This window comes from Sturnus vulgaris, chromosome 1 (genome assembly GCF_052056855.1).
Source record: "Sturnus vulgaris isolate bStuVul1 chromosome 1, bStuVul1.hap1, whole genome shotgun sequence".
Lineage (NCBI taxonomy): Eukaryota > Metazoa > Chordata > Aves > Passeriformes > Sturnidae > Sturnus > Sturnus vulgaris.
Genome location: NC_142243.1, coordinates 2,195,526 through 2,339,205, shown reverse-complemented (window position 1 = coordinate 2,339,205; position 143,680 = coordinate 2,195,526). Strand labels below are relative to the sequence as shown.

The window sequence follows — 143,680 nt, the reverse complement described above, 5'->3', positions numbered from 1 at the left end:
TCTTCCTTTGAAATGCTGAAATAGAACAGTTCTATTTTCTTCAGGGTGTTTTTTTTTGTCCTTTTCAGGGCAAAACGAAGGAAAACCACCAGTTAGACTGCAACAAACTTCAAGTGCATTTCAGGGATATGGGGCCAAAAAAGAGATGATGGACGAAGAAAAGTAACTTTAGCAGGTTCTTGTTGTCACCAAGGAATTCCCAGTGCTGTCTGGAGGAAGACGAGAGGAATTTGTGGGCTTTGGGCTGCCTTGATCCCGGGATGCACATCTGGGATGCAGAGGCAGCTGCTGCCCGAAGATGCTCGCAGACATCAAAGGGTAAATTATCCGAGCCGGAGTGTGACACATGCCCATTTTCCTTGGGGAAAAAAACCAGGGATGGATATGCAGGAACGCTGTCCCTCTGGGATGCTGCTGGTGAGGGCCAGGGGGGTTTGTGTGATTGGAGCTGATTGCCCCCCGAGCCTTTTTTATGGTCATTAGGGAGGCTCTGGGCGCTTCTGACGCCCCCGGGCAGAGCCCCTCTCTCAAGTACCTGCTAACAGGTCCCCAGCCTTTGGTCTCAGTCAGGTCCCAGCGGACACCGGGTACCATTTCCTAAGCTAATAGGTGTGAGGGGAGCCAAGAATGTCACTCTTTTTTTTTTTTTTTTTTTTTTTTTTAGGGCTTTTCAAGGCAGGCTGTAAACCTCTTGTTTTCCTCCTCCTCCTCCTTAGCTGGGTTTGTTGTTCTGCTTCCTCCCCCCTCCTCTCCCAGGTGGTGTTAAAAGTCAACAAAGTCCTTTATCTCGTTTTGGGGGATGCTGGAGCAAATCCACATGGCTGGGGAGGTGGCAGTGCCACATCTTTTCGGATTTTCCAGGTCCTCACTGGGGCTTTCCCCATCTTGGCTGTGGCTGGAGGTACCCGGGCTTAGGGCAGGGTCCTTGGTGTTGGCAAGTGGCAGCCAAAAAAAGGGCTGGAAATTCTCATTTTCCTTCAGTTTTGCAGTGGTGCAGCTCAAGAAATGCTGCCGGACTGGGTGATGTGAGAGGTCTTTTCCAAATTTAATGATTTCATGGCGAGCTGCAGAGGTGCTGAGGACAACCTGGCAGGGGATGGAAGCTGGGTTTTCCCTCCTGCCCCGGGTTCTCTTTGAGCTGGAGGGATCCCAATTTGCTTTTTTAGCTCCTGGTTCACCAGCCAGGATCCCAGAGCAGCAAACGTGGAGCACTGGATCCTGCTCTTTGTCTGCACATTCCCATTGGAATGGAAGTGTGTGAGCTGTGCTCCCAGTGCAGCACGATCAGCCCCAAATCTGGAGTTCTTTTTGGCCCAAATCCCCAACATTTCCTTTTAATTCCAACATCCCAGATCTGATTTTCTCTCCTCTCAGTGGAACATCCTTTGCTGTTACATTTTCCCTTTAGGAATTGCTGGATGGTGTAGTGAAAAATTTGTCATTTCCCAACCAGCTTTGTAAAGATCTTCTCCTCCAGAGAAGGTGGATTGGGCTCTGCTCTCTAAAGACCCGATTTTAAAGCTGTGGCTGCTGGAAAAGTAGCATAAGTAGTTTCAGGAAAAAAAATCATATAGGAAGGATCACGCTGGTTTCTCCAACCACCACAGTAAAAATAAAGATATTTATGAGCATTTCCTCAGGTCGCTGGGAGCAGGGTGATTTCAGGAGAGTAAATGTGAGCTCTCAGGTGTGTTCTCCTGCTGGCTGAGCAAGTCTCCCTGCCTCAGTTTCCCCCTGAAAAAAGAAGGATGGTGAGGCACAGCTCTGAGCTGCACTCTGGGAGCTGCAGTGAGGTTTTGTCTGAAAGGGATTTAAGTGCTCTCCCCTCCTGCATCACCCACTGCAGGAGAAGAATCAGACTTGAGTAGTTTTCTATTCCAGTGGGATTTTTTTCATGGCAAACTCGACTTTGATCTGTTCCATGTGCTGTTGAGATGACACCCAGAGGTATCTCCAACCACCAGCTCCAGGACTGTGCCTGCTTCTCACCTTCCCCTCTAGGCAGCCCCATTCACCTCCTTTTTCTGTGACAGCTCAAACACCAAATCCCCTTCCAAGAGCAGAAAATTCCCTGTGTGGTGCTCAGAGAACTTCCACCAAAATGTTCTCCTGAAGGACACAGATATTCCACAGAATCATGGAATCACAGAATGGTTTGGGTTGGAAGAGGCCTTAAAAATCATCTGCTCCAACCTCTTCACCACAAGCAGGGATTACATAATTTTTATCACCCCTATTTCCTCGGGAAAGCCTTAGATTTTGTAGAAAAGGGGCAGTGCAAGAGCTGTAAAAAAATCCTGTTATCAGGGAAGTCTAAAGGAACATTTTCTGACCTGGATAAGGCAGCAAGAATTGGCCGGGCTTCCCCAAAATTTGGTTGTGTCATTCCTACTCCAACTGCACTGGCTTTCCCAAAAGAGGAATTTTGCTGCTGACCTCTCCTGAACTTTTAGACTGGAAAATCCTCCAAGTGGCTTCAATGCCTCTTGTGGAGGGCGGTGCAAGATCTGTGGGACATGTCACTTAAAAACCTTGGAAAAATTGAGATGGGCTCTTACAGTGACTCTAAATTTCCATATCCAGAGGGGATGAATGACTGGGTCGTTCTCTCAGACTCTTTTTGTTCATGGATTGGGTTTTAGACACCACTCTGGAGGTGGTGGGGATGGATGTGGATCAGGGGGTTTTTTTTGGGAAGTGCAGCCTGGGCTGTTGGGGGTTAATTGTATCAGGACGAATACCTGAGGAATTAATAATGATTTGCTGCTCATCAGGCAGCCTTCCTCGAGAAATGTAACACAAGAAAAAACACGTTGGGAAACGCCAGAAAAATGCAGAGAAAAAAATAAATTGTGGGGATGTGGGGGTTGGTGGTGTGAGGAAGCAGCTTGGGACCCTGTTCTGCCTCGGTCTAGGAGTCACACAAGAGGTTTTTCCCTGCTGGATGAGGCCACCCAGAACCCCAGGACCTGGATCTGCCCTTTGCTCAACTCCCCCAGCCTCTGGCAGACCGAAGGTTTTGGGGGATTTCATGCAGGGCACGACCTGTCTTGCCGTGGTGCTGCAGCTCCATAAAAGGAGCTGGGGGGGAAAAAAAATCCGTCTGCTCTGGAAGGAGAGGCAGGGCTGTGGTATGAAAAACATTCCTGAAGAGGATGGATCACCTGGGCTCCTGTCAGAGTGAAAATCAGGGATGCAAACCCAGCACAAGCCATGAACAGCTGTGGTGTTGTGTCCCCACCTGGGAACTCCTTGCTGGGCCATCATAAAATGAGAAAGGGGGGAGGAAAAAAAAAGGAGGAATAAAGTGATTAACAGGAGTAAAAGCATCTGAAGGAGTGCCTGGACCTCTGAAAGCTCACAAGTGCTCATATTCCAGGGAATAAGTGAAGTAAGAGTTTTTTACAACTATGCCTAATTTTGCACATCGAGGATAAACGCTGAGGGCCAGCTTGGCATGGGAGCATCTCCAGATTCCTGGATTCCCCTGATGTCCCCTGAGGGATGGCAGTGCCTGGGGAGGGGACCTGAGGTGGCTGAGCCTTTTGGAATGACACAGGCAGACAATCCAGGCCTGAGCCACATCTCCACAATGGCCCCTTATTCCCTCGTCCAGCTGTGCCCTGCCAGGGATTTTGGGTGTCCCAGGGTGGGGGATTGGGAAACAGGACACATCCCTGCTTGGCAGCCTGGCTATCTATGGTCCCCCCCATTGCTGGAATGAAAAAAATCCCATTTTCTCTGCAGAGTGAAACCCTTGGGTTTGTGTCATTCCCATTTTGCCTTCCCCATTGATTCCCACCCTGGCTTTCCCCGAGGTGAGCCTGGTGTTAGTTTGGGAGCTGCTGGCTCACGGATCTTTTGGGCAGCAAAAGAAGAATTTTGTCATGAATTTCCCCCATGGGCACCAGATTATGGCAGGGATGTCCAGAAATAACGAGATTTGGGGGTTTTCCCTCCCATTTTGTAATCTTTTGGGATACCTACCCTAATTATTAATCAAACCACCAGCATCAATGCAATCTGCTGCAGTCAGCCATGGCCAGGGAACGACACTGAGCTGGTTTTGGGGTCAGGATGAGTTTTTTGATGAAGAGAATCCTCGTGTGTCACCTGCTGGGAGCTACCTCGTGGCCCTGACCCGGAGCCAGCTGGTTGATGGATGCTGTCAGGAGCTTGTGCTGCTGCCAAACAGCTGCTGAGCCACTTCTCAGCCACCACTTCCTCTGCCTCTTGCCAGGAATAATTTTAGTCTCGAAGCTGTGGAGTTGTTGAAATGCAGAGAACGATTTTGAGAAGAAATTTTCAATTGTAGTGTGCCCAATAAAAAGCATAGAGGGAAAACACCTGGCTGCTTCCCAGACATCTATTCCACTGATCTTGGTGAATATTAGAATTAATTTATGAAAATCCAGGAACCTTCACCAGCCTTAAAATGCAGAGATTGGATCCTGGCAGTTGGGTTTTACTTCTGATATAATCCTGCCTAAATGACTTTTCCTGAAGCTGCCATCCCTGAGAGGAAAGCAGGAGTGGAAAAAAAAAAAAAAAAAAAGAAAATCAGGACAATTTGTGTCCATTTACAGATCTGTGGTTCAACACCCCAGCTCATTCTCTCCTTTCTAATTGCTGCTTTCTTCTCTTCTCGGGCTCTTTTGTTTCTCTCTGCAAGCAGCCGCAGCTTTCAGATGTTTTAGGGTCATTCCTCCATGTGCTGCAATGTTAATTCTTTCTCCTGCCCTAATTGGGTTTTCCATATCACTCCCAGGCCACGCAGCACACCCAGCTCACATGAGAAACCCTCCCCGCAGCCACACTCAGGACAACACAAAAAAAAAACCCCAAGAAACACAGGGGAGCAAACCATGGGTTGTGTCATTTCTTAATTGTGCTGTCTTAATTAGAGAGTTCCAAACCTGCTGCAGCCATGTGCCCAATTTGCCCCATTAACACTTTGGAATGATGAAGATGGCATTGATAACAGCCAAGATTCCTTTTCTTGGTGTTTTGTATCCACAATATCCAAAATATTCAAAGTGGAAACTACTCCCAACACTTTCCAGTTAATGAATGATTTGGGGAAAATTCCCCTAAAAACTCTTCCAGACGATATTAGAATTGGTGCTGATGTCATGGAACAGATCCCATTCAGAAAAACTATTGACAAGAGTCCAAATTCCTCCAACTGTTAAATCTCCTTTAATTTCTCCTCTTTGTGGAGATATAAGCTGTGGGGGTTTTGTTTGTTTGTTTATTTCCCCCTTGCGGAGAGTAAGTTTTAATTTAATTTGCATGTTGGGTTGCTGCTCTTTTTTGTGCTGCTTTTAATATATTCAGAGTATTTGGGGAGCCTGAGGTTTGGAGGCAGAGGAGGGGGAGATTTTTTTTCATTGAAGGATGTGACTTTGAGAAAAGAAAGTGAAAATTTGGGGAAAATAAATTCCAGCACAGGCAAGGAAATGGAGGATTTTTTTTTCCATGCTTTTTTTCCAGTAAAAATAAGCAAAACCCTCTATTTCCTCATTTTTAAACAGTATGCTTTAATAGAAATAATTGCAGCAAGGGCAAGGGAAAAAAAAAACCAAAACAAGCAACTAGGCAGAGGATTAAGTTAGATAAATTCCAAGGAAAGATTAATTAGAAGAATTCACGGAGACATGCATCTTGCACCCAAAAATACACTGGAAAATTAATATAAAGAGGATTGTGCAGAGCTTTCCATGGACATCTTTGTGTCCTGTGTGTTGAGTGGTGCTTTGCATCCTGTCCTTGGGGATGAGGGTGTGTGGGATGGGGATGCACGGATGTAGGGCTGTTCTACAAATCCCTCTTTCCTCCAGATCTCTTCTTTACCCTCCCTTCCCCACTTCCAGCTTGCTCCTTTCCAAAGCTGCATTCCTAATTTGATGTTTCAGAGCCTGAAATGAGCAACGTGTTACAAAGAGGAGGTTCCCTGCAGGCTGAAGGAGGTGACAATGCTGAGGGCTCCTTGCTGAGGACCCTTGTCTCTCCTAAAGAAGGATTTAGTGTTTCTCCAGGGTTTAAAAACATCCCAAAAACAGCTGCAGGAAGCTTTGTAGCTGTAGGAATATGCTGTGTAATCTCATCACATTTTGCCATCCCCAGCTGCTGAGGTTTGGTGTGGTTAAAACACAGGAGCCCGGAGCCAACCTTGAAAAATCTCTGGGTTTGGGATCATGTGGCCAAACCCCGACTTGCCTGTCAAAACCAAAGAGGAGGGTCCCTAAAGGAGACCTCGAGGATGTTTATTTTGCTCTCTTCACCCGCCAGGAATGCACACTTAGAAAAGCCACCCACCCAAGGGACGCGAAGAGGTGGGGACAGGTGGCACCGAGGGATGCTCAGGGTCAAACATCTGCTTTTCCCTCTCAGCTCCATCCCTGGGCCGATGTGAATTCCAGGAGACAATGAGAGCTGCTTGGGGCTGCTGAAAAGCTCCTGCCCTGCTGGGTCTTGGGGGAGATAACCCCGGCAGAGCCCCCGCCAGCCTCCCCCAGCTCCGGGGAACCCGCGGGGTTGTGTCCCCGTGCTGGCAATTTGTGTGTGTGGCACCATTAAGAATTGATATGCTCTATATGAATGGCCATACTTCAAAATGCCTGAATAGACCCCGAGCTTGCCCCCACTACTATCAAAAAAAAAAAAAAAAAAAAAAAAGAAGAGAAAGAAAACCAATCCCAAAAAAAAAAAACCAAAAAAACCACAACATTGTTGGAAAAAAAGTCCCCTACTCAGCCTGGGAGGGAAAGTTTGTGTATCAATCTAGTTTTATAATAGTGTAATTTAGTGTCTAGGCCTGGGCTCTGGTGGTGATATTGTACTGCAATGAATGAGACAGAGGGCTCCAGGCTGAGCTAGAGCTCGAGGACCCGGCTGCCTCTATTCAGGCCAAACTAATCGGCTTCAGCTCAGCTCTCCGCCAAAGCTCCCCTCTCAGTAGTGGGTTTTTCTCTGGGTTTTTGTTACTGTTTCTTAAAGAGCTCAGCTGGCTGCTGAGGCTGAAAAGAATCAAATTATTAAAGATTTTGTGGAAAATCCAGTGAGAATGGGCCCATGCAAGAATAATAGCATTGTGCCACCGTGGGCCATTCCCAGCTTCCAGTCGGGAGAAATTGTCAACTCTGTCTTTGTTTTCTTAACCCTTTCAATGGAAACAAAATAATATTTAGCTCAGCACAAAATACCTTCTTTTTAATTTCTAATCCTTTCAGGTTCTTTTTTTTTTTTTTTTTTTCCTCCATCCCCCCTTCTCCTCCTCCTCCTCTTCCTCCCTCTCTTTCTCTCTCCCCCTCTCCCTCTTTTTGTTGGCTGTCCTCTGAAATACATTTATATCCCTCATACATTCCCCTTTTCCTTGCCAGTTGGCCAGAGGGGCATCTGTTATCAGGAAAGCCCCTTCTTTTTTAAACAGGATGTAAAATGGGTGATTAAATCCTTTATTAACAGTTGCCACCAGAAAAGGGAAGAGGAAAGGGAAATGTTTTCTTTCAAGCTTCTATTTTTACCATTTAGAAGCAGTTAATAAATCATTAGAGTGTTGTGCAGTGGGCTGGTTGTAAAATGTGTCATGCTTTTAAATGTCAATACATTTTAAATTTAGAAAAGTATTTAATTAGCATACTGTCAAGGCATTGAAGATCTGTAAGGAAATGTCTGCCTGTCTGTCTGTCCATCCCCAGCCCATCAGGGAAGATGCAGATGAGCCATTTAATCACTCCCCTCTTTTATTTAGGGACCAAGTAGCTTTTCACGTGTGATCCATCTCTTTTCTGGGCTATTTTTCCTCTGCACACACCAATCCTAAGAGCATTGAGGAGCAGCATTGTCTCGGAGATGGGAGGAAAAGGAAAAGGACACAGCTTGGATGCTGAGCCCAGCTGGTGCCAAACTGGTGTGGGGTGTGTGGAGCACCCCAACTTTCCTGGGGGGTGGGAGCCCATGGCCACAGCTCCTTTGCTTTGGCAACAAAGTGGCTGCCACCTTTTCCAGGTTTTCCCAGGAATGGAGCAGAAGTAGGAAAATTGGAGGGAAAAAAAATTGAATTATCAAAAGAAAACCAGGGATGGGGTGACAAAGCACGATGGCAGATCTTCTCCTGGTGTAAAGCTGGTGGCAGCAGAGTTAAGCTGGGTCTAAACAGGACGAGCCCCTAACCCTCTGAGTTAAAACATTGATAGAAACCCCAGTGTCAGGGGCTGGGGGTGAAAATTAAAGGACAAAAGTGCACTCACTGCCCCATTGTGGGAGATCCCAAAGGATATTCTCCTTCAGGATATTCTGAGGGAGAATTCTGATTATATCCTGATAGAATCAGGATATTCTCCCTCAACTTTGCTCAGCTCTAACCTACTGACAACAGAACTAGAAAATCTCAGTGAATGGGGTAGATTTGGGGGTGTCTCTGTGTGTTTGGGGCTGAAGGCATTTTGTGTCCAGCCTTTCAAACACACCTTCTGCCTTTCCAGGGGGACAGGTTTGTTATGTTTTCCTATAACAAACAGAGGGTCCCATCCCAGCCAGCCTCACCACTTGGCTTTTGGACAGGGGAAGCTTATTCATGTTTTTAGCTCTCAGCCAAGTGCAGTCAGGAAACCTGAGATGTTTTAAACTGGGGGAAAGGCACGGGGACCCAGGGCTCCTGTGCCAGCTGGGAGGAGGGAGGCATTGCGTTATGGTGCTGTTTTCTGGAGTTGAGTGTCTTTTGTGTGCTCTCCCAGGGATAGAGTTGTCTCCCTACCCCTGGCATAATGCTGGCTTGGAAGGGGACTTTTTTTTGTTCTCCTGGCACTTGTTGAGAGGACAAGTCCACCCCTGCTTGCCTGAATCACCTGCAATGATGGGAGAAGAAGGGAGGATGTGCACCGAGGCTGCTGAGGGATCTCTCCAGTGACTCAGCCCAGTGTAGGTGGATCTTACACTGCAGCCCAAGACTCTGACACGTCTGCTGATGAGCCAGACACAGAGAAGCTGTTGATTCTCTTCCTCTGGAGAAGGTGTTTATCCTTCATCCCACCTCAGGATGTTTCCTCTTCAGTCAGCTCCAAGGAAGGAGAGAGCATCATCGTGCTTTCCATCTGAGGTCATGGGGGAATGTCCCAGAAAAACACTTGAACCATCTTTGTGTAATGTTGCTCCTGGCCCTTTTCAGGTGTAAAAACATCCTTGGATCTTTCAGAGCAGGTGATAAGAAGATCTTCTTCTAAGGAATCCTGCCCTAGAGATCCCTCAGACATTAGCTCATGGCCTTACACGCCTTCTCCTCCTTAGCCAGACCTCACCACCATTACTCTGCTGTCCTGGATCCCATTTTCAGGCATGGTTCAGGAATGTCACCTCTCCCCCATTGAACACCACGTCCTGGGGACACACAGAAGAGAACACCCAGCACTATCCATGGGGTTCTCCATGACTTTCATGCTGTGATTCCCACTCCTGACCCCACAGCCACTCCCCAGCACCCTTTGCTGGACACCTGAGGTCAGGATGAAGGATGTACACCTGGAAGGGGCTAAGCAGGGGTGACTGAGGGTGTTTGTTGGAGCAAAACCTTCCCAAGGACACTTCTCATCCTGGTAACACTCAGCTTTCCTCACCACAAGCTTGGAGATCACACAAGGAGCATCACAGGAATCCCCAAAGTGCCCTGTCCCTTGTGGTCCTCTCTACCTGTCCTCTTTTGTCTGCTCTTTGAGATGAGTTTTGCAGCTCAGGGGGCTTTTGGTCGATCCATGAGAGCTCTTCTTGAGCTGTAGGATGCTCATGGACCTGCTACAGCCCATGCTGAAGATACTGTAATACAAGAGACAGTGTGTCCTAAACTTGGCTACATGCCTGGATTAGAAATTAAAGGCAAATAAGGCAACCTAAGCTCTGGAACTGCATCAAAGGCAGAGCCAGGCTGAACGGGAAGGATCCAATTTCACAGTTAAGTTTGTTAAATAGGTGGGTGGTGGCTGCTGGTGGTGCACACGTCCCTTTATTAACAATTTAAAAATGAAAAAAAATTAAAAATCTCCCTGCCTGGAGATAGCTGGAGGATCAGAGCTTATTTTGGGTTGCCTTGCCACAGGTGATCCTCACTCGTGCAAGGTTCCTGCTAAACCCAGCAGAGCTACTCCAGGCACAGGGATCATCCTGGATAAATGGAATATAAAACAGGGACAGTAATAAACCCTTGGCAGCCCCAGCACAGCAGAAATAATCCAATAAATCTTCCTCTTTCTTTTTCATTTGTGGGTAGTTCAGGAGTAGATCAGGCCCAGATAAAAATTATTAATCTGTTCATTCTCATAAATATGTTTTTTGTTTGGGATGGCTCCTGAATTTCCCTGGAATCAGTTATACTCCCCTTGCACCGAGCCTCTGACTGCTTTCCTGGTTAAGGATGACAATTTGGCAAAAAGAATTTGCCAGATGATTTTTTTTCTTTGGGTACAAATCCTATACGTCATCATTACTGGATATCATTAAAGCCAGAGTTCGTAGAGATTTCACTGACAGCATTTTTAGATCTCTTTGCAATGTAAAAAAAGGCTTTGTATAACCTTAGACAAAGTGTAATAGTTTCATTCCAAGACTCTCACATACGTTTGTTTGCAGTGTTCACTGGAAAGGAATTATTGAAGGTGTCTCCTCTACCTGCATCAGCATCAGGATGAACAAATATGATTTTCATTTATTTTTGTGCATAACTTTGTGTGCCCTATTGCATTACTGCTATTTTTGCCTGATTTTTTTTCTTGCTTATGGCAATTTATGATTCAACTGCAGACTTTTTATATCTGGACTTTTCCTTGTGTTCACATTCTGTGATAAATGAGCTGAAAAGAAACAAAACCTCTTCCCCGGATTTTTAGCGTTCACAACCAGGTTGGTGAAATATCCCCGTGAGGATTCAAAACTCAGAAAATAAATTGCATGGATCCAGCACGAATTATTTCAAAGATGTTTAAACAGATCTGATAATTTGGGCAGAGAAATGCCTGGAGAGGTTGTTGAGCTGCTTGGCAAGGGCAGTGCTACACGAAACGGTCCCGTAAACAAAAGGAGGTAATTAAAATACATTTGCCAGAAAAGAGCCCAGATTTCCCATGCAACGTGGAATACTGGAGACAGCAGAGCTTTTCCTTTCTGTGCTCCCCTCAGCTCCTTGGTTTTATCATGTCTCAGTCAGAGGCAGGCAGGACAATAGAAATTCTTTGAGAAATTCTCTACAGGGGACACGACGCCGAGGTCTGTGGTGCCAGTTTTACATCTCCTTAGGACTTGTCTTCATGGCAAATGTGACCAGAATAGCTATTTTGGAATTAGCTTTCTATGGTGTCACTATTCCAGAGGAAAGAGATTTTATTCCAGATGAATTACCCCGTTGAGGGAAGCGCTTGCTGTTTTGCAGCTGAACCACGTTGTGTGTAGGATGTGCAGAGATGTCTGACAGAAAGAGGGTCAGATGTGACAAGGCCACATTAATACCCTGCTCAGATCATGGTGTTTTTCTGCAGCATCGTGTGGGGGGAAAAAATAGAGCATTCCTAATTAAAATGTATTTTAGTAAAATTCCTGGTCCAGCACAAGCTGCCCACCTCGTCTCTCTCACCAGGTAATGGCGTGAGAGGCTCCTCCAGAAGGATCTCAACTCTTTCAGGTGTCTCTGGGTGGAGGAATTGCTTTGTATAAAATTTTACCCCTCTTGGATTAGAAAGGAAGCCAGAATTCAGAGCTTAATCTAGAACTGCGAGAGTGGTGATGAAACAAATCCTCCTTCAGGTGTCCTCTCTTCTCAGAAGGGAGGTTGGACTCATCCTGCCACTCCAGACCAGGTACAGCTTGTGTTCTCACGCCCAGCACACCTCAGACAAAACTTGTTGCAGTCTCTGAGATAAACATTTAAGATGTCAGCAGGTCACCTGTGGAAAAAATCTGAGTTCAGTGATGTGTCTGGGTTTCTCAGAAATTGCCACCTTCTCATGAATTCCCCCACACTGTCACCTCTTGCCAAGCATTGTCTCTTTTGTGGTGGCATGTGCATGTTCTGCTCTGGGTTTAAAATGTTTTTAAGCCTTTTGGCTGCACTGGGAAACTGCTCCCCACTGCTTGGCACTGACCTGCCTGCAGAAATATCCATCCTGTCCGTGCTGGAGGTGCTGATTCTGGGTTTTTAACCATGTACAGCCCATGGGGATTGATAAAAAACAACACAGCATGTTCAGGCAGCATCTCTGATCCACAGATCCTCCATCTCAACTGCCCCGGAGGAGAAATGTCTGCATGGGCTCTCCCAGTTTGATGGAAAATAAATAATCTTAGTTTTTTGGGGGGGAGGGACGTGTGAGGATGTTCCCTCCAGTCAAGTGTTGTTGGGGAAATTGGTCCAGCCCCTGATCTTGTACTGGAAGATGTTCCATAAATGCAGGGGAAAATCAATCCTACAATGGATAAAGGCCACTCAAGAATTTGTGGAGAGGGACAATATCTTTTATTGAGCTATCTGATATGACCAGAGCAGAGAAATGTGCTTCTGGGTACACAAGATCTCCTTCTCATCTAGATTAGTAAAAATTAGGAGAGATCAGACAAACGAAGTCAGTAGATTAGATTGTGCCCTGTGGTGTTAAGGGTTTGCAGCCTCCCATGTGTGACGGAGGCTGAGCCTTATCTCACCAAGTTATGCTCAGAATGAACCTCAGGGGCCTTTTCCTGCTGCAATCATTGGTACAATTCCTGAGGATATGGATGGACAGCTCTGGAGAGCACAGGCTGCAAGTCCAGTGTGTTGCAAGAGCCATTTCCCACCCAATAAGTGGATCAAATATTGGCAAAAAGCATCTCAGAAGGGTTGGGCTGGCCCTTGGAGTGTGGGGATTCAATCCCTGTGCTGCAAGAGCAACACTGGGGGAGTTATTTGCTGTGGGACCCATCTCACATTATTTACCAAAAACTAATGTCTAATCCGAGGTAGTCTTTCACCTTCTGCAGTTAATTAGGGAGGTTTGGTTGTCTGGAAAGTGATTTATCCTGTCCATGTTGGGGGTAGAGCAAGACTCTAACTCCTGGTGTGGCACACCAGCCTCACTTCAGCAGCTTTTGGAGAATGAGGCATCTCCATCTGCCTCTCCAAAAGGCAGCAAAAGAATCAACCCCAAAAAAAACAAAAAAACAAAAAAAAACCTCACAAAAAAAACCAAACAAAAAAACCCCAAGAGAAACAAAAGAAAAGAAAAAGAGAGGTGAAACAAATCACATTCTGCTTTCTTTGTGCTTCTGCTCTTCACTTGTGAAATGAAGGTAAGCAGCCTGTGCTCCATCAGAGGAGGTGTGGATAGACATGTATTAAAGAACATGAGGTGTGCTGTGGTCACACAGCTGCAGCTGTGGCTGCCCATCCCTGGAAGTGCTCCAGACCAGGCTGGACAGGGCTTGGAGCAACCTGGGTTAGTGGAAAATGTCCCTGACCATGATTTGTTATCAAAAGAAATAGTGGTGACAAAGCATGGAGGATTGTTGTCACCGTGGATGATGGTGGATGCCCAAAGCTGACCCCCTGAGCAGGTCTGCCTGTCACTGTGCTGCCACTTTGGCCTCCTGAACCTGACAGAAAAGTTGATCTAAAAACCTTGTCCAACACAGAGGAGCAAAGATTCTCTGTCACTATGGGAGCACCTTTGGTGATGGGAACTTTACAGCCTACAACAGCCACTGAACATCCAGGTACCTCAGCAAATCCCAGAAAAAAAATAAAATAAAGATAATGGAAATGCTGAACTTCAGTTCTTGGGGTGCCAGGAACAATAAGAAAACAATGCAAGGTGGGGCAGCAATGCAGAATGAAGATCATTTGGGTCACTTTTTCTTCTCTATTATTTCATCCTCTGAGAGGAAAATTCCAGATCAAACCCCTGTGCTGGTTTAAACTCTTTGGGTTTAGAGTCTGAAGGGATTTATAACCAGCAAAATGTGCCTGGATGGAGACATCAATGCCTTGGCTCTAACACCTGAAGTTCTTTAGAAGGTTTCATGCCATGAGATTGAGGAATTTGGAAGAACAGTCCCTCTGTAGGATTAAATTCCAGACCCTGGTTTTAGTGCTGCAGCTCTTCTCTTCTGCCAGATTTTGTCTTGAAGGACTGCAGGGATCAACCAACCCCCTGTCCCACCTGGACCTCTGCTGCCAAGTGCAGAAGAGCTTCTTTGGAAGCCTAGTGGGAAAAAACCACATTCTTTTTCTCCAATATTCTATTTAGAAAAAGAGAAATCAAGATGGGATTGATCATCACCCTTTGGATGTCCTGAAAATGAGAGGACAGGGATGAGAGATACAGGCTGTCAGCAGCTTACAGTGAAATCCAACTTTTGAGGCACCAACAAGAGATCCATTGTCTCCACAGACACATTTTGGCACAATTTTTTTGCCCCAAAGAGCAGATGGAAGCTTTGATATCGAAGTGGGAGATGTGGCAGCACACGATGGTGCTTCCCGTGGAGCTCAGTGGTGCCGTGTCTCTTAAGGGACACGTCCTGGACACATCCCCCTTCCAAAAACACGTCCCCAGACACGCATGTCCCGCAAGGTGCTTGCAGAAAATCATTCAGCCACCAGATGTCTCTCCAGCTGCCCTGGTGAGCAAGGAGGACAAAACTGGAAGTCAGGTCATATGGAAAAACGCTTATTTATAGGTTTGCACTCTTGTCTTTGTTAAACCAGATGCTTGGGATTGGTTTTTCACCACCTTGGTGGGTACTCTGCTTCAGGGCTGGGTTTTGAGGCATGTCCATGGATTGAGAAGGCTGCAAGAAGTTGTCTCTGGAGCTTCTTTTTGCCCATGGTGGCACTGTTGAAAGATTAGTGCTAATGAGGTTCACTTTGGAGGTCAGAGGAGATTTATGGAAGGGATGGTCTTTAATGAAAAGGTTTCAAGGTGAGGAGTGTCCAAGATGGAGTGGGATAGCCAAAGAACATCCAACCATGGATTCAGAGCATGGAGAACACACCTAGAGAAGACTCAGTTCCAGCCTCCACTGTTTCTTCAAACTGTTTTCCATCCATCAGATATTCAAGAGTCAAACTATCCAAAGTCTGAGGCAACTTTTGTTTTCTGTTTGTTTTGAGAAGTTTGTAGTTAAAGACCATTGTGTGAACTGGACACTTTAGAGTATTCACAACAAATGGGGAATTTCAGATGGAATTGCACATTCCTGAGACTAAGAGGTCATGGAACAAATGCAAGTTCCTCCGTCCTCAAAAATCATGACTGACTTCATTTCCCAATGGGAACAATCATTTAATTCTGCTTGGTGGTCAGTCTACAGCAGATTAGGAATGAAATGTCCCAAATTTCCTCTCTTTTCCCATGGAAAATCCACATTTTTTCTGTAAAAACAGCAGTACAAACTGAGTTTGTGAGTTGTGACTTTGTGGCACTTGAGAAGTTACAGCCCCTTAAATTTACTCTTCAAAGTCACCCTCAATTTGGATTTACAGCCAGCTCCTGAATCCAACAGAAATCCTTGTGCAAATTGACAGCTCTGACGACTTTGGATCTGGAAGAGGAGCCCACTCACCACCGCTGGCACAGTGGGAAAAATTTAGGGAAGTGAGGGCTGGATTTGAATCTTCCTTGCAGCCACAGAGTCGAAATCCAGCTGACTCAACTCAGGCCTTTTGTGCTTCTTCAGCAGCTGTTCAGATTAATGCCATTAAGGATTTATTATTTCATGGTCTGGGCAGACACTGAGGCCATTTTTTGGTCAAATGTTGGTGTCTTCAGATGCAAGTTTCTCCCTAGTTAGAAGTGGCCTTCACTCTTCAGGTCCTGTGATTATTAAGAGGTTTCCTTCTTATGGATGGCATTGTAGACTTCTCAGGGAGAACTATTTTTGGGCCAGGAGTTGATATGTTCAAAAGGAAATTTTGATTTATTTAACCCATGCAAAGCACTTTAGAAACATATGTACATTTTCTTTAGTGTTTTATACCTTTTTTGGGATACTTTTTATAAGTTCCACTTCACAATTGAGAATCCTGCAAATCCGAGGTGAGGCATGCAATTTTGGGAAGGTTTCATCAGCCCTAATTTACACCTCTAAAAGTGAGATGCCCAGGTCCAAGTTAGTCAGCCCAGGCTTGTTTTGTGGTCAAGGGAGAGGAGAGTCACCCCGAGGGGGAAATTCATCTCTTAAAACAGACACCCAAGGTTGGTCATGCAAATCCCTTGCTGGACATGTCCCGCTCTCTCCTTGGCTGCAAAGATTTGTCAGGCTTTTAATCTTTTTAAAGCCAGGTGAAATGACCACTGTCTTCATTTCTTCACTAAGACTGAGAGAATAAATCACCTTTTTCTGAAAGCCATTCCACCCTGAAGTGCTGAAGGAATATTAGTCTATTGTGGATCTGTTTCATGGACATTGATGTTTTTGTGACCACTGGGCTGGATCAGGTTGTGTTGGCCCCATCTCCTGTCCCTGACACAGCCCAGGTGTGACTGGGCAAGAGCAGGAGAACAGGACAAACCCAGGGTGATGCTTCCACTCAATTCTCAGCAACCCCCAGCTGGGATTTCCCATGGAAGGTTTGAGCCTTTCAGCATAAAAAACTCCTCACCTGTGTTTCTTTGGTGAGTACTGTCCAGCTGCTCCTTAAATTGAGATAAATTTCAATACCTACAGCTCCCTGTGGCAGAGATTTCTACCATCAAACCCCACGAGCAGAAAACCTCTTTTCTGTTCTTCTCACCCTAATTACAGTGGATGTCTCCTGGGTGTAATATTATGAGAAACAGTGGGTATTTGCTCCATATTCACCTCTCAGCACTATTGTGTCCCAAAGCCTGGCTGCCCCAAGGATTTCTTTGGTGGATTATGCTGGCTTGCACCACATAACCTGTGCTTACAGAGCAGTTCCCACCTTCTTCGTGCCAGCAAGCTCTAACCACCTGCTTGATGAGCTAGCAGAACGTTAAGTTTTTTATTGGCTTGTACTAATTGCAAGCCACAAGTGAAAAAAAGTAATTTCCTTGACATTACAGGTTGGATAAATGATGCTGAAAGGTGGACCTGTCTCTCTTTAGTTAACCAGTCATTGTGCTGTTGATAATCTGATGTTTTTCTGCATTTAGATGATTTGCAAGACATTTGCTTGACATGTAGAGCAGTGTGACCTCCTTGGGTACAGTTGTTTTTACAGGCAAACTGGCTCGGGCAGCCCAGGGCAATGGTTGGGAGCTGGTTTTATTTATCAGCATCACTATGGATGTAAACAGAGATAGCCAAAACCAGACCACTGGGCCTGGAAGTTCTTCAGGACAGAGTCCACCACCCCGTGCTGTGTTTGGGCATCACCCAGCACCAGGGATGGTCTTCAGGAGTGATGAGCCCAGAGGCACCACCACAAAACAAGGATTATCCTTGTGATGGAGGCTGTGATAACAACAATGACACCTGGATCTCATTGTGCTCCCCAGCTATCAAAACATCCTAATTAAAGGGGAGGGAAACTAATCCATCCAGGTTGCACAGCCAGACTTTTGGTCACATTTTATACCGTGTTTGGAGTGTCTGCTGCCTTTTAATGAGTAACCTTTCTCTTCCCCCAGCAGGAACAACCTCTGCTGCTAAGGCAAGGTGTGTCGAGCAGCCCCTGCCAGCCTGGAACAGCAGCTGGGAGCCAGGGAACTTAATCAGAGCTCTTGAGGACCACTCAATTATCATTCATTAACAAGCCTAAAGGTTAGCTCCTTGCCAGCCTTCCATGTACCCAACTCCTCCTGTGTGACTGAGGTGCTCAGAGGGTGGTGTTCCCACTCCTGGCTGAACCACGAAGAAGTTTCCTTATTGATTTAGCTATTTATGTCAGCCAAAGTCCTTCCCTTACCCACTTCAGGACTATTTACCTGTCCTGCCCTCTCCACTTCATCGAGACACCACGTTGTCCCAACGGATACTGAGCAAAGCACAACAGAGAGAAATCCCCTGCAAAGCCCTGGCATAGCACTGGGGAAGATAAAACCGCCTGTAGGTGTCTGAAGGGGCTGTGTTTTATTACATTCTGCACTCACAGTGACAATTCTTCGTCAAAAAAATCTCCCCCTGCTTCATCCCGATTAACCAAAGTCTCCCATGGGATTCCTTCAGTGACCTTGGGTCTAAGAAGCAAGTAGGATCCAAGTTGCTGCTTTATTTTTGATAGCCCCTGGAATCTGGGCGTGGTGCTTTGTGAAGGAGCAGCTTGAGGAACAGAAATTCCAGAGGAAGCGTTTGTCCTTCTGGAAAGCAGCAGTTTGTTGAAACCGGGATTCCAGCGGGGTTGCTCAAGACCAGGCTGGAGTTATCAGTCCCTGGTGACTCAGTCAGGGCATTGGTTTCAAGTCTCTGTCTGATAGGGAGGGCAGGCTTGTACCTGGATTTCCATATCCATAAAGACCTTGACATTCCCAGGATGAAAGACACTTCCTGCACAAAGCAGCTGCATTGATTAGGACAGAACAAACAGGTTCAAGGCTCTCCCAGGATTCCTGCATGAGAGAAATTCTCACTGTAGTAAAGCTGGCACTTCCTCACCGCCACCACTCTTTCCCACAGAGAGAATTCAGAATTATCTCACATATTCCAGGTAAAAAAATATATATATAGAGCAAATATATTTCTGAGGGCTCAAGGGCTTGGTGAGATGCAGTCAACACAGCCTTGTTGTGTCTCCTCTCTGATAAAATAATTGAAAAAATTTAGAGTGTTGGGATGTTCCTGAACCAGGAAAAATGGCACAAGGATTCAAAGGGTTAGCTCCAGACCACAGATCTGTTTTAAATCACCTTTAAAGTGATTTAACCTTGCTGTCCTTGCACGAAACCAACTTTGAAGAGGAACTGAGCTGACCTCACCTTAACACCACCACCAGGTTCATTAGTTAACACTTCACCTGTTGACACTCGCAGGCAAATCCCAGACCGGATTGTAGCCCTGTGGAATGCAAATCTGGCTATGTGCCTCCAAATGACTGCATGATGGGGGGAAAAAACCCTTCCACACCTGCAAATAAAAGACATCAGTAAGCAAATTCCAAAGCCAGGCTGGGTAGCAATGAGATGGCAAAGCTTTCAGATTTTATTGGGTCACAGTGTGTTTCTTTATGGCCTGGTGAGCTGCTGGTCAGGAGCTGCTTTCAGCTGGATTTCGCAGCTTCAAAGGATGTTGGATTGGACTGATTGCTCAAGCAGGATTCAGCTTGCAGATTAAGACATCATAATTTGGGTGGCAGCATGCAAAGTGCTGCCTGCATGTGCTGGAAGGCTCTGAGCTCCTGTTACAGCCAGTGGAGATTGGATTTTCCATGTGCTTGACTGAACACAGGTGTCCAGGACCATCTGTGGTATCTCAGTGTAATTCCTCTGGATATTCCCCTGCCAATCTAGAAGGACATGGACCTCCCAGAGGGTCTGTATGTGCCAAATCCATATGGATTCACATTTCCAAAGGGGTACAGGCAGCACTCAGCCCTTATGGTGACATGAATCCCTCAGCTGATTTTGAGCAGCAACAGGAACTTGAAAGTCAGGGCTCAAGTTCAGGCAAATTGGGCTCAGTCACTTGGCTGAAGTGTCTAATGCCTGGTGACATATCCTGGGGGATGTGAGATGTCTCCCTGGAGCGCCCAGACCTGCAGGAGTGTGGGACACACATTGAGAAAGTAAGAAAATCACAGCCTGAAAAATATTCCAGGCTGGAGCTTCTCAGCTCTGTTCCCAGCCCATGAGCTGCTCCAGCTCAAGGCCAGGGAGAATTTCTCCCAGGGTGATAATTTGGTCACAATAAAAAGGAATTAATACCAAGATAGAAGCCCTGTTGTGGTGTGTGCCCAGGCCCTGGCCATGGGGTGTCTTCTCTCTGAACCAATCTCCTTTTCTCTGCTCTGGGAGTTGCAGTCCTGCTATAAACCCAAGTGTGTTTGTGAATAAACTTGGCTCTTTCTTCCTGTCATGACAGACGCCCATGGAGCCGTGCATCTTATTTCTGCTGCCCTTAAAGGGTTCAAACCCCTTTCCAGGGCTACACAGGAGACCCGTGGTTCTCCTGGAGCAGCACCCAGAGGACAGGCAGAGCCCTCTGGAGATGCCCAGAGGACATCCCCATGCCTGTTTTGGGCACCTTCACTGGTGTGAGTGAATCCAAGAGCTGAACCCCACTCCTTGTAACCCACCAAGCCCGTGTGGCAAGGCTGCGACCTCATGGAGGCTTGGGGTGCCTTGCTCACATTGGGGGTGCTTGGTTTGCACCAGACTGGGGCAAAAGGACTCGGGTACAGAACGATTTGTACAGTTCCTATGGATCTGGGACATGCCAGGCTGGTTTGAGGCACTGTTTGTGCAAGGAAAGCAGTCAGGAGAGGGGATGGAATGAACCTTTGCTTAGGAGTAGCTCAGTCAGTGCTGAGGTGAAAGACTGAAAAATTTGAGGTTGTTCAGCCTGGACAGGAGAAGGTCACAGCACCTTCCAGGATCTAAAGCAGCTGCATGAAAGCTGGAGAAGGAGTTTTCATCAGGAACTGTAGTGATAGGAGAATGGGAAACACCTTCAGACTCCAGGAGGGGGAATTTAAGTTAAAAACAGCAGAAATTCTCTCCTGTGAGGGTGGGGAGGCCCTGGCACAGGGTGCCCAGAGCAGCTGTGGCTGCCCCTGGATCCCTGGCAGTGTCCAAAGCCAGGCTGGACATTGGGGCTTGGAGCAGCCTGGGACAGTGGGAGGTGTCCCTGCCCATGGTAGGGTTGGAATGAGATGAACTTCAAGGTCCCTTCCAACCCAAACCATTCTAATTCTAATTCTAATTCTAATTCTAATTCTAATTCTAATTCTAATTCTAATTCTAATTCTAATAATTCTAATTCTATGATTTTTTTTTTTGCTGGTGACCAGAGCTCACCAAGTTCAGTGCACTGCTTCTCAAAGGAATATGGAGCTCCCAGCTCTTCTGACTGTCAGGTACCTGGTTCCCCTCTGCAGCACACCAGTCCTTAAATTATGCCTGGGGATGAGGTTTGACACTTGGCTCTTGTGTCAAATATCTCCCACTTGGTCATGGAACAGTTTTAGGTGACTTCTGTGACCTGGGCTGTCTTGAGCAAAGGCCATTGCCATGGCTAAATGTGGCCATAGTTTGTGCTGCCTTTCCATGGGGGAATAACTCTTTTACAAAATAAAAAAATCCAGGTCATGAGTCAGCAATAAGTTATCAAGACCTTGTTTTCTTTCATTCCTAAAAGGATCTGGAAGGGTTAATAGCATGTGCAAGCTGAGAGTAACTGAGATGTCCACTCATTTTTTAGTTTTCCCTATTAAGGTAAAAAAAAGAAAAAGAAAAAAAGACTTGCTCAAACCTGGTGAAGCAGGCAACACAGCTTAACAAATAGGCTTATCTCAAGTGCTCTTTAATAAGAATGTTTATCATTTATTTCTGGAAAATATGCTGAGCTGGAATGCTGAAAGCTCTCCGTGGTGTTTGACCTGTGTTGTTCAAAGCCAGGCATGGGGGGTGTTTTTGGGGAGGGGAATATTTTGTCTGGGGTGTCCCAGTGTGCTGCCCACCTCCCTTCCCAGGGAAAAGCTGTTTTTCATTTATAGATGTGTTAATTTAGAGCCTCTGTGAGAAAACAGATTTCTCCAGAAAGTGATTCATACCAGCTCAGGTCTGTGGTTTAAATAACTGGGATAAACCTGTGGATGTGCTTGAATCCCTCCATCAGTTATAAAGAAATCATCAAGATTGGTTTTAGAGGGAGGTTCTTGGTCTGTGAGGGGTAAAGTTGGGTGGTTTGAAACTCTGCAGAAGTGAAGGCCACAGGGAATTCCTGTGGGATCTGATGCATTTCTGTTTGAGTGGGGTGGGAGGTGAACATGCACAGAGCCCCTGGAAATGCTGCCCTGTCCCCACTGCAGCCAACCCACCCCCCCTGCACCCCATCCAGCCAAATGAAAACTCCAGAGAGAAGCTGTGCTGCTTCCTGGATCAATTAACTCACTGATCCTATTGATCCCATAGATCCCATTGATCCCATGGATCCCATTGATCCCATTGAACCCACTGATCACTGAACCCATTGCTTGAGGGTGCCTTTCCTCCCTGAGGACAGGGAAATGGGGAAGGCTGGCTCAGGGCTCCCTTTAGGAGCAGATTTATCTGCACACAGCCCATGCAAGGTTCAGTGGAAGGGCAGCCATGGTGGTTCCACTGCAGGGAACATGGTTTTCCCTATTTTGCCTGTCAACAGAGTCTCCCCCTAATTGCATCCCTGAAGTCTATTCCTTTTTCCAGCATAATTGCAGCCTTGGAAATTGCAGGACTGTCCAAGAGGCTCCCAACCTAAAGTAATATCAGAAGAAGGAAGGAATGATTGAAATTGGCAAAACAAAACACAAAATTTCTTAGGGCCTTCCAGAGAAATTGTGAAAACTCATCCCTTTGCCATGCTGGGTTTTTATTGCTCTGGAGGAAGAAGCTGGGTCCCTGTCCTGGTGATGCTCAGATGCTCAGCTGAGAAATGGACTCGTGGCAGTTTAAGTGGATTTGTTTTATTCATATTTGGCTTGTCACCTCCCACAGAAGCTATGCATGGGTTATATGGTGACAACACAGGTGACATCCCTTCTTCAAAAGCACACAGCTCCTGTCCTACAAGAGGAAAGATTATTTATTTCTTATTTCTCCCCAGTTGAGTTTCAGCCCATGATATGAAATCCCATTCTGTCAAAGCTACAGAACAGTGGGGAAAAAGCACCCAAACGCAGGTTAAAATTAATGCTTTTTTTTTTTTTTTTTTTTTTTTAATTTTCATTATAAAGTTAACACATCTATCAAACTTAACTGGTAACAAAAAACAGTTACAAGACATTGCTAATGTGCTGTCAGTAGAAAATAGGGTAAAAGCCAATGAGGTCACAAGCACAACAGCAGAGCAACAACACTGTCCCGATGAGTTATTTCCGCAAATATATACTCTTACTAATATATACATTTATTCATAAAATAAATAATCATAAAAAAATCATCAGACTTAACAAAATACTGAGAGGGGATTAAAAAAAAAAAAAAAAAAGGTGACAACTCTACTTTGTACAATAGCTTTGGAATTTCAGGTTGTATCATACATGCAATCTGTACACGGGGGTGCTGGGGTGGGGTGAGGGCAGGGGTTACAGACAGTGATGGGGCTTTGAAGACAGCGATGTAATCAGGCAGACAGTCTGTGGGAAGGGAAAGCAACGGTGAAAAAAAAAAAAAAAACCCACTCACAAGAAGATACTTGTCCTTGACTGCTGGACAAGCATGTTTTGTACCGTGGGGGAATCCCCTGGGGTGCTGCAGGTTTTGTGTTTTATGTCTTCCACACTGCTGGTGGGCTTGTCAGGGAGTCCAAAGCTACAGCAGGTCTTGTTCGGGCAGGTTTGGTCCTGGGAGTGACAGAAAGTGATGCCACAAGGGATTGATGGAGTGGGGATGAAGAGGTGAAGGCTGAGCTGCCATCAGCTGGGGACAGGGGCAGTGGGACAGCCAGGACTACATCAGAGAATTTTATCTGTATAGAAATATTTTGGAGTTTTTGGAAGGCTGAACTCAGACCTCTTGTGCTTTCCAAGGGGTAGCAGCAGGTGACAAGTGTTGGGAAGGAGCTCTGACACAGTGGTGCCATCCCTCAAAACCATGGGTGACACTCAGCTGCTTTCTGTAGCAGATCTGCCTTCAGGATTTTTGGTGGAGTGGAATGAATGGAGAGAAATAAATAAATACTAATAAATAATAAGAAGAAACTTGGAAAAGAAAGGGAAACAGGGAAAGCTTCTCCTCACACTTTCCCCATTTCCACACAGGGCTGTCCATGACCTCCCTTGATGTGCAGAACATGTGTAAGAAAAGGTCTACAGAGACAGAGGAGGAGATCCTGTGGAACAAACCCTTGTGGCTTCAGGAACTTTCTCTACCTGGGTGATGCTCACCTCAGAGCAGGATTTTGCCCATGCATGACTTGGTGGGACCTGTCCATTTCCATTATGTGCTCCTCAACAGGAAGAGCAGAGATGCTCCTCTGGGGTCCAAGCCATGACAAACCAGGCAGTAAAGTGGATTCAATTAATTATTTTTACAGAATAGGTCCACCTTCTGCTCCCCTTGAGACACTTGTATCTGGTTTTTGTTGGTTAAAGTGAGACAAGAATTGGGACCATGAACAGTTTTCCACCTTAGAGAATCTAAAGAGAGTTTGGAATCTGAAGTGGGATCCTGCTCTTGGATGAAAACACACACTTGTGGATCTGTCTGCATGGGAGTCAGACATCTAAACACCCATCTCTGATGGAGAAACATCTGCATGGATCTGTCAGATATGCCCTGAGATTTAAGGGAGTCCCACATTCTTCCAGAGAAGCTTTTAGGAGCCAGTGGGGTACCCTGGAGCATCCCAGATGGCTCTAGACACCTATTTCAATAATTTAGTTCAGCCTTAAACGCTAAGTCTAGGCAAATGGAGCCCATAATTTGGTTTGTATGGGGATTTAAGCACCTAGCACATATGTAGATACCTGCCTTTAAGCATCTCACATTGTATTCCAAATCCCACTGTAGGTATTGCTGCCTGGGAAACAACTCCTGGCCTCTTGTTCATGCTTGAGAAAAATCTCCTCCTCCTCCAAGGTGCAGATGCACCAAAAACCCCTCTGGAAAATGCAGCAAAGTGGGAGCAGATGACTTGCCCAAGCCCATGAAGATGCTGGGAGAGGCAGGAATGAGGAACAAACACCCTTTCTTTGAAATGGAGGCCGGAGGAGCCTCCATTTCCCACCAAACTGAGGAATCTGCACCCCAGAGCTGTTAACAGTGACCTGAGCCAGGGGCTGAGGAGCTGCAGGTCAGGAACTTTGCTGGAGAACACAGGGGAGGGCAGGAAACAGGAGGATGGAAGGGTTAAACAATGAATAAAATAATTCAGCCAGATCCCACCACTGCTTCCAGTGAGAGAGGGGAAATCTAAAAAAAAAAAAAGAGATACTCCCATAATGAGAAGTCACTACTAAAAGAGCCAAGATTTAGCTTGGAGGGAGGTAGAAAATAGGAAACTGTAGGCATGAAGAAGAGATGAGATCTTGTCCTGCCCAGCCCACCTTCTCTCCCATCATCCAACACTCTTCTACATCTCATCCCAACAGCTGCTTGAGCTCAGGAATGACAGATCAGAGCAAACATTCCCCCTCACTCTGCCACTGCCAGCAGGGTGATCCCTTCCCAGCAGGCTGAGCCCTGGAGCAGGGCTCTGGAAGAGCCAGGAGTTGTTTCCCTGTGGTCAGCCCGTGGAACCCAGGTGCATTACGTGGCTGATATCTGCAGGGCACTTGGATTCTGTGCCTTTCACGGCCCTGTTTTCATCTTCCCAAATGGATTTTGTTAAAGCATCAAGGGAAGTCCGGAGTGATTCCCGTAGTGCAGATCCAAGGACTGGATTCACAACTCCCAGCTCCTGCAGAGTGCTCATGCTGTAACCCTGAATATCCCCAACAACATCAAACATCAGATTTTCAGCACTGAAACCAATCTTTGAAGCTAAAACAAAAAGTGACCCAAAGCTCCGAGTGTTTCTCCTGTATATGAATTTAAGGATGGGGGCATGATAAGAATATGAACATAGATGATGAATGTAACATAATCCATGGACATTTCTGTGGCAATAGATCTGAATGCAATGGAAACACCAAAAATATTTGAGACTGAGAGGCAGAAGAAGTTGTTTTCTGAGGTTTGTTAATACAGAAAACCTGCAATGCTCAACTAAGACAACAGCACTGCAGGGCTGCTGAGGTCGGTGCTGACTCAGGGATTTCTGTGCCATATTGCATTTTGTGGTGTGGTTGTCTCTGCAATCCCCTCCAAAACATAAATCCCCACTGCTTTAGTTCTGCACATGAAGCTTCCCATAAGGAGTGGAAGCAATTCTGGAGACTTCAAAATGCTTTGGAGAAAACTGTCAGTGCTGGGCACCACACTCAGCTGAGAGACATACACTGAGGTCAAGCAACAAAAATGTCATGCACTTCCCATACTTTTATTTTCTCTGAGAAAGAGAAGCCCCCAAATTCTAAAATTAAACCAAACTAAGGAAAAAAAAAAAAAAAGGCAAAAACAACCAAACTCCTAAACTTTCCATTTCTTTCATAGAAAGAAAAGAGATGAGGCCAAATTCATCCCTCACAGGTAACTCCACTGTGTTTAATAAGCTGGATGTGGAACTGATGGGGTCCATCCGACCCATCTGTTCAGCTAAAGGAGAGGTTGGATAGCAGCATGTGAGAGGATGGAATTATGGTCCTTTTTTACTTTTATTTTTTACATCTGTTACTTTGTTGGGTGACATCTTGTCCCTTTTCCCCAGTCCTGCCAGACACACCCCTGGTACAAACCATCTGCCTGAGGACAAACCTCACCAGTGGACACTGAAGGGAAGGACACCAGGAAGCATGGAGGTGAAGATGGCCAGCTCCCATTTGTGGGAAACAAATGATGTTTTCCTTTTGATTATAAACTGGAGCATTACACCAAGGCAGGGGTGAAGGTTTGACAGAAAACCATTTCCAGAGAAGTGCCCAATTCTACTGCCTACACAAAGACATCTCAGGTCATTTTGGACACCCAGCAGTCTCTGGCTGCCCAGGTTTATGATTTGTGGGTCTTAGGCCATTGAAACAACATCTGGACCCCAAGAGAACATTGTAGAGCACCTATAATATTTCAGTAGATGTTTATATTATTGAGTGAAATGCCAAGACCCTTCTAAAAGTAAGGTCCTACTGTTTGCACAGGAGAATCTGAGGCAGAAGGCAGCTCTGGGTGGTATTTAGACCATCTCCTGTAAGGAAGAATGGTACCTCACCCATCACTGGTTTAATTTTATCACCAGTGCAGTGCAAACCCTGACTCGAGACAGTCGGTGCAGGCAGTGGAGAGGGATCTCAGTTTTCCAAATTCCTCCCAAATTCATGTGTGTCAGTGAGCAATGGCCCAAGCCCCCTCTCCAAAACCACAAGGTCAGACACAGGCCCAGCTCCCAGACCCCTCACAGGCTCTTTTCCCCCCTCAGGGATGGGCAGAGTCAGACCCAGGACTGGAACCCCCGGGTGTGCTCGGGGTGATGAACAGAATTCACGCAGGCATTTTTCATTGACTTTAGTAGCAGCTGCTCAACCCCTTACATTGGATCATCACAGAGGTGATTAATTACATAACAAACCCAAACAGGTACCCATAGGTTTCGTTAAAAATCCCTTGAATGGGGAGGGAGTCCCCGACCACTGAGCTGGTTCACAGCTTGGAGGGAAGGAGCACAAATTCCAGCCCATGTCAGGTGATGATCAGGTTGTAGCTTCACCTCCTTGACTCATGGTGGATTTCACATCATCAGTCTGGAGCCATGGAAGAGCTCATCATCTGCTCTGAGCCCAGCAGCTGAAGTCAGAGGTACACCCAGAGGGCACTTAACCAAACATAACTCAGGTACCATCCTAAGTATAATGAATCACTTTCTGGATTTGTTTCTTGCCATTGATCCCAGCAGAAAATGAGATAAATAGCTTAGACCAGATGAAATAAATCCCACTGTTGCAGTCAAAATTTGTTCACATCTAGAGGCAATTGCTCAGCAAATGCCCAGTTTCATATTTTTTCCCCTCTGCTTCCCAAAAAGCTTCACCTGCTGGTGATGCTGGGCTTGTTCTGGTGCAAAAGCAGAAATGGTGGATGTGAACATGCTGTGGATGGGCTGGGGTCAGATTCCAGCTCCCACACAGGGAAGCCAAATCTTCCAACCCATTTCTTCACTGGTGTGGTATAAAAGAAGGAGTTTGAAACCACTTGGCTTAAAAATCTTGGGGTGAAACCAGTTGTGGGTGTGACCCTGCTGAAGTCAATGGATTGAAGGGACCGTGGCCTGCAAGGATTTGAATTTTCACTCTTGGGTCACCATTTATTGACAGAAGTTCCTGGTAGAACGTGTCTGACATCTCTCACCGTGGCTGCTTGCACTGCATCATATTAAGTAAATCAGATGTATCTTCCCTTGTCCCATCCTCTCCAATTTATCAATGTCTTCCACCCCATAGGTGGCTTTTCAGGCAGATTGTGTTTGAATGTTGGTTATAGGTGCAATCTCCCCTTGCAGTGGCTTCATTCTCTATTTCCCATGGTTAAGTTTTCCCTTTCTCCAAGACTGCACTATGAAAATCAGTTATGCATCCGTGAATTGATCTTTATTTAAGTTTTCAATGACCTTCTCCACTTGGTCTGTGGCTATTGATGGGGTGCAGTGTTCACATGGACAGATATCACAGACTGATTTTCTCCCCATATTTTTCTTTGCTTGTCTTGATCTCCTCTCTCCTTCTGCTCTCATTTCACTGCAGTTTTTTTTTTTTTTTTTTTTTTCCTTTGCAAAGCACTGGTAGAAGTGCCTCCATCAATAAGCAAATCTTGCTTGTGCCCTTGGGCACAGCCCTGAGACAAATGGGTGATGCATAAACTGCATCAGCCTAGGAGTAGTCCCAGGAGATGCTGTGACTCAGAATCAACTTCGGAGGCATCATTTCCTCCTGTTTTCTCTCTGATGGGGTTAAGCTCTGTTTGTTCCCTTCTTCTCCTGCATGCTCCCTCCTTTGGTTCCTGGGAAAAGGCTGACACGAAGAGAGGAGCACTCTGATTTCTCTACAAAGATTTCCAGAAGTGAACCAACCAACAGCCATGATTACATTGCCATGAAATGAGAATTAACTCATGCCTCGCTTCCCTTCCTGTGCTGAAGAGACAGAATAAACACCAATCCATTGTCCTTTTTCCAGGATAGGAGCCCAAAAGCAGGGGTAAGGCAAAGAGGACACAGGGCAAGTGCATCTGGGGCTAAAACCAGCTGTGACTCCACGCTTGGTTCCCCCTCATTTATCCCAGTATTGACCAGGAGTAACCCAAGCAGGATTACAGTGCTGTAAATACCAAGGTGATGGGTTGGGTTCATGCCTGATACCCTGAAGGAAGTCCTGATGCCCACAGAGGAGGTGAGACCTGTTTCTGTAAACTGTGATCCTGATCTGGAATTGGAAGCAGAGTAAAAGATGGGGATTCAGAGATGGGCCAGCACTGCAAAGCTGGGATTTGGCTCTGTGTCCAAACTTACCCAAACTCTGGGCTGGTTCAAACTCTGGGTTTTTGTCCACTTTTATAGGTGGGAATGGCTGTAGGAGTTAGATGTGGAACAAGGTTTGGCTTGAGTCTGAGACTGCTCCAGCTTGTGGGGTGTGGTGGTGACGGTGGGTGGGTTCACCCTCATGTCAATCCATGGGTGACATCGAGTCCTTCAGATCCATGTTCCCAACAGACCTGTGGGCTCAGGCTGGTGCCAAGTGCCCGGGAAGCCTGCATCAGGTGCAGAGAGTGGATGAACTAAGTGCACTTTCCACTGCTGGCCATGAACTCCCCAGCGAGGTGGGAAGGGTGAACACTTTCCCTTCCCATCCTTTCCCTGGGGTGCTGAGGAGATGATGTGCTGTGCTCAGGAGTGAGTGTCCAGCCCCAGGAGATTCACTGCACCTCATGTTTCCAAGGAAGACTCACTGGCTGAGCCACGTCCCAGGCTGGAGAGCTGGAGCAGCATTCCCAGATGTGGGAATTCTGTGTCCTTCTCAATGCACACACTGAGTCCTCTTCACTTCACACACGAGACACTGAACTTTTCCGTACCGTGCACATCACTTGTGTGCCAACAGGGCATTTGCAGGAAGCCATCAGCAGTTTTCTCTCTTTCTCTCCCTCCTTCTTCTCCCTCCTCCCCTTTCTACAGATGTCACAGAATCCTATGTCAAATCTGGCAGAAGCTACTATGCTAAAAAGTTCACATCAAGAGCTTGCCCCTCTCCAGCTCTGATAGATATTTGTAGACTTCTCTGGTTCCAAGGCAAAAGCAAAGAAGTAGTCACGTTCTTTATTTAAAAAATTCTTAATTTATCTGCTTTTATTTCTTTTGCTGCTGTTGCTCATATTACACAGCCTGGCCATTTGGGTTTGCAGAGAGATCTCTCAGGAAGCTCAGTGCTGCTGTTGAGCACAGCCTCTGCCTGGCTGAGGGAAAAGGAGATGCTTAGGAAGATGCAAGTCTTTCAAAGGACACTTAATCACACGAGTCACTTCAGGTGGGTGAGAGCAGAGCAAATCCATGCTTTTGCTAATGCTCTTCTCTCCAGCTCGGTGTTGTGGGCTGGTGGAAAAATCTGCTCTCCTGCCAGAGGCATTTGACTGCCAGATGTACCTCGGGATAGCCCAGAAGTCATTAGACCTATTCTATCCAACCAGTTTTAGCCTTTTTATTTATTTAATATTTTTTTTTTTAAATCCAGTTTTTATTCTTTTAATATCAAAAAAAAGTAGACTTCTCTCACGTCTGCAACCTCAGAGGAAGTAGGCTCAAAAATCCATTTCTCCACTCGGAGAGCCCAGCCTTTGAAGGGTTCTGCCCGCTTTATTTGCACGTGTGGACGTCATAAACTCGTATGCACTCCTGGCAGCGGACGTAGCAGCACCAGTGGAAGATGCAGTGGCATTTCTCTTTCCTTTTCTCAGTCCTCGTGTTGTGCCCGCGGCCGCAGCACAAAAGGTCGCAGCCGTCGATGCCGTGGGATGTGACGTTGCAGATCCTGTCGCGGGTCCCGAACGAGCCGGTCTCGGGGTTGGGCTCACAAAAGTTGGGTGAGTTCTCGTAGTAAACCAGGTCCTTCTCAGTCGGGGCCTTGAAGAAGTTGTATTTGGGCCGCAGGGTCTCGACCCAGCCGCGGGACTCGCGGTGTTTCTCCACCACCATTTCCGACGCGCTGTCGTATTTGTCCTTGAGGTAGTCACCGATGACCCTGAAGTCTGGCTGGGACCACCAGCAGGTCTTCACTTCACAGCTGCCCGACAGCCCGTGGCACTTGCACTTGAGGTGCATGAGCTCAATGATGGACTGCAAAAGAGAAGAAAGGCAAAGGAGGAGGCACGCGTTAACCCCTAATTAAAACACTTGTGCCATTCTGCTACTTAGCCGTGATTTTCCAAGGAATTATGAATGTTTTCGTAGATATATTTATACTCCTATGAACAAAAATCTCCTTATTCCCCAGTTAATACCCTGCTCACTGCTGGGTCTAAGCCATAAAACTTCCGCACTTTATGGTTTTCAGTGACTGGTTCTGATTCCCAACTCAGATTTAAGGATTTACCAAAAACTTCCACCAAGGAGATTTCTGAGCTTATTAACTTCTGTCTTATCAATATTCATGTGGGAATATTGCAGTGTTGGCACCCAGGAAAAGAATTCAAACACATCTGGGCAGACAATCAAAAAGCACACAAAGCCACTCAAATCATGTCTTCATAAATGAAAAATGCAGCTTTTCTGTTGGAAATAAAAGGAACATGAAATGTCCTATCTAGAACAGAACTCTATCCTTTACAAATGTTTCATGTTAACTTAAGTGAACAAGGTTCAAGCCTTGCTATGGCTATTTAGAGAAACTGAAATAGAATTTATTTTTATTTTAAAGCCAGGGTTATGATTTTTCTAAAATATTTCCAAAGAAAAAAAAAAATGAGAGCCCAGCTTTTGATTTGAAAGGCTCAGGCTTCAACAAAAAACACTTTCCTAGGATAAATGGGAGGGTGGTTATCGATCCCAGAAGCTCACTACTTGTTTTTACCTCTTACAAAACGAGTTTAAATAACTAGAGGTATTGCCCTCCAGTACTCTGGGGTGGGAGACAACCTTATGCAACAGCTTGATAATCTGCATTTTCAGAGCGATCAGCAAATTTCTGGGTACGTGAACAGGCGAGTGCCAGCCTGAGCCCAAGAGATTTGCCATGAATCAGCACCTTGGTGCTCACCAGGTGCTTTCCTGTGTTATTTACAGAGTGCCACCCGCCTCAGAGCAGGTTGTAATTAGCCATGAGAGAGAACCACAGGAGGTTTGGTTCATATAATCATGCTGAACTTCATCAAAACTCCTGGCAGAGCAGAAGAGTTGGCGTTCCTAGGGGAATTAATATGAAACATTGCCCATGGCTCAGGTTTAGCTGGAAGCACTGGAGTATGGAGGCCTGGAAGAGCTGTCCCATGGGTGCTGCCATGGCCAGAATGGAAAACAGTGGGATTTTAGGTCATGGTGGGACATCTGCTCTCTAATCTCTGACACCTGTAAAATGTCCTAGAAGAACACAGAGTCAAGGAACAAGACTCGGAGTAAAAAGATCTCTGCAGGCCTGTGATCACAGGGATGTTCGTTCATTTTTTTCCACTTTAAACCAAATTTTCACTTTAAAGGAAATCCCTCCTTTCCACTCTACACAGCTTCTCTCCAGCCCTCTTTTTCCCACTACATATCCCAGTAACTTCCACCAGCACTGCCCCATCCCTGGGGGTACTTGGGAAAATTTAGGCCAGAGCTGGAGGAAACCACATTATTGCTTGTGGTCGTCTCCATTGCAGACAATTTTGGTTTCTGGTGGTATTTCCCTTTCAAAAATTGTATTCCAACAGCTCTGCTGTGGTGTGAGGTGGGATAACACCATTGGGAATTCACAGGGTCCAATTCAGGAGCTCTCAAGAAACCCCAGGCTGCCTGAGTGTCCCAGCACAGCAACTGTGGTGGCTTTGCTACAGCTGACTGCACAAATGTCCTCCTGGATATGTGCAAGACTTTCTGCTGAGGGGATAAGACCACATTAATTAACCTGTTCTCTGTTATCTCAGAGAAGCTGTGGCATACTCTCTGTTAGAAAGGGCTTTGTGGTTCAGTTCTACAAATTGTTTCCCACAAATTACATTCTTCTGGCATTTATGGGCTATTTTTGAGATTAAAAAAAAAAAGAATATCCCCCTTTTGGGATTATATCACATAGGGAAAAAATTCATAGTGTATAATGCAGATTTTGTGCTTTCTTTTCCCCAATACATTTTGTTCCAGGATAGTCTGAAGTAAAAACAGCTTTAGGGCATGATCTAAGTTTAATAAGGAGGTACCAGAGTCATATTGCCTCTAATTTTGTTTAAATATTTTCTGGGAAATAGCACAGGGTTGAGAAGATGGGTTGTGGGAAAAGCTCTCCTGCTCTTCTCCTCCCTCAAGGCTGCAGAGAAGGGGAATGGACAATTGCACTCAAACTTCAGGTGCCCCACAGTCCATGGAAGGGAAGAGGCACAATTAGGACGTTATTAATTGAGTTAATAACTCTAATCATGGAATCACAGAATGATTTGGGTTGGAAGGGACCTTAAAAATTGTTCCAAACGCCCTGGAATGGGCAGGGACACCTTCCACTAGACCAGGTTGCTCCAAGCCCTGTCCAACCTGGCCTAGGACACTTCCAGGGGCATCCACGACTTCTGGGGGTAGCTATCCTCATAAGATGGGATGAAATCCCATCCTAAACCTGCCTGGATCCATCCTCTGTCAGAGATCTGCACAGCTGGCTCCAAGGCAGGCCTTTACATCTGTGTGGGTGAATTAACGCAGAGCTTTCACACCTCAGGCACATTGATCTAGAATTATCACAGGACAGGCATTTTGTGACGTGAATTTGCCCAGATTTAGGCCTTTTGAGCCCCCTTAATTCCCTCCCACCACCAGATAAGAAAATAACAACAGGAAAGGTGAAACTCAGAAATCCTTACGGTCCTCCCCGCTTCGTTGTTGTGCCTGTTCATGGCCGAGCGAGCGTCGGGCCTGTTCTCCCGGGCATCGGCGAACTCCCGGGACACCATGCTGCCAAATTCCACGTCCTCACTGCAGCCTCCCCACTTCCAGCCCTCTCCAGGAGAGCCCTTGTGGCGAGTGTCACATCCGCAGATGGTGGCCGAGCCCTCGGCGCAGGATCTGGTCACGGCGAAAGCCACCCCGGCGGAGGCGATGGCGTGGACGAAGGCCGACTCCCTGGTGGCTGTGGGAGAGACAAGGGATGAGCAAAGGCCACTGAAGGATGGGTTTGATCAGCCCTTCTCTGGAGGGCATGGCAGCAGGCCAGGAAATCCTCCTCTTCCCTGTGGTCTGGCTTGGATCTGCTCCAAAGAGGTTTTCTTTCGCTAGGAATTGAGCTCCTGTGCAGACAGGACCAGGCTTGATTCAAGGCCACTGAGGTCAGCCAAAAAAAGTTCTGACTGGGGTCATCCTCGGGTCTTTGGATACTGTGGGCCGTGGCACCACAGAAAGTTGTGCAAACATGAATTTCAGGGGCACATGGAATATTCTCTATGGTACTGTGCAGTCAATGCATCACATAGCCAGGCACAGAAAGCTGTTCACACCTGAATTTCAGGGGGCACATGGAATATTCTCTATGGTACTGTGCAGTCAATGCACCTCATAGCCAGGCACAGAAAGCTGAGCAAATCTGAATTTCAGGGAGAATATTCTCTATAGTACTGTGCAGTCAATGCATCACATAGCCAGGCACAGAAAGCTGTGCAAACCTGAATTTCAAGGGGAATATTTTATATGGTGCTGTGCAGTCAGTGCATCACATAGCCAGATCCAGAGACATGGGCTTTGTTTCAGACAGGAAGAATTTGGGTATGCTCCCCAAAAAAATTGTTTACACTGTAATGACAGCCTCATGTTTCACTTGGTGGTGGGACCAGCACCAGGTAAAGCTCCTCTGCCTTGACAGGGAGAGGTGCTGGTGGCTGGAAGGTGGGAAAATGCCAGGATGGTCACATCCTCAGTCCCCAGGATGTAAACCAAACCTTGTCCCCACCCTCAATCCCTTTTTCCCCGAGGCTGTGCCTCTCTCTCAGTCACAGTACTCAGGGTGCAACTTGCACATGTCCCAAATTTTCCTCACTTGCCTAATCAGGTCCCTGCCAAGGGGACTGGAAATGAGCTTTCCTTTTGTGCCCATTGCCTCAGGCTGGAGGTGGGATCAGCAGAAAGATGTCATGGTTAAGGACAGAGGAGTTTTAGTCTTTGTGGAGAACTTCCATCACAGCCTTCCATCCCAGGGAGAAGGGAAGTGGAGCAGGGAAGGCTTTCCTGGATGTGCTTTTTCCACACTGTGCCAAGACGAAAACCAAACTTTTCCAACTGCTTTGCAAGTGAGGAATACCCTAAGATATCAAATTTTTATTTCCCTTTCTCCTCACGTTTTGATGAAATGACCCTCAGAAAACACCACTGCTTTTTGGCTACAGTAAAATGGGATTTTTACTGTAAGCAGGGCTGTTCTCAAACCTCCGAGGCAATTCTAAGCAGACACAATAATTCTGATAACTGATCAGATAATTCTGATAAAGGCCTCCCTTTACTTCCTGTACTATTCCCCACTCACCTCATGATTATAGACCAGTTATCCTTGAAATTGTATTGTTTCTGACACTTTTCAGGTGATTCCACTGTCACATTGAAATATGAATGGAACCATAAAGGCACAAAGTCACATTTTCAGTTGATGCAGCTTCACCAAAGCTTCGACTGAACTTTGTATCAGCTGACTATTCAGAAACCACTCAAACCTTCCCTGCACCATATTTTGCTGATCTGAGCTTTCCCTGGGCATTTTGGCTTAATCTTTGCCTTTCCAGATGCTTCCAGGCTTTACTAATGTGAGGAGAGTTTAATGCACCAAGCCAAAAAGTCAACATGTTTTTGGGGAGCAATCACAACCGGGGAGCAATCCTGGCTGGGTTGAAGGCTTAAGCAAGAACTCAAGCTTTGCTTTGGGAAGGCTACCAAAGACAACAATATGCAAATCCCATAATGTGCATGAACTTACAGGCTGAAGGGATGAGCAATGTCCTGGAACATGTTTGTCAGGGCACTGGGGGAGGTTATTAAGTCACCGAGGGCAACAACTAAAAAAAAATTTAAAAAAAAGGAAAGTGCAGGAACCCTCAGGTCCCCAGTGTGATTTTGAAAAGCCCTTGTTCAGCATCTGTCCAGCCTGGAGGATCCCAGCATCCTGAAAATGATGACCATGCAGTTCTTGACTGTGAAAGCTCAGCTTTGAGTGTGAACAGGAGAGTCCCGTTCAAACAGGGCTGGGGACTCTGCATCTTGTGCTTGCCTAAGTCCAGGTGGGATCCAGAAACCAAATTTTGGGGGTGGAGAGCTTCATATGAGGTCTCCAAGGACATTTTTGACCAGATCTAGGGTCTGTGAAATATAAAAGGTTTCTCACAAAAGCCAGTGAGATGAGATGGTGGGGTGAATGCCATTACAATCTGGGAGGGGGGTGGAAAGGAGAGACCTCCCACATCCTCCCAGCGTGGCCCAACTAATCTTGAAACCTTCCCATAAAATCATAGAATGGCTGGATTGGAAGGTCCTTAAAGGTCATGTAATTCCAACATTCCCAGTTTTTCTGATCAGGGCTGCTTTCACCCCACTCTCCACCCAGCCTGTGTTTGGGGTTGGGACTGGCCTGACCCTTGTGCAGGACCTTGCACCTGGCCTTGCTGAGCTTCATGAGGTTTGCACAGACCCACCTGTCCCGCCTGCCCAGCTCCCTCTGCATGGATCCCTTCCCACCTGCACCACCCAGCCTGATGTCACCAGCAAACTGAGGGTGCCCTGGATCCCACTGTCCATGTCACCAACAAACACTGCCAGTCCCAACAGCAGCCCCCAAGGAACACCACTGCACCTCCTGGAGTGCCACCATACAGATAATTCCTGACCCACCAGCTGCTCCATGCATCAAACCCAGCTATCTCCAATTTAGAGACAAGGATGATGTGCTTTTTTATGACTAAAACACATTCCTTGGTTCTGTCAGCTCTCATCTCTTGGGAATCACCCTTTCCTCTGCTCAGGAGAGATCTGATCCAGGCCTTTGCTTTATTGGGAAGGTGCTGTAGGTGCTGAACTGATGTTTGCAAACCTCGTGGAGACCCCCTGTGCCTTGCCAAGCTTGGACCAAAAAGAAAATGGTGTTTGTGCAGGAAAACTTCTCCTTCCCTTCATTACAAGAAAGGCTCTGAGGGGCTGGAGCACATCCAGGGAAGGAAACAGAGCTGGGAAGGGGCTCGAGCACCAGGAGAGGCTGAGGGAGCTGGGAAAGGGGCTCAGCCTGGAGAAAAGGAGGCTCAGGGGGGACCCTGTGGCTCTGCACAACTCCTGACAGGAGGGGACAGCCGGGGAGGTCGGGCTTTGCTCCAGGGAACAGGGACAGGAGGAGAGGAAACAGCCTCAAATTGAGTCTAGGATTGGTATTAGGGAAATTTAGTTTTTTGGGTTGGATATTAGGGAAAATTTCTTCACTGAAAAGGTTGTCAGGCACTGGCACAGCTGCCCAGGGCAGTGATGGAGTCAGCTGGAGGGACTTAAAGGGATATGGCATTTAGGAACATGGGATACCAGTGGATATCAGTGCTGGGCTCATGTTTGGGCTCAGTGACCTCGTTTGTCTCTGCAATCCCCTCCAAAACTTAAATTCTCTCTGCTTTAGTTCTGCACATGAAGCTTCCCATAAGGAGTGGAAGCAATTCTGGAGACTTCAAAATGCTTTGGAGAAGACTGTCAGTGCTGGGCACCACACTCAGCTGAGAGAGATACACCAAGTCATGCACTTCCTTCCCCATATTTCCATTTTCTCTGACAAAGAGAAGCCCTCAAATTCTAAAACTAAACCAGATCGTTGGTCTTTGCCAACCTGAAGGATTCTACAATCCAGTGATTCTGTCCAGGTGCAGAGCTCACCAAACTCCAGGGAGCTTCAGGCAGCACAGCCTGGAGAATTCCCGTGTTTGCCAGGACCGTTCCAGGCAGACAGATTCGGCCGTAGAGACGAAACCCTAAATCTCAGATCCATCACCTAAACTCTCAGTTTTTATCCCCTGTTGAAAGCCTGGAGGTATTGATGGGATTTGCCTTAAGATACACCAATTACATCGAACTCTTCCCAGAAAGCGCTCCGTGCCTTTTACAGCCTGGATAGAACGTAATCACTCCCCTGCTTTTGAAATGCAGCCACCACTTAAGAGCACACAACAGGAAGCAAATCGCGTTGTATCTGATCGTAACTACCTGGGGAATGCAGGCAGGCAGGGCAAAGGAGCTGAGATCTGGCCCCGGGGCACTGAGGTGAGCGGCTCTGTCTCTTGAGAAAGTCGCAGCCGATCTCTTAATGACTCCACGGAATTAGGGCACTGCCTTTGACATCTCCTACCCCTAACTTAAGGCAGCGGGTTCAATATTGACGCAGATGGAGCGGTGCCACGGTGTGAATCACGTCCTGCCACCTCCCCAAGCCGTGGCACTGTCCCTGCCTTCTCCGAGCATCCCTGACCCTGCCCGAGCTCCCCGCGCTGTAGCCGGAGGCGCTGCGGCTGCAGGAATGGAGAAGGAGCGCATGGAGATGGAGATAAGCAGAAGGAAAGCATGCACTTGTAATGGAAATGAGGGGTTATTAAGGTGCCATATAAAAATGCAAGAGATTCAGCGAAGATAGCAGGAAAGTGCCGTGTATTTGTCAGGTCGCCTCATTCCTCTCTGGGTGGTTCTGGGGGGTAGCAGCTGTTAGGGCTTGAAGGGAGATTCTGGGAAGTCACCTGGCAGCAGGAGGTTAACAGGGACCAATATCTCACGGGGATGATGATTTCAGAGCGTTTTAACCACTTTCTTTTGGTCGCCAAAGCTCTGGCTCCAGCTCGTTGAATTCCTGCCTGCTCCTGAGTTTCCCTGCAGGACCCAGAGGTTTGGACGTCTGGTGCTTCTCCACAATTCCCTTTCCATGCCGGGGGGGTTGAATATCAGTGAAAAAGTGCTGAGGCTTACAGAGGGCCTCTAGGGGTGTCCCCTAAAGCAGAGGTCTCCAAGGCACTGATCCCTTCTGGAAAGGGTTTTCCTAAGAAGCCCGGACTGAAATCTGAGGAACTGAATATCCTGTGCAGAACCTCTCTGACCACTTGTCCCAGCACCAAACCCATCCTGAGATGCAAAAACACTTGGCTGAGTGGTTTAATTTGGATAATCCAGAGGTCTGAGGATGATGTGACCTGAGATTTGCTTTCCTGCTGTGACAGGGCTTTTTTATGTGACTTTGGGCAAATCCTTCTGTCTCTCTGTGCTTCTGCTCCCTTATCTGTACACCCAAGGACAATCCTGCTTATCTCCCCTGGAGTCTGCAATGCTAAATTCAGTGATGCCTTCAGAATTGTAGGCAGAAGGAATTGGAGCCCACAGAGGGTTCTCAGATGGGTTCTCAGGGTGTGTGATGAGGAAGGCAAATGAATAACTGCATAAATATCTCAGCTGTCCAACACCTGAAAACTGCTCTCGTGTGTTCTTCTGCCCAGACAGTGACTTATTTTCCCCGAATCTTCCCCTGAATGACGAAATTATTAACCCCGGGTCAATTATAATCAATTAATCATAATTAAATGATTAATACCAGGTAGACATTCACAGATATGTGGCAAGATGTACTATGGTGATGTGGTAGGATGAATATAATGGTTCATTTTGCTCTGAAAATCCCTTTTTACCACATCTACACTGTAACACTGAGTCCTGCTGTCGTCATTGCTGACACCCTAAATCTTTCCTTTTTCAAACATTTTTTTGAAGTATTTGGAGTGAAGTACTGACTTAGTGCCTTTTTGGGCTGGCTAATGTATAAACAACATAGAATAGAATTGTCCCAGACAATGAGGGAAAGAATTCCCAGCCACTTCTGCTCTTGAGGAGAGGATCCTGCTCCCTGTTCCGTGACTGGAAAGACATTGGGAAGGTGTGGCTGTGAGCCCTGAATTTCTGACACCACACACTTCTGGAGTGCCCTTGGGAGAGGCATTTTGCTAAAAATGGAGTGAAATAAAGGAAATGGTTTATCCATTTAGCAGGACTGTGGGGAGGAGTCATGCTGGCTTCTCTGAGCTTTGTTTTTCAAAGCTGAAAGTCTACAGAAAGGTACCTCCAGCTACTTGGGACACCCATCTTTGAGGGGTGGAAGGTGCAAAGGCTTTCCAACATTTTTCTGGTAGGGCAGACTCCCTAAGAGCACGAGGGAGTGTGAGCAAGGGTTTCCATTCCCTCCTTGGCTCGAGGGGATATAAACTCCAGCTGTCAGTTAGGATTTGCACAACAGTTGACACTACACTGACTCTGGATTAAAAGGGAAAAAAACCCGACCAAATAAAAGAAATAAACCCTAAGAACTAAGAAAATGGAAGTAAAGCTGGGAACAACCTGGTGGTTCTGGTATTTGCCTTTTACACTGGGGGCTCGTCCTAGCTCAGTTTTCCCTGGTTCCTGTGGTCCTTCCTGCACTTTGGCATCACACGCATTGATGGAAGGCGTTGTCCAGTGGAAAAAGGAGGTGATGAATTTGTGAAGAGCTCTGGAAGCCCAGCCTTTGACTGAGGTGAGGTGAATTTGGGTTTTGACTGCCATACAAAGATCACCACCCAGCTGCTCTCAGCACTCCGTGCTCTCCTCCTTGAATCCATCAAGGGAGACTCCCATCCTTCCCTGGATGTGGGAGCAGAGCTGTGCCATTCCCTTCTGGGGAGGGTCACCCACGAACATTTCCACGAGGATAAACCAGAAGGGTTTGAATGAAAGCTCACACTGCATCACTTTGGATGAAAAAGAAGAATGCCAGAAAAGATTAATACCAAAAGAGCTGCTGTGTTGTTGAGTAGCTGGTGGCCCTTGGGAGAAGGAGTTTCTTTAGGATCTGACTGCCTTGCAGGCACAGCTGCTTTCTGAACAGCAGGAGTGAAATCCAGGGGGACTGGTGAGTCAGAGCTCCCAGGATTTGCAAAAGCACATGGAGGCATCACTGCTGGCTTATACCAACACAAATGGCATTGCCTGCTGGCACTGAAATCCACGTGCAGGAGGAGCAGGACAGCCCAGCCCGCCCCAGATTCCAGCAGAGGATGCTCCAGTGCCTCAGTGCAGCTGGGCTCTGCTAAACTTGGATCAGCAGATCCCTGAAAACCAAAAACAGAGAGTTCAGGATATTGGGATGATGTTCCCCATCTTATGATGCTCTTTAGGGAGATACTTCTCAGTAGGGCCTGTTGAACTAAAATAGGGGTAATGGTTTTAAACTAAAAAGATGTGGATTCAGACATCAGGAAGTAATTTTTTGTGATGAGGGTAGTGAAGCACTGGAACAGGTTGTCCAAAGAAGTGGTGGATGCCCTATCCCTGGAAAGGTGAAATTAGTTGGGGCTTTGAGCAACCTGATCTATTGGAAACTGTCTCTGCTCACTGCAGGGGAGTTGGACTTGATGAACTTTAAAGGTCTCTTCCAACCTAAACCATCCTAAGAAATGAAGGTTCACATTTTCACAGGACATATTTCTCCCCAGGGAAAGGAGTGAAGGTGGGGAAAAAAGAAAAAAAAAAATGTTCAAAGACTTTTTTTCTTTTCTTTTCTTTTCTTTTCTTTTTTGAATGATCACCAAGCAGAAAATCATTTGCCAATCAGAACTATTAAATATTGGCCCAGCACCAGGGAAGGCAGAGAACAGGGAACTCCTTGGCACACGCTGGCTGACAGATCCATCCACAGACAGTGCCCAAGTGCTGGAGGGGAACAAGCATCGTTCCCATCACATGGGAGGAGGAGGAGGAGGATCACAGGGGTGTCACGGCTGCTGGGACCCTGGCAGTGCTCGAGGGGAAAATACTGGGAACGTTGGAAACCAAATATTGGCTCTGGCAGCCTCGGAGGCAGGTGAGCTTTAGTTTCCCCACATTCCTCTCGAATGTAGCAAGAGAGGATCCCATCTCAGATAAAGCAAGGTTTTACATAAGTCTGGCTCAGCCTCCAGCTTCCCGCTGGAGAGGTCCCTCCAGTTTGTTTCCAGTGTTTTTCCCATTTCCCTTGACCCATCCTCACCCTCTGCAGTATGCTGATCTCCTGCAGCACCTCAGACCTGGCACCTCCTCAATTACCCCTTTACTCCTTAAAAGTGAGTCCACAAAGTCCACTTTGCTTTCCACCCATTAGGATGGAAGTTGTGCCCTTGGATGTGCTCAGCACCAAAGGAGGGGACAGGTCAGCCTGCCTGGTGGGAGGGAGACTCATTCCACAGAGCACATTCCCAAATTCTGCAGTGTGAGCAGTGTTCATCCTGGTCATGTTGGAAAATACTTTGCTAAGTGACATCTTGAGGAAGGGATCCCGAGATTCTGAGATCTTTAAAGCTTTTGTTTCTTTCCTTGGTGTCACTCCCAAGCCAAAACCACCAAGTGCCCTGGCCCTGATTTTCTGCTCGACCTCAGCAGCATTGGCCAGGGAGCCCTTGTGGTTACCCTGAGAAGACTCCAAAGGCTTTGGGAAGGTCAGAGCCTGGTGACTGCCTCACCCAGTGGGATTTCATGTCCTCACAAAGGGCCTCTCTGGACATGGGTGACACCAAAACCCTGCCTCAGTTTCCCCATTTGCAACGCAATGGGCAGAAAGCTCATCTTACACTCTCCAGCCTGAGCTTTGGGCACCATTTCAGCCTGCAGCATTCCACAGGGGAGTGGAAGACAGGAGCTTTCTCCTCAGCCAGTGCTGCATGATGCCTTTTTACCCCATGAGTGATGCTGGTGCTGGGATCACTGTTTATCCATGGGGCCTTCCAGGAGAACCTCAGCACCTGGAGCTGCCTCTGGGCTCAGTTGTGATCTCCTCATTGCAAAGGGGTGGGACTAGAGGACCTTTCAATGTCCCTTCCAACCCAAATTATTCCATTATTCTGTGACATGGAGACTTCCTAACCAGCTCCTCATCTGTTTTCAGGTCTTGGCAGCAGCTGCAGGCTGTTCCAGAGCAGCTCTGCATTGCACTGTGTCCAGAGTTATATAAATCCCCCTCCATTTTATCATGAAGACCTTGATTACTTGGGAACCTTGGAACAGGAGCAGAGCCTAAATGGCTGCCTGGGATCCCTTGGATGCTGAAGGATCACAAATTGCATTCCTCAGAGATCTCTTTGTAAGACTGCCATCAGAGAATCATAGAATCACAGGATGGTTTGGATGGGAAGGGACCTTAAGATCATCTCATTCCATGGGCAGGGACAACTTCCACTATCCCAGGTTACTCAGAGCCCCATCCAGCCCAGGCTGGAACATTTCCAGGGATGGGAAGTCCACAACTCCAGTCTCCTCACAGTTCTACAAAGTGGCCTGAATGATCTGGAGTCATTGACCAATGAAACCCAAGCTCCTGCTGCCCTTGCCTGGCCTGTAGGCTTGTGTCACATCCCCTCCTCTTCAGCAGCACTCCCACATGGGTTTATTTCCAAACCTAGGGAGGCCCACTCTGCCAGAAGAGCAGTCCTTGGGGGCTGCAGGTAACCCAGGCTTTCCCTGGAATGGGATGAGGGTGGCTCAGCCCCTACAGCACAGCAGATGATGCCAACCAGGAGCTGCCCCATGGCCCTGTGTGACACCACAGCCTGTCCCCTTCCTCACATAGAGCCCTGTCAGCTCCATGCCCAGCTGATTCTGCACAGTTTCTCATCAAAATCCAGCTCCAGGGTTTGCTTGGCTTTTTTAACCACTTAAAAATCAGGCCCCTAAATGCAAAGACTTATGCAAATGCATAATAACAAGAAGTTAACCACACTTTTGCATATCTCAAAGGAAAGGTTAGGTTTGGGTTCCATCTGTGTTTTGAACAGAGTTCTGATTGAGTTCTTGTTTCCTCTGAACCAGCTGTGCTAGTGTCAACACATCCCTGGGAAGATGAAAGGCCCTAAAAAGACATTTGATCAGATTAGCTGTGATTCAGCTCATTGGAGGGAAATTATTAAATGGGCAATTCCTGCCAGGGAACATGAAGGCGATACAGATAAGAGGGAATGTTGGACTGAAGGAGGTTAGATTAGCACAGCTTGTAAAATCCTGAAGGCCAAGTTTCCCCAAAACATTTGAATGATGGGGTCTTTTCTCATTCTTTTTATTTTTCTTTTCACTTTCTCTCTGCTGTTTGCCCATGGTTATCATTGCACTGGAGCACAGCAGAGCTACAACCCCCAGTATTGTGGTGCTCAAACCTCCAAACCTTCCTGGCACTTCCAAAACCTTTCTCACACTTCCAAACCTTTCAGGCTGTACCTGAAACAGGCAGATCCAGATTGCCAGCCGCCAGGGCAGCCTGCAAGCCCCGTGCCCTGGGAGCAGGGCCAGTGCTCCCTGCTGCCCTCCCAGCCCCGGTGTGAGCCTGAGCCAGGCTGGGCTGAAGGCTGGAATGCTCTCGTTAATTAGAGACTGTCAAAACAACCCCAGGTGATCTCGCAGGTAACCAGACCCCCAAGATAGGTGAATCAGCAGGACAGTCTGGTATCAGTAACCCAGTCTGATACCTGCAGAGCAAACATTCCCTTATCTCTCTCTCTATCGCCCTATCTCTCTGCTGATCTAATCATTACCGTGTATATCCCCTACCTACCCCGCTTAATGCTTTATCTGGCTTTCTGTTGGCTTGGTCATGTGTGAAACGCTCGGGTGGTGTCTGATCCCCCCTTCCCACCATCCCATAAATGCCTTCTCCGGATTATTCCAATATTCCATCGTCCTGGAGCAGCACGGTCCCCTCGATCCACCCCGAATTACCCCGAGCCCTCGTCTCCCCAACATCCCTGCGAGGCTCTGGATAAAAGGAAGCTGTGTAATTAGCAGAGATGCTCATTGTGGCAGCACAGAGCCCTTAATGAAAGGGGAAGGTGGAAAAGGAGCGGGGTGAAATTCTCTGGGGTGCCTTTCAGGTTAAAGGATCATTGGGTGACTCTCCCGGCCTCGGGAAAAAAAAATAAAATAATAACACAAGAAAAAGGAGGCAAGCCCCAAAAACTGCTATGCAAAACAGCCCCAACAGCCAGTAGGATACAGGGTTAGGGGAAAAAAAAAAAAAAAAAAAAGGAATATAATTGTATTCTGTTATCAGAAGCAACATGGTCGAACAAAAGGATCGCCTTCGCCCACCTGAGAATGGAATGTGAGGCTCCATTTCGCTGCTCTGATCGTATTTGACAGCCCCCCTCGAGACTGCCTGGTTGGTATGGCAAATCGTCCTTATTACCTGCTGGGGTGAATGAATCCCCCTTTGTGCTGGCACTGTCACGCCGCATTAGGTTGACAATGGCCCGAGATATTTTATATGAAATTTGCCCTCACTTGTGATTAGCCAGCACCAACTAAGTCATAGCAACCTAGAACTATGCATTGGCCGGGCCCCGTTGTCGGCCGAAAGGGAAATCCCTATTCAAATGGTTTAATAAAACAATCTAAAGGGCGTGTGAATCGTGAAAAGCATTTTCACTTTTCTCTTTAGCTTAATCTCATGGTCGCTGGGATATTGTGCTCCGAGCAGACCCCAGCAGGGTGTGGGCTAAGGTCCCCCATCAACTTCTTTTACAGCCTCCTTTTCTGCGAGTTAATGATATACCGGTGTGATTGCCTCCCGCAGCAAGAAGAAACACGCATTTGATGAAAAGGATGGACCTCCTAACACATCCTAAATGGCAACAATTTCTCATCCAAAGGTCACAGGTCATAACCTGGATTTTGAATCACCACCCAGATCTTTTTCAAAGCCCTGCTAAAGCTGGGGGATTCGGCTTGGCCGTTTTACACACACACACACACACACACACACACACACACACACACACACACACACAGCGTTATCTCCAGAGGTTCCTGCTCTGCTTGAGCCCTGAGCTTAGTGCTTGCAAACAATTGGATTTTTCCCTGGTTTGGGGGCTACAGTTTGCTGCTTTTCTCATCCTCTCAGCCCTGGGGAGAAGTGGGCAATGCAGAGATGTGCAGCCCCTGAGGGTCACCCAGAGCTCAGCAGCACCTGGGGTACGAGCAACATCCTTGCCTGAATCACCCCAAACCTGTCCCATTCCCAGCCCCAAACATCACCTCCAGCAAGGCTTCGAGGTCTCAAAACTCTCCCCACTGGCTTCAAGGTGTGGAAAAGCTCCCCCAGTGCTGACCCCTGGACAGATGAGACCTCCCACGCACGGCTGAGATGCAGCCACAGAGATTTGGCAGATTTTTGGGAGGAGGAAGAAGGAGACACACAGGCTTCCCCTTCTGCATTTCTGCTCCACTTCCTCACTGGGGCTGAGAGGAAGCAGGGTTCCTGCAAGGCTGGTGCTCATCTCAGCATTTACCTGAGCAGAGGAAAGCTTTGCCTCTGCAAGACGAGGCTGGAAATCCCCAGGGTAACAAAGCTCCCTCATGAACTTCCCAAACAGCACAAACCAAAGGTGAAGGGGAAAGCAGCACAGGAACCTGCTCAGTTTTCCCCACTTTTCTTTCCCATTGTTTCCCCTCACAAAGCCTTAAGCCAGCTGGGGTGTTCATCTCCTGCTTGAACATTGAGTTTCTCCCTCCAGGTTTTCCCACCAGAGCTCAGCAGGAAGAGTGGGGCTGCACAGGCTCTCATGAGGGACCCTCTTGGCTTCCAAAATCCACGTTAACCTCTCCTAAAAGGTGTTCACATGAGCTGTGGTGTGTTTCCACTGCAGCTCCCCACATAATTGCAAGCTATCTGGGGCAAGGAATGGTTCTGTTATTAAGTGCTTGTACACTATTTAGCACAATGGGGCCCTGATCTCTGCTTGGGGCCTCAGAGTCTACTGTAATACAAATAATTAACCATAATGGAGCTGGGAAAATATCTTAATAAAACCATGGAATCAATTTGAGGCAATTAGGCAATTTTTCAGCTTGCAGAAGTTTTTGCTTTACAGGCTCCGTTTGGAGGAGGGAGGGGGTCTGGGTGCTGGAGGAGCTGCTCAGTTCCCTGCAGGCTTGGGCAATCTGGTTTTTTGGTTGGGTTTGTTTTTTTTTCTGTGGGTTTCAGTTTCACCCAGTTGGGGAAGCAGAAAAATTTGATGTAGCTCCCACAGCATAAAAGGCAGTTTTTATAAATAGCTCGTGAGAGGAAGCATGGTTTGGAGGCTGGATCTGTGGTTCCTAAGGGAGAAGGGGCTCAGTCCTACAAAACATGAATTTCAAACAACTCCTCTGCCCCAGCTGCCCACCTGTGAGATGAAGAGCCATCATTATCTTCCCACTTTCTAATCCCAAACACTTGAGGACAATGCTAGGGAATTTCAGATCTATTTAGACACCGAGGAATAAGGAAATTGTAAAGCCCCAGACACAGGCTGGATGATTTACAAGCAATTTAAAGTCAGCAGATAAGCTGTGGATGACAGATATTCTGATTATAGTTGGAGCTCTTGTATAAATTTCAAGCAGAAAGGGGAGCTGAATACATTGAGCACTTGTCTGAAATGTCTCCAGTTGTGAACGTGTCCATCACTGGGGGAGTGCATGTGAGGACACTGCTGGGGGAGCTCAGCTCCTGAAGATGGGAAAACCAACAAATCCCCTGCCTCATCCAACCAAAACAGGAACCTCCAAACCTCAGCTACTACAGCTCCCTTTCCAGAAGGAACCAGCCCCACCTTCCATGAACACACCTGCTGGCCAGGTGGATAAAGACTCAGAACTTGATCATGCATAGATTTTTAGGGCCCTTGGCAGAGACATTTCTCCCAGAACCATGGAATCACAGAGTGGTTTGGGTTGAAAGAGACTTCAAAGGTCTGGTTTCAATCCCCCTGCTGTGAGCAGGGATCTTCCACTGTCCCAGGTTGCTCCAAGCCCCAGTCTCCAACCTGGCCGTGGACACTTCCAGGGATCCAGGGGCAGCCACAGCTTCTCTGGGCAACCTCCCCATCCTCCCAGCCAAGAATTCCTTCCCAAAATCCCATCTAACCCTTCCCTCTCCACCTTAAAACATCCCCCTTGTCCTATCAGGACTTGCTCTTTCACCCTGACCAACACTTTAAATCTTTCAATCCTTAGAAGACACAATCAAAATAATCAGAACAGAAAAAGTGGAACAAATAAATTTCCTCTTTACATTGTTTTGCATTGCTGAGAATAGTGTACGAGCTGGTGATCAGCCTGGTGCTGGTCCCAGACATAGGGAAACGAGTCCTAGTACTTAAAAACTGAAAGAAACTATCCTGACCATAATTTCAAAGTAGACCTGCATCATGTCCTAATCATATTTAATTTCAGCCACCATGAGGAGTCAGCCTGCCATCGTGCTGGGCTGAAAATGTCCTTGGTTGGGTTTGGGAAGCTGAGCAAAACACAGAAGTGAATACATGGCTCCTGGGAATCTGTCACACCCTGAAAAAGACAAGCACCTTGTGTTCTTGGTGAACATAAGACCACAGAAATGTGATTTGTGGAAGTTCTCCATTGGTTTCGCTGTCAAATCATAGACAGAGGTTAAATAATAATAATAACAGCACTAAAATAACCAGGACTTGTATCTGCTTGTGATTTAGAACAGTGAAGCTCTCACCTTGCCCTCATCAATGTGAGTGGGCTACTTGATCTCAAAAAAAAAAATCCCAAAATCAAAGAACCTGCTGTAGAAGCAGAGGATTCCACATACCTCCAGATAATTTTCTTAATCAGTCATCATTTGTATTCACAAGAAAAACCAATTTCATTCATCTGATGCTCCCTTTCTTCCACCCAGGTTTCTGAAGCTCAAATAATGACCACCTCTAATTAGAGAGATGCCTTGTGCCACACACTGCTCAGCCCTCACATGCAGAAATCCTCTCTCCTCTGGAGATGATCTCTTCCAGCACATGGATTTTGCCCTCCCAGGCAAGGAAAGTGATGGGGACCTGGAATGGGAATAACTCCTGGGTTGGGATTGGATCTCTCTGAAGGGCTGTGAGAGAATAGGAAGAGCAGGGAGGTGCTCTGGGTTTCCATCCAGCTTCTGTCTCTGGGTTCACCCATTTGAAGCCAAATAACAGCAGATCCTCTGTGAACCCTTCCCTTGCTCAGCCTATGTGTCATTTCAGTATATTTTCCTCTTTTCTTTCACACTGTGAGGGTTTTCCAGAGCTTTGCCAACCTTCAAATCCACAATTCCAGCTTTGACTTCTCATTCCTGCTGCTGCAATTCACCAAATGTCTTCTTGCCCTTATACCAACCCTGCCTCCATATCTGAGGACTGGACATGATTTTATTCCTGATTTGACATCTTATGTTCTGTTACAGGTTCTTGAGGAGCATCCAAACCCCCCAGCTCTGGGTGAACACTCTCTGGAGTTGAACAACTCATGGAATATCCGGAATATTAACTCGGAGGGGAGGAGAGGTGATGACTTGTTCTGCTTACACTGATTTTGGTGACTTTTGTGGGAGGGAAAGGCACTTATTGAGCTGCTGGAGGAGCCCAGCACCTTAAGGATTTACTGCCAGTGCACATTGCTTTCATCCCTGCCTATCTTAGAGCAACAAAATCAAAGCTCTGCATCCTGCGATCCCTTGGGATGGGAATTGCTGAAGATTCCTCTCTTGCTGTTAAATGTGAGCTCCCTTGGTGGCAACACTGCTGCTGCCCTGTGTAATGAGTGGGGGATAGATGACATGTGAAGTGCAAAAAAACGGGAAAAAAAAGAACAACCCAGCAGCCTTCGGAAATGTCTATGCAAATCAGTTACTGAATAAATCGAGTCAAGTAAAAATATATATTTTGGCCATCAGCAGAAAAGCACGTGGCCTGATTCTCCTCTTGGCCTGGTGTAAATCAGAATGATTTATATCTAATTCAGTGCAAGTGGCAGAAAAGTTAAGCCAGTGTAATTAGGGGTGCATCTTGGTATTAAAATACTGTATTTCTCCTGCTACAAAAAAAACCTTACTTTGTTTCTGATACAGTTTTGATTTTGCACCAATATCTGGATAGACTGGCAGGCTCAGCCCGTGCTCCAGAACCACTTAAAATCCCAGATATCAGACTTGGACCTCGCAGCCTTGTGCCCAAAGGTAGGATCCTCTCTGCCTGAGCCATCCCTGACAGATGTTTGTGGAACCTGTTCTCCAAAACCTCCCAGCTCGGAGCTCCCAGCCCGTCCTGGGGCCATCTCTGCTCTACCCTCACCGTTACTTTGCCCTTCCCAAACCCTGCCATCCGAGGGGACGTGGAGGAGAACTTGTCAAATTAACCAAGGGAGGGGCTGGGAGTGAAGGCAAGGGGAGAAGGGAGCTCTGGGGTTGTGGAACAGATCAGAGGCAGAGCTGGGAACAGAGCTCAGCTCCCTGCACTCTCTGGGTTATTCCTGCCTAAGCAAGGGAACCCTTAATTTCTAATTCCGCTGGGAACCTCGCCTTTCTCCTGGCCTTTTTTTAAAATATGTTCCCTCTCCTCACTCTACTCCATCTCTCATGCTAATTTCCCTTCCCTCTCAGCATCTCTCACATGTGCCCTGGGAGGGAGAGGCTGCTGCAACACACGCAGTCCCTGACTGAATCATCCCTTTGCTTCTGCATGACTAACACCCCTGCTATTTGTCTAACTATTTCCATTGATGTACATTTAATATGTAAAAAGTTAATTAAAGCCTTATTCATAAAATAAAATATCTGGGCCAATTTAATATTTTTTTTATAAATACCTAAAGGTGATATTTCAATTAGGGACTAAATGCCAGAAAACACTGTCAGATTCACCCCCACCACCTCCTCATCTCTAATCAAAGCATCACGTTTTGATATTATAAAAGAAAAGCCACTAAAACCACAACAATATTTAGAGGAATTCGCTCTGCAGGTGCAGAGATCAATCCTGAGGGAAGCTGAGAACTTCCAGCTCTTGGTGGAAACCAATGGAAGTGACTGAGGAGAAGCCAGCTCCGTGCCCAGAGCTCCTTCCCAAGTGGATCTGTGCCCTTGCTGGGATTGGAGAACCTGCTGGATCTTCCTAATCAGTTTGGCCCAGCAATCTTTAATGCAAATGGCTCACAACTTCTGTGCAGCTCCAGACTTGCCAGCAAAAGGCTTGAAGCTGGGATTTGTGCTGGCACAACAAAGCTGCTGGTGGTTCCAGGCTGGAAAATGCACCCCAATAAACAGATGCTTCTCCCAGGTCAGCTGGGAGGAGTGAAACTTCTGGCTTGTAAATCAAATGTTCCAAACTGTCTCGTTAGTGAACAGTATCATACAGGAGCTCAGGGGATATGTTGGTATTTTGTGGAATCCCAGAATGATGGAATGGTTTGGGCTGGAGAGGAACTGGAAGATCATCCAGGTCCACTCCCCTGCCATGTCCAGGGACACCTCCCACTATCCCAGGCTGCTCCAAGCCCTGTCCAGCCTGGCCTTGGACACTGCCAGGGATCCAGGGACAGCCACAGCTTCTCTGAGCACCCTGTGCCAGGGCCTGCCCAGCCTCACAGGGAAGAATTTTTTTCCCCAATATCCCATCAAACTCTCTTCCCCTTCAACTCAAAGGCACTGTTGTTTAACCTGTCAATGTCCCATCCCCTGTAGGTGGCCCTGGAACCAGATGGCAAAGCCACCTACAGAATGGGAATTCTCCTGATGTCAGGAAGAAGTTCTTTACTCAGAGGGTGGTCAGGCCCTGGCACAGGTTGTCCAGGAGAATTTGGGGAGGTCCCATCCCTGGAAGGGTTCAAGGCCAGGTTGGGCAGGGCTTGGAGCACCCTGAGATGGTGGAAGGTGTCCCTGCCTATGGCAGAGAGATGGAACTGGATGATCTTTAAGGTCCCTTCCAATCCAAACCATTCCAGGATTCTGATTCTGGGAAATCTCAAAATCTGCTGTGCCAAAAGCAAGACCAGTGAAAATGCTGTGTGTCACATGGAAGGAGCAGCCCCCAAACCCTCCAGCAAAGGGTGAGTCAGGAGATCCATTCTGAAGGACATCTCCAGGCCCATTTAACCCAAATCTTCATTTTGGGAATTTTTATGGGGTCATTGCAAAGGCTGCTCCATTTGTGCCTTCAGAGGGAGATAATGGGGTACCTGCCCTACGTGATTTCCCTCCAGGGAGCTTTGCAGGGCACACGTAGGAGCTCTCAGAAATGCTGATATGGGAGCACAGGCCCCAACTGGAAATCTAAAGAGGGGATTAGAACAGATGAGTCCTCATTTCTCTTTCCAGAACAACAGCAGAGATAAATCAGGCTGCTCCTTTGGAGGGTGTTAAAGGAGGATTTCCTGGGAGGTGGATCCCCTCAGTGGGGTTTTATTGTGCTGGCAGTGGGGCGGGAAGGAATGGATTAAACAGCTGGCAATGGGATGTGGGGCTTTTGCCTGTGCTGACAATGGATCTGAGCTGGGGAGGGTGGAAAGCTCTCAGTGGGTGTAGGAAATCAGGGTTGGCTCCTGGCTTATTCCTGGATGCCACACTGCTGCTCTGGAGCTGAGAATTACCCCTCAGAAATTCAGCCACGGGGCTCCTGGTGTGGAGGAGGCACAAGTTGGGTCACCCACACACTGCCCAGTCCTGTCCTGCAGCAGAGCAATGCCAAAGCTGATAAGAAATGTTATATCCTGCCATAAATCACTCCTAGGTCCCACCATCCTCTTGGCTTTCTTGGAGATGCACAATTTTTTGGGGCTGTTTCTTGGCTATGGTGGGAATTTTGGGATGTTTTCCTTCCAATCTCTATGTTTGTTCCGTTTTGGTGTTTTGGGCATCACCACCAACCTTGGTGCTAATTTTTGGGGATTGGTGGAAACCTACACAGAGTTCAGGAGCTAAGAGCTCAGCTGAGCAAAGCAGAAAGAAATTTTGGAGAGGAACTGCAGGGATTATTTTAATTTCATGGCTTGTGCTTGCCTTTATTTTAATGCTGAGTGCAACAGGAAGACTGTGAGGCTCAGAGTCGTCTTGAATAAAGACATTTTTTAACCCAAGAAATAAAATGCCCTCTATCTGCAGATCCCCACAGTCTCACAGAGCTGCTTAGAGGTCAAGCACTGAGATGAAGAGCTCTCAGATGATGAGTTCTACACAAGGAAAACAAATCTTTCCCCCAACCTTATTAACCCAGATTGGGTTAAATCAGTTTTTATGGCAGGGCAGTTTGTGCTCTCGCTCAGGTGAAGTTCAAGGCAGGTTTGGGGATTATCTTGGGTTATAGGAGGAGCTGCAGTTCAAGCTGTGAGGGCTGGAATGACTCCCTGGATCACTTGTGGCTCTCCAATATTTGCTTTATGGTTTCTGGCCTGGCTGTGAGCAGCAGGGCTGTGCCCAGTGGGTGTTGAAGCCCAGCACCAGCAGGGCTGTGTCACTCTGGGATGTGGTTTTCCTGCTCCAGAGAAGCCACCACCACCCTCTGAGGGTGTCCTGGTGCACCACCCACCACCCTGGGCTTGCTGATGTGCATCACTATTGTGATAGTGGGAACAGGATCCACCATCCCACCCCGAGGTTCATCCCAAGCTGTCTGATCCCAATCTGGACCAAGTTTAGCTCCTCTGACATTTTAAGCCAGGTTAACTTCCCCACTTGCCCAACCTGAGCTAGAAACACCCTCCTTATCCTGGCAGCGTTGATGGAACCAAATAAAAGCCTCAAACCTCACAAAAGAAGGTGCAGCCCTGCATTTACAAACCAGCAGTGAGCTCCAAGCCTCTTAAATATCAGGAGAGCCATCCCTACCAAGAAAAGCCCAATACACTTCCAGCTTTTAGCCAGCCACATTAGTGGTCAACCCCATAAAATGGGGAAATTCATGTAGTGAATTGTCTGGAGTGCTTGATGCAGTGACCTCACTGAGTTACAACACCAGTGATTAAAGGCTCTTTTCCAGCTGGAATGCTGATCCATATGATTTTCAATTGCATCTACCCCATTCTCCAGCCTTGGAATAACTAATATTTTGTGGCCAGCACCAATGTAAGAGGCTTGTGCTGTACTGATGGCTGTTAGAGCTAAGTATAACCTGCTTCTAAAATATAAATGTGAAAAATCAGGTGAAATACAGAAATATGTTTGGAGGCCTTAAAAAAAAAATCAACTTTTTGCACGTCTCTGTTTCTTTAAAATAATCAGTGGCTTTGTGTCAGACTGAGGTGAGGATTTCAGGGATGTCACAGTAGCTTTAACATGTACTGGAAACAGGCAAGGTGAGGTGGGATGGGGATCTGAGCAATCTCACCCAGTTCAAGATGTCCCTGCTCGTGGCAGGGATTGGATTAGATGATCTTTAAAGCTCCTTTCCAACCCAAACCATCCTGTAAATGAACAAAAGTGTTAATGACTGGTGGGGCAGGAATGTTCTGAAGCTCAGTGGCTGGCATTGCTTGAAGTGAGGAGATTTTAGGGAGAGTTTTTAACTTGAAATTTCTCGTATTGTAGTTGGAAATAGATGAGCTTTAAGGCCCCTTCCAACCCAAACCATTCTATGGTTCTGTGACTTGATTCTTGGTTATTGGTTATTTGATTTAGTTATTGAACCCTTGGGAAAACACTGTAAACACAGAAGTGAGGACTCAGGTGGTGATTTTCTGCTGGCTGGGAAGTTCAGAAGTTCAGTCCTCTTCAGAACCAGCACCAGCAGACAAAATCCATTGTTTTTCCCAACAGGAAAAGAGTGAGATGGACAATTTGACAATAAAACATTTGTATCCTCTTTGATTTTCCTGATCCAAGGAGATCAATGATATCAGGGTGTATTTGGGCCAAGGTTATAATTAATAAAGCCATAACCAGAACTTTACAGAATTTAATATTTGCCTTCAGAGTCATTAAATCACATCTGAAGTGTTCAGGTGCAAATGATGGATCTTGAATGAGAAGATCCCTTGCTCAGGAGAGCAAAATGCAGAGAATATTCTTAATTTTAGGCACTGGCCAAGGATGAGAACTCGAATATAAATCTCACCAGAGTACCACAGAACATTTGCCCATAAAAACTGGGCTCCACAGAGCTCCCATCTGCCCCTCTCAGGATTCATTTATATCTTCAAATTCTGAAACCCAACCAGAAAAGCAGACTGGAAATGTTCTATGAACAGAAACAAATTTCTCCACCAAACCCAACTGCACTGAAATAAATTTTCACTTTTTATTTTTCTCTGTGCAATTTCCTAGGGGAGCATCTTCATGCCAGGATTCAGCAGTTGGTAACTTGAGAATGAACCACAGGTTTGGGTCTTATCTCTTACAGCTATTGTTTTATAGAGCTGTGAGGCTGCTTTATGAATTTAGAGGGGTGTTTAGGTGACCACTGCTCAATTCTAATTCTGGATTTAGGAAGAATGAAGGAGTTTGGAGTTCATACCATGGCTAAGGTTATTAACAAAGGCCAAAAAAACCTAACACATTCTAGGAAATTCTGGTTTGCTTCATTTTTAAGAGTTGAAAATCCAATGGACCATGTAAGAGTCCGATTTTTTGGGCTGATTAAGTGTTTGATCTTGTTAATGTCAGATTTTTTTTGTTTGAGAAGATAAAATCGTTGAGCCTTAGTAATATAAACAACATTTCTCTATTCTATAAAATACTAAAGGTGCAATTCTATGATGGTTTAATGATTTTCCATTTTAGCATTAAACAGAAATAAAATGGCTAATTTTCAATAATTCAAATGAAACTATCTGAAATGTGCAGAAAAATTAAAAACAAACTAACGAACAAAAACCAAACCTTTCAGGAAAAAAAAACAGTTGTGAATTTATTTTTTTTTCCTGGAAATTAAGGGGAACCTGCAAAACATCTCCAATTTGGTGCAGCTCCCTTTTCTGATGGAAAACTGGCTCAGAAGAATAAATAAACACTTTTTTTTTTGACAAGATAGAATATCTCCTAGGCTGAATCTTGTGCTCTTAGCCTAAGGGGTCTCCAAGTTTTTCATGGCTCCGGGTGAACAGAAACATCTCCTGGTGCCCTCCCCACCCATCCACACTCCCACAACATCCCTGTGGCAACAGCTTCCCTGGGAAAGCAGCGTGATTAGGAAAGGATAAACCATAATTATTAGCTATCATTGAATGTGATTTAGCACCTGGAAATAATGGGCAGGAGATGGTGCCAGGTGCTGAGTCAGCACGCTGCAGCCTCACCAGGAAGTTTTGCGTGGAGTGTTGCTGCCCTGTCGATCAAAGTGCAGAGAAAAGCTCAGGAGGAGGCCAAGGAAAGTTCCTAAATTGTGTTGTAAGAGCTGCAGGGCCCTACGTGTGACCTACTTTGAAATATCCAGGCGGTTCTGTGGTGGCTCCATGGGAAATGGAGAGGCAGAGGAAGGAGGATCTGCTCATCCAGAACCAGAACCTCTCCTCTCTGCCTTGTTCCCCACCACTGGGCCTGGCTGGCTCATGAGTGCTTTGTAAACTGCTTTTCTTCTCTGGGGAGGGTGAGATGAGTCAAAAAGAAATAAAAAGTGAAAGGTATTTTCTGTTTCTCCAGTCAGGACCTGTTCCCAGAGCTTGAGGACAGCTCTGCATTTCCCAGCAGCTGGAAGTTTCTGCATTTCTCTTTGTGCTTTCACAGATGCCTACAAATATTTGGGTTGGAAGGGAACCTCAAAGATTATCCCATTCCACCCCTTGCCATGGGCCAGGACACTTTTCACTATCCCAGGTTTCTCCAAGCCCCATCCAGCCTGGCCTTGGGCACTTCCAGGGATCCAGGGGCAGCCACAGCTTCCATGGAAAATCTGTGCCAGGGCCCCCCCACCCTCTGATTGAAAACAACAACTTCCAAACATCTATAGAATTCATATTCTACAGATGGCTTTGCCATCAGATTTTTAGGGTCACCTCCAGCCAAAGCTCCAGAGCTTCACCACACCACATTCCATCTTAAAAATCCTGCCCAGACCAAAAACAACTCATGGCACTTTCCTTCAAGCCCTTCCCTGGAGCATATCCAGACTGTGACACATCCACACCCCTCTTTTATGGGCCCTACCTGGCAGTGGTTTGCTGTGGGCAGCGCTCTCCAGGAGCATGTCTGTGACCCCTGGGAGCACAGTGAAGGTGAGCAGGAGACAGAGCACACACCCTTCAGTGCTTCGTGCCTTGGGCTCAGCTTCACCCATCTCCTGCTGTTTCCCAAAAAGTGTCACTTCTGTGCACCTCCTTTGCCTCTCCTGGCACAGGAAAACTCCCCACCTACATCAAGTGGAGCTCTCCGACCTCTTTGCATCCCCCAAGACTTTGGAGCACCCCAAAACCTGCTTTCCTCCTGCTCCTGCTTGTCCTCACTGCTCAGCCTCGGGTCAGCTGTGCCCTCATCATTCCTGGGAGCACATCATTCACATGCACAGCAGAATTCCAGAGGCACACCAATCCTTTGGAGCCATTCCCTCTCCTGGTGACTGACTCTCACCTCTCTATTAACCCTTTGGATCTTTTTAGATGGGCAAGTCCTCACTTGGAAGGAGATGCTCCCAGAAAGATTAGACCAAGGAAACAAGGAATGAGAGAGGCTGAACCATCCAGGCACAGGATTCCTCCTGCACCAGAGCTTAGCAGGGAATGTGTAAAGCCATATCCTGCTGGAAAATGCCAGTGGTGCTCTGCAGGAGACACTCCCATTCTCCTGCTATTGCAGGAAAAATCCATGCAGGGCATCTTTATACACCCTGGTTTTCCTTTGGCTGCCCTGTCTTATCTGCTTGGGGATGAAGAGGAGGAAAATCTCAGCTGGTTATACAGGAATCCAACCAGATGATCCCTCCTGGCCTTAAAATCCCCTCCTCTATTCAGCACTGCCAGCTCCTAACACATCTCCCAGGGAAGAAAAGCCACATTCACGGGCTGGGATGCCTCTTTGTCAGGACACTTTGGCTCTTTGGGACATAGAAGACACATTTATCTCCTCAACCAGCAAACCCCACCCAGGCCAGGGCGCTGCCCGGTTCTGGTGCCATCCCAAAGCAAAGCCCAGCGTGTCCCCCTTCCCCCCCCAGCACTGGGGTGAAGGCTCCAAGCCCCGGCTGTGGCTGCTTCCCTGCTTGGCTCCCATCCATCCGCGAGTGTGTGTGTGTGTGTTTGTGCCTCCTGTGGAGCGCCAAGGGCCGGTTTGGGGCCGGGATTCTCCCGGGACAAAGGGATGCTAATTCAGCTCCCTCTACTGTTGCCTTTTGTCTAGGGCTAGCTCCCACGCTTGGACTTGGCACTCAGGGGATGCGGCAGAGGGAGCTCCTTGTTGAGACCAACCTGAGCCCGGTTTGGGGAATGCGATGGACCCAGCAGGGAAAGGGGAAGGAGGGGAAGGGGGGAAGGAAATAAATCCATAACTCAGCCCCGCTGCCTGCCAGCATTGTGAGCGCAGCCCCAGGCAGAAGTTTCCAGTGCCTCCCGCCGCCGGGAGAGACGCCACCGAGGTTTTGTAGCCACGGGATGCCTTGTTCCTTCTCCCCTCCCTTAGCACTCGTCTTAATGTTTAAGTCGCCAGGAAAAAGAAACCAAAAAAACCCAAACAAAACAAAAGCGAGAAAAAACAAAAAGCAACAAAAAAGCAACAAACAAATTAAAAAAACCCAAACAAAACAACAACAAAAAAGAAAAGAAAAAGAAAAACAAAACAAATCCCAAACCAAACAAACACAAAAAAACCCCAAAAAACAACAACAAAACTAAAACAAAACAACAATAAAAAAAGCAAAAGAAAAACCAAGAATAACCCCCCCAAAAAAACCTAACCGAACCAACAACAATAAAAAAAACCCCTGCATGTCAGGGTTGACAGATGAGTGGGAGGTGGAGGGAGCACAGAAAGCAAACGGGATCAGCTCCTGGAATTGCTGCCATTTCCTTTTCCCCGTGTCTCCTCTCAGGGTTTGCAGCCTGTGCCGGGGTGTTGGCTGTTTGCAGCTGTTTGCAGCTGTTTACAGCTGTTTACAGCTGTTTGCAGCTGTTTACACGGGCTGTCTCCTCTCCAGATGCACAGGAGCCAGATCTTTATCCCGGGATCACTGTGCAGGTAGGGAGGTGATGAGATCAGAGCCTCTAAGAAACCCCAAAAACCCTTGAGCCCCTGGACCCGAGGCACTGGGGATGCAGTCAGATGTGATGGTAACCACAGGGGTGCCATCCCTGCCCAGGGCTTGCCCTTGGACACCTGAGAAGTCACAAGAGGATGAAGTGACTCCTTTGATGGTCCTACCTGGCTCCAGCAGCAAGAGGAGCTCCTCACTGGACTCCTGCTGCCAAAAGCTGAGGGGTAACACCTTGGCACCTTTCCTCAGCATCTCTGTTTGCTGCCCTTGCAAGCTGCCGCTCTACCAAAGCTCAGGGGAAGCTGCAAATGTCCCAGGACTCTGTGGCCTGCGAACCGGGGATGGGGCTACAGCTCATGCAGACCTCCCCAAACTGCTTATCCAACGTGCTGCAGCTCCAATACGCTGCCTGCACCGAGTTAGCTGCCCAAAACCCACGTCAGGAATGCTGCAGCCAGGGATTTGGGCTGCAATGGACTCAGCAGTGCAGCATCCCCTCACCCCATGCAGCAATCTCCACTCCAAGCTCGGTTTACATGGACCCTAAACCCAGCTGGTGCTCCTGTCTGGAGCCAGGATGTGCCAGCCTTTCCCCCAGCACCTCTGGCCCGCAGGATTTCTGCATCCTGCTGGCTGAGCCGAGCTTGCACAGTCACATTTTCAGCCCTGATCCTTCCAGTTTCCTTCCCCATAGTTACAGGGCAGAGTTTGTAGATCTCCGTTGTTGATACCAGGGCAGCTGCCCAAATTGCCATTAGCGGAGAGGTAGACAGGGTGTGGTTGGAAATCAGATCCTCTTGGGAAGAGTTTCATGAGAGAGAGGAGAGCACCTCTTACATGTAACAAACCTCCTGGATGGATCAGTATCTTGTGGCTTTCTGCTCATGCCTTACTTTATTGCAGAAGTGGAGAAGGTTGATCCAGAGCAGGGAAAAGGGGGGAGGAAATGTTTGGCTCAGAGACAACAGAGATGCCAGAATGCCATCAGGAAAATATGATGAGATCTGCTAAACGTGTTAATTTAAAATCATTATGAGATGTTATTATGCCTTGAATAGCAAGGGACTGCCTGCATTCAGTGGTCCAGGAGATCCTTTCCCTGTGCCATGTGGTTCCATTATTAAAATGGCCTCTCCAGCTGGGGCTGGATGTCAGGATTGCTTTCCAACAGGAGAAATGTGAGGGGTGGGAACTATTTGTCCCCAAAATGGGCCTCTAAGAAGCACCCATGGAAGTCTGAGGCTGTAGCCCTAGGCTCCCTCTATAGTCAATGGAGAGAAATAAACATCTTGCTATGATTCATGTTATCCTGAGATAGGTGTCTGAGATAGGTCAGATGAATTGCTCCCCGGAGATGCCGATTGCTCTCCACTGACTACAAAGGGAGCCTGGGGTGACTCGCTCAGACTTCGACATCTAACTCTGGGAGATGAGATCAGGCCTAGCAGGGAGCCTGGGGAGCGATGCTGTTATGACACAGCAAGAAAAAAATATGTTGGAGACTCGTGTCTCCGAGGGATTATAACTGAATTGAAAAGTCTGGTTCCATTCTTGCCTAATCTGGGGGGAAAACTCAGGTGGATTTCACCAGACGTGAGATAAGAGTTCTCATCCACAATGGTGAAGAGTCAACCCTCCAACACAGCTTTGTTTGGGCTTTCTCGAGAGAAAGAATACATGGGGCTTATCCCCAATATATCTGGAGTCCAAAATAAACCAAACTTCACAAATCAGCCTGGCGGCAAAGATGACAGTGTCCAGCATTCCACAAGAAACTGGATGTGATTTGAATCCCACATCTCTCAGGAGTTAGACAGATGCCTGCTATGCCCTTCATGCAGTCCCTGGGAGCAAGAGTCTTCTCATCCAGAGCTGGTCTCCCTGGATTCCCTCAGTGATTGATGGAGAGATGTAGAAACGTCAGGGTGTGAATAATTTAATCCCAACTGTCTGGAATACATCAGAAGAATCATGCCCTGGAGGACCCCCACCACAGCTGGAACTACCTTGACCTGTCTCCCTGTCTGGCATAAAGGACCCAAAGTTTTGCTGACCCACTGCTCTTCTGCAGGCTCAGGTTTTAACTTTTTAGGAAGTCTAAGTAGCAAAGGAAATGGTCAGTGCTAGAAGAGAAAATAGAGGGGCTGGTTGTGAAGACCAGAGCAGTGGAGGTATGTAAAGAGGAGGCTGTCTATCTCTTGGTGATATATCAAGGTAAAATGTCCTTTGGGAAGAGATGTTGCAGTCAAATTCAGATTTTGGTTTCATTCCAGAAGTCTCGAGGGGAAATTCTCCAGTCTGGAGCATGCAAGAAGCCTGCTTGGATAATGACAGTCACATCAGGCTGTGATCATTGAGCATTGTGTGCTCTGCTGTGGGAAGGAATGAGGCCCTGGAGATCCAGGGATTTCGGGTCTGTGCTGTTAGTGCTGCCCCTCTGCACTGCCAAGGGGCCTTCAAAGGGATTATTTGGGGTCACTCCCTGAAGGACACTCTGCCATGTCTGCAGGACAGTGGCATCTGCAGGAACGTGGCGAGGGAAGGAAATTTTTAGCCTCAGTCTGGGTAAGATGACAGGGAGATCCCATCCCATCCCATCCCATCCCATCCCATCCCATCCCATCCCATCCCATCCCATCCCATCCCATCCCATCCCATCCCATCCCACCCCATCCCATCCCACCCCACCTCGATTTGAGATGGAAGTGCTGGAAGGCAAAACCTCCCCAGTTAAACAACACAGCAATCCAGCAGCCTTAAATACTCCACATTTCACCCCACGCTCAGCCTGGTGGCTGCCCAAACAGGAGCTGCACAGAGAGGACATGGCTTAGCTGGGCCCAGACAGGATTAACCCCGAGGGACACGAGCAGTGGCTCACTCCACCGCCGCCCTGACTCTCGACATTCCCCTTGCAGCGGGGTCGGCGGCTCAACCATTATTTCCGGAATGAATTTATGCCTCCCAGGCCTTGCTCACCCATCAGGCTCTCATTTGTCCAGTGGGGAAGTTTGATGTATGTCCTGGCAGGGCACATCCGATGGGTGCAGAGCCACGGGACACCCCCAGCCCGGCTCGTTCCCATCCCCTCGTGCACCCAAGGCACGGAAAAAGGGCAGGAACGGCTTCCCAAGGCTGCACACGAGTGCTAAAGTCTAATAAACAAGCCCCGCCGGCCGAAGCTGAAAGAATCCGAGCCCTCTCCAACAAAGCATTTAATCCAGTTTGGCGTAACCTTTGACATTATTAGGGATCGCAGTGACCCTAATCCAATCAGATTGATTAACTAAAGCGGAGACCCCATAAGCAGACCCCCCTCTGGCCTCTGCTATTTAGTCCTGACCAAACAGTGGGAGAGACGTGCCGTATTTACACCACAATGGGTCGGCGCTGAGAACCTGTTTCATTACAGAGAGACTTAAACTCCCATTACTCCATCAATGTATCATTCTTCAATAGTTCATTAAAAGCTGCTCCTCCACAATAACTATTAACCATTTCTCAGCCCAGCTGGCAGGTTTAAAGCCCCGGCCAGTCTTTAGCAGAAGGAGGTGGGAGTGAGTGAAAGAAATAGATAGACAAGGGCTCCCTTTTTAAATTTAAACGAACAGCGGGCTTAAATAGTTGGAGGTAATTTACTTTTATTGAATGGGGGAGAGGAGAGAGAGGAAACTTTTATTTTGACTTAATTATGTGCTGAGGTCCTTTAAAGAGACAGGGCCATGATAAGCTTTTATTGTATTGCTTCTCTTGAGATTGGTTCATATTTCTGCCCAGAGGAGTTTCAAAGAGAGCTCACGAGGCATGGAGAGACTCTAAACTCACAACTTAAGCATGAACAGCCTCTTCAGTCCACAAAAGCTAAAATAAAGGCAAAAGGCACAATTCTCAACACATGGCACTTCAGCTGGAGAGGGAAAATGCCTGTCAGGCTGCGCTGTTCACTTTCTGCTGTCAGTGGTGGGGTGTCCTTCTCCTACCTCCTCCAAAGTTTTATCCTGCATATTTTTAGGGGCAACTCAAAAATCTTCCCTTCTCCTCGGTAAACTGAGAGATGCAACAACTGCATTAAAAACTGCCAGGCCTCTCAGGCAAGTGGCTGAGCATGAGCTGTGGCTCAGGTGTCACTTCAGGCCATGTGGCCATTGCTATGTTTTTCTCCACTTTGTAAAATACAGGTGAAGAAACAAATAACAATATTTTTCCTTTTGATATAACTGCTGGAAAAATTCAAGTGAGAGGTTCTTTCTACTGTCCAGCAGTTGAGATCTGAGCTTCTTGGAGACTAGAAATGAGTTGTAGAGTCTTTATATCAGAAATGATAAGCAGATTAAGTTTAGGTAGAGAGAAAGATCAGACTAAATTTTTCCCCATACAGGAATCCTGTTTTTTTGCATTCCCTGTAGTCCAAACTGACCAAAACTCTCATTTCCTGAGGATTTGCAAGGAAGACCCGACAGTGGCACCTGTCTGAATGTTTCTCCATGAAGCTGCACACCTGCCCATACACTCCCAAGACCACAGAGGAGGAGAAAAGCCCTGTTCCACAGCCCTGACCCCAAAGCTCATCTCATTGCACCCCTGCCATGGGCAGGGACACATTCCACAGGCAGGGACACCTTCCACTTTCCCAGGTTGCTCCAAGCCCCTCCAGCCTGGCCTTGGACAATCCCAGGGATAGAAAGTCCACAATTCTCTGGATAATGGAATAGGGAAGGTTTATTACACAGCAAACCAGAGTAGTCAAATAGGGTGGGATGGGGCATTTCTGCTCTTCTTCTGCCCTGGGAGAGCAAGAGGGATTTAGGCTCAAGCCTGTCAAGTGTTGCCTTCAATTGCAGCAGGACAGGATTCCCTGGACATCACCATTCCCTGGTAGCTGAGCCCATCAGTGCCATTCCTGTTTAATGTTTGATTCATTACAAAATCCCAGAACTGTTAGGGTTGGAAGGGACCTCTGGACATTAGGCCTGGCTAAAAAAAAAAAAAAAAAAGCATAAATATAGCTAAAACATGTGGGATCTTTTTCCATAAAAAGGCTGATGTGGAAAAAGAGTCTGGTTTTAGATGAGATATCAGAACATGGCTCTTAACAGGACCAGAGTCTGGTGACAGTTTGGCACTGCTGAATCACAGCTCAAGCCTAGCCCTGAATGAGCAATGAGGTACCACAGCAGCAAGGGCAGCCCAGACAGCAAGGCAGCCTCAGTGAGATTTGGGCCTGGAAAGGATTTCCTGGAGGCATTAAAATCAGTCCTTTTCAGTGAAAGGAGTGCAGATACTCTGTGAGGTAAAAAGGAGATGCTTGAGCCTTGTGCTGAGTGAGGATGGGGTCCCCACTGAGCTGCACTCAGATCCTGGGTGACTTAAAATCCAAGCTGCAAAACAGATTTTTGCTTCCTTGCTTTCTCTCTCTCCTTTTCCCCCTTCTCTCTTGCTGGGTAGGAGCTCAAGTATGTTCCTACCCTGGGGGATCTGCCGCACAAGAATGCGACTGAGCTGTTTTTTTTTTCACCCCCCCCCCCTCCTGCTGTAGGTGAAGCAAAACTGAAGGGTGGTTTGATTCTCCCTCAAGGAACAACATTCTTCAGTTATGAAATCGTCCCAGTCTCCTCTCCCTCCCTGAGCCTGGCTACTGAAAACCTCCAGTCTGGAGAAGGGACCTTTTGTGCTGGCACTGCTGGGAGATAAAAGAATTTGGGAGATTGTGGGATGGGGGTTCCTGCAGTCAGCAGGGAGGTGAGGGGCAATTTATCCACAAGGATAATTGCTACAGGACATGTGGGGTGTCTAATCCCAGGCTGTCTGGGAGCACAGACAGGTCGTGGACTACCCATCCCTGGAAATCCTCAAGGACAGGTTGGACAGGGCTTGGAGAAATGTGGGCTAATGGAAGAAAATGCCCAAATCTGTTCTGAATAATGCAGCAGGGGGAAAAACTAAAAATGAGCAGATAGGAAGCACTGCAGAACACACCCCAAGGTGAGTATAGATCAATTATATACACCTGAAACTATTCCAGATGCTCCCTTCTGAAGGAAGGAAGGAAGGAAGGAAGGAAGGAAGGAAGGAAGGAAGGAAGGAAGGAAGGAGATAAAACTTATCCCAGATGTAGTTACACCAGGAGGACCAGGCTGTATTTTAAAAGACACACAAGGGCAAAGAAGGATAAAGGAGTTCTCAACCAAATTATAAGGGAAAAGACTGGATACTCAGGCTTAGCTTAGGACTTAAATCTCACAAGATTCAACAACCTAGGGCAGAACATTTCTAAGAGTTCCCACTTCTTTCAGGGGTGCAGGAACAGTTGTCTGAATTTGCACCCTGTCCTATTTTACTGTGTCCACAACCAAGGAAAGCAGAAGCATTAATTGATGGTGATTTCCCCAGGCCTTTGATCTTCATTGTATTTCATAAAAGTATCAAAACTGATGTTGTCTGGTTAGTCCAATCCCTAGGAACCATCCCCAAGAGCCCATCATTTCCCCTCTGCCATCATCTAGAGAGCTGAAATTACAGCATGGGGGCAGAAAAGGGGCCAGGTCCAGCTTGACCACTGCAAACACAATAATTCTCTGTGTTCCTTCCCAGGGGTGTAGGGCCATGGGATAATTTGTGCTGAAAGGGACTCGGGGACACCTCTCAGTCCAACCTCCTGCTCCCAGCTGGAACTGAGATAACCCCACTCTTTTATCCAGCTCAAGTCCTGTCTCCTGCAGGACATTTTACTGGACATTTTTTCAGAAGGGAATGAGTTCACAGGAGCTTCCTCAAGATCCCTGCTGCCACTCCACCACGGACATTCACCTTCCCAACCCTGTAGCTCCTCACTCACCTTTATCCAGCACGGGCCCAAAGATGGCCAAGCTGTCATTGACAGTTGTGCAGTTCCACCTTCTCCCTCGAAACTGGTGCTGGCATTCCTGGATGCCAATCTTTACACCCTCTGCCACGCTGGGCATGATCTCCACGTAGTTCCGACAGAAGCGCAGCTGCTTGGGCACCAGGCCCGGGATGCTCCCGCAGAGGATGGGCTGAGTGCCCAGGGAGGAATACTGGTGACCAATTGCCAAGGACCTGGGCAAAAAGAAAACGGGGGAAAAGAGATGCTGTCAGGCTGGATTTCACCTTTGTATTTGGTTCAGAAGAATAGGGACAGAAAATCAGCGTCTTTGGTTCCTCTGCATTCCCCCTCACCAGAAAACATCATTTTCATTGTCATCCTTCCTCAAAACGTCTCCTGAAGTTCCCTAAAGGCTCAGCAAGGCAAAAAAACTCTGCTTTTAATATCTTCCTTCCCTTTTCTTTATCCTCCCAAAGCCTTAATCCATCATTGTGCTGTGAAATGTATCCTTCCTTCCTTCCTTCCTTCCTTCCTTCCTTCCTTCCTTCCTTCCTTCCTTCCTTCCTTCCTTCCTTCCTTCCTTCCTTCCTTCCTTCCTTCCTTCCTTCCTTCCTTCCTTCCTTCCTTCCTTCCTTCCTTCCTTCCTTCCTTCCTTCCTTCCTTCCTTCCTTCCTTCCTTCCTTCCTTCCTTCCTTCCTTCCTTCCTTCCTTCCTTCCTTCCTTCCTTCCTTCCTTCCTTCCTTCCTTCCTTCCTTCCTTCCTTCCTTCCTTCCTTCCTTCCTTCCTTCCTTCCTTCCATTTCCTTTTCACCCAGGGGGTCAAACATGTATTTCTTTCTTTGAGACCCAAGCACACCTCTGGAAGATGTTTTAGAGGAAATTTTGGCAGCTGAGGAAGCCCAGTCAAAAGCACTTTTAGAGCTACCCAAAGGAATAACTCCAGCAGCAGAAACCATCAAGCTCCCAGGCTTTGGAAAGGCAACACCAAGAATTTGGGAAGGGGAACAGCATCATTCTGTGGGGCTTTGGTTAAAGTGAGGGGAGTGAAATTAAAGCCAAACCAAAACAACAATCAAAAACCAATCCCAATTAAACTTGAGTGCAAACTCTGTGCTCAGCCCAGTGGAAGCCTTGAAAGGAGTGTCCATGAACTTTTATGTTGGTGAAGCCTTGGAGAAAAACAAGTCAGCTCTGCAGGGAGATCAGCAGATATGCAGCTAATTAGATAGATTTTAAAAGTGTTTTTTACTGTTGCTTCTAATAATAACCTTGATTGCTAAAACTGAAGGGATTTTTAGAGTATAATTTCCTTTTCTTCTAATTAAATCTCTTGATTGTCTTTTCTGCCCTGAATTAATGACAAAGAGGAACCTGCCTGGGCAGTGTGTATTTCTGTTTACATTCATTTTTTGCTGTGTGGTTTTCATTTGGGAACAGCCTGGTGTGTTTGAATTACCAGCAGGGCTGTCAGGGAATAAAGCTTCACTCTCTTGTGCTCTGACTTAAAAAATAACACAGGAATTCTATCATTGCTGAAGTCCAGAAGAAAATTGGCTTGAGTTTAGCAGTTTTCTAGGCTGGGATAAAAATTATTTTAAAGTGACTGTTTTAAAGAGAAGGGTCCTTGCAGCCAATTAACTCCTGTCTTGGAGGAGAGGAGCAGGTCCTGGTCAAGAGGGGACAGAAGTGAGAAGAAGGTGGCCATTGACATGGGCAGGAGCCACATCTCCAGGGCTTTGCTAGCTGCACACTAAGCTTCACAAATCCATCCTTTCCAGGCACATAAGGACATCCATTTCTGGATCCCAAATGGCTCCAGGTAGGAGTTTAGAGCCAGGATAATCAGCTCAGTCAAGAATGTGCCTTCCAGTAGATGAACTATAGATGGACAAGGGGGAAGGTGTGGAAGGTGTGGAAAAGCAAAGGATTTCCAGCTGATTTCCCAAACTTAGATGCCTCTTTCCAGCCCTGCTGAACTTCTGGGAGATGATGAATCTCAGCATTAGAGGATAATTCATCCTACCCCAGGGAAGGAAGCTGAGACAAATGGCATGAACTTCCCTCCAGAAATGCCCCTTTTTTTCCCCCATTTCATTAAACGAGAGGGAGGCAGATCACCCTGACCCAAAATTGTGTCCCTGTCACCCACATTGCAATGCTTGTGACAGGGCTGTCTCCAGCTGATCTGCTCACCCCAGGGCTGCTTTTGCAATCAGTCAGTGGAGAGGAGCAGACATTGCCATGCCACAATTCCCCTGCCCAGGTGAGCTGTGTGCTTTGGGCTGGGGTGAATCATGGCCTTGCCCCTGCTGGCTGTGCTGGCGAGACTCAAAGCCCCTGGGTGACTGTGGAGTGGGGCATGTCTGCACCCTGGAAGTGTCCTGGTGAATCATGCCATCATCCCTGACAATGAGGATGGATGAGTTCCTTGAAACAGTCCCACCCAGGAAACTCCAGCCCTGTGTTGAAGGCCATGCAGAGAGCTCAGCTGGAGGGAGGAGACAAGTTGTTCCTGCAGGAGCCCATAGGAGAAAACTGAGGAAAGGACACATTAAACTCATTTTCCTTATCTCAGTGGCCAGAAATGGGGGGTTTTTTGAGCTTTAGATTAATTCAGGGTACACAACTGGCAGGAAGCCATCTGTGAAATGGAGCCCATGCCAAGTGTATATTTTTATTTCACTATTAAATATTATACAAAACACTGGACCACAATTTATGGACTAAAGACCTTCTAAAGCACTGTTCCAGGCTTCAGAAGACTTGTTGAGTGTGTGTATTGCCTCTATCACCTTGCTGAGAACAGAGTTTTAGGGTGCCACATACCCAAAACTCAATCCATGGAATCATTCCAAGACTGGGACTTAGGAGGTATTCACAGCTTTAGGAGTGGGAGATGGGTGGTCCTATCTCTGTGAACCATGTGGAGAGAAGCCTTCATTGAATTCTCTGGGGAAGGACATGAATTTAGTTGTTCCAACTCATCCTCCATGCATGGACTACAGAGAATCCAAAATGTGGATATTTTTTGGTGTCTGAATTTAACTTTGGTGGGAACATCTGTAGAGTTTGTTTCCACATCAACTGCAGTGACCAACATCCTTCCCAAAGCTTTCCAAAATCTCTTACCCAGTTCCCAACAAAGACAAAACATCCACTGAGTTACCATCTACCACCATCAACCACCTTCATCCACCACGTTGTGAAGCCAGAAGGACTTTTTTGAGCTATTTCAGTAGGACCCTGATGAAGTTTAAGATTCCAACCTCATAGACTTTAATTATATGAACAGCCAAACTCAAGCCTGTCTCTGGAGGGTTTTTTTGGTGGTTACTACAGTGGTAGAATGAAAACACCAGTCATAGGAAGAGGAGTTCATAGGTTGGTGCCCTCAACTATTCGTTTCCGTTGCTGGGAAGATCATCTAAGATTGAAAAATTAAAAAAACCAAAACATGTAGAACTACCTCTAATTGCTTTTTCACACTGCTCCCTGCTCAATACAGCAGGGAAACAGTCACACCTCACTTTGATCTGTGTTACAGTCTGGAAAGTTTAATCTGCAAAAGACAATCTCCAGCAGGAGCCTTGTTCTCAAGGTGTCATCAGGCCCTGAGACAGTGCAATGCAAATTTGGCATTTCTTGGGCAGTGTGGAGTCACTTGACTTCCAGCTGAAGGTGCAAGGTGGAATCTCAAAACATCTCCTCATGAGCAGTGGCTCTGCTGTTAAACAGAGCTGAGCAGAGTCCTCCTCCTCCTCCTCCTCCTCCTCCTCCTCCTCCTCCTCCTCCTCCTGGCTCACTCACAGCTTCTGGAGTGTGATAACATCTCCCCGAGCACCCTCTTTTGGTTTCTACTTTGCTTCCAGGTGTAAACACTTTCTCCCTCTCTAAAGTCAATTTATCTTTAGGAGAACCCAGTTCTTTCAGCTCCCTGTCATTATTATTGATCATCAGGTGGGAACCCTATGAACCTTCCAGCCTTCTTCTCCACCCAGAAAAACCCAACAACAACCCAACAACCAAACCTTTAGAAAAGATTGGGAAAGTCTATAAAGATCAGAATCTCATTTCGGTGTTGCTCAACTCTCTCGTAGCTCCCATCATTCATTTTTTTCTCTCACTGTTTCCAATGATCAAACCTGGCATTTGCATTTTTCCACTCTCCTGAGTTCTCCTCCCAAACGATCTCCTTCATGTGGGCAATTTTCAAAACGTGGTGTTGAGAAATGGGCCGAGTGTCATCTACTGTGGTCTAACCAGGCATCACCTTCAAATTCCCTAAGCACCAACACTTCCTGGATGCATTGACCCCAACCTCTCCTTTTCCTCTGGAGAATTCCTGAAGCTCTCAATTTTACAAACACACTCAGAACAGGCGCTGCTCAAGTCTGAACCAAGGGAAGGGGTCAAAGAGTTGTTCCTTTCAAACCAGTCAGGCTTTTCTTCCCACTAGCACAGGAGGAGCCATGAAAACACTGCTCTATATGTCCACAGCCAAAGTTCTTAGCTTATCTTTAAGCCTTGCATGCCCTGGAGTGTTTAATTCAACCTCCAGTGAGCATTTTTCTTTGCCAACACACCTAGAGAGCTCTTCATTTCCCTTATCTCAATCTATCTGCTCCTTCAGCAGAGCCGTTGTAAATAAGTACCTGGCCACCTTCTTAATAAATTACATGTACCCTCCCTCTTGGAATGGACACCCCAGCCAGGTTAGGAGGGAGAAATATGCAGGAAATACCTGCTCAGAGCTTTTTTTTTCCAGAAAGAGAGAAGGTTTCAGCTCTGGATGACCTCGTTGTACAGCACCACTCTACTGACTTTTCAAGGTCACCACCTTCTCAGTGTGTCAAAAGCCCTTGACACATCAGGAGCAGCATGTGGAGACTCCTACACCTGCTGCTTCTCCCTGAATCCTGTCATTCCTGAGCTTTGCAGGAGCTTTGTTTTGCTATTCATCTTGGAGAGGCCTTTGGAGAGTTTCCTCCAGGGACATCCTTCTGGGCTCCCGGACACAGGGGAAATAACTTCATTTATTAATGCTGAACACCAAGGGTGCAACTTGCCAAATGACCCAGGATAAGACCCTGAGTGCACTTAAATCCCACCAAATGCTAAGAACTGAGCACCAGGAGTGACTTTGCTCCTTTTGTCCAGCTGGTGAAGTTGTTAAATCAAAGGATGCCCATCTGCTCATAATAGAGGGGATTTATGTTCTCTTGTAGATGCCTTAAGTGCTTCTCCCTTTGCAGGGAACCCCCTAACAGCAATATGCCACACTTCCTCCAAATCCTTTCTTATAATCCATCCAGTTTTCCAGAGGTTCAGCTCAACGTCTGCTCCTTTCCAAATCTTTTTTGCCTCTCTGTGGTGACACATCCCTTAGAAGAATCCCAGCCATGCAATGAAAGAGGGGACAAATTGTGTGAGGTGGTTTGTCTCTAAAGATGTATTTTCACAATACACCTGTGGTATTATGATCCTAAAATATTGAAGTTGAGAAGATGGCTGGAGAGGTGTCCATAGGTTGTGAAAAGCTGTAAGGAAAACCCCTCGAGGGCTGTCTCACATCTCCTGCCACCAGAGGAGCTCACAGGGAAGCAGGTGATGAGTGGGCAGCCCCTGCTCCATCCTACAGCACCCCAAATAGACCCTCTCATGTCTCACCTCTCACCAAAATCCTTCAAATCGACCAGCATGAAATCCATGCATCTGAGGCTGCCTAAAACCACTTTTTTAAAAAACTGAGCAGCTGGAAGGCTGTGAAGGTTCCAAAAACAGAGGCTGCCATGAATGGCTAATGGCACCGAATGTCAAGAGGCTCCTGGGGCAGGATCTGTGACCAATTCCCACAAACCCTCACCCCACAGGGCTGACACAAGACAGATGAAGTGTGGTGTCCATCTAACACGGACACCTGGAAGCTGGGGAGGATATCCCAGGGGTAGAGATCAGGAACAGGAGGTGGAGTTGACCCTACTGTGACTTTTCTGCTCTGGACACACAAATGTTCATGAGACTCTTGTGTAGACACACAGGAAGGACATGGACCTGCTGGAGTGAGCCCAAAGAACAGCCAGAAAGTTGATTTGAGGGATGGAGCATCATTCCTGTAAGGAAAGGCTGAAAGAATTGTATTTGTTCAGCTTGGAAAAGAGAAGACTTTCAGGGTGTCATTATTGTGGCCTTCTTGGAGCCACAAGAAGGATGGAGAGAGACAATTTACGAGAGCCTGGAGTGACAGGACAAGGGGGAATGGCTTCAAACTGCCAGAGGGCAGGACTGGATGGGATATTGGGATGGAATTGTTCCCTGTGAGAGTGGGGAGCCCTGGCACAGGGTGCCCAGAGCAGCTGTGGCTGCCCCTGGATCCCTGGAAATGTCCAAGGCCAGGATGGACATTGGGGCTTGGAGCAGCCTGGGATGGTGGGAGGTGTCCCTGGCCATGGAAGTAGAACTGGATGATCTTTAAGCCTCCAGCTCAGGCCATTCTATGGTTTCATGATTCTATGATTTGAACCACCAGAGGCCAGGCAGGTGGACAGGCAGAAAAACTTCTAATTCCACATTCAATGAATGGCCTGATTTTTCACAGGAAATAACCAATATTCCAGCATATGCTGTGATTTTTCTCTCTGTTTTACTATGAAAACAAAACCTAGAGAAATTTTAGAATGAAAAGAAGTAGAACTTGTCACACCCTATTATTTTAAATGGAAAAAGAAATTGTTCAGCTCACTAATGTCCCTCCTGCATCAGAGTGGTTTTCTTCTATGACATTAAAACTATCCCAAACCCAAGCAACTACAAAATGTGGACAGTAACAAAAATTTTAATTGATGTTTTAGTTGAAAACTTGGAAACCACCTTAACACAGATCAGCAAAATGATAGGTTTGGCTCTAGAAGCCATGAATCAAGTAACTGATTCTAGTGAAAGATATTTTTCCAGTTTGGGGGTTGTTTGTTGTTTTGCATGGACCAGTAATAATCAAGCTTAGGCCTAAGCAGTCTGATTACAGAAGTGTCATACTTTAATTCAGAAATTAGGAGTCTCTGCAACATTCATTGCAGTGGGGTCTTCAATATTTGGCCCTGGGCATCTCGCTATCAAGACTAAAACATTCCAAAGAGGTTCACAAAAAGAAATCTAAGCCTGTTAGACAACTCAAATTCACTGTGCAGGTGCCTGTCCTCCCAGACTTTTATTTTTTCTATCAGCCTGGAAAAGAAAAAAATCTGCAACCTACTGGGTTAACTGTTTTTGTTGGATACCTGCTCATCTCCAAGTACAGCACAAGGGCTATATTTAAATCCTTTTTTCTCCTCTAACCCCGAGAGCATGCACATAATTTTGTGGCCGAGTCCAATCCTGCAAACACACAGGCACGGAGGTGACTTTTCTCCCATAATAATTCCCTCACCCTTGCCCTGTATTAATAACAACGATGGTGATGGTGATGAGGCAGCAGCATTGTGTTTCTCCAGCACCTTTCATCAGAGGATCACTGAGCGTGGGACTCACCTCACCCGACTTTGACCATTTAAAAGTTGGGAATCTCGGCCAAGCTCGCTGTCTACTGGAGTCCGTGGAGCAAGATCAGCATCTCCAGAGGGCAACTCTGCCCATGCTGGGAGAGATGCCTCAGATAGGTGGGCTGAATCACTGCAGATGCCCAGGAGGCAGCACTGGCTGTGCAAAAATGAGAAGCATAAACTGGACACCTTTTTTTCCCAAGCTAAATTCCCAGGAATTTCGGGAATTTTGCCCTTTTTTTTTTTTTTTTTTTTTTTTTTTTTTTTTTTTTTTTTTTGCAGACTCTTGGAGGGCTGGAAGAGGAGGCCAAGGAAAGTCTTTGCTATCTCTAAGGTGACCACGACAGCTTATTTGGAGTCGTTTGAGGATGGATTTGAAAAATAATAAGCTCAATAGCAGCTTCAAGTGAGTGCTAAGAAAGCAAAATTCCCTGAGTTGAGGTTTGGCCAGGACAGCGAATTCCCACAGGAACTAAGGCACACCACAACACTCAGCACCTTCCACTCGAAGTGCAAGAGATGTTGCTTTGACTTTGTCTTCCCTTAGGATCTACAGAACAGAGGAGGAGAGAATACAAGTATTAACAACCCGGTTCCTTGGAAAAAGTCTTTGGAACTCTTTAATTACCCAAGGCAATTAACTCCTTTGCTACACATGTCATCTGAAAAACAACCCAGGCAGCAGAATAATGGCCCCTCAAACCATGTTTTCAAGCCTGGATCCAGGTCCCAGTGACCCTGGTGTTGCTCCCATACCACATCCTCCATCTGGGGCTTCTCCCTGGAGGTCTCCCCAGTTGAGATCTGCCTTCATCCAGCTCCATTTATCTCATAAAATGTGCCAGGATGGCAGTGCAGGGTTTTAGAGATGTATAAGCCTTAACATTTTAATCTGCCACCTACACTGCAGTTTATGAGTGCTGTAAATCTCGTGGTTATAATGAACTCATCTAATGATATTGCTGATGGATAAATTTACCTGGGACGAGGAACAACAGTTACTTGCAAATGAAAGGGGAGTAATTTAAAGTTTCATGTAAACACCTTTGCTGCCTTACTTCTGACTTCTCCCAGCCTAACCCCTCTCAGGGTTTCATGACAAATGGAAAGAATGTGTGTTTGTGAGGCAACGACTGGCTGGCCTGGAAAAGAACCTGCCTCCTTCTCCCCAGCACAATGCTTATATAACTTGGGCACTGGGATGAAGTTTTAGGTGAAAATAGCTCTAATTTTCTGGGTCAGGTGTGCTAAATTAGGGGAATGGAGGGAAGGGATAAAGCAACATATTAGGCAATGAAAAATGCCTACACAATGCAAAGATATTTAGACTCCTACTCTGAATTTCAATAATAATTAGGACTGTGGCTAGTCCTAATGCTCCCAGCTCCCCCCCACACCCCTAAAGCATCCCAAGTTGAACCTTTTTTAAATGATCAGCAATATAAAGTACATATTGTGGTTTCAAACCTCTCATTAAGGCTCATCCCCCTGCGCTGAGGTCTGGTCTGGGCTATGTCAGTGCTAAATACCTTGGAGGACTGGGCTCAAAGACCTCAGATCCCTGCAAAGATTGGATTTGGACTTCTAAATTGCTTAAGTGCTTAAGTGCTTGGGGGAATTTTATCCTGAAACTCCTCCGTGCTGAAGCCAATTTTTGAAATGAGAGCCACGGGTGGAAGGCGCCGTCATTTTGAGGTTGAGGTAAGAACAGCAGGATTTTCACTGTCCATTGCTCTAATAAAGCAAATTACTCACATTTCTCACCCTGCCCTTCAAGAAGGTGCTGTGAATATTGTGAATATGCATTGGGTAGTGCTGAGCACACACACAGACCCTCAGCTGTGCACACACACTCACACACACACACACACACACAGGTCTGCGAGTTCCTGCTCTGGCTTTCACTGAGTCATCAGGCTCACCAAATGTGTGAACTCACGCTATAATGTTCTCCCAGAAAAATAACAAATTGATTTCATTTTTACAGGCTACAGCATGCTGTATAATTGGAGACACTGCCTTGTCAACTCAGACCGGTCTGACCCGACCAGAGACATTGCTTACAGCTGTTTACGGAGCCATAAAGTTTCCTCCTCTTTGTTTTTCCTTCCTTTTGCTTTTGCACTCTCTCTCTCTCTTTTATTTTTTTTTTTTTACCTCTAATGAATCCTACAACTACTTTTTGTTCTGGTCATAAAATACTCCTAAGGAAAATGCAGGAAGCCTTGATTTAGAGAAGCATTTCAGCTACTGCCTCACTGGAATCAACAGGGCTTGAGCACATATTTAAAACTGAGCATGTGTTTAAGGACTGTTGTTGCACCCAGCCAGTCAATAAGGAACTTGTTATCACACTTGTATGTGTTTTTTATTTTTTTTTTAATTTTAATTATCGATACCAAATTAGAAGTTTGGATTGGGCAACCTCAGGGGTTGTTTCCTTTGCAGACCCACAGCACAGCTCCAGTTGCATTGGGAATTTTGCCACTTCTCATTGTCATTGTGTCCAAATCTTAAACACCTGAGGAAGGGCAAATTCCTACATTACTTTATCAACTTTATCAAACTGCCAGCTAACATTGGGCACAATTTTTTTACATTACAAAAAAACCCACCCTGAAATCTTCTGAGTTTGGCACATTTGCCAAGCACTCACAATAAGCTTAATTTTTTCTGACCAATGTAAAAATAACCGTTTTATGGAGGATGGATTTGCAAACAATTTCATTTTGTGTAAAAATATTTTACGTTTACCTTAAAATACTCAGAACCTCGAACATTAAGTGAAATGTTTTGATTTGTTGGAAAAAAAAGATTTCTGATCACATGCCTGATTTTGCTACCGTGAAAAAGTTGCTTCACTTTGAACTAATGAACTGAAAAAAAAAAAAAAATCCCCAACCCAAAAGGGCTTTTCATCTACTTGCACTATCCATCAAAATACCTTCTAAGTGCTTTGCAATAAATTATGGTTGTGCTTCCTTTCATATCATTCATTCATCATGGAATCTGCTCCTCCTTTGGTCTGAAATGTCACAATTCTCTCATTCAATGCCTCTGAAGGAGTCCAAGGACTGATCAACAGGGAATCAGCTGTTCCAGAGTCATAAACAGACATAAACACATCTTACACCTTCTTGGAGGACCATTTCTGTCACAGAGTGGACTAAGGGGAATATTTGTCTGGATCCTGGTCCTGCCATACGGGAAAGGAACATGAGAGCAGGTCAGGAAAGACAAATTTTCCTCCAGAAATACATTTCAGGTCTATATTCCAGCTTTTAGAAAAATGTGGAAAGCAGCAGAAGGCAGAGAGCTCCTTATCCTCTCCTTCCCTCTCTTTGGGAAGAGCTGCAGCAAAAATGACCTGGTATTAGACAATAAAAACTCACATGGAGGAAGGACATGAACAACATCAGAACCCAAACAGAAAACAACAATTTTTTAGCACTAAAACAGCAACAAGACTGCCGTGAAACCAAAGCTCAAACTTTTTTTACTGTTTCTAAAATTATTTTTTCTCAAATGAAAGTGCAATTTCTGCTGCAACAGAACAACAGGATTTTTTTTTTTTTTTTTTTTTTTTTTTGCGAAGAAACTGCTTTGCATGGGAAAAAATCCTCATGGCTCCTTGACATGTTTCAGCTAGATCTCAGTAAAATTAAAGAGGTACAGACTGATGAGTCGCTCAGAGGTACAGGAAAAATGCCAGTGGATGTCCTGGCATTTGTATACACCTCAAGAGAGAGAAAAATTCTCTCTCAGAGATCATCTCTCCCAACAGAAAGAATAACAACCGCAATAAAACCTGCTGTAGAGAAAGAAGGGAAAGGTTTAATTTGCTTTACAGCACTGACTTTTACCACTGTCTACAGATACCTCCTGTTTACTGAAATGGATGTGCTGGATCTCCTTCAGCCCAAAATTCATTTTGCTCTGAAGACAACAGGCAGGGAGATTTCAGCAATAAAGCAGAAATCATTTTCTTGGGCTGCTAAGCAAAATCCCTCCATTTGGCAACACTTCAACAGTGACAACGACCTGAAGTTAAGTCAAGGTTTTATAATCTGTTTTGGAGAAAGCAAGTCATGTATATGTATATGTATATTTATATATATTTAGGCTAGGTGTTACAAAGGAATTCTTCCCTGTGAGGGTGGGGAAGGGCTGGGATGGAATTCCCAGAGAAGCTGTGGCTGCCCCTGGATCCCTGGAAGTGTCCCAGGCCAGGTTGGACAGGGCTTGGGGCAGTCTGGGACAGTGGAAGGTGTCCCTGTCCATGGCAGGGGTGGAATGGGATGATTTTTAAGGTCCCTCCCAACCCAAACCATTCCATGATTTTATGACTCTCAAGTAAGACACCACCCACTCTCCAAATCTCTTGGGTGAAAAAAAAAAAGGGTGATTTATACAAAAGGTTCTTCCAGGCCTGGTCTGAATTCCAAAAGCACAGCCAGAGCTTTATGGCACCATGTGTGCAGCACAGGACAGCACAGAGCAGGACCAAGCTTTCCTCTCCAGGCTCCTCTCCCTAAACCTGCTGGGGTCTGGTGTTCCCACACCAGGAGCTGTGGCTCAAGGAGTTTCTTCTCCAAGTGGTTTGGCAGATGTGGAGCCTTGATGTTCCTCAGAGGAACAGAACTCCAGGGTGGAAACTCCTTGACTGGTGAGGCAGTGCCTGGATGGAAAACATCTGGAAGGGGTCAGGCTGATGAATGGCAAAGAAAATGGGGAAAGAGGAAGAATCATGGAATCACAGAAACCCAGAACAGCCTGGGCTAGAAGAGATTTTAAAAGTCATCTCATTCCATCCCTGCCATGGGCAGGGACACCTTCCACTGTCCCAGGCTGCTCCAAGTGTCCAACCTGGCCTTGGACACTTCCAGGGATCCAGGGGCAGCCACAGCTGCTCTGGGCACCCTGTGCCAGGGCCTCACCACCCTCACAGAGATGAAATCCTTCCTCATATCTAATCCAGCTCTACTCTCTGGCAGTTTGGAGCCATTCCAGGCCCTTGTAAATAGTTTATCTCCATCTTTCTTGTAGCTCCTTTCAGGTCCTGGCCACAATTAGGTCACCCTGAACTCGTCTCTTGTCCAGGCTGAGCCACCCCCAGTGCAGTAAGAGGGGAAAGATTTTGAGGAAAGAAAGTGAGCAGGGATTGTCCTTGGAGCAGCATGAACTACCCCAAATGGCTGACTCAGGGGATGGAATAAGATTCTGGGTGAAGAGCAAACAACCCCTCAGTGCTGGGGGCATGGAGCCTCCATGGATTTGGGGATCAGGCAGCAGGAGCAGCACCTGCACCTCTCCCTGAGCAGCATCCCAGCCTTAATGATTTCTTTCTGAGAGTGGCTGGGGAGCTGCAGACAGGCTGCCAGATAGTGATCAGCTCGTGGAAGGGTGATCACTATTAGGCAAAGATACCAGCTTTGACATGCAGCAAGGGAAGCAGCCAAGAATTTGGGAAAGCAATCCCAGCTTTGTGCTGCACGTTCCTCTGCCAAGATACCTCCTGTGTTTACTTTAGAAACCAGAGACGAGCCCTCCTCTTCATCATCATCATCACAATAATAATAATAATAAAGCTTCAGGGTCACTCAGCTTAGCAGATGGATTCCTTCCAGCTTGGATTTCTCTGCAGAACCGAAGCACTGATGGATCTGGGGGATTATGCAATGTTCATAATTGGGTTTCACAGGAGATCTGAGTGGTGACAAAACCATGGTGTGGGAAGGGAGCTCCACTGGAGACAAGCAGATCCATCCGTGGATCTCCTGTGGGGTCTGAGCAGCCTGAGTGGCCACAGAAGCCATGCAGCCTCTTCAAAACCAACTTTGTCTCAAAGAGCTGCAGCAGCAATCAAAGAGATGGCTCACTCCCTGGTTTTCAGCTTTGCCATGCTCCTAGACCCTAAATACACAGTTAGAGAATCATGGAGTGGCTTGTGTAAGAATGGTTTGTCTGGGAACTTCAAAGGTCATCTATTCCAACCCCCTTGTCATAATCAGGAATGTTTGCAACCAGATCAGGGTGCTCAGAGCCCCATCCAAGCTAACAATAGATGTTTCCAGAGGTGGGACCCATCACCTCTCCAGCCAACCTGTGCCAGGGAAAATGCATCAGAATGTGGAAAAGTAGGAATCTAAAGGAGATATTTTGACCGGCCAGAAATATTTTACTGAACAAATAACTGAAGATTTTAGCAATATTTTTTTTTATTAAGCAATATAGAATTATTATGTGGGCAGAATTTTCAACAGACCACACTACCTGGAAAAGTGAAAGCTCAGTTTTAAAGGAATTTTACAGGAATAACAAAATAAATGGTGCAGAGGCTCTATAACTACTGTCTTAGAGCAGTAAACTCTGGGGTTTATTACAATGCTGAACTAATTAATGAATGGAACTCAGTTTCACAAATTATCACTGAGGTTCAGAGGAATAGAAGGGGATTTAGCAGCAGTAAGAAGGGCTCAGCTATTTTAAAAACAGGAACAAAACAGGAACACCTGGAGATTTGACAGCACAAAGACACCAGGGGTTTAAAAGTCTCTAAGCCCTTCACCTACACGACATCACCCCATCCATCAGCAGCCAGGAGGACAGAGGGGACACTTTCTTGGGAAGGAATTGCTCAACTGCAAGGCTGAAAATGGCAGTGGAGGCACAGCCATGAGTGTTTATCCCTAATGCCACCATCAGATGTTCTCTGCCTTCTGTTCCCTTCCATTCCTGCACGTGCCCACACATGGACACACCTACTGACACAACTCTGGGTTTGGAGGTTTGAGTGAACTTTTCTCTGCTCTGGTGCACCCAAGCATCGACCAAAAACATCGAGGGTGCCCCCAAGGAACTCTTTCTTACACCTTCTTTTCCTACTGATACTGACTAAAACATTAGGGAATCAGAAGTTCAGAACAATGTGGATGAAGTCTCCAAAAGCTGGTGAGGTATCTCAGGACGTGGGAGAGTCAGTTTGGTGAGTGCACAGGGACATCTCACACCCTTCCAGCTGCACTTGGGGATCAAACCTGGTTTTCTGCAGGACCCCTGCAGTGGCTTCCAGCCCTGCTTGGGTGGCTCAGGTACCACTGGGAATCTACAGCAGGACTGGGAGCCTTGATGTGGCTCCCTCAGCCCTGTGGGATTCAGCTGCTGTGGAAAGGCAACACAGATCTGAGCCAGCCATCCCAATTGTCCCACGTGCCCAGTGGGAAGAACTGGACACAATTAGGAGACAAGGAATTTGGCCTTGATACTAGTTTCAATTAGAAGTTAAGTCCAGTTTAGTGCTGGACTCCACTGGCCATGAAAGCCTAATGCTACCTGTGCATCCCTGGAAGTGTCCAAGGCCAGGCTGGATGGGGCTTGGAGCAAGCTGGGATAGTGGAAGGTGTATGAATGGAGTGGAATGGGATGATCTTTAAGGTCCCACACCAACCCAAACCATTCTGTGATTCTGTGATACCTCAGGTGTGAGACACTGGCAGCACAGGGGTCCAGTGGGATGAATCCCACCTTGACTTCAGGATTATTTAGTCAGGTGATGAACAAGAGGTTTGTATTCACAGAATTCACAGAATCACTGGGTTGGAAGAGACCTCCAAGATCATCGAGTCCAACCCAGCCCTGACACCTCAACTAACCCATGGCACCCAGTGCCACATCCAGGCTTTTATTAAACACATCCAGGGATGGTGACTCCACCACCTCCCCGGGCAGACCATTCCAGGACTTTATCACTCTTTCTGTGAAAAACTTTCTCCTAATACCCAACCTCTATTTCCTTTGGTGCAGGTTAAGGCTGTGTCCTCTGTCAGTGCTGCCTGGAGAAAGAGACCAAGCCCAGCTGACACAGCCACCTTCCAGGAGCTGTACAGAGTGACAAGGTCACCCCTGAGTCTCCTTTTCTCCAGGATAAACAACCCCCAGCTCCCTCAGCTGTTCCTCACAGGGTTTGTGTTCCAAGCCCCTCACCAGCCTTGTTTGCCTCCTCTGGACAAGCTCAAGCATCTCAAAATCCTTCCTGACCTGAGAGGCCCAGAACTATTGACCTGTACCAAACCCTTTGGCCAAGGGCTGGTTCTGAGCTCCAGAGAGACTTGCTGAGAGGAGAAGGGGGGTTACAGTGGGGTAAAAACCCCCTCCATGGAAATCACAACAAATACAGGAGCAAAGACCCAAACCTAGCAGTTCCCACTGTAGACCCAGCCAGGGACATTCTCACTAGGACACGAAATTCTGCACTGAAGATTCAGCACCCTTCCACTCACTTGCCTCCTTGGGAGAGGGTTTTCCTCAGCTGGGGCAGGGAACTGGTGAGAGGCAGTCACAAAAGCTTAGGAATTCTGCTGAGCTCCCTTCCAACAACACTGTAATCTTATGGATTCATCAACATATATAATTACCAAGTTAGACCACCCATTAGCTCATCTCCTCTACACCACTGGCCGTGGCTGAATCACCTCCTCCAGAAAGGTGCCCACTCTTGATCCAGAGATATCCAGAGATGGGGAATCTACCAGTTCCCCCAGGGATGTGCTGACCTATCCTCCCTGTTAGAGCTGCTGGTGCTGCTGGAGCCAATGTCTCGTGGCAGTGGTGGCAAAGAGGTTTGTACAGAAGGACTGTGGCTTTCCACACATGGGACTTGCAGGTGCTAATTTTGACTCTGCTGAAATCACTGAGACCTGAATCCTGTCTAGAACAGGAAGCAAGAAGAGGAAGACAGTCAGCCCCCCATAATTTTTAACCTGAGTTTGGTTTACACCATTAAAAATAATAATTAGAGGCTTCACCCCCTCCCTGCAAGAGATCATTTGTTGCTTCTGCTGTAAAAATGAGTTTGTCAGGGGATACACTGGCTGTCTCCTGGAAGTGCTGGTGCTGGGTATTCACTGTAATGAACGTGTGTATTCCCACAGTAATGAGGGTGATCTCACCAGGGACCAGGGAGTGGGTGCTGGGGAGGAAGGGAAGGTTTGGGGTTTCCAAGGAGGCTGCTGGGGGAGGATGGGGACCTGCCCTGCACCCCACGCTGCTTTCCCCTCTCTCCCCACCACGCTCACCTCCTTTTCCTTTCTGAGCAGCAAACTGCTGCTGCTGCTGCTGCTGCTCGTGTTATTGACACATATTTCAAACAAGCCCGTGCAAGGGACTCGAGACACATTACATTGCACATGGTGCCCCGGGCCACACATTCGCCTCCTTACACCGACAGCACGTTTTGCTTCATAAAGAATGTGCAGGCCTTCACCTGGAGCTATTTATCTGCTGTGCTCCAAAGAAAGGAGACAGGGAGAAAGCCCCACATGCCCACGTTGGCTGTTAACTCCGAGCTCCAAACCCTACAAGTGGCCAAACATTGACCTCTCTGGCCGTGGGGTCTGGGCCACTGTCTGCTGACAGACCTGGACTGATGCCTGCAGTCCGTTCCCCACCTTTCTGAGCACCTGAATTTAGGAAAATCCCTTTCTGCAACCTCACTGATCCACTCACACAGCTCCCAGCACCAGCAGGGAACACAACCAGAGCTCCCAGGCTCCAGCATCACCCCACCCTGGAAGAGGAAGCCTATCTGGTGATTAAAAGTTGCTGATACACACCTCTTTCCAGGATCAGGGTAATCTTCCCTTGCTGTTAGCAACATTTTTTTCCCCCTGCTTTCTCTAAATCTTTCCATCATTGTTATTACAACGATAACAACAATAATTATTACTATTATGCCTTGAACTTGAGTCTGAGATTAGGGCTCCCATTGTGTTAAGAGCTCGGTGGAGAAGTGTCAGGGAGATGATTCCTGCTGTAAAAAGCACATTTTCTGCATTCAGGCAGGACATGAAGGGGTGAAAGAAAGAGAGAAGGGGCCAGGAATGAGGTAGGATGGGAGGCAGCAGTAAGTAGAAAATGAAGAGCAGTTAGCAGAATAGCAGGAGTCAGCACTGGTGCTTTGCCTAAGCAAACCCCGCTCCTTGTCTGTGTCCACACATGTCAAATCTCGACAGGGAGAAGGGGAATGCTCCCTTGAGTTTCCCAGCTGCAGAAATGTGGATTCTACTTCTTTTTTTTTTTTTTAATTTATTATTATTATTTTGACACAGCAGCAGGAGAGCCTTCAGCAGCTGCTCACAGCCCTTGCCTCTTCTCTGGTAGACCCCGACTTCAAACGTGTGTAATGCCCAGAATTAAAACCCTTCCTCCGTGGCAAAATCAGGGTGGAGAACTTTCCACCCCAAAACCCCCTGCACTACTCTTACCTTGAAAAGAAATACCTGCACTCCTGTCCTTTTTAGGGGCTGGAAAGCTGCCAGGGATCCGGGGTAAGGAGTTGCTAACATCGTGCCATACTAATAATTCTTCATTTCACCCACCTTTTTTTCTGTCTCTTTAGATTAGATTTGAAGTGCTGCAGGGCAGGGACTGTCTCTTGCTATGTGCACACACGGTGCTCAGGACAAGGAACCTTTCCACTTCCTTGGAACTGGCAACTGCTGAGGCATAATAATAAATAATAGGGAAGATCTTGAAAGTAGAGGTGGAAAATGACAACAGGCTGACTGAGAAGGGTTGAGAGGGTCCTGAAGAAGTTTTGAAAGCCTTTTTTTTTTGGTTTGGTAAATGATTGAAAAAGGGACGTATTTCCTGGTTCTAAGGAATCAATGATTCTACTGGGACTGTGATATAGGAGCACTGAATTACAGTGGGAGAGTAAAAGAAAAGTCTCTAGGCAGGGCACGAGAGGTTTAAAAAAAGTGAATGCAATTCCCAAATTCACCTTTGCTCTTACAAAAAAAAAAAAAAAAAAAAAAAAAAGAAGAAGAAAAGAAATGTAGGTGAAATCCCATGGTGTGGTTTAAAAACCATCCATCAGCTCCCAGCATTGCTGATGAACCTCACTCACCCCATTCCTGTGTGCACTCAAAGACCAGGTGAGAAGAGTGAGAAATTGTGAATATAAATTAGGACTCAGTAAGGCAGATAAGTGATAAGGAAAGCCCATTGTGGATAATCCACGGTTAGTTAGTGGTGCTAAGAACATGAGGATGACCAATAAATAATTGTTTAATGTGTTGTTAGAGAACATGCAGAGATATTCACACTCACATTTGTAGTCCCTAATAATATATTAACCTCCTGTAGATAAACAAGGAGATAAAGAAGGAAGGGAATCTCGGATATTTCTGGATAACTACTGTTAACATTTGTAATAAATCTCCAAGTGATGATGGAAAACAAGAGAATGCCAAATAGGTAAGAATCCACTGTGTCGTTAAAGAGCAAATGGATAACTGTAAATCTGTTATCTGGCCCAAAAGGGAAATGGGTGATACAAGACTGAACCCACAGAGGATGGAAAAGCTGTAATATAATTACTGGTAGTAACCACAGTTCTATGGAAAACTAAATTCATGCAATTTTTAAATGAGATTGTTAAACAGAGGTGATAAAAGTGATTTTGATAGAGCATTTTTTAGTCAGAATATAAAGGAAAAGAGTGAATAAAGAATTCAAAGTGGTCATATTTAGGATCAGCATAGATGCTAAAAAAGAAATACATGGGGAGTTGACAACTCTCCAGTGTCACTCTGCTAAGCAATTGTCACCAGACAAGGCTGGTTTTAACTGGAACTCCCTGAGACCATCTCAGTGCTATTGAAATTTCTTACCAACAGCCCAAAAAACTCCACCACATCCTTCTTGAAAAAGTCTGAAGGATGTGGAAACCTTGGAGGGGGAAGAGACAAGGACACAGACAGGGCAGCAGCACAGAGGGAGGGTCAGGATGTCACCACCTAAAGCCACCTCCATGCCCCAGGTGCCAAGCCAGGCTTGTGGGAGTGACAGGAGCCATGGCCAAGGCTCCGGGAGGATGTGGGGATTTGGGGACTGACCCCCAGGATGTGATTGCTGAGCACAGCAGGGCTGGAGAGTGAGCCTAAAGGAGGGGGGAACAACCCAGCACCCAGCACTGGGGAGGACAGGGCCCAAAATGCCACATCCAGATGTGCTGAAAAGCTGGAGAAGGCCTGGAAAAGCAGAAGGACATCCAAATCTGAGAGGAATGACTGAGTCACACTGTCTGCTACATCATCCTTCCCTTCACAGATGAGGATATTGGACGTGGGACTGAAGAAAGTCACCTACAGAGATACCTTGAATATCACCAAGCTTCTCTCTGGTGCTCAGAATCAGAGTTTTAACCCAAATATTTCATTCATTTCTTGATTTTTGACATTACAGTAGGTTCCAACAAATTCCTCCGAGGTTTAAGAGCAGAGGTCTGAATGTGAGCTACAGGAATTTTAGGAAATGCTACCTGGGGCAGCTTTTTGAATGCTCTAACTCACACAGGGGTTGTTAAACCCGACAAAGGAGCCACCAGGTGTAGCCCTGCTGGTCCTAATGGTCCTGAAGATACAGAGTCATCCCAAGATTTCCTTGGAGGTTTCCCACCCAAGCGGTGACTCAAGCTCCTCATTGTTTCTGGGAAGGAATCTGACACGATCAGGGCCGAGATGATCCAGGGCTCCAGGCCACAAAGTCCCCTATCACCGAGTGCTGTAAAATTCCCTGATCAGAGGAGCCTTCCCCACAAGCCCTCAAAGGGCTGAGTACCAGCTCCTGCCTTAGACAATGGGATGCAATATATCTACAACCATATAAATAGTGAGTTGGATGAGACTTGGATAAGATCATGGCTTTACAATGCTGCCCCTCCTGCTTTTAACCCATCCCAGTGTTGGCTGAAACAAGGATGTGGCAAGCCTCAAAGGGATTTATGCCTTGGAATTACCAGGCTTCTGCAGCCTTACAGGAATAAGGATGTTGATTCTCACCAGCAAATTGCTCCCACTCAGCACCGACTTTCCTCCTTGATCCTTTTAGCACCACCTTTTTGTTGAGAGCATCTAATCACTTATCAGCAAGGGTCTTCAACTAAAAACGCCCTTTGGGAACATCTCAGCTGTGGCTCTTTTCATTCATTGTCCAGCAGCATCCTGCTCAACAAAGGCTTTGGCACCCAAGGCTTTCCTGTAAGTGAGACTGGACTCTGGGTCAGCGTTGTGAAAGACACCCTGTGCCAGCACAGGGGAAGGAATTGCCTTGTGCTGCAATTCCGATGCTGCTTGCTGTGACAGGACAGAAATGTCTCTTGGGTACCCAGAATTTGGTTGGCGCCAGAGCTCTGGGAACAGACTGAAAGGCGTGGGTTGTTTTTGGATGAATCATGTTTTTAATCATCAAACACTGCCAATCAGAACTGCAGCAGATTTTCCCCAGAATTTTTTTTTTTTTTTCCCTGCGTATGTGTTTTTTACCTTAAGAGTGATAATTTCAATTTCAGGCTCGCAGTTCTGCATTAAGCACACATAGGGACCTCAAGAGCACTGAGTAACAAAAATTGTCATCCCTCTTTTTGGAGAGGGAGAACCTTCAGCATTGACAGATTGGGTGGGTTACGAAACTGTCCCAATGCTAGATTGGAGATAATCATCATCCCAGTGTGCACATGGATCAATTCTATCAGTAAATTACTTTAATTAGGAGAGAAGGTGATGTAGTTATTAAGGTGTGAGCATGGGACTGTGGACTGGGGGCATTTTGGTCTGCCTCAATTTCCTACCTGTGAAGTGGGAATAATATCACCACACACATCCATGGAAACAACCATTCCATTAGGGAATTAAGGACAAAGCTGTTGACACGTAGATGGTGGATTATTAATGAATGAGCTGTATTTCAGTGGTGAACTGCTGATGGATCACTGGGTGGATGATCTTTAGAAGAGCTGCAGAGGTGCACATCCTGTCTCTGCCTATAACCAGATATTTCTCAGTGGTTATGAAAACCTCACTTCCAAGCCACTGTGGCACCTATAAACACAATTTTGGGTGAGGGAGGCTTCACTTCTACTTCTATTTAGGAATCTCCCCACTACATCCATAAAATTTCTCCTTCTAATCTTTGGAACAACACCAAATGCTGTTGTTTTCTGCATTTCCACTCAAGTCTTGTTTGATCACAGAAGGTTTTTTAGGTTTTCAACATTCCAACTCACCCTACTAAATAGGGCAGGTGATGAGAAGCTGGAAATTTCCTTTTCTCCCTCCTGGGTCAATTCCATTGGTTCCTGATTTACCCAGTGCCCCAGCTGAGAGATGGATCAATGTAAGGACAGGATGTCCCACGTGCTTAAACATGTGGTTAAGTGTTTGGCTCAAGCAGAGTTTTCACAAGGATTAGATTTAATGCAAGGAAAATGAGTAATCCCACACATGACCCCGGTTTCCCTGTGTTAGATGCTGTCACATTGGACCCTTCTCTGAGGAAATGGCTGCTCCAAGTGTTTCAAGACTTCTGTAATTTAAAAACATAAAAATCTCCAAGAATTGTAATAAATAAAGAAATAAACCAAAACCAAAACCAACAAAACTCCTCTCAGGTGAAACTCCCAATAAATCCATGTTCAGCTCTACTTTACCAACTATAATTATCCACTGAGGGATTTCATTCAAAACTTGTTTGCTGAGGGTATTATTTATTCATATCAGTTGCTAAATTGACAAAGATCCTATAGGGATGCTTTAGCATGCAGAAATTTGGCATGCAGAAGGAAGGCTTGATCCATAGCCTGATCCAAAACCTATTCCAGAGTAAGAGATTTCCAATAAAAAGACCTCCAAGAGGCCTCTGCCTGTCCAGCTGCATGGAACTGACTCGAAGAGGAGCACAAAGAGGAGGACAAAACAATATCCCGAGGTAGGAAATGAGAGCAGGGAGATGACACGGTTGTGCCTTGGCACAATGTGTACATTTAACATATTTTCACCTATCCTTTCTATTTCAGCATCTTCTTAAATAATGGCCAACAGAAAAAGTCCAGGAGAAAGCACAAGTAGGAAGTTCAGATGAACCCAGGGAAGACTCAGACCACTTTCAATTGTCTAAGATTTGGTGCTCATAAAAGTCTTGAGCAGATTTACCTTCAAGAGAATCACACAAACATGGCCCAGATTAGATCCCTGAGCCTCATACTCACTTTAAACTTTTGAATTCATGTGGTTTGTACATTATTAGTGTCTACTTTTATCAGCTCCCCTTTTAAACCACTTGGGAGCTTCTATTTGTGGAGTTTTTAAGGATAGATGGAAAAAAAACAAAGTCAAACCTCTAATTTTCGAAAATATCATTCTTCAGGTTGTTTTTTTCTGCTATTTCTCCTCTTTTTCACAGAGATAGATAAGGAATTGTGGTCAGGCTGTGCTCCTTGGGAGAGCAGGCTGTCCCCACCTGGAGCTCAGCTCCTGAAGATTGGAAATCAAAAAGCATTTTGCCTCTTCCCTTCATTGGAAGTGCAGCACTTCAGTGTGCTTTGAGTTTGATTTCCTGGAAAGAGGTGACTTGAGAGGGCTTTGGATAAAGTAAATCAGGATTCTGGTCATGTTTTTACACCCTGAGCCCTGTGCAGAGCTGCTGGCACTTTTTGGATACCTGGTGCAGACGAGATCAACTTAGTGAGCAACCAAGATTTGGGATTTGATCCGAGTGAGGAGATAAGAATCCCAAAGGCCAACTTTATGGCTCTGTTACTGATAAGGTGGCAGAGCAGGGACTAATCTAGATACCAGCATAATTGATAATAACCTTGGAGCTTCTCTGAGCTGTTTAATGACCCGGGAATCTGGGGAATGCTGCTGCATGGCAGAGTTCCTGCCACGTGCCTGACACAGTTCCTACCTGAGGCTGTCAGAGGAGGTATTGGGTCAAGACTCAGCAAAAGGATGATTTCAGTCCCAAAAGGATGATTTCAGCCCCCAAAGGATTATTTCAGCCCCAAATATTACATGCCTGAGATCTTAACTCCCTCATGCAGCCCCAGTCCTGGGATACCACACCATGAAGGTGAAGAAGAATGTGTCTCTTGGATAATTCAGCACCTGGGAGACAATCCAAATCCACCAGGAGCTGGGGAGCTGCGTGTCACACCTCAGCCTGGAATCAAACAGATTCCAGTAGCTATGGGAAAACATGCAAACTGTGACTTCCAGCTGAGACAAGTTGAGCACAGCTCGGCCAGCGGGGTGGAGGCTCCGTTTTTTGGCTCACCCCCATGGAGTTACTGCCTAAGGACCACGAGGGTCCCTGTGCACTGAGCCACAAAGTCCAGCCAGGGCTGGGACAGGGAGTGCAGAGGATCTCTGGGTGGATTTGGCTGCCAGCTGGATGGGAAGTGTGGGATGAGCTTGTGTCAGCTGGAAGGAGCTCACCACAGGCATAATTCACCCCGGCTCTGTGCTTTCTGTACAAATCTAATCCCAAGGCATTTTGGAGCAGGGCAGAACGTCCCAGGACAAGGCTGCTGGAATCCAGGGATCTCCATCAGCTCCCTGGGATGACAGGCCCTCAGGTGGGGTCACACAGCACTCCTGGACTCTCACAAAGCCAGGACTCAGGTCCTTAACAGCATTTAGCAGCCAGTGTGTGTCCCTAAAGATACCAACCCCGCCTTGGCTGAGACGACAAAACCCTTCCTCCTTCCTCCCAGCTGCATTTACACAGGAATCTGATGGAACTCCACGGCCAAGAGCACACTGGGATCCCATCACACTCACGGAGACCCCAAAATTTAGTTTGCAAGTTCCATATGCCCTTCTCCTCTCAGTATCCTGTCAGGTCAATCAATAAACCCTGACTGTTTGCTGCATTTATGAGCATTTTTGGTCATTTTCTGTGAAGAGCCTCTTCTCAAACACCAAATCTTTGATTAAGGAACATGCTGGCTGCTTATCAGCAGGGTGCTAAAGAGAGAAGTAGCACGGTCCTTAAACAATGTTGATCCTGAGAGTCTTTTTTACCTCTGTTGTAGGTACAGCCCTTTCACAGCCTTTAATAATGGGGAGTTGAGAAATGACCACCTCACACACTGAGGGTGTGTCCAAAGGGGGGAATATCTGTGTCCTACTCCTCTGAATGGCACAGGATCAATTCTTCACTTCATCCCCACTCAGGAAAATCTAAAAGAAAGCACCGACCTGACCTTAGGGGCTCTGACAAAGAATTATCTGTTCTCAGGAGCTTCTCAAAAGCCCATTTGCACCTCAGGTAGGACCCATCTCACCAAACGTAAACCACCTCAAATGTATTTACCTAAATGTAATCTGACCTTTCACCCAAATCCTACTAGGTCTGGTGAAAGGAAAGGTTCCATCAGGCAGCAACTCATTGATAACTCAGTTATGCCGACCTAAGTGAGAGAATTCCCATTTGTGGAATCACAGAATAGTTTGGGGTGGAAGGGACCTTTAAATCTCCTCTGTCCAACCCCCCCTGCCATGACCAGGGACATCTTCAAGCACCTGGGGTTGTTCAGAGCCCAGGTCTTGAATGTTCCCAGGGATGGGTTATTCACATCTCTGGGCAACCTGTGCCACTTTCACCATAAAAAATTTATTCCTGATATCAAATCTGAATCAGTCCTTTCTTAGTTTGAAAACACTGAACCTTGTCCTATCTCAGCTTGTCCTGATAAAATGTTTGTCCCCAACTGTCTTGGGAAGCCCTCCAGGCACTGGAAGGGACTCTAAGGTCTCCTTACAGCTCCTCTTCTCCAGGCTGAGCAATCCCAGCCCTTTCAGCGTTTCTGTGGCCTCCTCTGGCCCTGCTCCTGTGCTGGGGATCCCAGAGCTGGGTGCAGCATTCCAGGGGCAGAGCAGAGAGGAAGCATCACCTCCCTCACCTGTGGGGATGCAGCCCTGGGTTTCTGGGCTGCAAGTGCACATGGCCAGGGCATGTCCAGCCTCCTCCTCACTCCTCAGGGCTGCTCTCCATCCTTCATCCCCAGTCTGGATTGGTTCCAGGGTTTAACTGGGTCTAGGAACTTGCCCTGGCCTTGTTGATCCTCTGGAGCTTGTCCAGGTCCCTGTGGTTGCCATCCTTGGCCTCCATTGTGCCACCTGCACCACTCAGCCTGGTGTTCTCTGCAGATCCCACTGCCCACGACACTGATACAGAGATTAAACAGCTCTGGACACAACACAGACCCCTGAGGGTCCCTGGGGGTCACTGATCTCCAAATGGACATTGAGCCACTGACCCTCTGGATGTGACCATCCAACCAACTCCTTACACTAAGCAGTCCATCCATCAAATCCAGCTTAGAGGGAAGGGTGTTGTGGGCACTGAATACAGGGACTGATCAGGTTAGAAGATGAGTTTCATGATTAACTTGAAGGCACTCAAACCTGGTCACAGCAAGTTACTATAGTCAGTGGGAAGTTATAATTGTACAGTTTGTTATCCCTGGTACATAAAGTCACAAATTGGCAATGTCACCATTTTGTAGCTAAACAAGTGAATGTCTGAGTCCCGAGGCTGAGGCACAGATAAATGCCTGGAGAGTCCATCCAGTCATATCCTGAATTCCAACCCTTCCACTGCCTCTCATTTCTTTGGATGCTGCAACAGCTTCACAGGAGTCAGGGCACCTCTGGAGATTCTCACCCTCACTGAATTCCAGTAAAATATCTCTTGTTTGGTACCACCCAGACATGAAATGGAAACAAACCTCCATCACACATTCCCATGGTCTTGCCTGGGATCACGTTGAATAAATCAAATGATGACACTTCCATCGTTTTAACATCACTCCTCTCCACTGTCATTCTAGACCATCCAGGCAAGTTGTTTTCTCTGATATTTAACTTTAATCCCCCTTCCTTTCCTTCTCCAAGTTCTGCTCCTGTACCCTGTGGAATGATCCCTCCTTGCTTTCCTCTACTACATACACCTGACAAAAGTTTGTGAGCCATTATCCTCTCATTCTTTGGCCCAGATTAGTACTTAGAGCTAATCTTTGCTCACCAGCATCAGCCCTCGCAGCCCTCTGGCTCTTTGACTACCCTCCAGTTTGTCAGAACAGGAGCAGGGGATGGAGCCTGGCAGTCCAGGTGTGCTCTCTGCAGAGCTGTACCCCCCATCAGCTCCACGCCAGGGCTGGGAGCATTGTCTGCCGTGGGTTCTGCTGGGCTGTCCCCTCTCGTTGCACACTGGGGCTGAGGGGTGCGTGCCCGTGCAGAGCCCATCCCCTGCCGTGGGTCCTGGGGAGTTGTGTGTGTAGGCATGGCAACGCTTTTCATCAGCCTTCAGGCCGGGGCTCTGCCTGCCTCTGTTTACTCACCAAGGTGACGAGAAGCAAGGTATTGGCACACAATGAATGAGATCGAGTCATTCACAAGTTGCTGCCTGCCAGCAGAGCTGCTGCAACTGTCCATGCGTGTGCTCTGAGCCTCCACCGAGACAGCCAGGCTTAAACCTCTTCCTCTGCCCTTGACTTTGGATTAAGCTGAGGTCATGCACAGGTGTTGCAGTGCTGCTGAGGGCTGCGAACGTGTCAAGCCACAGCAGCTCTGCTGCAATCAGTCATCTGAGCATGATGCATTTTTTAAATCACAAAGGAAGCTCAGTGCTTTGATAACCTGCCTGTTTCTAGTGCAGCTGCTTCTGGTAGTAAATTGGAGATTATCCCGTGTAACACCATGACTTATCCTTCTAGGTAAGACAAACACCTCAATTTTCTTCTCCAACAATAATCAGACCCAGATCTAAATCAGCACTACTCGATTACTCTTGAAAGTGAGAACTACTTAGAGTCAATTTAGGCTCAGTGGCAGGTGGCAGGCTCCCAGTGTCTGCAAACTGTGGGCTTCCTTCACCTCCACACATCAAAGTGAGCTTCCACTTCCCTGAACATCGGCTCAGCCTGATCCAAATTAGCTGAACCAAAGCACAGGAGGCTGGTCTTTCTTTCCTTTCATATTTTTAGGTTGCCCCAGGAAGCTGTTGATGCCCCAGCCCTGGAACTTCTCCAGGCTGTGTTGGAAAGATCTTGAGCAACCTGGCCTGGTGAGAGGTGTCCCTGCCTGTGGTGGGAGGAATTGGGACTGGAGGACAATCCTTCAGATCCATTCCAACCCTTTAGCATTCTCGAATTCCCCAGTTCTGTGTTTCATCCCCCTATCTCCATCATCAACAACTCCCTGTGATGGTCAAGAGCTCCATGGCCAGGCTAGCAGAGCTCTCAGCCATCATTGCCATTATTCCCAGGATAAACCTCCATTGCTGCACAGGAGTTACCTGACCTTACTTTACATAACACCACTTCTGGTCAGGAAGCAGACATTCCAAAGCAAACCTCCCAACAGCTGCCTTTTGGGAGAAATTGTACTCGCCTGCTTGAAATTCTCTGGATATTTATTTTCTTTTCCCCCCCATAGTTTATCACATGTTGAATTCTCAGGCTGGAATTCAACTGCTTGAGCACAGGTGTGTTGAGTACCATTTGAGGTGTTTTCCAGCACCCACCTGGCTCCAGCCTGCCTCCCTAAATCATGTGGATCCCTGAGGTGACACAAAGCATCCCTTTGGATGACACTGGGTACACAACTACAGGGAACCTTAAATCTCCACTGACTGGGATCACTCACCAGGCACTGGTAGTGCAGAAAGCCAAATAAAAATACATGTATCTCAAGATCAGGAATGAATCAATTAGCTAAATATTTCCTTAATATTTCCTAAATATTTCCATGTGAAAAACCCTCCATGAGATACTTATAAAACATAAGATCATGAGGGAGCTGAGGGAAAGCTGCACACACTCCTGGGAAATCTCAAATGGCTTTAATCACCTACATTTAGACAAATATATCAAACTCTCAGGGAGGGTTATCACTGTTCTGTTTGGAAATTCACTATTTCCACAGGACTAAAGTCTTTCAGTCCTTTTCCCCGTTTAGAATTGTTTAGAATTGTAAGAAATTAGAAATCCCAAAACTGAGATTGTGGAAAGCATTATCTGTATTAGGGAAGGGAACTTGAAAGAGTTTATCTATGTTAGGGAAGGGAAACTTGCAGCATTGTACAAGCTATTGAAAGATACTGACTTGAAAGAGAAAATAAGTGCTCAGGTCATGATTTCTAAGCTCAAAGCCTCTTCATTCATCTCCTGTGCACTCAATACCTTGGAACTTGACCAGTTCTATGATTTTGGCTCACATGAAGGCAGGAATTGCACCCTGCAGAGAATTTCCAGTTCTCTGAGTCATTGTGAACACCTATAAAACGTATAGAAATCACTAATGATTTACCTACATGGCACACCATCACAGAGCAACCAGGAGGGGAAGTACATTCCTACCTATTCCTCACAAACCCTGAAATACAAACAGTCAGCAGCAATCGAATAATCTGCTACAGAATGTCTCAAAGAAACTCGTTCTTCTTTGGAAGGTGCTCCACATTTAGGCCATAGTTCCTGAGATATCAGCAGGTCTGATGTGGGATGTCTGGGAGACCTGGGGCCTTTTGAAAGGTGAGTGGAGGCTCCTTGGATGGCACAAGATCCTCATCATCTGTTTCAAAATTGATGGATAAAAGTGTAATGGGAGGTGAGATGTATTTGTCCAGCTGATGAGCTCCAGCAGGCATGGAGTGGTCTCCACCTGAGCCATCCACCCTTCCCTCTCAGCAATTAAGAGAATTAACAAACACCATTTGAGGGCACAGTTCAAGGTGTTTTCACTCTGTTTTTTTTTTTAAAAAAAACATCTTTAGGATGAGAATCATGTCTCACTACAACCACCCACTTCTCCTCCTTATGGACCAGAGAGGAGACAGGACAGGATGTCTCAGCTGCAGATGTGTGAGTGTGGCTGTCCTGCAGGAACCAGAGCTCAGACACCACCTCACGACAAACCCCCGCCTCCACTTAGGGCTCAATCTCATGGTCATGCAAGCCCAGCTCAAATTACTCCCTAGTGCTAGCTGACCCACAGCAATCCTACATATGTGAATCCCTAGCCTACAGCAAATGCTGGCGAATGTGATTTAAATTAACCCTTTTTTATTGTGGGTAAGCAAAGTCTAATTACCTGAGTAGCTGCAGGCGAGCTGTGAGCACACAGCCAGGTACCAAGGGTCAGCTGATGTGTGGTAACTTGCTGCACCGCAGAAACTCGATCAGGAGTTTAATTTGCTAGAACTTCCACACGCAGGCAAACCCTTAGACCTGGATTCTAATTTCTCCCCAAGCCTCGGGCAGTACAAAACTGACTAAAAGTTGTATTAAGGAGAGGGAGAGAGGTCACAGAGATGCCCTGCCGTGCTGGGAGGTGCTGTGACATGGTGGACTTCGGTGTTGCTCCAAATCCTTCCATTTTGTACAAATATAGCCGTGGTAACAATAAAAAAAACCCTCAAATTCCTTCATCTTTTCCCAGCTTAAAGCATTAAGAGCTGCTTGTATCAAAGAGCAGCAAATCAGTTTCACCAGAGGCAGCCAGCATCCCTTAGAACAGAGCTGTGCTGAGTAGAAAAGAATAAAAGGCATTTATTTCTCACAAATAAATCAGTTTTTAGGTAGGTTAATAGGACTTCTGCTTCTGAGGCAGGAAGCAATAAATGAATGGCACCAAAGTCCTTAGTCATGGGTACCACGATAGTCCAGTCAGGTCTAAGTCAGGTCTAAGTCACAAACTCAACTTCTTTATATTTAGAAGAGACAACTTTCAAGACAGACACTGAGAATTTTCCTCTCCCATGCCACCTCTGCTCTCTGCTCCCAAGACAGACGTGATTATGGTGTTGTGACCATAAGCAGAGTCCTGCTCCCCTCACCAGCCTGGAACAGGAATTCTTCATTCCCAGACCTGCAGTGATCCAGAGGGTCCACAGGACACTCCTGGAATTACCTACTCCAAGGACTCTTGGAATGACAATCTCCCAACCACGCACTTGGATTAGATGAAGCATTTTTTCCAGTTTAGAAGTGAAATGAGAATCAGTGATGGTTCACTGAAACCAGACACAAAGTGTACCTGAAGTTGATGAATCCTGGATTCAACTGGATTCAAATCCCTCAAGAGAAAGGATGGATTCTCCCAGCCTGCTGACATCTTCAAGATCTCAGCTCAAAGTTTTCCCCAAAAAAAGAATTTCAGCCTGGTTGTTCAGATGAGAAGGGGAAAATGTGGTGGAATCCTCAATCCTAGAAAATGAGCTCACAGACCTTTACATCCCAGATCCACTTTCAAATGGGTTGAACTATCAATCACTAATGCTGGAATTTCCTGGGATGGGACTCAGGTCACAGACTGAGACCAACACAGGCATGTATGGATACAAAAATGTCCAGCAGAGCTATTTCTGCATTTACTAAATCCACTGTACACAGAATATTTGGCAATTAAACCTTATCCATCCAGGACTGCAGGGGACTCCAGTCACCTGTGGGAACAAGTTCTCAGTATTTTTAAGAAAGCCCTGGAAATATGGACCTGTTTTATGCTAAAGAGATGAGCTCCCACCACTCCCTCTGACTTCCTAAATAAGGCATGGGTTGCACTGCACCAACAAATGAAAGAGTTTCTTCAATCCTAGGGAAGATGTGATGCAAAGAACAGGAAAGCAAAGAGAAAGGTGTTCAGACATTGTGGAATTACAGGAAAATAGGTGGATGTTTCAATTGGAGAAAATTGAGGTCAATTCCGTTTTAATTTTGCCGAGCAAATTTAAAAACTTTGTATTAACTTAGAAACTCAATTGTAATCACTTTTGCATAAAGGTGAGAATGGGAAAACCATCACAAAAACCAGGTTGCCACGGAACTCTGGAGGTCACTGGAGACCAGACCCAGGCTCTGCAAAGCCCCATGAGCTGTGATGGCATCCCTCAATTGCTTTGGATGTTCTGGGGAAACCTCTGCGTTTCCAGGCTGCCTCCTCTGAGCACACATCCACAAAAGCCTAATGAACCACCCAGGCTGGCTCTTATGAAACCAGTCTGGAGACAGAGACTTTCTCACTGGAGAGGTTTGCAGCAGAGCAGAACAAGAGGGAAGCTTCCAGAGCGGGGTTACAAAGTTCCCTGGAGTCAGGGCTGCTGGAGGAGCAGCACAATTAGATTTTGGGAGGACGTGTAGGTACTAGCAAACTTCTCAGGCTGTGACTGTGTGCATGCAGCAGCTCCTGCAGCTCCCTCAGCCACCAGGAGCTGAGGGCTCATCTCTGCCCTGTAATATCGTCAGTGTGACATTTGTCACCTGCTGTCCCCATCCTCCAGGCTATGGAGCTGTGCCTGTTCACACCATTCCAGCTCTAAACGGGTTCTCAAGGCTGCAGGACTTCCATAGATATGAACAAAAAAAAAAAACCCAAAACCCCTCTGGATTCACCAGGACTGGAATTTCACACATGCTCGTGGCAGAAACCAATGTTCAATGGAGTTCATCTAATCTCTCTGGAACACCTCAAAGTTAGGAATTCAGTTAATGATATCACCCAAAACCTCTTGACCTTGCAACAGAATCATCAGGGCCAGAGAAAAGCAGCTTGCTCTGTACTTAGATAGATGGCCAGAACAGATGGGGTTGAATTGCCCTTTTGGGGGAAATAATCCCTAAAAATGGGTTCTACATGGAAATTGTAAACCAGATGTTTCATTTTGGGTGACAAAAGCTAGACACATCCTCCTGAGCCATAGACACACACAAAAAATATCCAACAGTGAGCTCAGGGAGAAAGGTTTTTAAATCAACTCTCAGCTTGGTTTTAAACTAAAAGAGGAGATCTAAATTAGCTATTGGGAAGAAATTCTTGGCTGGGAAGGTGATGAGGCCCTGACACAGATTTCCAGAGAAGCTGTGGCTGCCCCTGGATCCCTGGAAGTGTCCAAGGCCAGATTGGACACTGGGGCTTGGAGCAACCTGGGACAGTGGAAGGTTTCCCTGCCATGGCAGGGGGTTGGAATGAGATGATCTTCAAGGTCCCTTCCAATTAAAGCCCTTCTGTTTCTATTATTTCTATGATTCTCTAATTAGCAAACACTGCCAACACCTCAATATTTCTCCAAAGCACTGTCAAAGTTTCACTAAGCCATTGGCCAGCCACAAGCCATGAGCTGCTCTCTGAAGGGTGCAGTGATGAAAAATTGCTTCTGTTTTCTCTATAAGGTCTTGGCTGTCCCCATCACAGCCATAAATGGTTATACCAGGCTGGTAACAATGCTCCAATCTCAAAGAAAAATGTGAATTTGCACACCTGAGGTCAGCAACCCTTTCCTAGAGTGGCCAGAACCAGCTGCTCCAGGAAAAAAAAAAAAAAAAGTGCCCTGCACAGGATTTTCATGGAACATAATTTCCTTGCAAACATCTTATTCTGGTCTTCATTAGCCAGATGTCACTTTAAGCCCAGAAATAAAAGTCCCCAAATACTATTTGTTATTAACTATAATAGTCCAGAATTTTCTGCAATAACTCTGCAAATATTGCCTGGAAAAAAATGTATTGAAAAATACTGTGTTTAAATTGGAAGAGTTTGAAGAAAAAGAAGATTTGGGTCTTTTACCTCTTTTCTCCAGGCAAAACCAACAAGAAAGGTCAGGAACCTGACAAACACTTCAGGTTTCTCATCAGCCTCTCTTAAAATAGGGATAAAAACCTCCCAGACACCAACTGGCATCACATCAATGATATTTGTGGGGTGTTCAGGCACCCAGTCATCCCTCCCAACTTTACCTGTCTAAAAGGGAGGTGTTTAGGCTGTTTCTAGAGTGGATGGAGAAAGATAGGCAGCTCCAGACAGTGATTCATCACATCCACTCGAGAGATCCCAATCTCAGGAAGGATGAATCGCCCTCAGAAGGTGCCCAGCTTTCTAAGATGGCAGGCTCAGATAGCCGAGCATTACATGGTTAAAATCGAGTGAATTTGGTCCAGAGGTGTATCAGGGAAGGTTCTGTCACCCAAAAGAGCACAGATACCATTCCTGGTGTGCTCAGAGACTGGAGGTGTGCTGGGACATTCTGAGGAAACCCTGCTTCCAAAGCAGAGTTGGAGGAAGGCTTCCTCGAGGATGAATTGAATCTTCCCCATCTCAGCTGAAAGGAGATGCCCCAGATAACTTGAGTCAGCCTTTGGGATCATCATGAGACAAAGTCCCAGCCCATAAGCAAGTGGGTTGTTAGTTTTGTGGGCATTTTTTTTTATTTGACTGGAACATTCAGTCCAGTTCTTGGAATATTTTAAAGGCATTTTCCTGTGCTCTGTCCTCGGGCTCATGCACAGTTCAGCAGTGCTGCTCCTAGGCAAGGTTTCTATCTGTGCAGCACTGGAAGACTCACAGACCACTGTTCCAAGGTCTTTGTTTCAGAAAATCGAGGTATTTTCTTCAGAACATTTTCTGACCATTTCCCAGGTCTATGGAAAGCACTTGGAAAAGCACCTGGTGACCTCAAGGCAACCTGGGAGCATTGCTCATCCCACAGCCACACCACCCTTTCTCCACTGGCTGAAGAGTGTATTATGTGCCTGACTTCATATCTCCACATGTTTAAATCTCTTCAGGGCTCGGGAGCTGGCTGTGAGAAACAGGAATATTAATATTCTGCCAGTGCCCAGAAGGTCTCTGACTATGAGGCAAGAAAAGCTGCTGTGGTGTCTGTAGGATTATCTGCCCTTGTTGGCTGATCCTGGCCACCAGGACCTCAAGGACCTCAAGCTCCCTGCCAAGACAGAGCAGTAGAGTCAATCTCAGCAAATCCTTTCTGGCAAACCAAAGATGAACTGAAATAATTGCAATTTGAAATGAAGAAATGGCAAAATTGTGGTTTATGTAAAGCAGAGGAGTTGGATTTTTTTTTCTTTTTTTGGGATGGCTCTTCAAGGGTACTGAGGTTAGAGGCACAGGCCCAAGTTACTGGGAGTCAAACCAGGGTGTGAGCCATGTGAACAGCCATGTGAACGTTCTTACCCCCTGGTAAATATGAACCATCTCGTGTTTATTGCAGGGAAAGAGCATTCACACGGGCAGTTACCACAGAAAAACTGGCATCTGATGAGTTCACACCCTAATTTACCTCGTGGTAATTTGTTCAGGTGCCCATCCCCTCAGGTGCCATTCCCAAAGTGAAGTTGGAGGACGCAATGTCCCCTTTTATACTCAGAGTCAGCAGCTCGGTGCTTACGGCACCTACCCACAGGATGGGAAAATGAGCTCCACAAGTTTCCTCTGCTCCATCCAGAGCAGGGCTTTGAGCCCAAACTCCCCAAATCTCACCAGCAAACCCTCCCCAATGGATTATGCCATTGCCCAGAACCACGAAATCAATTATTCACACTGACTGAGGCTTGGCCAAGGCTGGGGATTCAGCCAGGAGCCTCTGGAGCTCTCAGCACCCATCTCAGCTGAGAGCTGGGTGCAGGTCAGGGTGGATTTTGGGAGCTCTGAAGGATACACACCAAAATTCTTCAATTCTGCCTTTGCATGCCCCAAAACCCCATCCAGCTCCAAGCCAAGTTTTGCTGCACGTTGTCAGATATGTACAAGCCTTAACCGGGCTCCTTCTCTCCCCTGCTCTGGGATAGGGGAGATGGGACTGAGATATGCCTGTAATTTCCATACATTATTACTGAATGTCCCTGATAGCATGGATAATAACGTGCTGTGGATCAGCCCAGCACAGGAAAACTCTTCCCTGCTCCCAGGCTTCATCTCAACCCGTGCGACCCAGCACAGAAAAGGAACAGGAATGGTATTTGAGGATAAACACAAAGCAAACACGGAGCTTTCCTGGCCCAGAATCAAAGGGTGAAGCAACTGGAAGGATCAAGACCTAAAGGAGCTCAGAGTCTTAAGACATGAGACAAAGGAATTGCTCCAAAGCAGCACTTTCCTGGCCCAGAATCAAGGTGTGAAGCAACTTTGTAGGTTCCTGAAGCATCTCAGAGTCCAAGACACAAGACAAAGAGGTTGTCCCAAAGTTTGCTACAGTCGAAGGAAGATTTTCTATGACTTCCACCTGCCTTTGGAGCAGAAGCCAAAGCTGAGAAGAGGGAAGAGTGATCTACCCATCTGTGCATATACACACAGGCATGTGTATTACATATGTATTATATATGTATTATATATTTTCCTTCATAATAAATACTTCTTCTCCCCAAAGAACCCTCACAGAAGGAGCTCACTGGACTTTTCTGGGACACATCAATCACTGGAAGCTGTCAGCACCAATCCAGCAGGGAAGTGAGTGACAAACAGCTGTGACTGGGAGCCACAAAAGCATTGGGGTCCTTCATTCTCCTTGAACCCAACGAGGAGGTTCCTCCTCTTCATCCCTTCCTCAGTGAAAGGAAAGGAAAGGAAAGGAAAGGAAAGGAAAGGAAAGGAAAGGAAAGGAAAGGAAAGGAAAGGAAAGGAAAGGAAAGGAAAGGAAAGGAAAGGAAAGGAAAGGAAAGGAAAGGAAAGGAAAGGAAAGGAAAGGAAAGGAAAGGAAAGGAAAGGAAAGGAAAGGAAAGGAAAGGAAAGGAAAGGAAAGGAAAGGAAAGGAAAGGAAAGGAAAGGAAAGGAAAGGAAAGGAAAGGAAAGGAAAGGAAAGGAAAGGAAAGGAGGAAGAACTCTCAGATGATCAGAGGGCTGGATCAACCATCCTACAAAGACAGGCTGAGAGAGCTGGGATTGTTCAGCCTGGAGAACTGGGAAGAACTCATTGGGGCTTCACAGTAAGTAAAGGGAGCTGATAAAAAAAAGAGGGAGAGAGATTTTTTTACATAGGCAGAGAGGGATTAAACAACAGAAACCATTTTAACTAAATGAGAAGAGATTTAAATGAGATGTTAGGGAGGAAGTTCTTTACTCAGAGGGTGGTGAAGCACTGGATCAGCTTGTGGATGCCCCATCCCTGGAAGTGTCCAAGGCCAGGTTGGATGGGGCTCTGAGACACCTGAAGCAGTGAAATGACATCCCTGACCATCACAGGGGACTGGAACTGGGTGCCCTCAAAGGTCCCTTCCAACTCAAACCATTTTGTGCTCTATAATTCAATGAAACCAAAGCTGATTGAAGAAAACAAAAAACAGAAAAAGGAGTTTTCCTGTGGGCACTGAAACTGGTGAGCACTGACTCTTCTGTCTGCATTCAGGATGTCCAGGGAACATGGATGCACACACACACCTTCAGCCCCTGGGAGGACCCTGCTCACATTTCTACCCCATTTTGGTGAGATTTGTGGATCTCTAACATTTTTCAGCACCTCTGCCAAATGAAGCTCGTGGGGCCAAGAGGTTTAAATGTTGTTATGGGGACAAAGAGGCAGCAGGGTTGCTGAAGCCTTGGATCATGTAGAAGTTAGTTCTGAGAGCTGGATTAGAGCAGCAGTGCATCTGAGAGCCCTTCCATGAGCCCCTCCTTGTCCCCAGCCTGGGTCCCCCTCCAGGGCCTGAAGGACATCAGTCCCTTTGCACAAGCAATTACAGGCCTGCATAAAAAACACTTTGGAAAGGCCTGAATTTCACAGAAAAAGGGTTAACATGGCTGAAAATTACACAAATTACACCTGAGATGTCTCTGTCTATTCTTTCCTAAGATTAATAATAAAGTCTAACTCAGCACAGTAATGCCCAAGGCTAAGTTCATGCCTAACTTAGCACCCAGACAAATTTAATAGCAAAACCTGTGCAGAGACCTGAAGTTTAGTCAGTTTAGAGTTCACATCACTTCCCTCACTCTTCCATTATATTGATGCCACTGTATTCTTCTGGCATCAAAGAAAATCCCGGGCACCTTTCCTGGCATCTCTGAGATCAAGGAAATTTAAGATAAACCCAACTCTTCCTCATTCACAGTAACAGAAACAGTCTGGGAATTTGAGGACCAGACAGCACAAGCTGTATGAATAAATTTGTACAGATCTTATCAGCAAGGTCAGCAGAACCACGGAAACGTGAAGCTCAGAAGACAGCAGGAGTTGGTGAGGGATTTCAGGATCAGAATCACGATTGGTTTTGAGGATGGTCTCTGCCAAGGTGCCTCCACTTGGCAGCTCACTACTGGTTACAAAAAACCAGTCCAAATGACTAAATCTTTGGCAAATGATGCTTTTGCAAGAGCGCTTTTCTTCAATCAACCTCTGCACTGAAACAGCACAAAACTCAAAAAGGAGAGACTTCTGCAGAAACACAAATTCCTTGTCTGTGGGAGCCAAGGGCACGATGGAATTAAATCATCTGACCTAACCTTGTTCATGCAGGAGCCATGGACATTTCTCCCATTTCTCCCAGCTGGACATCTGGGTCCTGCTGATCCCCAACAGAGAGAGATCCTTTCCTCGCGAGATTGGCACTGATGGGGCTCCTGAGTCACAGCCAGGAAGTGCCAGCCCTCACTGAGGACTGCAAAGGGAGCTTGGGTGACTCCCTGGGATGGGATGTGCAGCTCTGAGGTGTTGAGCCCAGCTCAGCAGGGCTGCTGTGGGTCAGCACTGCGTGTGCACAGCTCTACAACACACAGAACATCCCAAAACTCCTCACTCGTGGTCCCTGCCATGCTGACTCTCACGGGTCCAGCTGTCCTGGCTCTTATCCTCACCCAAAAATTGTTATCTTTTTTTTTTTTTTTTTTTTTTTTTAACAGTGAGTCAAAGGTAACTCTGGCCCAGCTTCTCCTCCTGGCTCTGCTCAGTGACCCCACACTGTCCCTTGGAATGGGATGTGGGCAGCTGTCCCTGCCAGAGCCTGTAGGAAACTCTCATTTTCCCCCTTTGTGATTCTCCTCTGTCCAGGACACACGGCTATTTGTTTAGGCTTGTGAAGGGAAGAGAAGAAATATGGCCAGAGGTGCCATGTCCCAAGGATGTGTTTTAGCTCCTGAATTACCTTGTCCCCTGGTTAATCACAAAGTCTGCAGCTCATTAGATAGTCAAGGTTTTGCCCTGCCCTTCTGGTACCAGAGCTTGCCAAAATGGGCTCTTGCATGCAAGAATCCAACAAGAGCCTGGTTTCCCCAATTTCCAGAGCCAGAATTCCTCCATTTATTCTGAGTCCCAGTGTCTGGGAGCAGCAGGAGCCACCACCACCCTCCCTGCTGCTGTCAGACACCATCAAGGTATCCGTGGCTGTAAATTTAAGCCAGTCCATACAAATCCTGAATTCATTTCTCTGTTGGAATTCGGAGACTCTTCTGGCCACCAGGACAATTGCAGTTTTACTGGAGCTGTTAGGAAGCTGTGCTGGAAACACCTGCCTCGTGTTAGGCTGAGCTTGACCCTTTCATTCACCAGGAGACCGAGACTACACATTGAGTCATCAGGACAAATGGACTCGCTGCTCCTTGGGATCACAGACTTCCCACATGCCTGTGGGCAACTTACACCGAGGGTTTCAGTGGCCACCGAATTAGCATTTCCCTGTCTGATCCCCAATCTTCTGCTAATGTGTCTTATCTATTCTCTTTCAACCGGGTTGTTTGCCCCATCTGTCTGGGCCATGTACTCTCCCAGGCAAAACCCACTGTGCCCTCAGTCCTCTGTTGCAAGGGACTTTGAGGTTTTGCAATCAGTCCACTAATATCCATGACCCATCCTGCTAGGAAAAAGCAGTGATCCAGTGAGCTCCTTCCTTCTCCAGATGATATTCCTGTTAGCAATGACTCAGTGCTAACTGGCTGCTTATATCCATGACTTCTTCAGAATTCTGATTTAGGCAGATTTAATCCAGCCTGGAGCACGTGAGGATGGATGAGGTGATTTCTGGATTTAATGGTGGCAGAAGAGGTTACACCTAATTTTGCAAAGCCACAGTGGGATGGATCTCAGTTAACCCGAGGTGTTTGAGAGTTAGGCAGCTAAATCTATGCTGCTCTCTCTGCAGCATGTGAGAGGAAATAAGCACTTCAAAAAAAGCAACAGAGCTAATCCACTTTTCCTCCCACTCAGAACGAGCTGAGGGTATTCATGGACCAGTCACTGCGACCCACTGACAAGGGGCATCTCAATAAAATCAGCTAATTGATCACACTGCAGCAATGCCATCAATAAATCTGAGGCATAAAGCACAAATTGGCTCGAAGTAGCTCCACACTTCCCTCCTGTCCTTCCCCACTCGGCCTCTTGTTTTGTCTGAGCACTTCCAGCAGCAAATCTTTCCAGGGGATGACCCAACCACAGCCCTGCTAATGCTGCAGCAGAGCAGCTCTCAGGGCCTGGAGATGGAGCTGCCAGCTCCTTTCTCTATAGATTTAAAAAATCAGCACACGTTGTTCCAGTCAGCTGGGAAAGGGGATGGTCAGGGCTGAGCTTCCCAGTCCCTGAATCCTTTGCTGTAGGAAAATAATAGAATATATCAGAAGGGTGGATGGGGCTCTGGAACACCTGGGGTAGTGGGAGGTGTCCCTGCCCATAGCATGGGGTGGAACTGGATGGGCTCTAAAATCCCTTCCGACCCAAACCATTCTGGGATTTTGGGATTCTATGATCCACAGAAGGACTCTGTCCTCAGAGCCTTCAGGATGGCTCTTCACCACCCCAAATCCATGGGGCCAATGTGCTACCCAGCTCTCCTGCTCTGGATCACTAATGCAACTTATTTCACATCAAATTCATCTCCATGGCTGTTCCCAGAACGTGCAAGAAATTGAAACTTCACAAGAATTCCCTTCAAATGCCCTCCTGAAAGATGGGATTTTTGCTCAATTCTTTGCCACCTGTGGAAAGCAACACCAGGACTTCAAGTGAAGAGTTTTTTAAAGGTAATTTGGTCACTAAAGATTCACATTGAAGGGTCCTCCAATGGAAACATCCTCTTTCAGCACTCCACATGTCTATGTAGATTGTAAAATGCCCAGAATGCTCCTAACTTTTAGGAGTGTTTCAAAGCCAAGCCTAACCTGTCTAAAAGGAGAGATCTTTGTCCCTGTCATCCAGGCAAAGGTTGGGAAACTGGGATGGGATTCATCTCATCCCAAAGTAAATGTCTGATAGATGTCAGATGAGCTGTATCTCATCTCTCACCATTAAATCTTAATGAGACTTCACTGTAAAATGTTCAGGAAGATTCTCCCTCCAGGAGGGAAAGAAACCAATCACAGATCTCCCAAAACCCAGCATTAATCAGCATTTTGTGTCTCTGGAGGAGCTGTGGGTCTCCCAGTAAATTCTGCAAACCTTCTCCAATGCCCAGTGGTATTTCCCTGACATTCACTGGATTTTGGATGGACTCCTACCTGTCCAGACTGTCCCATTTCCACCCAGCTAGAGCAGGCTCAGGAAAAAAGGGAATTGTCCCTTGTGTCCCTCAGCCTGCTGAGGATTTAGAGCTGTTTTCTGTCTAGCAACAGGCTCCATTGTTGTTCTCGTGGGGGCAGAGGGACACACTGAATGGAAGGCTTGGCAACTGTTCAAGGAGCCTCATTCCTGCCTTCCCACCCCTCTGGAAATGTCTCTATTAGACAAGGTGCACCCCTCTGGAAGCACAAGGAGCTCCTGCCCTGCCCAGAGCAGTTTGGATTTGTCTGACAGGCTCAGCTGCAGCAGAGATGGGCTCTGCCTTTTCTCCCTGCTCCATCCCACCGTGTGAATTCTGTTGGATAATGCTGACCTCCCTGGAAAAGATGGGTGTGCATAACTTTTGCCATAAAACTGCATCTTCCAGTAGAAATGTAGAGGAAATACAAGCCTGGAAAGTGAAATTAAGAGGCATAGACTAGGAAAAGGAAAAAAGGAAAAAGGGGAAAAAGGGGAAAAGGGTTTGATTTCAGAAAAAGCAAAGCAAAGTCAGGAATTCTTGAAATGCAGAAACATCTGTGACTGTGTCCCTCTACCAAGACAACTGTCAGGACAGAGCCACAGGGAAACCACTTCAAATCCCTCTTTAAGAAGTTTTGAGATAAAGTTCTATCACAATCCTGAGGTAATGACTTGAGGGTGTGATTGGGGGGTGGTGGGAGGCTCTGCATGTGTCTAAGAGCACAAGGAAGATGCATTTGTTCTCTGGAGTGTCCTGGATTAAAGGCAGGATTAAAGATGTTACAGAGGAAGCTGCAAAACCCTCAAACTGCTGAGGCTTCAGCATCTGGGCTGAGACCAGACAAAACATGAATTTCCTGAGGAGAGGGCTGGTCTAGAGGTTTTCAGTACCAGCCTGGATGTCATGAATGTTCCTGCACTCATTCCAATACACCAATGATCACTAAAGAGATTATAAAATACAAGGAAATGATGGATAAAAAGTCCATTATGTGATTTGACCCATGTGAACTTATACCTGGCAACAGGAATTATGGATTTTAACACATAGAAAATAGGCAGGTGTGCCAAGACTTTTGTTTTGGGTATATTCTGACTAAACCTGGATGATGTTCGTGGAGATACCTCTGAGCTGATCTCCTCCAGTGGCACAGAGGATTTCACCAGTCAAGCTCCATCAAACACCTGAGACATGAATTGCACCAGAAGAAAGTGCCCAGTTCTGCTCAGAGAAAGGAGCCAAGAGCCCCTGGCTTGGATGGAGAAATTGCAGATATGTGGTGGATGAAGTGAATTCCTCCTCAAGGCTCTGCTCAGCTGCCTGCAGATGGACGTGGAGTGATGCTGAGGTGCTCTGGGATTTTCCTAACCCGTCTCCAGCTGCTGCCAAGAAAGGAGCAGGTCAGCAGTGGATTGTGCCCAGTCCCTGCCACCCTCTGAGGGTGATCAGGTGTCACCCAGCGCCCCAACCTGTGCATGGGCTCCTGATGGGAACCCAGGCATCTCCATTTGTGGGCTGGATGCCATTCCAGGGAGGCATGTTTAAACTGGGAACACTGGGAATGGTGCCTGGAAACCAGGAAAGCTCCCAAACCTGTGGTGAACCCCAGGAAATGTGAGGGTCTGCCATGCCCTGAGCTCGAGGCACTGTCTGAGCCTTCTCCAGCACAATTTGAGCCTGCAGAACCCCATGGGAGAGGAGAAATGCCCACCCCAAACAGCTGGAATCCCCTGCAAGGCTGCTGATGGGAGAAGGGAACCAGCCCACGGGCTCTGGTGGGACTTTGCTGGTGAAGCCTGAGAGCGCAAAGGTGCAACAGGAGAAAAGAATTTCACACCAAGAGCATGAAGGAAAATCCACCTTGGGAAAGAGCAACAGCATCCCTGCTAATAATTATCACTGTATCCACGGAAGAGTACCTGGCTGGTTTAACACCAGGACAGAAATTGTGGTGAGGAGGAGACCAAAGGCACCTTGAACTCCTTTGATGGCCCAGTCTCTACAAATGCAAAGCTCTCTCTGGGGAGCAGCAGCACCCAGATGGGAAGGGGGCTGTGAATATGCAGGTGACAAACCAGGAAGAGGGACAAACAACACCTTTGTGATGCAGAACGCTCTCCCCTGGCTCCCAGGCTGCTTTTAAAAGCCGTGCCCTATGTTAGGAGTTCAGAACAAGGGAGTTAATGTATCAGTTCTCCTTCCCTCCCCTTGTTTTTTGTGAGTTCCGGTAGAATTTGGAGTGAACTTATGAACTGATGGATTCTTACAGGTTGTGCTGAGACGACAGCAGGACTTAAAACAAACCCTGCCACTTTTAAAGGGATAAAAGGGGATAAAAGATCATCATGAATGGCACAAAGGATAGATGGAAACAGTTGGCATGGACAGTGTCATGAGTGGCTTTTCTGCAAGACCAACCCTAGACCTGACCCAGCAAAGTCCTGATGGATACCCCATGGCCAGGCTCCTGCCTGAGTGCTCCTCCAGTTTCAGTATTGAGTCCCACTGAAGTGTCCTGGCTCTGGGTTTTGTCTCTGGGTGGTGACAGCAAAGCAGAGATGGGTTTAGAGAGATCTTTTGGGTTGGGGCTTGGACAAGACCTGTGTGCTCTGGCCAGTGCTTCCCCCTTGCCATTTCCCCCATATTCCAGTGGGTTTAACTGGTAGTGCCACCCCAGTGCCAGCCACCACCCGGCTGGGCAGAAATCACCGAGATTTCCACACCAGCAGCAGTCAGGGGGTGCCTCTTCAGAGCCTTCTCCATCCCAGCCATGACCTCCAAACCTCCCTCACCCTCCTCCCCTCTTTCCAGCCACGCTGTCCATCCCCACAGAGTCTTCAGGTGTGGGGAGGGAATTCCAGCGTGGCTGTGGGTGGGGTGGGCTGGCAGGACCAGGCTGGCACACCCAGGTGTGCTGCCCGTGCTCTGTGGTTCAGCCCCAAAGGAGCATCCTGACTCCCGCGGGATTCTCCCCTAACTCTTGTCATTTTGCCCCATTAAACCCTTTGAAACCCGGCTGAACGTTTTGAGTCACGCACTCGAGGAATGCTGAGCAAGGGCCGAGCCCAGGAGCTGCTCCCGGTGGGATTCTCCTGCTCTCCCGCGCACGAAAAGGAAAAATATTTCCTCTCCATGAGGTCTAAAGTGGAATAATCTCCTTCCCCTCCCTCTTTGAGCCCACGCTGAGCACCAGCGATGCAGGAATTGGTGCAGGGGCTGGAGATGGGCAGGAAGGAAGAGAGATGCAGACAGGAAAGGGACCCCGCAGGTTTGGGATGGAGGCAGCCCTGAGTCAGCCTGATTTCCCCTGCTGCAATCAGCAATCCTTGGCTTTCTTTTCTAGGAGGCTCCACAGTGAAAAACAAGGCTCCTCCAGCCTGAACCTTGTACAAGGAATGGTCCAAAAGTGTTTTTTGGCCAGCAGAGACCAATGCAATTCCCACTCCTCAATCCCAGCTGCCCTGGTTGAAGATGTCCCTGCTCACTGCAGGACTAGGTGACCTTCAAAAGGTTCCTTCCAACCCAGACTATTCCAAGTGCTCCAAACTTTTCCAGTGAGAATTCTCAGAGGTGTTCAAATGTCTGCAAAGGGCAGATTTCACCTCCAGGGTTATCTGGAAACAGCTGGGAAGCAAAAGGATTCACTTTTCTATATCTTAGTTAGGAAAGGCTTTTTATTGGATGGAATTCCTTCAGTCAGTGCTCTGAATATCAAGTTGCTGGTTTTCAGGTTAATTTAGTTAATAAAGTCTTCTTAAAATGGAAAGAAAAAAATCAATTAATACGTAGCAGAACAAAACAATTTGATAAAATTAGTCTGAAAGCTGAGTAGATGAGGGATTTGGGATTTTCTTTAACACACAGTGGGCTCTCTGGGAAAGTCCCAGCCCTCCCCATGTTTCAAACAGGGACTTCTTGCTAAAACCTTGCAAAATTTTCAGTTCCTGCTGAGAAAAAAAAAACTTCCTGGTGTGATCTTGGTCCATAGCCATTTAATCTCACCACAACTGGACTATGCCATGAACAACACAAACACCATCAGGATTTGTTTCTTCAGTCCCACCAAGAAGATGGAGATGGGAAATGATTTCCCTTCCCCTTTGCACACAGCAGCCTCTGCACAGAATGGACAAGAGCTGGTTTTTACCACTTAGACCTACACAGAAAGATCCCCTTGACCCTTTTCCTTCTACTCCACTATTGCTTGGGTGCAAACTACCCAGCCCAAATCCAAACTGGGGGGAGAGCAGCCTAAACCATCAATCTGTGATTATTCTCCACCTGGAAAAACAGGGCTGGGTCAGATCCTGCTGTAATATAGATACAGGTACAAAAAGGCAATTCCAAGGCTTGGGACAAGGTGGGAGAGGGATGGATGGATGCAGAGTGACTGCACTGATGGATTTTAACATCTCACCCCAACCTGCTGCAGGAGGGGAGGAGATGAAGGTGAATTCCATCACCTCACCCCAGCCAATCGAGCAGAGAAGTGAGGAGATGCAATTCATACTTCTGAGCTCTAGAGATTCCTTCAGGAGCCCTGGTGCCAGCTCAGGCTGTCCCTTAGGTGACCTCCCAGGGCTCTGCCTCCTTTCTGGCCAGGGAGGGATGATCACCCCTCACTCTTTGCCAAACCAGGCTTTAATTCCCTTTTTCCCCCCTTTTCTGCAGCCTGCCAGGGCTCAGTTTGGATTGGGTTTCTCTTGGGAGCCAGGTCCTGGCCTGGATGTCACTCACTTTAAAGTGGGGGCTGCTCCACCCACACTGGGATCCCGGGAAAGAGCAGAGAGCACAAGGCAGGAGTTCAGCCCTGCACAGATGTCACAGAGCAGGGACAGGCTCAGGTGTTGCACCTGAGCATTGCTGGGGTGACATCACCAGTGTTGGCAGGGCTCCCTCGAACTTACATTTCCTGAATTGCAAAAAATGCAGGTTGGGAAGAGCTGTTAGATGCCTTTCCCCAGCTCTCCCAGAAAGGGAAACCTGCAGGACATCCCAGCTCCATCCTGCGTGGATGAAGAAAGGATGGAGCTGCTGTGGCCAGAGCTGGGGTGTGAGAGCAAAGCCTGGCCACAGGCAGGGAAACATCTCCACACACATCCCCACGTCCTTCACATCCTGCCCCAAAGGCCTGGCACCTCCAGGAACTGCTGCTCACTCTGGTATTTCCCGGTTTTTCACGGGGCTGACCTCACCCCACCCCGCTTTGGGTGTGACACAGGAGCTGTGACAGCAGCAAGGGGACAGGAGCCCACCAGGACACCAGACACTGCTGCCACCACATCAAATCCCAGCCAGTGCCTGCTGTTCCATTAGAGCTCCTCTTCCCATCCCTCTCCAGGCACAGAATTTAACCACACACATCCCAAAGCTGCCTCACACCCAGGTAAAATGATGCCACTTAGTTTTTCCTACAGCAAAGGGGTCTCCCTGTGCTTCCAGCTCAGCCCAGAGAGCCTCTCCTGGGACCGTGTCCCCCCAGGAGCAGCATCCTGGGCTGCAGGAGATGAAGATTCCCATCATGGAAGCCCTGTGTTAATTTTTATTGACTTTTTCCCCCTCCTGAATCCAGCTCTTCTCCCTTCTGACTCATTTCTGCCCACTGGCTGTGTTCAGACCAAGTCAGGCCACTTAGCACGGGTTAAAAAATCAAATAAATAAAATTAAAGGCTTTTTTTCCCATTCTATGTGGAGCTGGTCAAAGCAGTGCAAGTCAGCTGGAAAAAGTTTAAATTCTGTCCATGCTGCTCCCCACGGACCCCAGACTCCCCCAGGACAGGGAACAGGTTACATTTAATCCTCCCTTACCCATGAATTTTGCTTCAGAACTCCCTCAGCCTTCCTTCACTCATTCCAATCTCTCCTTTTTAAATTTTTTTTAAACAAACCAAAAAATGAACAGCACTAACATTAAAAAAAAAAAAAAAAAAAAGAAGCAAAACCTGCAAACTCTCTGATTTTTGCTGTTAATCTGGCCCCCTGGGTGTGGAAGTTGCTGCTCTAGGTTGAGCAGCTCAGTGCTGCACTGCACTGGAGAAGGTCCCGTGGGGCTCCTGTGGCACAATAAACCCCACCAGCACATCCCTAAAACTTGGCTCATCAATTCAAACAGGAATCAGTCCCTCTTCTCTGATTATTTTTACACCATTCTTTCCAGAGCTTCTTTTATCCCAGGGTGTAAATGAATTATTTGCTGGTTTTAAGGAACTCACAGAGCCTCCCCCTCACCCCAGCATCATCGGGGATGGAGCGTGGGAGCATCGCTGCTCCAAGGGATCCTTTCCCTTTTCCTCCACTGAACTTTTCCCAAAGCTCCCAGGAATGTGGGAATCTGATTTAAACAGGTGCCCTGAGCCATGGTGGGAGCAGCAATTTTAACAGCTCAGCCCAAAAAGAAGCTGTGAGAGGTAAACAGAATTTACAGCAACGCTTGATCCCCCTGACGAATTCACATTTCCCCCAATTTTGGGACAACAATTAACCTAAACCCACAGGTTTGAGAAAATAGAATTTCTCAGTCCTTGCTTTTTGCATCGATTTTCCTCAAAGTGCAAATATCCACAGCCCCGTGTGCTTTAGGATGAGTTGATGCTTTAATTAGAAACGATTAGTAGGGAGGGGGGCACAATTTAGGGGTGGTAAATGACAAATTTTCTGCTCCAAACACCCAAATCACCGTGAGCTGATAGAGGGGAAGGCTTTAAACAGAGATAGTTGGGATGGGATGGTCGCTGCTTGCATGACCAGACTAAAAAATTCCCGGTTCTCTCTTCCAAAAAGAATGAAAAAAAAACCAACCAACAACACCAAAATAACAGAACTAAATTAAATTAAAGTAAAATAAAGCAGCACGGTTTGCTAAATTTGGGAATGGCTGGGCTGGCCTAAGAGAAAAGGAATTTCCCTCCCGTTTTTGGGACGTGCATCCCGAGGACTCCAATTCCACCTTCCAGGCCCCCATTCCCAAATTCCCACATTCCCAGGGCAGCTCCCCATCCCCAGCCACGGGGGTGGCCGGGGGTTTATAACTGGCTTGGGGATAAATAAAGAGGGAAAGGGATGGGGATAAATAAAGAGGGAAAGGGATGGGGATGGAGAGGGGGAATTTAGGCAGCCAATGTAACATCTCCCGGGCTCTCCCGCGACTCCCCCAGCCCAAGCAAACCCTCCTTTGCATTTCCATGGCCTAAGGGGGGTTTCTCCTTGCGAAAGAAAAGTCTGAAACCGCTGCTCGGCACCGGCCAAGGACGGGGTAAAAAAAAACCACCCCCAAAACCCCGGAGTGTCGCCGCTGCTGCCCCCGCACACACCTGATCCCCCGGCTTGGGAAGGCGCCTCCTGCCCCTCTTCCCAGCTCCTTTTTCCCAGCTTTTTCCCCCTTTTCCGCGGCTCCAGGGACAGGGGGGGGGGACAGGGGGGACCGGACCGCGCTCCCCTCGCCGGGTGACAAGCGAATATTTATGTCGGTATTAGAGGAATGCGTTCCCTTCTCCAATCAGGAATGCGAGCAGAGTTTCTAATTATAAGTTAGATGGTGGCTGGGAATAAAAGATTGCTTTTTAATGACTCCCGTCCAGGTGCTCTCTCTGCCTGTCTTCCCAAGAACACATTTGCATTTTATTGCTTTTTTTTTTTTTTTTGCCTTTTTTTTTTTTTTTTTTTTTTTTCTTTCTCCCATCCCAACGAATTCCCTGCTTTCAGACATACCTGAAATAGTTGGAGAGGCTGCTGCCTTCAACACCCTCACCTCTGCACGGCCGGACAGGGGGGGGACCGCGCATCCCGCACCCGCGGCGGGGGCTGCAAGGATTCAACGCGCTTTAAAAATTAATTAGCAGCGCGGGGATGGTTTTGGGGTTTTTTTTTTTGGTTTTTTGGGGTTTTTTTTTGGGGGGGAAGGGGTGCCTGGGAGCTGTCCCCCCCTCTGGCTCATCCCGCCGAGCCCCGCGGAGCCTCCCTGCGCTAGGGCTTCCCCGAGCCCAATTAGCTCCGCGGGGTAATTAGAGCAGATCGTGCAGTTACATGCCTTGCCCAGCACCATTTGCTTTTCGTGGGGGAGCGCGGAGCGAGAAAAGGGCTCTTAAAGGCGTAGGGTGCAAAGCGAGGAGAAAAAAGAGGGGGGGGAAAAAAGCCGTGAGCACCCCCCCCAAAAATCGCCGCATCCCAAAAGGGGCGCGCCGGGAGCATCTCCCCAAATCCCATCCCTGCTCCCTGCTCTGCCTTCCCACAGCCCGGCTTGTGCAGCTTCACCTCCTTCCTCTTCCTCCCCCTTTCCCTCCCCTATTTTTAATTTTTTTAAAAAATATATTTACCCCTCACTATTCCTTAAAGCGAAAGCGGGAGAAAAAAAAATATATATATATATATAAACACCCAAAAGTTTTTCCTCCTTTCCCCCCCTTCCTTCCACCTGACTAGCTCGAAATCACCTTGAAATGCTCATGTCAACTTGTATCATTATCTCTTTAATTCAGGCAGCGCCTTTTGTTCTTCACAGGAGAGGATCAAAGCACTCAGGAAAAAAAAAAAAAAATAACTTTCCGATCGCTCCCTCTCGCTCTCTCTCTTTTACAGTAGGAGAAGGAGAGATCAGGTATAACCCAGTCAAAATAAACAAAGTGAATGCATAAATAAAAGAGGTGAAATGCAGGTTCTAAGAACTTGCTGGCGCTGGAACAATCCCACCTCTTTAGCTGAGTGGCAACGAAAGGAGAATTTCAAGTCATCTTAAGCGCAGGGGTTGCAGAGAAAACAGAGGAGGGGAAAAATAAATGAAAATGAGCGAAAAAAAAAAGAAGAATAAAACTTACCACCAGATTGGGTAACTTGACAGAGCCTGACTCAACCCACAAAGAAACAGGAAATATCCAAAAGAGGCCATTGATGAAAAGTTGTCTTTCTTTTTTTTTTTTTTTTTTAACCAGAGTTGCCAAAAACCTTCCTTTCTTCTGAGGCAGGATGATTATTTTAATAATAATAATAATAACAATAATTTAAAAAAAAAAAAAAAGTCAAATGAAGTGAACTCAACCCGACCAGGTAAATCCTCTCTTGCTTCCTCTACTACTCTCAAGGAAAAAAAAAATCTCAGAGAGGTAAAAAACTCTTCTCTCAGCCAAGACACTGAAGGCAAATATTAAAAAAAAAAAAAAAAAAAAAAAAAAAAAAAAAGAAAAAAAAAAAAAAAGTTTGAAGTAGCTCTCTTAAAAAGGACCCAATCAGCACTTATTGCCAAAGGGAGAATTCTGATGCTTTGGCTTGTTCTGTCAATCAGGAGCGTGAAGTCAGGAATGAGCTAATTGCAAGGAGATAGTGTTTTAATACTCATTAGGGGGCACGTTGGCCCACAAGCCAAGGGGATAAAATGTAGTTTTAAAAAGGGGAAGGAAGATTTAGGGGGTTTAAATAGACAGGGGGGACCCCTGTGGATTTGGGTAGCTATAACAACCTGCCCGGATTTCACTCCCTGGGTCGAAGCTACTAAAATGCAAAAAAAAAAAAAAAAAAAAAAAAAAAAAAAAAAAAAGTGTGAAAGTTTTTTTTTTCTTCTTCTTCTTCTTCTTTTAAAAATTATTATTTTCTCAATTTTCTCCTTCTTGCCATTCTGTCTTCTTCTTCTCAAAGCTCCATTTCCTCACGGGGACGGTTGGGATGCATTTGAACCAACTTTCTAGAAACTTTCGGTCGCTCTCTTTTTGGGGGCTTTTTTTCCTCCTTTTTTCATAGGGAAAAAAAAAAAAAAAAAAAAAAAAAAAGAGGATTTCCACCCAGGCACGCAGACACCCCCCAGGCACGGACCCCCCTTCCCCACCAGTCCAAGCAGCCGCAGATCCAAGAGCTCCACTGAAGACATCTGCTAAAAAATCCACTTCTTCCATGCAAATCTCCAAAAAGGCTCCTTCAGATCATCCCAATTTCCAGGAATCCCAGCCCCGGACATTGGGAAAGCGCTGCTGAGAACGACTTCATCCACCAGATCCACCCCACAGGGCACCAGTAATTGAGCTCTTTTTTAATTTCTCTCTCTACATATTGTCCCAATTTCTCTCTTTTCAGTGCCGGTGGTGGGGGGTGATTTCTGCGGTCCCAAAAATTCGTGGTTTTGTTTTTTTTTTTTTTTTTTTCCCATGGGGTGGAAAGGAGGAAAAAAAAAAAAAAAAAAAAGGGAGGAGGAAGGGAGGGGGGTGAAATCATTATTAATATTATTATAAAGATGTAGCTGCTCGATTCCTGGTCCGTGGTCGGATTTGCTGCTCCTCTGGAACATATTGGTTAAAGCTGGCTGGGGCTGGGAGAAGTGTCACCCAGAGCTGACAGGCGTCCCCTTCCCCTGGCTCATTTGAAAGGGGGCTGGAGAGGCGAAAAGAGGGGATGGAGGCACTGCATGAGCGAGGAGATATTTTCTCCCTGGAATAACAACAACGATCCTCTTTTCCATGGTTTTATTTATTTTTGTTGTTTGGGGTTTTTTTTGTTGGTTTTTTTGTTTGTTTGTTTGTTTGTGTTTGGGGTTTTTTTTGGTGGGTGTAGCTGCTTGCTGCCTTTTTTAAAAATTTTATTTCTGGGTTTTGTCACCTTTTTAATTTCTTTTTTTTTAAGGATTCAGCGAGCTGGAGGAGATTTTTATTTCTTTCTTTGACTCGCTTTTATTTTATCTGTGAATCAGAAAATTTCTGTGGCTCGCAGGGAACAAAGAGAGGTACAATTTTTAATGACTTTGTTGGGGGAAACCTTTGCAACCCTGCATTAGCTCAAATCAAAATGCGCTTTCATCCTCATTAAGAGCCGCATTTATATTTTCCCTTAGTAGGGAATATTTCTATTTACACACACAGGGCTTTACATGCATATATATAAAGATATGTTTGTGTGGAGCTAGATGGAGAGATATATTCATTCTAGTGAAATTATACTAGAAATGCAGTTCATTCGGGGATATTTAAATCATCGGGAATTTGGCAGGGGTCGGGCCCTGATTATTTTCTCCCGGCTTGGATGACAAGCGATTGCAAATGTGAGCTCTGGCAAAGTGCTCCGAGATTTAATCGCTGCTCGGAGCCGGGCTCGGGCTGATCCCAGCGCCTTCCAGAGGGGGAGCGGATGCTCCGCCAGGCTCTCCCGGCAAATCCCCGCGGTGTTGATGCTGCAATTATAGCCAGGGTATTAAATCCATCCCCCCCCCACCTCCACCTCCTTCTTCAGCATCTCCCGGAGCAGCCGAAGGGGCTGGAGGAGGGAATTTTATTGCATAAGGTGGGATGAGGGAAAAGGAGGAGGGGTGGTGTGGTGTGTGTGTGTGTGTGAAAAATCATCTTAAGGACTTTCCCTGTGTATTAGAGAAAATCCCATCCAATTATAGCATTACTGGAAAGAAGCAAACACCGCGGCTTTCAAAGGAGGGGATTTCTCCGTCTTTTCAAGTGGAATTGCTCACGCTGCAGACTGGAACACACACACTCACACACTCACACCGCCTGGGCGTGGGGGTCCCGGCGAAGGGGAGGATGGCTGGGGCAGGACACACATCCCTCCCTGGGCTCCAGCTAATCCCCCCTCCTTTTGTTGCTGGGGGGAGAGAGAGAGAGAGAGAGAGAGAGAAAGAGTTTGAAACATCTCCCAAAGCCTCTGCCCCTCCCTCCAGGAAGCAACCGGGCAACTTTACCTGAAGGTACAAATTCAGGCACTCTCCCTTTTCCCCCCTTCTTTGCTCTGCAGCTGCCGCTCGGGGAGGATGGAGATAATCCACTTTGTCAGGGGCACACTGACACACTCACACAGAGCTGGGATGGGCAGGCTCCCCTGGTAGCTTCTCATGATGCTGATAAAAGGGGTTCTGGGCTGCCTAGTGGTTATTCCCAACCCCAGGAATGCTCCTGGCGATTGGTTATTTATCAGCAATTTTAATTAATATTGCTTCTTCTTAATTAATATCACTTCTGAACCTCCAAGGGGCAGGTTTTGCACCTTTACAGGACATTAGGGTGCATAAAAAAGCTGTCACGGGCCTTAGGGATGCAGGACAGCCCCGGGGAGGTGGCACTGCTGGCTGCCCACATCTGCAGGGTTTTCTCCAGGCTGATCCATTCCTTTCCCCGAGTATTTGTGCATCCACGTTGTGATGGGCAAGACCTGACCCTCTCCTGGATTTGCTCATCGATATCCAGGGAGCTTTGAGGGAATTTTTGAGGGGAGAAGTTGCCCAGAGAAGCTGTGGCTGCCCCTGGGAAGTGTCCAAGGCCAGGCTGGACAGGGCTTGGATGTGGGTAGTGGGATGGGATGGTCTTGAAGGTCCCTTCCAACCCAAAGCATCGCAGGATTCTGTAATTCCACAATAACCCTGCTGCAAGAGCAGGAGCTGGACAACTCCAGTGACCCAAGGGGCACAGGGAAAAGGGGATGGGAGGACATGGACTCGTTGTCACGGGGCTGGAATTCCTTGTGAAGGCATTGCTGCTTCTGTCCTGCTTACTCACCCTGGTGGCCCAGCTGGCATCTTCAGGGGCCACTCGAGTGTGTCAGGAGAGCTGGATTTAGAAACATGAGCGACTCCCAGAGCAGGCAGCCAGCACAGGGAACAGCTGAGCTCAGAAAAGGCACATCCAGGCTGCTCCCATCCCAGAGAAACCTGTGGAAAGGGATGAGGGGCCAGCAGGGAGCTTTGGAGAGATCCAGACTGGTCACACTTCTCATCCACCCCCTGAGTCACTTCTCCTGCTCTCCTCCCCTCTGTGCCCTCCATGGAAGAGGTCATGGCTGCAGGATGGGAAGATCACCCTCAAGGAGAGCCCACCAGAACCAGGGAGGGCTCCTCGTGGGGAAGGAGATTTTGTTTAATTTTAGTGGAGGACACCAGTGTGATTCTCCCCTTCTCTCCTTCCAATCTGAATTCCCACAGGTAAACTGACAATTGTTCTGCTTCTGCAAATTTCAGCTGGAATTGGCTCTGGCTGGGCTGTGGTTGGATCTTCCCCACTCACAATTCACTCCCTCTGTGCCCCACTCATCATCCTCTGCTCTCCAGGGCTGGTACAGCCACCCTGGCAGTGGGAGAACAGCACAGCCTGGTTTTCCTGCTGTGCCCAGAAGCTCAAACTGGCTCATTGGGAGCACTGGGAGCACTGGGAGCACCAGGAAATCCCCAGCCCTGCTGTGGAACCCCCAGAGCACTTGGGAGACCCAGATATCAAAATATAACAAAACTTCTCCTATCTTATTTATATGAAATTATCCACATGCCAGGATTCTGGATTCCTGGGTGCTGGGGTGAAGGGTTTGCCACGGGCCTGTTGGCTTGTGCCATTTTCAATGTCCCTAAAGACTGAGATCCAGGTCAGCCGTGCCATCCCCACATCCAGGAGTCACAGCAGCACAAAAAGTGACAATTTGGCCAAAATCCACCTCAGCAGTGTGGAGAAGGAGGCAGGAGATGGGCAACACGTGTCTGGTGATGTGACTCAGTGGCGGAACTGGTGACCAGGTGGATTCTGGTGCTAAATTCATGTCCCCTCACCAAGATTCGTGTCCCCTCACCAAGATTTGTGTCCCCTCACCAAGATTCGTGTCCCCTCACCAAGATTCGTGTCCCCAGCTGGTCTGGCTGGAGCTGCTGCCCAGAAGTGCAGGCTGCTGCCATGCAAGGATTTTATTTTCCTGCAAGGATTCCACCTTTCCTCCTCCCCCTGTCCAACCCTCCTTGGCTGCCCAGGGGTCAGGGGGGTCCTGAGCAGCTCATGCTCCTCCTGGAGCTGCATTCCTGAGTTTGGGATCTGCTCTGGACTCATCTCCAGGGAGCTGGAGTTGGCTGAGATGCCCACAGGCCATCACCCCTGCCCTGAAGAGACACTGATAGCACTGAGCAAATCAGGGGCAAATTTGGGCGTGTTTCTCAGCTCTTCAGGCTTCAAAGAGATGTCCTCAGCTGGGAGGGGACAGCAGACATGAAAGGGAACAGCAAACCTTTGACATTGCCCGAAACACCCCTGGCCGTGGCTGTGATGTGCCCAGGTTATTCCGTGTGTAATTGGATTTTTGGCTCCTCCTGGATTCCCGTTTAAAAATTTCTGTACAATTGTGTGATCTTCTGATCTCAGGGCTCCTCAGGGAAACGGAGGATGGCAGAAAATGTAAAATCCAGTGGTGGAATGAGCCCAGGAGGGCAGGAGGGATTGGATCTATCAGCTGGATGGGGGTAGAGCTGCACTGGGATGCCCCAGAGCAGAGCAGAGCACATCTGCCATGGCTGGTGATCCTTTCCTTTGGAATTTGAGATACAGACTCTCACATTTCTGCTGCCCCACCTTGGATGACAAAAATGGGATTTTGAGGAGGGTTCCCTCTCATGTTTCGTGTGCCTCCAGTTTTCTCACAGGCACCAGTGGGGAAAGTGTGGGACTGACTCTTCCATTCCAGGCTCTGGCAAACATCCTGGCCACCAAGGAGCTGCTTTAGGAGGGCAGGAGGTGACAGAGACAAGGTTTGCACGGATGGTGGTGGCTCTGCTCCCGCCTTTGCCACCACTCTGGGATGTGGCTTTGTCCCGGCTGGATTCTTCTCCCTGGGATGGTCACCCCTTTAGGACAGGACACTTCTCAGACAGACAGCGAGAGTCAGGGAGGAACTTGGGGCTCTCTGCCACCTCTTCCTGCTCCTTCCCTCCATCTCCTGTCCCTTGGACACGGGGGTGAGGCAGAGCCACCTGCCCTGCGCACCTCCTGTCACCCGTGTAGCTTTGGCCCACCTAGTGGTACAGCAGGAGAACAAACCTGGAGAGGGAAAAAGCCGGATGGAAAACGCACCCAGAGCTCGGGGATCTGCAGCACCAGGGCTCTGCTTTCCTCTGCCCACCCCAGAGGAGCTGGCAGGCACCAAAGTCTGCCAGGGACCCAAAGGTGGGGACGTGTCCTTGTCCCCGGTGGTGACACAGGGGACACAGAGAAGTGGTGGGATTGTAGGGAGCTGCCCTGGAAGGTGATGGTGAGGATGAAGGGTGGGTGCTGCCTCTTCTCTGGCCTCTCCTCTGTGCATGGCCAGTGCTCTGGGCTGGTGTCACTCTGTCCTGTCCCCTGCCCATCGACAGTGGGCACAGCATCACCCTTGTCCTCGGGTCCTGGGCAAGAAAACATCTCCTGTTGGCCACTGGAAACTGCAGGGCCTTCAGCAAGAGAAGGGACAGGAAGCCAACACGGGTGCCCAGCTCTGTCAGGAGAGTCAGTGCCAGGCTTTGTCCAGATAAACACTCCCTGTCCTTGTCCCTGCTCCTAAACCCCCTGAGCTCACTGGCACCCATCACAAGTGTCCAGGGTTGGACAGGGTTTGGAGCACCCCGGGACAGTGGGAGGTGTCCCTGCCCATGGCAAGGTGATTTTTGAGGTTCCTTCCATTCCTTCTATGATTCTGTGCCTCTGTGATCTGCCCCAGAACTTTCCACAACCTCCTGGGGTGGTGGCAAGGGGAATCAGAGCTTGGCTGATGGCAAGGGAGACTTTTCCACCAGCAAAGTCACTTTGTGGAGATCACCCTCTGAAAAATGAGTGCTGTGAAGGGAAATCTGGAATCTTCCTTAGAGGATGAGATTTGGGGAAAGCTGATTTATTCTGAAGGCAAACCGACCATTTGAAGGCAAATCTGAGTCCATAAGGAGCAGTCCTGCTTTTCTGGTACCTAAAGAACTCCAGAATTAAAGAGAAAATAACCCAAAATATGAAGTGAGAACCCTGATCAGTGGCAGTTTGCTCCTAAGGAAATCCAATAAATGTAGACATGACCTCAGCCCTGCGTGTGCAGTGTGTGTTTGCTTGTGTGGAACTTCTCCAGGCCACATCCAGATTAAAAAGCCATTAATCAGCAGTGGAAGCTGATAACCTCTAGGGCCCCAAACCTGCTGTGAAGTGTAGAAACAACCATTCACAGGAGGCTGGCTGCCACTAACTGAGGAAATGAAATATTTCATTTTCAGTATTTCAATGAAAAAAAGAGAATAAAAATAATGGTAATAAAAATAAAAATAATGATAATGATAATAATGTTCATCACCTGCTTGCTTTGACAGAAACATTTTAGGGACATTTTGGGGTATTTTGGCTCCCAGGGGAAAATCCTGCTCCCCTTTTTGGACACATCCCTATTTCCCAGTCTCAGCCTCTGAAGGGAGCTTGTTAAAGGTTCATTTCCAAAGGGGTTCAGTTCCTTAGAGGGCCTTGTTTTCTGCCCCTCTTTCATTAACTACTTCATTAACTATATTCACCTAAATGCCCCAAATCAAGAAAGCTGAAGTCCAGCATTAATTGGAATTAGGTGATTTTTAATGTCCCTTCCAATCCAAAATATTCTATGATTTTATGAAGATTTCCTCCCAACTCAGAGTAAGGACTGGCTTTAAAATTGCAGTTTCTTTACTCTGCTTCATCTGATTCCTCTTTATTTATTTTGAGGGTGGAGATATACACTGGATAAAGGGAAGAAAAAAGAGAGGAAAGCCAAGTGTTTGTGAGACAGAAAGAACAATAAGATGAACAATTATTTATTAAATCATGGATGCACTGATGTTGAAATTTTCTAATCCCTTTCTAACACCCAATTCAAATCACTCCTTTTCAAAGGGCTGGCCACACTCCTGCTGCAGGTGCAAACAAAGGAAAAAACAAATTTAAAATTTAAACCAGAATTTGATCCCTTTGTGAACTCTCTCCTAACCCCCCCTCTTTGAAACTCAAGTGATAGCATCGCTGGAGATGAATGTTGGGATTCAGCCCCGTGTTTGCAAATCAATATGCATTTTAAACAGGGATTACTCTGGGCTGCTGACAAGCACTGGACTGAAAAACTGCCCAGACTGGAGTGTCTTCTCTCCAGCCACAGAGCAAGTTAATTAAGATACATTAAAATCACTAATAGGAACATAGAGTACAATTTGAGAGCATAGGAGCATCTACAGTTACTGCCTGATATTGCAGTAGTGCCTTGGTCAAGGTGTCCAAACTTTACTTTTCAAATGTGTTTAAAAGTGCAGAATGTCAATTTTTAATATGTTTTTAGATTTTTTTTTTTTTTTTTGCATTAGGTTTGTTTTAAAACAGCTTAATGGGAAATATCACAATGGCAAAATTGTTGGTGGTGTGGTGCAGCCACAGGATGGGAAAAAGGAGCTTGGAGGGGGTCAGAGCTCTGCCACAAGGTGGGAAATGGTGGGATAAAAAATAATGTATAAAGAAAGAAATAATGAAAAATGGAGAAATAATAAATAATGAAATAAGTAACAAATAAGTGGAGAAATCATGAATAATGAAATAAATAAAGAATAATGGAATATCTCCCGTGCACCCCAAAATTCACCCTCAAGGGCTGGCTGAGGATTGCTGCAGGAGAATCTCACACCAAGAGAAAAAAAGTTCTTGCAAAATTAGTGGAAGAAAAGATCTGCCTGCACCCAGGGGAGGAAAAGAGCAGAAAGATTTGGCTGAGGCAGTTAAAAAAACCCACAAAACCCCACCAAGGTGCTAAAACCTCAGTCAAGCGAGGTGTTGACAAGGGATCCCAGTTGATAAATAAACAGAAAGGAGCTCTCCCTTGCAAAGCCTGAATGACAAAGAGCGAGAAGCAGGAGCTGGAGAGTGTCCCTCACCATTTTCATCACAAAAGCTGATGGTGGGGGGCAGGTTTTAACACGGCAACAAGTCTGACTTTCTCTGCCTTTCTCCCTCCTTTTTTTTTTTTTTTTTTTTTTTTCCCCCTCCTTCCCCTCCCTCTTATAAACAGAGAGGACAAGAGGTCATATCCCCAGGGTTTAAAGAGCCACTTCTCCCCCTTCCAGGGAGGGTGGATGTTCTTTCAGCCTGTTTACAAATTAGTCAAAGTTATGATGTCTTAATGCAGTTGCCGGGTGGCCACCTGTCCCCAGCTCCCTTCTGCTGCCTTGACTTGGCGTGCAGGAGTGACACCTGCAGATGCTTTCTGGCCCAGCATCCAAAACCACGGATTAAAATGGGGCAAAAAGCCACGGATCCGGTTCTTTACATCCAAACCCACGGATTAAAATGGGGCAAAACGCCACGGATCCGGTTCTTTGCTGCGCTGTGAGGAGTGGGGGAGGTGGGTGCCTGGGTCTGTGATGTCCGTGGGATGATTTGGGTGGGGGCTGAGCTCCCAGGCAGGGATATTGATGGATTTGATGCTCTACATTCCTATGGGGAGGGATGAATTTAAGCTGAAAGAAGATTTAGATTTGATATTAGGGGGAGATTTTTGGCTGTGAGGGTGGGGAGGCCCTGGAATAGGATGCCCAGAGAAATTGTGGCTGGAAATGTCCAAGAATCCAAGCCCTGGATCCCTGGAAGTGTCCCAGGCCAGGCTGGACAGGGCTTGGAGAAACCTGAGATAGTGGGAGGTGTCCTTGGCAATGGCAGGAGGGTTGAAACCAGATCATCTTTAATGTCTTTTCCAACTCAAACCATCCTATGATCTACTTCTATTCTATTCTATTCTATTCTATTCTATTCTATTCTATTCTATTCTGATATCTATTCTAATATGATCTGATTCTCCTGAGGGAATTTTGCCATGGAATTTGGAGCATTTGGAAGCAAAAGCTGAGGCTGCATCTCTCTGGTTTTGCTCCTGATTTACAGGACCAAAATCAAGCCCACATCCTCCCATTCTTCCCACTGTTTTAAAAAGTTGTTTCCAAGCCCTGGGCGTGAAGCAACGTGGCTTTAGCAGCAAGAAATTCAGTGGGAAACGGTGCTAATGATGCTCAGAGCACCTTCCCCCTTCCTCTGTGGCTCTCTGATAAGGGCTGAGCTCCCTTTTCTCCCGGGGGAAAGGAGGAAAATGCAGTAATAAGGCTTGGGGGTTTTTTTTGTTTGTTTTTTTGGGGTTTTTTTTTTCCCCTCTACCTGTGCCCTTATTTTCATACAATTTAATCTCCCTGAAACTTTTATCTCCCTGCCAGCGTGGGCTGGGATTGGCCGAGGGGTTCAGGAGTTGGAGGGGAGGAAACGAGCGGATGGAGACGCTCAACATAATCAGCTCCGCCGAGTTTCCCAAGGAAAGCAAACTTCAAATGCTTCACAAGTCTTGCAGGAGCTGCTTCCAAATCCCAGTCAGGAGCCAGAACCCCCAGTGCCAGGCACTGCACCAACATATTCCTGCACACAATCCTTTCCCCAGGCCAGTGCTCAGTGTTTAAAACGAGGAGTTTAAGGCACGCCGAGGTTGGCAAGCTGCTGCTTTTCAATATGAATGTGGAGCAACTCCCTTAATGTGGGTTGGATTTGGCTGCAGCCTGCAAAGGAGCAGAGCTGGGCTCTGCTGGAGTTGGTTTTTTTTTTTCATGGGAATGGCAAGGAAATCACAGGGCTTGATGAACTTTGCCTCTTAACAGCCCTACTTGGCTTTGATCCTGCCCAGAAATCCTGTTGGCTCCGTGGAGTAAGGAGGGAGTAAAATCTGCAGGGCTTGGCCTCATTGGCAGCTGTAAAATTTTTTAATTTTTTTTTTTAATATAAAATAAAGGATTATACTCTTTCTCTGCAGGTCGAAAAAGTGCTTAGGTCTTCACAGGGCAGTGGGTCACCCGTGTGCCATTGCCCTGTGGTGTCACACCAGGGATGAGCTGGTGCAGAGGGTGGAAAATGCATTTATTTACAAGGCAAGGGTTAAATTCTGGAGCTGCAGTGGCACCCACTAAAAAGGTTTTTTTTCTCCTTTTAGCTCCTGCAGAACCTCCCAGGAATCAGTGGGCAGGAGCAGAAAGGAGCTTTGTGGCCACAGCCCCGTGGCAGGAAGGGACTGCACAGTGCTGGGGATATTTGGGTGAGTTCAGATGTCCTGGCTCTCCTGGCAGGATTTGGCCCAGCTTTTCCTGCTTTTCCCAGAAAAAAGGGATTGCTGAGGAGCTCCTATCCCTGAGTTTGGTGGCAGCACTGCCTGAACTGCAGCTGGATCTTCAGCCAGCTGGGAGGAAAGCCCTGATGGAGTTCATGGATGGAATTCATCTCCATGAGAGGCTTCCCCATCCTCTCCTCCTCCTGTCCTCACCTTCTCTCCTTCTCAGCACACTCCTGGCAGCTGGAGCTGCACAGGTCTTGATGCCTTGGGTTTTAGCTTTTCTATTTTTCAGAATCTCTGATGCTTAGTGTGTAACTCTGAAACCTAAAAAACTTCATATTAGGTGTTAGTAAGTTCTGTTCACAGGGTGGTGACAAAACAATTCCTTTCTAGCTAGAGAATCACCCAAAAAGCAGAAACAACAGCGAGGGAAAGGGGTCAAGCCAGGGGGCTGAGACTTCATAACCTGTGGTTGGATAATTAACCCCAATGTGTAGATGAACCAAAACTTATAAAAGTGTCAAACTCGTGACCGAGATCCATCCTGGATTTGATTTGGGTGTAAACTCAGCCAGGCTCTCACACTTCCCAAAGTGAATCCTTTCAGTAAATTCTTATTTTATCCCTTTTGCTGTGTCTAATCTCTGTTCCAGGTCAGCCTTCCCAGGCAAAAATCTGACCCTGCAAATCTGGAAGGCATCAAGAAATGTTCACCCCTCCCATCAGGAATCAGCTCCTTCTGCCTCTGCCTCCTTCTCCCAGAACTCGTAAGATTTGAAGGAATCAAATATATGTGGAGTCATGAGTTACTTTCCAGTTTCTGAACTTTTAAAAATAGGTGGGGAAGGTGGTTTCTGAAATGTCCTGCCCACCATGGATCTCGATGTACGTTTGCACAAAGCAGCACAACTCCAGAAGCTGTTGTGTTGTGAATAAACCCCAAAATACCATCAAATATCGAGGTATTTGGTAACTTAATTGGGAGATACAGATATTTGAGGAAGCAGTGCATAAAAATGGAGAGATGACAGATATTTTCAGGTGGGGTTGACAAACTCGGTCATAAACAATACAAATTTTCTGAAATATTTTTATTTTGGGGAGAAATTAGCAATTTTAAAGACTCCTCGAAGGTCATCTGAAGAGGTGGAGAATGAACCACTGGGACAAGTCCAGCTCAGTGTGAGCAGTTTAGGGGGAGCTGCTGGTGGGAGAGGACATGAAGCCACCTCATCCAGCTGCCTTTTTGTCACTTGTCCCCAGCCAGGGGCTGCCTGGCACTGCCCAGAATTCCTCAGGAGTTGGGGAAAACCTCTGAGACCAAAGTCCAAACCTTCACCCAGCCACCACGAGCCCCCAGGTGCCAATTCCTGCAGTTTTGGACATGGCAAACCCTGGAACTCCCAGGGCCAGGGAATTTTTAGGATGGGTGGAGGAAACGAAATCTTGGGAGCCTTTCCTGTCACCTCCCTTTAGGTCCACACTTAGGTCACCCCAAAGCTTTTCTTCTTCAGGCTGAACAATCCCAATTTTCTCAGCCTTAGCACCAATGAGATCCCTAAAAAAGATACAAATCACATCTCCATGGGAGCATGGAAACATCCAACAAAGTGCAAAAAAACCTCAAAAAACCAGGCTTTTCAAGCATTTCCAAGGTTTGTGTCAGCTTGGATGTACAGGTGGCTTCTCAGCTCCTTCAGACTGGAGTGTCACCATGGACTGGGAATATGGGATGGATTTCCCAGGCTTCAGGGTGATCGTGGCTCATGGAGAAACCAGCAGCTGTCCAGAAAAAAACTCAAAAAAAAACCCCCAAAAAACCCCCAACCAACCAAAAAAACCAACAAAAACAACAACAAAAAATCCAGCAAGAAACCCCCAAATTCTGCTGAGAGAAACAGAAAGATGAAGTGATGGGAAGGGCAGGAAAAAGGTAGACAAGAGGGAAAATTCCAGTTTCTCTCAAAGTGAAGGAAGAAGGAATCACCCAGGTCAAATTTGATTAAAAAATAGGTGATGGATGTGGTGATAAAGTGATTAAAAACCCAGTGATGGTTTAGGCCAATTTGGGGTTTAATTATCACTGTGTAAATGAGACTGGCTGATGTCACCAAGCACAGGCAGCAGGTGAAGAACCCAGATTGGTGGGCACCACACAGGGTTTCTGCTCCAAAAAAAAAAACCCCAACTGTGTCCTTGATGGACAGCTCCCTGTGCAGGGATGATCCCCCCAAAAATAGAGAAATGGAGTCAGAATATATCTAGGAAGAGAATGGGAATAATGCTGGGGGTACCTCGTGAGATTGGCTAAATATGAAACTGTGCAGCTCTGTCAAAATAGAAAAGGAAGAGAAAAAGAGACAGAAAAGAGGAGCAGGTTAAAAATATCAGGGGTTCGTTGCTGAGAGGTGGTGAGTAAGAGCTGTAAGACAAAGTGATGAGCAGAGAAATCACTCAAGGAGCTGGAATTTGTTCTGACTCATGATCCAGCCCAATGGAATTGAAAGCAGTGAAATTAAAGCTGGTCACAGCAGCCACTTCTCTACAGATGGCTGACGATTAAACCCAGCAACTCACTGCCACAAGACAGCACGGGCTTCTAATAATAAAAGAACAAATCCCAGGAGCAGTGAGCAGGCAGTTTTACCCTTTGATAAATCAAATCGTTCCAGATTCTGTTTTGGAAAAGTTTAACAGCACCTCCAGCGTGGCTTGGAGTCTCTGGGTTGGGCTTTTCATGCTTGAGGATGTTCAGCCTCAGCTCTGGTCCCTGCCACTGAGGCTGCTCTGTGACCCCCAAGTGATGGCACTTGATCACAAGTGCCAAAATCACAGATTAAATAGAGGTGAGCTTGCAAATAAAGATATTTTTCTTTTGCCCAAATTCAGTACATGAACATTCATTGACTACCAGGGGTAATAGAGGCTATTAATGGGTATTACAGTTAAAATTAAAAATCCACCTCTCAGGTGAGCACCTGCTGTCCCTGTCCTGTCCTCCCCTGGTGTGCATCCCCCACACAGGTCCAGTCTCAGCTTCTGTTAAAATCTCGTGGATTAGATCATCCCCAAAAAAGTGCAATAAAATTCCTCCAGCCACCACAAAAATCAACAACTGGAAAATCAACAAAACCAAAGCAGCCAATCCTTTATTTTATTTTTTAAAGATTTTTTTTTTTCTGCTTGGCGAGATTTGAGCAGGAAAATGCGACAATTGAAAATGGCATTAATGTAATGTTAGCCATATAATTTTGGAAAAAAATTAATTTACTCATCGTTATTGGAGTACAGTCCCAACCACTGTGACAGCCTTCATCTGTTGGAGGTTTTTTCCAACTACTCTTTGGAGTCCAACGAATTTTAAAAACTTTGTCTCAGGTTTTTCAAGAAAAAAACAATAGAGAACGGGAGGAATGATCCATAACTGTGGGAAAAGGTTATTTTAAAGATGTTTTTTTCCTTTTCCAGGGCTGTCTGAAGGGCAGTGCCCACCACTGTGGGCTTGCAGAGGAGATGGGGAGTGGATCCCTTCCTTCCCCCTCCTCCTCTCCATCCCTAGGATGCTCCAGCCCACACAGGGGACAAAATCCTCTCTGGGATTCCCACTGGAGATCCCAGAAAAATCCCACTTGTAGAGTGTAGTGGAGTGGTGTTTTTGCACCACTTTATTGGTGGTTTGTCTGGAGTCTCTTCTGCCTTCACTCAGAGCCAGGATTTAAAAACACACGAAGGAAATGGAATTTCTTGTGTCTGGGCTTGGTTGTTTATTAAAACTTATCAAAAATGCAGAGAATTCTTCAACACTCCCAGCCACCAGCTAAAAGTGAGCAAAATGGAGAGAGACCCAGCTGCTACAAAGTCTCTTAAAACCAAACAGTCAATAGAGAATTAACACCTATATTATTTATACTTTTAACCCAATAACTAAATTCCCATGGTCCACAGTGCACACTGACTGTCCAGCCATAAACAACTACCTGAAATGAAGAAGGAAGAAGAAGACAGAAAGGAAACAACACCCAAAATCCTCCAACTTGTCCCATACCTATTACTACATTATAAAAATTTCAATTTTAAACCACTTCACCATGTGAAATCACACGCTCCTATTCAAATTACACACACCAGTGATTTTAACTCCATCACTCAATTTTGGAAGCCTTCTCCAAGGCCTCAGGTCAAAAGCAGTGTTCTCCAGGGGGTCAGTGTTAGAAAGCACAAAAAGCTAAAAAAAAAAAAAATCCAGATTTCAGAGTTCCAAGAGTAGAGCTGGGAAAACCAGTGCCAGACATGGAAGACAAATCCAGGAGAGGACCTGTCTGGGCTCCATCCATGTTCTGTGTCAATGCTTCTCAGACCAGCTCCCCAAAGATGTGTCCCCCAAGGTGTGGAATCCAGGGAATGCCAGGTTCCCCCATGTCCTGAACCCCAGATTCTCACAGGGAATTCCAGGTTCCCCCATGTCCTGAACCCCAGATTCTCACAGGGAATTCCAGGTTTCCCCATGTCCTGAGATTCTCACAGGGAATTCCAGGTTTCCCCATGTCCTGAGCCCCAGATTCTCACAGGTGTCCCCACAGCACCTGAGGCTTTCCTCTCTCAGGGGATCAATGAACGTGGTGAGAGTGCAAATATTGGGTCAACCATAATCGGCCAGAGTGGTCGATTGCCTCCCTTAATTGCTGTCACAAATTAAGCCCAATTAAGGTTTCTCCTTGGGAATGATCTCATGGGATCACTCACACACAGCAGCAATGGGTCCCTGTCTGTCCTGGAATGAGAATTTTTCTCACCTTGTCACAAGGTTCGTTTTTTATTTTGCTGTTTGTTGTTATCATAGAACCCAGAATGGGTTGGGTTGGGTTTTAAAGCTCATCCAGTGCCTTCCCTGCCATGGACAGGGACACTTCCACTGTCCCAGGGCTGCTCCAAGCCCTGTCCAACCTGGCCTTGGACACTTCCAGGGATCCAGGGGCAGCCACAGCTTCTCTGGGAATTCCATCCCAATATCCCATCTAAATCTCCACCTTTCAGCTTAAAGCCAGTTCCTCTTGTCCCAGCACTGCATTACATCTCCTATGCTTTTCCAAGGCAGATAAATGTGTAAATCATTTTATTAATTGAAATAAATGATTGGATTTTTTTTTTCCCCCCCTCCTCTTGCAGCAGTGATTTCCACTGATGAACAATGCTTGGAACAGCGAAGTGTAGGAACATCTCACATGTAGGGTCGGGAGCAGCACTGAAGCTTTTCAGTCACTGATTCCCAACCACAAACTCGTCCTTTTCACCTTTAGCTGCTCCTCACCTGTCAGAGCTGCCCAAATGTAAACAGCCACTGCCATCTAGTGACCACGGAACAGCTCCCAGCTCCCAAAAATTCATTTTTCTGGCCTCTTCAGGGGGAATCCTGAGGGACAGGAGAAAGGAGAGGAGCACCTGGCCTCAGGTGAAGAACTTCAGATTACACGGAGTCATTTCATTGTCCATTGGTTTGACATTTCCTGAGCAGGTGGGAAGGAAATGTGAATTTCATTGAAGTGCTCCTAGAATTGTTAGGGTTGGAGAAACTTTTTAAGATCCTAAAATCCAGGCAGTAACCCAGCACCTCTGTGTTCACCCCTAACTCCTGTCCCCACGTGGCTTTTGAACACTTCCAGGGATGGTGGTTTATTTTAATTGGGAGATACAGATATTTGAGGAATCTGTGCATAAAAATGGAGAGACTGACAGGTATTTTCAGGTGGGGTTAGCGAGCTTGGTCATAAATAATGCAAATTTTCTGAAATATTTTTATTTTTGGAAGAAATTAACAATTTTAAAGACTCCTTGAAGGTCAACTGAACAGCTGGAGAATGAGGCCATGGGGACAAGTCCAGCTCAGTGTGACCAGTTAAATTTTCTGAAATATTTTTGGAAGAAATTAACAGTTTGGGTTAGGGGTGAATGCAGTGGTGCTGGGTTACTGCTGAGTACAGGGGGGAAATAAGCCCTGAACAGCTCCTGACTCTGCTCACTCCAAATTCCTGGCCACATTCCCAGGAAAAGCTGTCCTGTCCATGGAGAGGGTGATCTGGGGGATGGGAATTACCCATCTTTATCTGGTTCAGCTGCTCTGGTCCTCCCTGTGCCTCACGATGGAGCTGAACCACACAGCTGCAAGAGTTTCAGTTATCAGAGCATGAATTGATTGATTAAATTAAGTGATTGAAGTGATTAAATTAAAGATTGCCATCTGGGAGGAGCCCACCGATCAAATTTCAGGGCTCTGCTTCCCAGCTATTCATCCTCATCTTCCTGTGCGTTATTTCAGGATGGTTCCAAGACACATCCCAAATTTCAGCCTCGCTCTCAGTGGATTAGGAAAATGGGACCGGGGTTAGAATTACTCCTGGACCATTCGTGGTGGGGTTGAAGTGGCTCCATCACCCTCTGAGAATCCCAAAGTGCGATGGCAGAACATTGTTCAATCACCTGCTCCTGCCTGGACATGGAGAAGAGATGAATTCCCGACTCTTCCAGGCACAATATTTTATCCTCCCCCTGCACACAGCCTAGAAAAACACAAGGCAGGGCTGAGTGTGAGGTGACACAACGTCGGTGCATCCTCTGGAGAACTCCCTGCCCAAAAAAACCCCCAAAATCTGTGTCCAGGCTGGGGCTGGAGCTGTGCTGGGCAAGGTCTCGTTTGCCAGAAGATGGCACTGGCTCTCCATGGAGCTGCCTGTGCAGCAGGAGCATCCCAATCCATCCCAGCTCGCTCCTTCCCAGGGATCCCGCAGGTTTGGGGTTTATCAGGAGCACCAGAGCAGTTTTATCCACACCTGGAATATCCTGGAATTCACAGCAATTGCTACACAAGGAGTGCAGACCAGGCAGAGTGGATTCCTCACTTGCAAATGTACAGAAAAGCCTTTTTTTTTTTTTTTTAATATCTTCCCGCAGTGTTTCACTCCCTCAACTCAAAGCCTGGTTTACTAAGGAGAAAAAGCACCTGAAATAAATTTAAAAATTTATTCAGCTTGGCGAGAATGATTTTATTTATTTGCTGGCTATCTGTACACTGGAGATGTTCACCTGCCCATCCCAGCTTCCAGAAACCCAGGGATATCATGGCACAAGTGGGAAATTGAGGGGTTTTTATTCTGAAATAGATAAAGAATTGTGATTTTTAGCATGATTTGGAGCTCCTTGTCATGTTTTGGAATATGCTGGAATTCGCAGCAATTCCTACACAAGGAGTGCAGACCAGGCAGAGTGGATTCCTCAGCTGTAAATGCATGGAAAAGTCACTTTTTAAAAAATCTTCCTTCAGCATTTCACTCACTCGACTCAAAACCTTGTTTCCTAAGGAGAAAAGCCACCTGAAATAAATAAATAAACATATTCAGTTTGGCCTTTTATTAATTAAATTTTATTTATTTGCTGGCTATCTGTACACTGGAGATGCTCACCTACCCATTCCAGCTTCCAGAAACCCACAGAAATCATGGCAGAAGTGGGAAATCGAGGATTTTTATTCTGAAATAGATGAAGAATTGTGATTTTTTAGCACGATTTGGAGCTCCCTGTGCTCGGGGTCAGCTTTGTGGCCAACAGATGGGGCCATTTCCACACCCTCCAGCTGAGCTCCATCAGAGCAGCCTCTCCCTGTGCCCACAGCAAGGGGGCTCCGGAGTCTCTGGGATGAAATTTCCATGGGATGTGTTGAGGAAAAGCTGTCGGGAGGAAGGTCAATGGAAAAGGTTTTGGAAAAGACCAACAGGCAGGCAGGAACAAATCTCCAACAAATTCTGTTCCTCCTCTTCTCTGTCAATAAAACTTAAAAAAAAACCCTCCCCGAGGGCAGATTTGGTTCCTCAGAGGAGCAGTGGGAGAACAGCACAGATTTTCCCTTCTCCACACCCACCAGGACCATCAGCTCTGCTCCTGAATTTTCCACTGGTAGGGATGCAGGATTTCTCTGTGCCTTGGGAAAATCCAGGCATTAATAATTCAGGGAGTCATGGTACTTGGAGGATGTGCACCAGGGAATCACAGGATTCTCAGACTGAGGATCAGAAACCAGCAAAGAATCCATCAGAAAGGCAGAAAAAAAATAAAAAATTTCCCCCCCACCCAGATCTGGAAAAGCAGAGAAAATGGAGAAACATTTGTTGCAGAGGCAAAGAAGAGTCTCTCTTTTATTCCATTTTCATCCTTTGTGCATTAAAAACTCAACTGGTAAAAAACAAAATAAAGGCATTCAGCTTTTTTCATAGCAGGAATTTTCCTGCTGATTAATAATCCTTAATTATTCAATTCCCAAGTGGCAGAGAGCAGTGCTGGGACTTGCTTTGGCCACAGGTTCCATCCCGTGTGTGGATTTAACTCCCTGGACTCTTGAGCTCTCACTCCTGACCTGTGGGAAGGAAAAAAGGCCCTAAACCAAAGTGGAAAAAAAAAACCCCAAACATCAAAGGAAAGCTCAGCAAGGTGCAGTTTTAGCCCAGGACAAGGCTGAGTCACCCAGGTAAGTGCTGGTCCTGGAGTTTTACAAGGCTGCTGCCAGTCACACTGGGAATCATGGAATATCCTGAGCCAGGGGATCATCGAGTCCAAATCCTGGTCCTGCACACGACAATCCCAAAAATCACACTGTGATTTTTATTAGTTTTATTTATTTTAATTTTCTTTATAATTTTATTATATATAATATATACATATATATAATGCATATATAATGTATATAATGTATATAGTATATATTATATAAAATATAATCTATGTTGTATTTTATTTTTTATTTTCTTTTCTCCCACTTGGGAGAAAATGCCCCAACTTTGTTCAGAGGGGAAGGCTGAGCTACCCCAGTTCTTCTCTCCCAGCAGTCCCCACGTCCTTCACCTTCCCCCAAGGCCAACCCAAAACCCTCTTCCCAAATTTTCGGCTCCTCCTATTGCTCCAGGCCAAGACTACAAGCACTGATTTTCAGTAGCAAGGGCCACCTTCAGCACTTAAAATCTTCACTCACCATAAAAGCTGCTACTGGAGATTTATCCCAGCGTTTTCCAGCTTGCCCTGCCAGTCCCAGGCTTTGCTGTAACTTGCAGGAGCTGCTTAAACTCCCAGCGTGGCTTTGCTTCAAGACAGGACCTGAAGGAAGGAAGGATGGACGAGGTCCAGCCTGTGCTGGAAGTGCCAACAAGCCTTGCACATACTTTGGAGGATTTAAAGTGTGTGGTTAAATTAGATGAGAATTTTTTAATTTTTTTTTTTTATCTGCCCAGCAGCCCAGGCCAGCAGGAACACGCTCGTGGGAGCTGCACATGCCTTTGTGGCTTTGGAATTTGCCCTGGTGGAGGAACCCAGGGCACAGGGGATCGTCCCTGCAGGAAACATCAGCTCTGCTCCTTTTCTCCACACAGAGCTGGGGACACCCAGGGCAGCCCCTCCTGCCACCACCGTGGTGCTCAGAGACCCTGCCTAGCCCTGGCCTAACTAGGACAGGCTGGGGACTGAGATCAGTGGTAATTGCAGAAAGATGGAATTATGGGATGTGCTGAGTGGGGAGGGACCCACAGGGATCATTGATCCAGCACAGACATCCCAAATCCCACCCTGAGCATCCCTGGCAGTGCTGTGGGGCCGTGCCCATTCCCTGGGGAGCCTGGGCAGTGCCCAGCACCCTCTGGAAAGGGGAAGAACCTTGCCCTGATTCCCACCCTAAACCTCTCCTTGTACAGCTCCTGCCCTTCCCTGACTCCTGAGTCACACACAGAAGGGATGGGTACCTGCTCCTCTCCATCCCTGAGTCCTGTCACTGCCACACAGAGCAGAGATGGGTACCTGCTCCTCTCCATCCCCTCAGGAGGAAGCTGGAGCTGGAGGATCCAGCCTGGGGGGATCTCAGGAGGTGCCTGGTTGTGGGGAGGGGGATGTGAGACTCCTTTAGCCTGGAGGTGGGATGCAGGAATGATGTGGGAATGGAGGGGAGAGAAGAGCTGGGCTGATAAGAAGGTTCAGAAGGGGATTAAGAAGAGCTTGTGCAAGGTGATGGTGATGGTTTTTATTTTTGTGTTTTCCACCCTCACTGCTGTTTGCCTGCTCAGGCTCACACCAACAACCAGAGCTGTGAAGGAGCACAAAGTGTCTCAGCAGATCACCCAAAGCAGACCCCAGGACGTGCTCTGGGTGTCCTGTGCCTTCCCATTCTTACCCAAACCCATCACAACATTGAGAGGTGCTCATGCAGCAGCTGAGTGGCCAAGGGGCCTCTCTGCAGATGATTTGTGTCCTTTCCATCACTTCATTCCTGCTGAAACCAGCCCTTTGCTATCTCAGCATGACAAAACTGCACCTCCAGCACCCACAGAGCCTCCTGAAAATTCCCGGTGCTCCCCAGAGCCTGGGACCCCACTGAGCTTGGGTGAGGAACCAGCTCAGGAGGGCTGAGACTGCTGTAAATCAGGGGATGGTGGCAGGGGATGCTTCAGTGCTCAGCCCCTGACCTGTGGCCTGCTCCGTGTGAGTGCTGACAATGATTTACAAGGCAGCAGAGCTTTGCATGCCCACACACAATCCCAGGGGCCAAAATGCCCTTGCACATTGCAGCTACACCCTGCACTGCCTGCCCTGGGAGCTGGGCAGGGATGGATTCTGCTTCTCAATGCAGTGAGGCTGCCCTCGTGCTCCTCATGGAGGTTTAGGAGCAGCCAAAGCAAAGGAGAGGAGGGAAGGGCAGGTGGGTGATGGAGACTTGGCTGCAGGAGGAACCTGGAGTGAGCCCTGCCCATCAAACAGGGCACCAAACCTGCATCAGTTTTAGAATATCTCACTGCATTTGGAGCTCAGTGTGCCAGGCTGGTCACAACACTGCCTGTGCTTGCCCAAAAAACCTGACATCTGAGCCAGAATTCTGTGGCATTGAATAAACCAAGCTGGAGCATGGACAAAGCCCATCCAGGCACCTCCATGGTGTTCCCACTCCAAACAGGGTGACTGCTCCAAATTTGCTCTTGGAAAATTATATTTTACCTAAAAATACTCTGGAGAACAAGAGATCCCATCCAAAAAAAGAGATGTGTTGATGCACATCTACATACAAACATACTCTGTCCCTTGCTCCAGGTGTGCAAAAGGTTCAGGGAACCACAAAAAGCTTGGAAAAATGTTCCCAAGCCAACCACCCGACCTGTGACTCCTGCTCATAGCCCAGTGATGTGATGTGACTTTTTTGGAGGGACATAAGGAAATCTGAGTGCCCAGCAGCTCCAGTGCATACAGCAGAACATTTTCCTGCTATGGGCCTCAGAAAGGGATTTTAAAAAGCCAGAAGATGAAAGAGAGTAGAACATGGAGATAAACTGGAAATTAGTGATCAGATGTCTCCTAAACTTCCCTGGCAGCTGGGGAAGGAAAGATGGGAATGCAGAACCACACTTGGTCTGGTTTGTGGCTCCTTCCAAGCTCAAATTCTGCTTCTCATTCTACATCCAAGCTGAGGGCATCAGGCAAAGATGTACAAGTTACCCAGGCACTTATGGGCCTCTGGGAGCCAGAAACCTCCCAGAAGAAGGCTGTGCTGAATCCAGCAAATCCAGGGAAGTTTTCCTTACATTTGGGTCATTCCATGTGCCTCAAGGGGGTCCAGACATGATAAAAAAAAAAGCAGTCCAAGATCATTACCCCAGAAATCATAACGAAATTATGAGATTTCCTCTGACATGGAGCCCCCAAATCTCAAATCAGCCACCTCAGTGTAGGTGTTTAATGTTGTCTGAGGCACTGTGGGGCACATCCATGTGAGCCTGACCTGCAGGGCATCAAACCTTTTGGATGTTCTGCAGCCAGGTGGGAAGGCAGCTGGAGGCTGGTGGGGAGGGTTTTAGATGGCAGGAGGTCCCTGTGGTTAAACCCCATCGTACTTTGAGGTTTAGATGTTTCAGTGTGCATCCAAACCTCATTTTTTCAAGGTTTGGAGGTTAATCCAAAGGCTTCCCATGGCCAGCAGAGCTTTAAGGGCAGTGGTGAATAAGAAGAAAGCCAAACTGGAGAATTTCTGGTAATTGGGGGTGCTTTTCCACCCTCTGCATCCTTTTCTTGGGCATGAACTCTGGCACCAAGAGTCTCCTAAATAGTCACGAGTACCCTTGGGCTGCTGCCAGATTTTCCTTTGGCCATAGACCTGAGAGCCCCAGAGCTCAGGTTTTATTGGGAAGTGATCAAATAAAACCATTTGCTGCAGGAACATTCAGAAGGGGAATCCCCGAGGATCAATGTCAAGAGTTTTACCCAAGCTGTTTTTGCAGGGATCACGTGGGCAGGAGCAATGGCTTCGTAAGGGACTGGAAATTTAAAGCCTGAAGTTTTTTATTTAGCTGGAAATGAGCGTGGCAAACAATTTAGACCTGGTGGAGAGAGAAACCTGGCTGGGACAGAACTTCTGGTTGCTTTTATTGGTTTGCAATGATCCATGTTGGGCATTTTTTGGGGATCATCAATCTCTCTCTTTCTTGAGAAAAGGAATTTCAGTTTATTTTTTAGGACAGTGCAAAAGGAGACCAGAAAAAAAAATATTTAGAAGAGTGAGATGGGGAAACTGGAGACTGGCTACGAGAAGAAGCAGAGTGATCTGCAGGGAAGAATGACAGAGAAATGACTGATGGATGGATTAAACATTTATTTTCTCTACCTTGGTAGATGTCACCTGCAGAAAATGAGTTGGGATTTGCATGGAAACTGAATTTCATGGGTTAGGGCCCTTGGGAAAGGGAAAAGTGGTCCCAAATAGATGTAGCTGGTCCAACTGGAGAAAGTCCCTGTGATTTTCATCTGCTGCCCCATCCCTGGAAGTGTCCAGGACCAGGTTGGAACAACCTGGGATAGTGGAAGGTGCCCTTGCCCATGGCAGGGAGTTGGAACTGGATGATCTACAAGACTTCTTCCAACTAAGACCATTCTGAATGTGCCTTTAAGGTCCTCCTCAGACAGCTCAGACAGGTTTTTCCTGGATTCACAGTTAAAAAAAAAAAAAAAAAATCAGCCTGGTGGCAAAGGCTTAAAATCACATCAATCAGAGCACATCTGTCTTGCAGGGAAATGAGATCCCAAAGGCTGGAGGGTTTGTTGCAATTGGATGGAGAGGAGCTGGGCTAAAACAGAGGAGACAAACAGGCAGGTGTGAACTGTGTTTCTTTTAAATGGATTCATTTCTTGTGCTGGGGAGGTTTTTCTGTGTGTTACTTTGCAGTTCTGTGGTGAGAAAGGGGAGAGATTTTGTCTTTTCTCTTCTGAGTAAAATGCTCTTTGTTATTCTACCATTTTCCCTGGTGAATTTTAGCGAGTTTTCTGGGTGTCCTGAGGTTCCTGGGGTTGGAAGCCAAGCTGGTGATTTCTGAGTGCCCCCTCCAGCCCCGAGCCCTGTCCCTGCTGCTGCCAGCCAGGCCTGCAGACAGGTCACACTAATGTTTAACTCCAGCCTGTGTCACTGCATTCAGAGCCTGTTTTCCCTCCCCTCTGGACAAGTTTATTCCCAGGGGATGCAGTGACCCCATCACCTCTCGGTGTCCCCTACACCAAACAAGGCTGTCCCTGCACTGCCCTTCACAGGACATCTGCTGAGAGCTCTTTTCATCTCAGCTCTTCAGCTCTGACCCTCTCCAGGGGGGCACATCCTTCCTTGGAGCAGCAGAAGGGATTTTTTTTTAGGAAGAACAGGTGGATTCCGGTGCTGGCATGAGAGTGGGGTCCTGAAACAGGTCAGATTCAGGACTGTGGGGGGAGAGGGCTCTCACTTATTGTCCCTGAGCAGAAGAAAAACCATCTCTGTTATCCTTTGATGTCGGATTTGCTTTGTTATCTTTCACTTGCAGGGCTGGATGTTTTGGTCAGGGCAGTGAGATTACCTTTATGATTGATGATTGTGATATGATGACTCTTATGATGATGATTTTATGTTTTATTATTATCTATAGTTGTAGTTATTAGTATGACAGTTATGGTTATGCATTTTTAAAAATATTATTCTCATTATGGGTGTGATTATGATGGATGATTATTGACAATGATGGTACCAGATTATTATCATCATCACCTGCAGTACCTGTGCTGTGGGCACTGTCCCATAAGCTTTTCCAGGAATGCAGAAACTTCTGGCACAAGGGCACATGGAGGAGTTCCTGTCTGCACCCAGGCCAAAAAGATCCCTGCCAGCTCAGGGATCTTTACCTCACTCTATAATTCCTCGCTCTCTACATGTAATAAATATAATAAATATATATAAAATTCCTCACTCTCTATATATTACCTCACTCTATAATTCCTTGAGGAGAAACCTGTGCCATTCTCCCTGATTTTAGAACCTTCAGCACATTTCTCCCCTGGAGACAGGGATGAATTCCTGCTGCTGATCCTCTTCTTCAGCCTGGTGGCCATGACCTCTCCCCATCATCCTGTGGAACATCACTGCTTAACAACAGCAAAATCAGCTTTAATGACAAAAGAATCCAGGTGGGAAGGGAACATGCACTTCAAAGGTTCCTCATCCCTGCCCTGGGAGGCTGGAAGTGCCAAGTGTCCTCCGGGGGAGGAACAAACACTCCAGGTGTTTGCAGACCGTTCTCCTCTTGCCTCTTTCCTCCTGGGATGATGACAAAAAGTCAAGGCTGTTGTTCCTGGAGTGGATTTGAAGTGTGTTGACCTTGCTGAGTCACACAGGTCTCGAGGCTGCTGTGTCTGCTCTGGCAGCCCCGAGTGGCTGAGATGTCTCTTTTTTCCCCTCTTGGGTGCTGTTTCCTGGTTTGGGGGGGGGGCAGGCTGTGTGTTTTAGGAGATAGGAGAATGGTTATATCCTGCTCAGGGTGATGGGAACGGATCAGGGGAGTTATAAAGGACATGTTCACAGTGTACATGGTGTTTCCTCCTATAATTCCCTGTCGGAAGGGACAGATGCTCTGGAAGTGACCAGCTCCAGGGAGTTGGATGCTTAATTTGGATTATGTGTGAAATCAAACTCCTGTCAAATTAAGGTGAGTCATAGAATAATGGAACATCCTGAGCTGGAAGAGATCCACCAGGATCATCCAGTCCAGCTCCTGGCCCTACACAGATCCCCTGAGAGCAGTGTTTAAACTCTCCTGGAGCTCTGGCAGCCTTAGGAATGTGCCCAGCACCCTCTGGGGGAAGAACCTTTCCCTGATATCCAACCTAACCCTCCCCTGGCACAGCTTCATGCCATTCCCTGGGTCCTGTCACTGTCACAGAGAGAAAACCTCAGTGCCTGCCCCTCTGTTTGGAGTGAAAAAGCACATTTGTCACTGTCACTGTCACACAGAGATGTTCAGGTCAGGATGCAATAATGAAATTTGATATCTGCTGAATACACTAAGGGAGAAAATTTAATCCAGAAGCTCCTTCCTTGACACTGACAAACTCTGATTTCTCATGTGGATGAGTCCAGGGGGCCCAGATGTCTCCAGGGGCAGAGCAGATGTGGTGCTTGGGGACATGGTTCAGGTGGATTTGGCAGTGCTGGATGAATGGTTGGACTTGATGATCTCGGCTTTTCAACCTCAATAATTCCAAGGTCCCCCAGGAGTGGAAATAATGGTGTATTCCCTGTGTTAGACATGTCCAAACAAGACACACCTCCAAAATGGTACCAGTGAGTAGAACTGGGCCCCCTGACTCCTCCACAACATCTCTGATGGATCTGTTCAGACAGCAAAGGGTGCAGGGTGGGATGTGCAAGCTTGGGACTTACAATCAGAGTAAGAGGAGACACTCCTGAGACCCTGAAATCCTGAATGGTGATGGCCCTCAGTCTGACTTGCTGCTAAAAGAATCTGGAGAGAGTTTTGCCTGTGAGCTCACAACCACCTGTGTGAAATTCCACCTGCTCTAGGGGAAGGTGTCCTGCCCATTTGTAGGGTCCCTTCCACCCCAAACCATTTTATGATTCTGTGATATCTGATAATCAGCTTGTTAATTAACTGCTGGCAAATCATGTGGGGTGGAAATAATAATTTTGTGTGTGTTTGTGCTCTACACACATTTCTGTGTGCATATACAGACATAAATGGAATTTATGCATGTTTTTGCCTCCCAGCCTGGCATTTTCCCTCTCCCTCCTTGTCCCAGTGTGAAATCCTTGCCCTGCTCAGGCTGGGAAGTCAGCCTGTCACATGGACTGCAGGCCAGGGGCATTATCTGCCTGCCTTTCCTCGCTGAACAATGTAAGTAGATGATTAACCATTAAAGCAACACACTTTGCTGAGCCATTAACCAGGGAGGAAGGCCTCTGCTTGGCTGAACAATGGGTTCCATACAGAAACCAGCCCAGCCTGTCCATCCTGGAAGTGCCTCTCTGACAGAGCTGGGTGGGTTTTGCCTTGGAATGACTGGGTTTGGGTTCTCACTCAGCCAAGCCCGTGCTGGGGCCGGTGCTCCCCACCTTTCCATCTGCCCTGTGCTGACCTTGGAAGCTGATCTTGTCCAAATCCACGCTTTGGATCAAATCTCAGGGGGCTTAGGAGCTGCCATGCATTTTCCAGCCTCCCTTTTGCATGCTGCAGGAATGCTGGGTGGGAATTCAGGAGCTCCTAAGTCAGCCAGATTTATTCATCTGGAGGCATTCCAAACACATCAGATAGAATTAATCATTTCTCTCTATCTGATCATTACTAATTAAATCTTTTTTTGGGGAATTGTGGTGCTCCATCCCATCCTGGCTGTGTCTGTCAGATTCATCCTCAATCAAACCATCACAGAATCACTGAAGGGCTTGGGTTGGAAGGGACCTTAAACACCATCCAGTTCCATCACTCCTGTGTTTTAAAATGCATCCAGTTCCATCTGGATGTGTTTTTTAGAGTCCTTCTTTTTTGTTTTAAAGACCATCTAATTCCACCATTCCTGTGTCATAAAGACCATCCAGTTCCTTGACTTTTATTTTGGGTCTATTCACACCCAGCTGTCCCATCCTTATCTCCTTTCATTCTCCTTGGTGGGTGCCACTGGAAAATCAGGGAAAAGAATTTCCCAACTCTTTGATTTCAAAAAAGAAGGAAAATCGGTGATGTGATAATACCAAGGAAGGAACTCTTCTATCTGTATGTCATCAAAACCAGGATGTGACACAAAAACTGGATGCTGTGATGGGAAGATTCCTGCTTTTTTTGCCCCTCCCATGGTGAGTCCACAGATACAGACTGGGGGGGGATGTTCTGCAATGTGTACAATTGGTACATGGAATATTCCTTGGTGCACCTCAGGAATATTGAAACACCAAGTCCCCCAAAGGCAGAGATCCTTGGAGCTGCACTTGACTCAGATTTATCAAAGTTCTTTACAGTGAATATGAAAACAGAACACAAAAGATTTCTTTTGGGGCTGGGAAGAAGAGTGAAAAACAGGTGAAAATTCTGCTTTTGTGGCACTTGGAGATCAAGTTTTGGGGTGATCATGTTGATGCTTGGTTAATTGTTGGAGTGGACGATCTTGAAGGTCTTTTCCATCTTTGATGACTCTGAATTGAAACTTTAAACAAAATATCTGCTTGAAACAGATAAGGATGAACTTTCCTACATATTGAGCTTCATCTC

The 143,680-nt window shown here is 46.9% G+C and overlaps 1 protein-coding gene and 1 long non-coding RNA gene across 2 annotated transcripts; one reads left to right on the top strand and one right to left on the bottom strand.

Moving 5' to 3' along the window:
- Nucleotides 1-30,481: 30,481 nt before the first annotated feature.
- On the bottom strand, nucleotides 30,482-115,155 carry WNT3A (Wnt family member 3A). Its single transcript, XM_014873657.2, has 4 exons — nucleotides 115,085-115,155; nucleotides 65,656-65,897; nucleotides 33,732-33,997; nucleotides 30,482-31,026 (listed from the first exon to the last, which is right to left on the bottom strand). Exons 1-4 carry the CDS (start codon nucleotides 115,153-115,155, stop codon nucleotides 30,547-30,549), a joined length of 1,059 nt encoding a protein of 352 aa, XP_014729143.1. The 3' UTR covers nucleotides 30,482-30,546.
- Nucleotides 115,156-124,244: 9,089 nt separating this feature from the next.
- Nucleotides 124,245-127,043, top strand: LOC148225047 (uncharacterized). The gene is made up of 3 exons (XR_015798776.1): nucleotides 124,245-124,361; nucleotides 125,982-126,083; nucleotides 126,752-127,043. It is a non-coding gene; the product is annotated as an uncharacterized LOC148225047 (long non-coding RNA).
- The last annotated feature ends 16,637 nt before the right edge of the window (nucleotides 127,044-143,680 follow it).

Bases quoted from the DNA above. Each gene is read 5' to 3' on its own strand.
- WNT3A (XM_014873657.2), bottom strand. From the start codon at position 115,155: ATGGCCTCTTTTGGATATTTCCTGTTTCTTTGTGGGTTGAGTCAGGCT. The intron at 65,898-115,084 runs GTAAGTTTTATT...CTTTTTGCCCAG, and splicing joins TCAAGTTACCCAATCTGGTG to GTCCTTGGCAATTGGTCACC. The intron at 31,027-33,731 runs GTAAGGATTTCT...TCTCTTTTGCAG, and splicing joins ACAACGAAGCGGGGAGGACC to TCCATCATTGAGCTCATGCA.